Source organism: Topomyia yanbarensis, chromosome 3 (assembly GCF_030247195.1).
Source record: "Topomyia yanbarensis strain Yona2022 chromosome 3, ASM3024719v1, whole genome shotgun sequence".
In the NCBI taxonomy this organism is placed as follows: Eukaryota; Metazoa; Arthropoda; class Insecta; order Diptera; family Culicidae; genus Topomyia; species Topomyia yanbarensis.
The window spans coordinates 12,649,659-12,793,837 of record NC_080672.1 but is presented as its reverse complement, the minus strand read 5'-3'; the positions used below and the strand labels follow the sequence as shown (position 1 = coordinate 12,793,837).

General features: G+C 38.7%; 1 protein-coding gene across 4 annotated transcripts; it reads right to left on the bottom strand.

Annotated features, from left to right (window-relative positions):
• Nucleotides 1-60,784: 60,784 nt before the first annotated feature.
• LOC131688062 (putative inorganic phosphate cotransporter) lies at nucleotides 60,785-132,829 on the bottom strand. Of its 4 annotated transcripts, none has more exons than XM_058972212.1 (6): nucleotides 132,377-132,829; nucleotides 109,514-109,738; nucleotides 62,399-62,917; nucleotides 61,959-62,335; nucleotides 61,415-61,789; nucleotides 60,785-61,336 (listed from the first exon to the last, which is right to left on the bottom strand). In XM_058972212.1, exons 2-6 carry the CDS (start codon nucleotides 109,563-109,565, stop codon nucleotides 61,067-61,069), a joined length of 1,593 nt encoding a protein of 530 aa, XP_058828195.1. In that variant the 5' UTR covers nucleotides 109,566-109,738; nucleotides 132,377-132,829; the 3' UTR covers nucleotides 60,785-61,066. The 4 variants fall into 4 exon arrangements, with proteins under 4 accessions (XP_058828195.1, XP_058828193.1, XP_058828196.1 ...); XM_058972210.1 differs by having other exon boundaries at nucleotides 132,381-132,829; XM_058972213.1 differs by lacking the exon at nucleotides 132,377-132,829 and adding an exon at nucleotides 130,154-130,171.
• Between the last annotated feature and the right edge of the window lie 11,350 nt (nucleotides 132,830-144,179).

Genomic DNA, 144,179 nt, shown 5'->3' with positions numbered 1-144,179 from the left:
AAAAATCGGAAGCGGACACGGGGACGAATAAAATAGGATCTTCACTGTAGTCAGTACTGTGCACCGCTCTGAAAAGAACTGCGCTAATAATTCTTTACGAAGCAGATGCACTGAACAGCCTTTAAGCGACTCAGTAGACTGCCGAACAATGGCCAAATGAAGATCCTGGATGATATTTCCACCAAGCAAACCAGAGAAAAAAGTTAACTATGCGACGATATATAACAAACTGAATCAATGTTTCAAAATTGTCCAATGCCGGCTCTTTGTTGGACCAACGTTGGGCGACGCCCAGCAGATCGTTCAGCAGGCGTCCATTACTGGATTTGTGTTGAATGGTTTTGAAACAAATTCTTGGGCTTCTCAGTGGAATCTAGCATGTTGCTTCTCTTAGAGGATTCCCAAAGTTTTTTTGTTGTATACAAACCAGTGGTGCGTAATTTCAAATTCAGTTATTATTTCTGTCTAAATTTACCGAAACATAAGTATATTAATGCAAATTAATCGAACACAATACTTTAAGGTTGCACAGAGAATGGGCAAAATCGAAATCGAAAAAAGCAGTTTTTTCCACACCGTTTGTTAGATCTTCATAAAAACCAATCAGCTTATGTAGAATGTTGTTACAGTACTGCTGATTAATCTTTATGAAGATCTAACACATGGTGAGGAAAAAAACTGCTTTTTTCTTTTTCGTTTTTTGCCCCTTCTCTGTTCAACCCTTACATAAAATAAGTTGGCTAAATAACTTATTACATGTCTTACTTTGACTTTATAGAATAAAAAGTGATCGATATTCGTCCATAAGTGAAACATTAATGCATGTACCTTAGATATTTTAGATTGGACTAAGTGACAAAATATTAAATTCAAGAAAAACGAGTTTAAAGTTTGAATCGCAGCATCCTTTACATTATAATTGGAGATTAATTTCTGCCATATTTCTTGTTTATTGTTACATATCTCCAATCTGGCAAAAGTCGAATGTAGCTGACGATATTCTTTATCCAGTGCTATCATTTTCTAATTTTTTGATGTTTTGCGACTTAGTCCGGTCTGACTTAACACCGACCAAATGACACTAATGAACTAAACTAAAAAGAAATGACCCAAAGTGGCAACAAACAGTTACGAAACTGTGTACAACTAATCACGAAGTCGAAGATGTCGCTATAATCGTTGAAGCGACGGGTCATTTCTAATGGTCTGTTGGCAGCGTAGTTAGTGTTACGCATTTGATTCTGCAGCAGTGTTTGTGGACGGAGGACACGAGTTGGTGCGTAGTGGGTTATTTGTGATAGGAGATCGTGAATATCATATTCAGCCAGACGAAGCTTAGATACGAAGGTTGCGACGCGTGTCTACGTTCTTCTAAAGAGTAGTCCTAACAACGACAACGACAAGTGCCTAGGTTCCACGGATCATTCCAAGACAATTGACGTAACGCATATCGTATGAATTTCCGTTGGGCAGCTTCAATTCTCCGGCTCCACGTTACATGATAAGGGCACCCACCACAAGCCGTTTGCAAATTCCAACCGTGAAAATTGTAACTTATAAATTTATAATGAAAATCAAATTTCATAGCAATAATTCATCAATGTACCTTAGTTTTGGAACTGTTTTCATTAAGAACTTTTCAAAAGTACATTCCATTTCCTTTGGCTCAAATCACCAGGATTAACATATTTATGCAATAAGTTTTAAGCCCCTCCCGAAACAAAATCCTGGCTACGGGCCTGGCTCTAACCCGGAGGTTTTTACTGGCGAAGGGGAATTGGGGACTTTAAGAGAAACTATTCATAAATTAGAATCTAAGCGATTGCTTGATATTTTACAGAACTTTAATCGCTTTTTATTACTAATGAGTGAAACAGAGACAAGTATGTGCTCTTGCATTCCTCCTGTACGAGTATAGAATTTAGTACTGGTTGATTGGAAAATTACCAAAATTCTCTCACAATCGTCGTAGAGTATTTTCGCAAAACTTATGCAAAAGAACCAGCTACTCTCGATACTTCTAAGAATTGGTTCCAATAGAAAAACCCAAACATTTTTGATACAATGGGATTTAAAATGGGAGTTAAAGTTTAAAGTTCTAAGCTTTAAATAATGTACAACCTAGTCAAAATATCCCACATTTACACACAGAAGACAGCACTTTCCAAGTCCGGCACGACAGATTTGTGTACCTAACGCGCTACGCTTATAATATGACGTCATCATCGACTATTTAAAGAACGGATTTGGTCGGACAAGATCAGTTTCCTGTTGAACGGCAGGCAGAGCAGATCACTGCGCTGTGTGTTTTCATAGCCAGTGTAGCTGAGTTAGAAGTCCGTTAAACTGACTGTGGAGATACGCTACCCAGTGCCGCTCAACACGCGAGTGAGCTTGTTCGTTTAAATACTATGCTTTCTTATGTATTGAGCTCGTTTCCACCACACTTTTATGTACAATCTCGAACACAATTATTCGTACACAAAATTGCTTGTATGTACGAGCTCCGTTTGCAAACACGGTTAAGGTTCAAGTTACCTTTTTTAAGCATGTGTTAGAATTGAACGCTTGGTAGTGTGGGTAGGAAAATTTGTGTTTAGCTTTGCCACCGGATTATCCATTTAAACCTTTTTAAAACTCTAAAAGAAGAATATCAGTCGATTTATTAGATCATCACGATTCAATTCATGCAGAATACCTGCTGGAAAAACCATCGGCTTAGCTAAACGGTGCTTTTGAAAAAGTGGCTGTGGTTTTTTCATTGCGCAGTTGTGGTGCGTACCCCAGCTCGGTGTGGTAGTGTGATAAAAAATCACAGCCACTTTTTCAAAAGCACCATCCAGCTAAGCCGATGGTTTTTCCAGCAGGTATTTTGCATGAATTGAATTGTGATGATCTAATAAATCGACTGATATTCTTCTTTTAGAGTTTTGAAAAGGTTTAAATGGATAATCTGGTGGCAAAGCTGAACACAATTTTTCTTACGCATACTACCAAGCCTTGAGGTAACTTGAGCCTTAACATAGTGTCGTGGTACTAGTTGTCTCTTTCGCTCTACCCATCATCATCAGCAATAACTCATTTTGCTTTGTGCGGTTGAGTTCAACGTTTGAGGCGAATGTGTAGGTAGGTATATCTAATAGAGTGGTTCAATTTTTGACTTTTAGCTTCACCAGGCTCTACTGATTCCTTTTATGGCCCTTAGTAATTGTACAAATTTTGGTACCCTCCCAAAATTTCAAAGTTTATATGGAAATTAGTATGGAAAATCGGTTAAAATTTAAAATAAATTTTTAAAAAATCACTTCATCAATCAATTCATGAGAGCAATATATATTTCTAAAGGTATTCTTCTACTAAACACATTCACTGAACACTGCAAGTTTGTGAAAATTCGCTGAGAAAAACTTTTTAAGTAAAGAATCAGCATGACTTCAAAACAAGTGGATTTTGTTATTAATCATAGCAACCCTAAGAGATCGATTATTATCAATGGCAATTAAGCGACTGAAAATAAAAGTCGTAAGGATAGAACATGATTTGCAAAACCCGTTTCAAACATATTAGTATATAAAAATCGGAAAAAAACCTCAAGCATAAAAATCTTACAGAAATCCGTCAAGATAAGAATTGCTTAAAAAGTTCTCACCTGAACCTCCAGTATAAAAAACGTTTAAAAATAAATAAATCGCTCGTAGGAGCATCCGTATATCTTCATGTTCAAGATTAAAAGTCGGTTAACAAAAACTACTTTGTAAGAATCAGATATATCACTGAAGGTTTTTTTTATCCGACTCTTACAAAGGCATGTCCCAGTCCAATTTTTATGCTTGAAGTTTATATCCAGTTTTTATATTCTAATATATTTGAAACGGGTTTTACGAAGCATGTTCTGTATTTTCGGTCGCTCAATTATGTATTGGTTTCTTTCTACGCGGACGATTGATTCTTATGATATAACTATTCGCGCGCGTTGATATCTATCTAAGGCACTTTTTAAACGGTATAAAATAAACCATACCAAAATACCTGATAGGACTAACTTTGTATGTTGGATATATAACTAATTTGTCACCTTTTGCGGCAATAATCAAACTGCAATATTGTTATACTCTTGAAGGAATATGATTAAAGTGACAGTAATATAGTGCATATACTACTCCAAAGCATATGCAAGTACTCAATACAATAAGAACAATTAATATAATTTATTGATGATTTAATGGACTAAAAGTAAAACAATGAATATGACAATAAAACATTTGTTCTTCATGCTGATATGATAAAGAAAGGCCAGCTCGATTGGCAACAACCGGCAGGTACGTGTTCCCTTACAATACCATCAAACCAATGAACATTTAAAATTACATGCGAAAAATATGTACAATTCAGCATATAATGAAATGAAGATTGCTTGATTATATGCTGAGGTGGTTCATTTTCAACGATAGCACTGCTGATGAATCACTTTATAAAAAAAAGGTGATAAGGGACGCGGACGAAAATAGCTGACCACCGCCTTTCAACCAAAAAACCTATGTTACATACAAAGTAAACATAGTGGTTAAAAGACCTGAATTTCAGATAAATTGTCTGACGATGTAAAATTTGGGAAATCCGTGAAATGTGAAGGACTGAATTTCTTAGGAATTTCCATAAAGCGTGTAAGATTCTTTTGAAACTTGATCGCATTGCAGGATGCATTTTGTTATATTTCTCCCTAAGAAGAAAAGTTTGGGTGAACTGAGGAAAAATAGGGAAAACCACTTTTGCGCGTGAAAGGCATATAAATGTAATTAAATTAGTTATGAAATTTGCGTTACGATTACATCTCGTCGGAATCTGACAATGACTTAGTGCCACAAGTAAGCTAGTGCCGGACTAACGGAGACACAATTTGTGTTCGTGCCGTGAGCAGCGTTTATTGGGGGCTAGCGTCAATCCGGCGCTAGTTTTGTCCTGGCATTAAGTTATTGTCGAGACCGAAACACAAATTGCATAACGAATTTATGATAGACTTATTTCTTACTTAAGTTTCCCGTAGCCTTTCTAAAGTTAGCCATTTTTTTTGAAATCTACAGAACTCTCCTAAAATTCTCGAAAATGACGATAAACAATTTTTCTTAGTAGGTGTACGTGCTATCGACTCAAAATATACGTGCTATCAGTGGTATATATTATCAAGCTATTCTGTGTACTTGTTGTAGTTTTAAAACCCTACGTAATAAAAAATAACAGCAGCTGTCAAGTGTTATTTCTAAATTGGCCGAGTATTCAAACCGAGCTAAGCAGTTTCGACATGCATATGATATGCTTTAAGTACATAATATATCGGTTTGAATTTTCTCCATTGTATTTGCTGCAGTGTCTTTATTCAGAAATAATTAAATAAAACCTATACCCAAGCAGACCATGAGCAATGCCAACCGTTGCAATTCAATCAAAGTTTCTGCGTTATGACAAAAAAGTGCTGTTTCCGTGACTGAAGTATAGAATAAGATACAGCATACGGATAATTCCCCGATGATGACTTCGTGCACTCGAAGAAGGGATGGGAAAAGGAAATAATCGAGCCGGATCCGATAATGCGCTCACAAGCAGCGAGTGAACAAAGTAAACATTACCGGGGAGGATACACCTTTCAGATAACGGATGGGTGGATGAAGCAGGAAAGGCAATGGGGTGGTCGTAGTAGTCGTCGATTCAGCTAAGAAAAGTAAGGGAAGAGCGAATCGATTGATGCATGTGAACAGACACGGGCGGTGGTGATATGCACAACACCGCAGTTGGCGGTGCAGAAACCTTCTCTTTATGGCGTATCGATTTACAGGATTTATCCCTTTGTCTCACCGTGTCACAGCCTTCTTAGGCTCGTCGTTCTCAAGTGGAGAAACACTCGGGGCTGTTTCAAGCTCAGCAGCACTTAGTTGGCCTTGCGTGAAGGCCGATGGAGTCACAAGTTGTTTTCTCCCACCGATGCATTTTGTACTTTATGACGAACATAAAGTTTTACGAAGCGAAACGTGAGATGTGAGTAGCCGGAGATATGCCGAAAGAAGGCGAACGGAGGAATGTTAGGTGAAACTAGAGTTTAGGAATGAGGTCATGCTGGAAAATAAAAACATCGCTTAAAAGTTTCTGGTATGATTCCCACAGACATTCATCAGCAAAAAAAACTCATCAAATATCCATAAAAATGACGAAATGGTTCTGAAAATTTTTATAGAACTTCCACAGCAAAAACAACGTCTTAATTATTAATTGTCTTAAGTGCCTTTGCGGTAGCAATTTTGATTCAAACGCTGTGCTTACAAGCAATAAACTTCGAGAGCACGCAATTACTGTGCATTTTTTCGCTCTGTGATCAGTTTTATAAATATTATCTCGAATTTCTCACCGCTTACTTCCGATACAGAATGTAAAGAATCCGGCACTGGTGGATGCACAATGCATATGCGATGACGCGTGTGGAGCAAAATCGATCGTTGTGTAATCATGCATACCTTGACTTGGAAAATATCTTGCGCCTTTACTTCATCATCATCATCATCATCCTCGTTGTCGTCGTCGCTTGCTACGATTCGGAATAATAATAATGGTTTAGAGTCTCTCCGCTTCACGAGTACAAAGTTAAGATCATACACAAACAGGCGGCTATGTGTTCCCACGATAAACGGTTTTCAATTTCATCCTCCGTTTGGTTTGCAAAAGTAGATTTTTTCAATCGTGAAACTTGAAATCGGGGAATCCACGTTCTTGGAGTGTACAAACAGAATTTGTCGAGTAAACGGGGCAAATATTTGCACAACTGCTGGTGTAGGTTTTTGGAGCTCATTATGCGTCATTTTCAATCTGTTCTTGGGAGATATTCGGTTCAGTGTTTTGGTTGAAAATTAGCAGAAAAGATTTCAAGATTGAAACAAATTAACCAAACTAAGATTCATTCAGCAGTTCCGTGTTTACGTATCGTTCAACCGAATTTATGACCTTTTGCCACCTCCGATGAGCATCTGAACAACAGCAATAAACGTAGGTACATATAGTGAAATTCCCCCCTTCATTATAAACAAAAGATCTCCACCAACCATGACCCTTCCTAAGCCATGTGACCAGACTGGACCGAACTGATGGCGCTGGCGCTGGACACGGTACGGCCAGGAGCGCGAACACAATTTGTCGACGGACACGGTTGCGGATGACCGAAGCTTATAAAATTAGCGTTGCTAATGAGAAAATTCGCGGTCGCGTTCCGTCGATTGGCTCGCGTCAGCTGACACCCGCATCTAAATCGCGTTCGAAACCCGAACGTATATAAACATTCGCATCGCAGGAGCCCGGTTTGATGATGACCAAAAACCAGACGCTGCTGCCAGACTGCCACCCTGAACTGGTTGCTTGATTTTTTTTTTGTTATTGCCACTCTGCCCGTGTTGGCTTAGGTTCCGCCGGCGAAATAATAAACGAACGCAGCAGCCCACTTAGTTTTTTGTTGTTTGACATTCGATGTCAAAACATTGGGCTAACAAATTGAAGATGCTTTATTCATTTGCAATAATAATACCTACTGGGTTGGTGAATGTCAAGTGTTTAGGTATTTTCGTGACCAGAAATTCGTATCACAATTTTATCGAAATGTATCTCAATTTGGTATGACTTAACATATGTATGAGTAGATGTGAAAAAGATTGTATTCTGAACGTGTCCAAGATGTAATTGACTTTTCTTGATTGAATAGTTTCCTTTCCATTCTTTACTAGTCATAATTTCTGAATTAATAATTAAAATATAATCCCGATAGGGCTTTGGCTTGAATAGAAATAACATTTAGCAGACGGGAGCCCCATCGATAGCGATAACCATATTGAAATCATCAAACACCTTTCGTTTTCATGATTGACTCTTACCGAGAACCCATCCTGTTTAACAGGGTCGTCGTCTGCGTCGTTGTCGTCATCGCCACTCGGAACGAGAAAATTGCCTGATTAAATATTCATTTTGATGCCAGGATAAATTGGTGAACCTTTCTTTGTTTTTCCTTTCTTACTTCAAGGTGTAGCTCGTAAATTTTTCACGGAAAGCTCCTCGCTCAGCCTACTGCAACCCCATTGAGTCTGGCTTCGAGATTCGAATCTTATTCAATCGTTTACCTTTCCCGGGGTACATTTTGCTGACAAAGCAGGCGCGGTACTTTTTGTCAAATATTTCGCCGCTCGAAAATGTTTTTTTTTGAGAGCCACGAAAACTTTTTCTATGAAAACACACAATCAATTGTAAAATAAACGGACGTCGTTGGGTCAAAAAAATGTTGCGTCCCAACCGCTTGTTGGATTGGGGTGTTTACCAATTAAATTGTTCTCGACCGGCTGCAAAGTGTTGCGGAACAACGGTTCGTAATTAAATGTGAAAGCCTTCGTTCCAAGAACCATTTCATGGTTAAATTGGTTTTCTGTTGTTGCTGCTGGTAAGAGGCTAGTGTAGTGTTATCGCATATTTCTTCGTTTTCTTACGCTGTCAGGTGTGGTAGGGCTCAGCGGGGCTCTATTGGTAAGCTGCCAACCGCTCTCAGTAGGCGGTGATGTTGATGTTGATGATCGTTATAGTGATTCGATTGGACGGAGAAAATTGCTAATAGAATTGATGTGGGGATGGTAGAATCGAGCTGTGGATTTCAACACTTTCATCTCTTTATCGGATGTATTTGATTGGCAGTATGTTTTCTTCTAATTGATCTGGGAATCGTGCATTATGATTTGGAACAATAGACTTAAACAGAAACGCTGTCAAAAGTGATTTCCAGCTTTCAATGACGAACTTATATGATGAGGCCTCGGTAGACCTCTCCGAAGCCCAAAGGGCCCCTGCGGAAGGTCCGAAATTATCAATTGTTGTATAGTTTTAATCAGGTGCTGAGGGCAAGCACTCAATCCTCTTGTAGACTATGCGAAGGGTCCCCGTAAATTCACCGAATTCATTGTGGCGATTGGTTAATCGAGTGCCCACCTTATTCGAGTTCCGTTACATTAATTAAGATTTCGCGAACTAGCGAGGGTATTTTGGATTTGCAAATCCTCTACCATTGCCCGGTAGGTGTTTTAAAGTCGTTCGGGTCAGGAATCGTATAGACATAAGAAATACTCATGTGACCAACCTTGAATCGGGAAAGTTAGTTTAGTCTATTACTCAATTCGATTTGCTGGCATTGGTAACAATAGACGTGCAATGCGTACAGCGAAAACAGAAAAAAAATACCAGTTATACCACTCGAAGCAAGACAGAACAAAAGGAACCAACAGCAAAAAACCGTTATTCTTATTTCTACGACAAATTGGATCCAGATGTGTGAAACGCTACGCCATCATGTGTGAAGTAACACAACAGCTGATGATTTTCGGTATTGCAAGATTCGTCCCTCTGTTCGTGAAGGGGGTTATTATCAAGTGATTCTTGGGCATTTGCTCGTTATGACAACCGAATCGATCAAATGGAAGTTTTGCTCAGTATAAGTCTCCGGGAAAATATGGAATCATTCCAGTTCTACTACAAATAGGATATGAACACTTCAAGCATATTTTGAAAAAAGTTCTTACTTGCTACAGGATACATTCAATGGGCGTGGCGGAAAATAACTGTAAAATTCATTCCCAAAGGAGGCAAAGAGCTTTAGACCTATCAGTACGACTTCTTAAATCAGTGGAACGTTTAATCGACCACTACATTCGGGATGTTAACTTGGGCGAGCACCCGCTACATGCAATGCAATATGCATATCAGCAAGGGAACTCTACTACCACCCTGGTAAACAATGTTGTCCTAAACATTGAAAAGCTTTTTCACATAAGCAATCAAGTTGAAGAGTTTTTCTCGATATTAAAGGTGCTTTTTGCAACGTGTCTTGTGAAGTCATTTTGGAAGCAGCACGAGGTCATGGAGTACCTTCATATATCACGAACTGGATACACGCAATGCTTAGCAATCGACATCTGTGCTCATCGTTAAAACAAGTATAGATAAGGAAACTGAGTGTCTTCGAATGTCCTCAAGGTGGTGTGCTGTCATCACTTCTATGAAACCTTGTCGCCGATGGCTTGTTGAGGAAACTTAATGAGCTTGGATTAATTGGGCACTCATTCGTTTACGAGAGCTCCATCGAGACGCAAGTGTTTTTTTCCAGTCCGTAAGTGTAAGACAAAGAATAGTTCTAATCCGCGTTCAAGGTTATCTTGCGCATTCTGTGCCTTTCGAGGTTTTGGACTTTTTTCTTTTTTGTGCGTGTGTTAACCGTTAGGCCGCATTGCTCAGCCTTTTGTTCGCATAGTGAGAATTGAACAATAGCCAGCCATATAAGCTGGGCTGGTGCGTCGTGGGAAACAAATTTACAGATAAGTAAAATCTGCGTCTTTTGACACATTTACGGTTTATTCCCGTCTGCGCGGGTGCTAACCCCGTGCGTCGACGGTGTCGATGGCTCCCTCCCCGGACGGCCAAATTGAGGTCGAATCGACTCCCAAGGCTCCCCCCCCCCCCCCGACCTAAACAATTTCCAGAGCTCTCGACCGGTCCATTTTTAATCTTCTTTCGGGCCAAAACAAAATCGCTGAATCTATTACAGATTTCAATAGACCTGATGGAACGGTTCTCGGCTGTGACCGAAATAAGAAAGGTCCACTCAGACAGGGTCAGGGTCGTGTTGGCTAATTCAAAGCAGGCAAACGATATTGCTTGCTGCGAGCACTTTGCGAAGGACTATTATGTGTATATTCCAGCTGTAAAAGTACAGTCTGAAGGCGTTGTCACCGATGAGAGTTTGACATGCGAGGATCTGCTGCAGTACGGGGTAGGCCGTTTTAGAGACCGCTTACTTCAGCCAGTGAAAATACTTGAGTGCAAGCGTTTGCACTCAGTAGTAGTTGTGGGGGATGGTTCAAAAACGTACCCCCAATCAAACTCTTATCGGGTGACCTTCGCTGGTACCACTTTGCCAAATTACGTCCTCTTACACAAGGTTCTTCTGCCTGTGCGTCTGTTTGTGCCGCGGGTCATGAATTGCACAAAGTGTAAACAACTGGGTCACACAGCCACCCATTGTATCAATAAGGCCCGCTGTGAAAAATGCGGTGAGAATCATGTGGATGATTCGTGCAGTAAGAAAGCTGAGAAGTGTCCTTATTGTGCAGAGATTCTGCATGATATCTCGGCATGTCCCGCGTACAAACTACGCGGGGATAAACTAAAAGGTTCCCTTGTGGGGCGATCCGAACGTTCATTCGCAGAAATGCTAAAGAAAGCAACGCCTCCATCCTCAACAAACATCTATGCTCACTTGCCTCCTGACGAGGGCGGAACATCAAAAATCCCAACTGTTCCTCTGTTCCAGTTCGAGAATAATCGCGGCACTGGAATTATCAAACTCTCGGACGTTGTGGACTGGATAATAAAAACTTTCAATATAACTGATCCTATTAAAAGTCTGTTGTTAGCTCTTCTACCTACAGTAGGGTGGGACAAAATGATTTTGATGTTATTTTGGAATGCTATATGAAATATCATTGGTAAACCCGCAGTGTTGGCAAAGAAAATATTTTTTGGCAATTAATTCGAACTATCGAATTTTAAACAACTATAACTTGTTTTAGAGACATTCTACCACCATACATCCCTCAGCAAAGTGGTTCAGTATATCCTGGACTATACTTTTATCTAATTAGTTGCATACTGCAGGAAGAATTGTAGTCTGTAGAATTGAAAATGCAAAAAAGTAGGTTTTCCCATACTAATTTCCATACAAATTTCAAACGCAATGCGCTACACCGGGCCAAAACGACTCCAAATTTTGCACAGTTACTTGGGACCCCAAATGGAACCAAAAAATGCTATGCTCAGTTGATGTGGTTACGATTACGCTTTTCCATATAACAATGCACCAGCCCCACCCTAATCTACAGTAAGAACATTTTTATAGCAGTTGACTGCGAAATGACCCCTCCTTTCAGCGATTGTATCCTTCGATGGCTAACTCATCGAACGAGGGTACTGATTTGATCACTGTTCTACAGTGGAATTGCAGCAGTATCATCCCAAAAAAAGATTCTTTCAATTTTTTAATAAATAGCTTGAGATGCGATGCATTCGCTTTAAGTGAAACTTGGTTAACTTCCGGTATAAACTCAAACTTCCACGATTTTAAAATTATTCGCTTGGATCGAGACACCCCCTATGGAGGAATACTTTTGGGGATCAAAAAGTGCTATTCCTTCTACAGAATTAACCTCCCCCCGATAACAGGTATTGAAGTTGTCGCTTGTCAAGTAACAACCAAAGGCAAAGATCTTTGCATAGCTTCCATATATATTCCCCCCAACACCGCGATTGGGCACCGACGGCTACATGACATCACAGAATCCCTGCCTACATCACGACTTGTTTTAGGAGATTTTAACTCTCACGGCACGGAATGGGATTGCCTTTATGATGATATTTGTTCTTCTTTAATTCACAATATTTGCGACAACTTCAATAAGACAATTCTAAACACCATATTCGGTATCTGAAACAGAAGTGCCAACAAAGGATCAACTTTCACCGTACAATAGCCGGAACATGGTAGGGTACCCACTCAGTAGACCTCATCAGGCTGTACCATACAACGATATTGTCGGTGATGGAGTACGGGAGTTTCTGTTTCCGCTCCGCTGCGAACATACATTTCATCAAACTAGAGCGAATCCAATATTGTTGTTTGCGTATTGCTTTGGGTTGCATGGTACTCGACACATACGACAAGTTCAGAAGTGATGGCGGGCGTTTTTCCGCTGAAAAATCGATTTTGGGACCTCTCATATCGATTGCTCATGCGATGCGATATCTTGAACTCGTTAGTAGTTGCAAATTTCGAGAGGCTTGTCGAGCTTAATTCACGATGTATGTCCTTGTACTTCGATTACATGGCACAAAACATCAATCCTTCTTCATATTATCCCAACCGTGTCAATCTTTCTCAAGCTTCTGATTCAACTGTATTCTTCGACACATCCATGAAGGACGAGCCGTACTACGAAATCGTCTGGAGGAACCCCTGCCGGCTCGAGGAAGACCGCCCGACGTCCCAATACATGATGCATCCGTCCGAATCTGTAATCCTTGTCATTGATTCCCGATGCCGGAAACTAAAAATTTATATCTCACCTCCCTCCCCCCCTGTCAGTCTTGTCCACCCTCTCTCCCATGTCACTGATACATAGATGTAGGACTTCACCCCCTTCTTCCCCTTGAATATTTTCCCTAAACTTATGTGCCCCCCTATGTTGATCAACATTTAATCTCATTAAAAAATGCCCAACAGTACAACTACTTTAAAATAGCCTCAATTAATTCCCCCTAATCTTAATAAAATTGAACCACTCCCTCTAGTTATTTATAGTTTTAATATGTAAAATGTTAATAATTAATTGCTCCAATAATCCTAAAGTGTGTTACTATACAAAAAACACAAAAATGACTCCCTAATCTTACGAATATTATATTATCCCCTCTGGTATACGTATAAGTTAGCTGTAAAATTTCTTTAGTTTCATTATATAAAAACAAAATAGTTTTTAAATGTGTAACTGTGTGTAAACTCGCAAGTGCGGTACCTCAGTATACACAAACATAAAATCAGTGTTTGAAGGCGACGAGCGGAGCATTTATTCAGGAGACTAGAACAAAACTGGTATACTGAAAAGACAATTATTTTGAGCTACAACCTGGCTGGTGGAATTTTCCGAGAAGGTCCTGCCGGTCAGGGCTGGCGAAACACTTTTTTCCCGAGTGGGTAATAAGATTCGGAGTGATTTCTACTCGTAGTGACGAAAGTTCAGACATGGTGTATGTTAGTAAAAGTGAAAATTACTGGATAATGCCTGGTGGCTATTTGGAAATACCCTTTGTTAACGGGCTGTGTAACCAACACTGAGCGAAAATGTGTTTGTTGATTACTGATACTACAAATGTTTCACAGCTAAGTACCAATTACTCTATTCTTTTAAATTTCATTGCATTAATTTTCTGTTTTCGTTTTGAATATTGATCCGATGGCAAAATAATGCGAATAAATCTCCTTTTCGATATAAATTATATTCATCTAATACAACAGGCCCCTGGAAGGTCTACTTCCGGACCGAATATAACCCATTTAAAATCATCGTTATATCGCGAAAACTAGCTAAGCAACACTCGGCCGTTTACTAAGAATTATATTGTCTACGTACCCGCCTGGGAAGTAGAGAATGATGGTTTGTCTCCAACAGGGGTCTTAATTGGGAAATATGGCGTTGGTACTTTCCAGAACCCTTTGCTTCAGTCAGTAAAAATGCTGGTTTGCAAGTAAATGCGTTCAGCATAAATCGAGGAGTATAAGAACTTATTTTCAATCAGTCTCATGTTAAGACTTTTGCCGGATCTACTCTTTTATACTTTGTTCTTTTGACCGGGGCTCGTCTACCTGTTCGCCTTTTTGTGCGTTAGGGTATGCCGTCATTACGAACAATCGGTCCGTACAGATACCCAATGTAGAAACATAAAAACCACAACTAATTTCTACGCTCCCTTCTCCACTAAAGAGCGAGAGTCTGACAATCCCATTGAGGGAACATGTTCTAATGTGCCTATAAATTTTCAAAAAAAAATCATTTGCTCGCCCAAGCTGTTTCGTACATGTCTGAGAGCGTTCTTTGATGAGTGCTAGTACCGAAGTAAGTGGCTCCTCGTCTTGGAAATCTTAGAAACTAACAGGAATTTCTTCATGGGACATCAAAAACCCCAATTGTCCCTATATTTCATTCCCATTGTTTTCCTAGGTTTAACACGAAACTTTTGGTTAACTTCCGTCTTCCGACGTAGATCTTCCACAATTATACCATTATTCGCCAGGGCCGAGTTAATCCTCGGTACCAGATATTGAAGTTTTCAGTTGTCAAGTCCGAATCAAAGGCAGACATTGTTCTCCTATACATAGCACGTCATTTGGTTCAAGACGACTTCAACTCCCACGGTATGCCATAGGGTTGTCTTCACGTTGATGATCTATCTTACTGCATGATATTCGCAACAATTTCAAAATGATCATGACTACTTGAATTTATCATTGTATTCGACCTCAATTAGTGATTGGAACAGGTACGCGTCCACTATATCCGAAACAAACAAATTAAAATAAGAAACTCCTCCGGTGGAAGAATACAAGGTTTTAACTGGCTTGATTATCGACACTGCGATTAAAGGTCAGACGAAACGAGATTCGGCGCAAACAGCAGTGGACGGTCTCTCTTCGCGCTCAGAATTGTGCGTGAAAAGGTCCTATAAGAACTTTTTGAATGTCGGATCGCCCGATTTTTTTTTCCGAATATTTATTTATTTATTTATTTAATATAATTATATCCATCGGACTTTGGAGTCTAAATGGACAGATAGGGTTATAAATAGTTATAAATAACAATACATCTGATAAACTAAAGTAAAACAATATCACATCAAATAAAAACATCAAAGCACAGTAGAGCGGCTAATATTATTGACGAAGCGACTGGAAACTCAAAAAACACTTCTACTGCGGTGAATGTCCGAATGCATGCTGTAATCGGTTCGTTGGATCCAAACAAGGCACGATGAAATCTTTGCTGAAGCAGTGTTGTATTACTTAATGTTCTATTTGGAATCCGAAAGTTTACTTCCGAACGAAGCTCTGGAGCATCCATCTCACCGTTAACCAGTTTTGCGATTACCAGCGCTTTCTTTATTTTTCGCCGGCGTTGCAACGTATCGATTCCCAGAAGTTGACACCTATCCGGATATGCTGGCAAATTAACTGGATCATTCCACGGTAGATTTCTTAATGTCATGCGCACAAAACGATTCTGCAAACGTTCGATTCAAATGCACCACGTTACTTGATACGGACACCAGATCACTGATGCGTTCTCGAGAATAGGGCGGACGAGTGAACAGTACAGTGCCTTCAGACAATGCGGGTCGCTGAAGTCCTTAGCAATCTTGGAAATAAATCCCAACTGACGTGTTGCTTTTGAAATAATCAGCTCCTAAATCACACACCTGCTCAACTCTTGTCAGAATTGTACCGTTAATCCTATAATCGAACTGCACCGGGCATAAAATACGATGGAATGTATTCACTGGACATTTAGCCACGTTAATGACAAGCTTATTTCTGCCACACCAATCTACGAGAAGTTGTAGTAAACCTTGTAGGCGCCAACAGTCTTCTACAGAACGAACAACAAGGTACAACTTCAAGTCGTCAGCATAAACTAGTTTGCAGCCGGCTCCCAGCAGCAATGCGATGTCGTTGCAATATAGTACGAACAGCAGAGGTCCCAAGTTATTCCCTTGTCTGGTGTTCCTCTTTTTGGAAAATTGTGACGATGTACAGTTATCTAATTTTGCTCGAAGAATTCTTCCGGAAAGATATGAATCTAACCAAGATACCAATTGTGAAGAAATGCCGAGACGAGACAGCTTGTACAAAAGCATTCTGTGATAAATTTTGTCGAATGTTGCTTTCAGATCAGTGTAGATGACGTCCATCCCACAAATCTGATGGTTTTATATCGGGTCATGTCCACTCATTATGCGTTAGATGAGCATCTTCGGTGTAGTGGAGTCGTGGAGAGCGGTCTCAGCGCTTATGATGACAATTATCGCAACATTAAACATGTTGTCTGGTCGTGCGCCTAGTGCCCTAACGCCAGATCTTCGTTAAACGAATTCCTTTGGCTTCGTTTACCAGTCCGAGATGTGCTAGCTATCCTCGTTCTCCCTATATGTCTCTAATATACAGATTTTTTAACGCGATAGATAGCCAAATTTAGTTATCTCTTCTCATTTAATTGATATGCTGTCTGCTACAGAGTTCCCAGCGGATCCAAGGAGGGCAGTCGGCGATCCGGTTCATGATGCCCTGTAGTATTCTTCCGTATGCCAAAAATCTGCAAGTTTAATTTCTTCTTTTCCCTAACATTGATGTCCGGCCTCTCTTCACTTTCCCTGATACGGTCTCTTCTACTCTTATGTTGAATTCAATTCCCCTTGTGTATATCCTTTGTCTTTCTTATAATAAGCCTAATAGAGTTTCTCCTTGTTTCAATTGTTAATCAAATAATAGTTTGTGTTAAAAAATAACAAATTGTGTGGTAAAATATATTCCCCCTAGTATTACTAAAAAGTTTAAATTTTAAACAAATCCTAAATATAATACCGTATTTTCAAGAAATTTAAATTGTGAGCCAAAAGACATTTGTATCTCAATAAAAAAAATGAAATTGTTGTGTATCGAGAATTTCAGACGCATGCATTTTATGCGCAAGACAAATATGCGGTTAATTTCAGGTTTTAGTTTGTTCCAAACTTTCGAGTGGCTATTTCCCGTCTCGGTTATTTTCGAGTGGGTAGTACTCCCCATACTACCCACTCTATCCGCCGGCCCTGCTGCCGGTTCGTCATTTACAAGAAACACACGTTCAACCAAAAAAATTCTATGCAGACTTTCATTGTGTCGAACGTAGCAGTATCGTCGCAATTCAAACAACTTTATGTAAATAAAGTCATGGGTGCGTTTCGACTTCGTCTCATCAGAAACCAACACCAACTTACTGTCGGAATATATAGGCGCCGGCTTGACGCTAAATCCCAAAACGGAAACACTACTTATGTTTCCAATCAAACGACTGGTCAACCTGCCCAACACGTACAAAGAGTGGTTTCACTTCCCTAGATATTCCAGCTCATTTTGTACACTGGAAGTTGTTGTTTGGAGAAATGCATCAGTTTCCCATGTTCAGCTCTTGGTGCCGTTGTAATCGATGATTGTCTTCTCTTGCGGACGTTCAAAAATCTTCTTGTAATAACAAATCAAATTGTAAAGCCCGAAAGTCAGTCATGAAACAACAGACAAAGCTATAAACGAGGCGACTCTTTCGAATTTCCTTGCTGGGGGGCTTTTACCAAGCTGCCTCGTAAGCCATTTTTCTATTATTTGTGACCTGATTATGAAGAATTCTCGGCATCAGTAGGATCATTCCACACTCCAACTTTTGTCCTATACAAAACGAAGTCCATCGAAATGCTTTGTTTGTTGCTTGCATAAATTTTCTGTTTCCAAATTTGGTTTACTTATAGTAAAGTCGTTGACCAAGTTTATTCAAGTTTTGTAGATAGAAGCAAATAAACCCTTCGACTTGTTTGAACAAAATATACCATTAGAGTAAGCTAGAATTTTATTCACAGTCCGTCTCAAAAAAAAATGAAATGTCTCGATAGCATAAATTGAAAAATATATTGAATCAACCAGCACCCAATTCGGCTATATCATTCTCTCTAAATATATTATCATGAGTATCTCTTTTTCTAAATTATGGGTTCCAATTTAGCGAACGCACGACCAACTGAGCCTTTTATCAATCCCCACCGAAACGTTATTGATGTAGCGGATTTCCATGCCTTTGACAGTCACACAGCGAGGGCTCCAATAAATAGGTACGAAAGGTTGACACTGATCCGATCTCAACCCGCCTCTGAGATAATGTGCATTCGGGTGCGGCATAAAAATCTCCTGTTATAAGTGAACACATTCAAACATACATACAGAGGACACAAGTGCTCTTCGAAGATAGGCAATAAATTTCCCCCGCACGATAGATCGCAGTAGCCGGGCCGTACGAGAAAATGTAAATCCTTGTCGTAAATCTCTGTCATCGATCATTTCACTGCCTACTCGGTGGGCGGGTGTAGCCCCGTCCGTGATACCTACACTCCTTTATGCTATTCTAGTCAGCAGCCTGCTGAGATTGGAACCATCGACAACGGTAAGCGTTAGATCTTGTATTTTTAAAGGTTTTTTTTTCTCTCGTGCGACGAACCGCATCGAAACAGACGTAAACGGAATTGAATGGTGGGTGGAATTTTCCTCGCCCACAGCGGAACGCTGTTTTTATTCAGACAGGTACAGAAACGGGCACAAAGACTACTTTCTTAGTATCGGTTTGGAGGATTTCGGTTTATTTTACTTACCAGATAAAATCCTTGCAGTGCGAGCAGAACGTTGGTTGCTTGAAGAAGCGCGGGATGAAACGATGATCTTTAATATTGTAGACGTTCTTCTTCTTGAGCGCACCCTTTCGGCCACGGTTACGCATGGCGAATTTGTTCTCACCCTCTGGAATCTCTTCCAGGGTATTATCGTCGTCCGCCATGATGAGATGGAGATGGGGTAACGAACTGGTCACCTCTCTAGTTACTCCCAAAAACACTATTCACGAACCGATTCGTATACACTGTTTACCCGTGTTGCACTTTTCTAGACTTTTTTTTTCTTCTCGCGAATCCAAAGTAATCAGAACAACCTGCTGTTGCTTCAGTTTCTTGCTCGAATCAGCTCTAAAATGTTATACATAGATATGCAAGAGTATACTGAAAATGCTACTTGTTTCTGCTCAGTAGGCGCTGGTTTCCCAGGTCCTAGTTCTAGCAGGTGGATGGCTAGCTCCAACACGTGCTGCTCACGAGAACATGTGTCACTCACTCACACAATAGAAGGCACGCACTTTCACCGAGAAGTCAAGCTTTTCTCGCTCTCATTTGGAAACAGTTTTCCCTCAAAACATTCAAACACATAGAAACAATTCGAGCGAGAGCGATGTTCTCAGCTTCTTCACGATTCTATGTGTTGGTAGAAAAGTGCGAGTTGTGGTTGATGGAAAATTCACCGTGAAAAATGCTAATTGGAAAAGAATAGATTTCGGAAAAGATGCCATTCCATCGTTTGGCTGCGTAAATCGGCCTGATACTTCGACTTTAAGTCAGGACATGAATTCTAAAAATAGGTGAAGCCTTTCAAGCGAATTGATGAGGTTGGGGGCAATTTTTCGCAACCAAAAAATTACGGGAACTAATCGATGATCGTCAAGCTGTCAATATTTAAAGCAATCATGGAAATCAGCGAACATTTTGAAAGGAACTAATTTTTTTTACTAGCTATGATGACTTATTGGGCGCCAATTGTAACAGCGGGGAAGACTAAAAAAAGAACCACAAAACGGGACCAACAAAAGAAAACTGAAAAGAGCACTCACGGCTAAACTATTTATCGACCACAACAGACACACATTATTATTAATTCAATTATGGTGTTATCATATATTTGCACAGTACAATTGCTTGCGGGGAAGCGACGCAAATCGGACTGGACGGAAATAAATAGAAACTATTGTGTGCCCGCTTTGTATGTGTTTCACAGAAATGTACAAAGCAACCAATAATCGCACAAAGAAAACCACACCGATGCCGTCTGTTGCATTTCACAGTCTGTTCGCCTTCATTTCGCTGAATCCAGAATCCAATATATTTTATTGCCTTTTTTCAACACTCGCAAGAATTTATTAAACGCTCTACCCCGCTTTTATTCTCGCCAAATAACAAACACGAAACTTCTCTTCCCGCACAGCTTCTCGAGTGTCAGAGCAGCAGGCTTCGGAATCTTCTTCGCATTCACGGCATTCACTCACTGCGCCCCACACTCCCCTTTCCGTAAGGTAACAAACCAAACCACCTTGAGAAACCTTTTTCTTCTTGTATTCACCACTTTGCCAACTTGGATCGAGATGATTCAAACAACATGGATCCCCCCAGACACTAAATCAGCTGGTTTTTTCTGTACGGGGGAATCTCAACAACACCGACAAACCATTGCCCCGCGCACGAAAATTATCACAACCGATTTTGTTATGGGCTCACTCGCAGCCTACCTTGAGTCGTTGATGGCAGACCAAACGATGGCTACTACGACGACGACGATGATGATGATGATGGTGGTGATAATGTAGCTCAGCAGGAAGCAGCCAAGCAGAAGCGATATCTACTATTTCAGCTTTTCTTTCCTGAGCCTACTACTGGCAGCAGCGGAACGCGGACACGTTCGACCCAATCGACATTACAAATCAGAGTGACGACGACGGCGATTGTCTCGTGGACGGAGTGTGACCCGATCCAGCTCCACCGAAAGAAGAAGAAAAAAATCGTCGAAAGAGCGAAAACTGGCCGCGGCGAGCAATATTGCTTTGACCCCACAACACACAAACCGAGAGTCGGACCAAACTGAGAAAGAGTGTCTATCGTATACGGATGGGGAGCAGCACTGATTGGAAACAACCGGCTAGTCCCCCACTTCCCCAACGTAACTCTGCATACGCGAATCGATTGGAGTTGGGTGATTTGAGTGCCGCCGTTTCAGTGAGTGGCTTCGATTGGATTACTGCGCCTGCTAGCGAAGGTGGCAGCTAGCGTTGCTGGCCATTTGACATATGTAAAACGTCGTGCTGATAGGCGACAAGGAGATAATTACCGATGATTAAACGGCACTGGTACAATCGTTTACGTAACGATCGAATCCAGTCGACGTCATTAATTTGCTGTAATTATCTAACCTGTTATGAATACAGTTGATTTGTTGTAAATTAAGCAGCGATTAATGTTGCACTGCTAAAGTGATCTTGCAATCGTTTCTTAAACAGAATCCGTTGCTGTGAAGATTTTAATTGGAAAGAATCTAATCAAATAGGTAAACATAAACAAACAGCTATAGTTCGTTTGCTCGAATTTGCTTTGGCTACTACGATCTGAAACGGGTGTTTTGATACAAGGAAGTTTTAGTTGTACTGCCGACGAAATTTAATTGCATTTTCGTTTTTGACAGTGTACTACACGGATGTAGTCGGTGTTACACTCATTCAAACTTGGGTGTAATCAAGTCTATCTCTTTTTTCACTACACCGGTGTAGCACCAGGTAAGGGTCAATCGCCCATTTATCGGATTAGAAAAATCTTTAACCCTATGTGCGGAGTTGGGAATCGAACCAATGTGTTCTGCGTACAAGGTAATCGATTTACCAACTACGCTATGCCAGCCGAGTGATACGGCATCAAAGTGCTTGCCCTTCATCCCTTGCTGCCTGTCCTCGAGTGTTTCCTTAAGATTGCTGCATGGCATGGCAAAGCATGGCTCAGGACCTATGAAATGAGAAGCATTTGCTATTAGTCATCTCGTCAGCCAATTCTTGTTCTCATGTGCCTGGCACTCACGACAAAATGAGTTTGCCTTTCATTGGTAGACCCATCGAAATTGGCCAACAGTCATAGACGAGTTTGGACTCTAAGTTACATGAACCAAGATCTCTTAACCCAGCCTGGCTATCTGACGTAATGACCAACTCGTTGTCCTTTAGCTCGCTTCTAAGCAGACTTTTTCTGGCACAGGCCTGAACTGCGTATACCTCCGCTTGACAGATTGACAATGTTGAACTAGAGTCTTGTAGAACCTAGAGTAAGAAGCCCTCTACTCCCATACCACAGGTTCTTTTTGATACACGAGTTCAATAGTCTAGGGCACCTTCTGGATCGGATGAACGGATCCATTCGGTTCGGTCAGGTGAACCTAGAACAGAAGTTCAAAGGCTTGTCTAATAAGCATGCTATCAGTGTATGTATTTACTTGCAACAGCTCCGAGACGAGGTTTAAGATTTTTAAGTACCCCCTAAAATTGTCTGGTAATTACCGATCGAGATAATGTATCTGTGAGGCACCACGTGCTGGTATGAAGCAAGTGCGTCATTTTTTATTTCAAGTCCCATTTTTCTCAAAGAGACTTTAGCAAACCATCATCCATGTTAAGCTTTTGGTATGCAGATCCCATGGAAATTTGCTATACACTGTTACTTTTTTACGGACTAACACTTTTACTACATCTCACGATACACTTCAACACTAGAGCACGTGGGTCGTTTACTGAGGTCGCCAGGAGAATGTCACTTACGGGCGGACTATCAACGCTGAATACGGTGTTCTCTGGGCAGTAAATTTATCAAAATAAACAGACCGAACATTTATTCGGAATTTAAATACTAGCACAAAGATACTTGCGCAATTTACACTTTTATTTCCACTTTTGCTGTGTATAAAATCTTTGCTTCTGGGACGAACGTTGGTCGACATACAGCTTCAGGTGGGTTCCCGGGACGGCGATGGTGAACAGAGACAGGAGCACCTGGTGATGTTTTCAGACCGGGTACTTTCGTCGATCGATATTCAGTTGCGGCAGCAACTCGGCCGGGTAACGGATAGTCTGCGTTTCTGAAGATGGTCCGAGAGCGCACATGCACCGGTACTCAAAATCTCAGCACGTGTAAACGAAAGGTGCACACCGTGTGTGGTTCTGATTTCGTTCACACGATAAACGAAACAAGAACCTCAACCGAGTCTCAGTTTCGAAAACAGAACCGAGTCACTCAGCACCGTTTACATGTGTGCACGAGTTTCAACCCGTGTTGATGTATTATCAACATCGGTTTCCGTTCGGCTTTAGAAAACCGAACCTGTTTCATTTCTGTACACGGTGCTTCGGTTGAAAGAAAAAGCAGTAAAATGATGTGCAGTGCTACCGAACAGACAAACGAAATGAACGAAATGAGTTCTTCAGAGTCGATGGGGCAGTATCGAAATGTTTGGTTCTGGGAAGTTATTTACATTTCACCAATTGATGTTTACCATCATACTAACAGACTTTTATGACTACTTATTATCTGAAACAATGAAATATGAACAGTTTATATGGCGAGTTACCATTTTTAAATCCAAGGCGATGAATTTAAAATGATAAACTTTCATGGCGAAATATAGTAAAACCATGCAAGATGTGTATTCTTAACGAAAAAAGTTTCTAGATGCCGAAATTGTATGTTCGGCACAATGTTTAAATCCGGCATGACGGACCTATAAAACGGTCTAACCAAAGCGATGTATTTTAAGAAATCAAGCCATATATTGTTTTAGGACGGATAATATCTCTAGAGCTCAACAACAGTTGCTTTCTGCTATTTCACAATTCGATATGACGAATTTGGTTTTAACAAAGGTCATTGCCATCTGAAATCCGTGTTAGTAAACCTTATTCGCTGAAAGTTCTTTCCACTGCTTTGAAGGTATTTCTATCATACGTATAACTTTAAGTGGTAACGAATATTGGATGTAGATTAGGGGAGCCCGGGGCTAGTTGGCGGTTTGGGTAAGTTGGCGGAATCCCTTATTCTCAGTTTCTGTGAAACATATAGCGCTAACTCTTCTTGTGTACCTCAAGTTATGTGAAACCCGTTATCCAATATGGTATTGTTGCAAAACGATTTGTTTGGTAAAAGTTGTGGGTGATATTGTGTTTTTGAGCATACCAAGTAAATTTTCTAAATTTTAAATACTTTGCGTTATTCAGGGTGATTTTCAATCTATTTTCCGAACGATTTTATTTTTCGATAGCGCGTGAAAAGAGCTTTCAGTATCCGTATAGATATTACATCTATCCACAAACAAAAGTTATTTTTTAAATAGTTATTTATAAAATATGCAGTTGGGGTAAGTTGGCGGTGCTACACACGGGACATGTTGGCGGTACTATTTGCAGTACAAAAAAGTCATCAAAAAAATTTATTTCTGGAATTCACTCCAAGGTAAGAAAATCTTTTTCTTGTGTATCTCGCCAATGTAGGAGACATTTATTCCGGCCAATTGCATGACGAATTTCGAAAATTTGGTTTTGAATAGGGAGTACGCGTTAAAGTCAAAATGCCGGGGTATTGAAACTGAAATATAATAGCAAATATCGGTTAATATACAGTTTTCTCGAAAAGACATACAGCACGTTCAAAAAGTACCCTTGAAGTAATTGCATCTCCAATTGATTGCTTAGTTTTTGGCGTATTCTCACATACCGCCGGTAAGTTGGTGGGTTTTCCGCGTCACATATTTTGTCTTTAAAATGGAGACAATGCATCAAACACTTTAAAAAAATCAGAGATATTGTCAACAGTTTGCTCTTTCATGCCGATCTTGCAAGATCTATCTACATCAAAGCGGGAAAAAATGAAAACTGAAAACACCGCCAACTAGCCCCGGTCTCCCCTAAGCTCCTGATATCAGATATTCATCCCATCGAAACTTACTGTTCCCCGTATATCCAAAGTTTTGTGACTTTCTCGAACCCTGAAGAAGGCCCAAACCACGGGTCGAAACGCTGGCTAAGATAGTAATATAACCGACGCAATTTGTAGCTTTGACTGCACTGCCTAAACTCACCCTAGATTACATTATCCCTCACGGAAGATCAAAATTGTAAGCAAGAAACCTTCAGGGAAGTTTTGAGACATTCAAGGAAATTGCCCAATATTTTGGTGAATACTGTGAATTGAGGAAAGTTCTGCTTATTACAACAAAGATCTGCAAACTTAGACGTATTACAAAGAAAATATGCGATCTCCAAAAACATTCTGTAAACTTAACTAAGGTGTGTGAAAGTATTTCAGAGTGTTCTGCTAACTATAAGAAAGTTGGGTGAACTTCTCAAAAGTTTTACCAACTACATGAAAGTTGGACAAATTTCAGGACGTTTGGGATGTGTTGCAAGCTTCAGTAAAGTTCGGCTGTTTTAGAAAATTTCTGCGAGCTGAAGTCCATACAAGTATACAGTTTACATAATTTCACAGAAGTTCTCATTAGTTTCCTGAAGTTTATAGTTTTTTTCTGAATCTCGCAAAACTTCCCAGAACCTCTATCCCTTATATTGAACTTTAGTAATGTTTGAATAACTTCGATGAAGTTTGTTGAGCTTTCTCCCTGGAGCATCCTAAAGCTTTTAAAACTTTTAGAAATTTCATAAAGCTTTTCTTCGGCTTATACAACTTTCCTGGATTTTAAATAAATAGCTTTGATTGATGGAGTTTAAAATATAAGGGAGAATGGAACACAAAAAAGGGATAAAAGAAGAGCTGCTGGGTCTGAGCGATGGGTAAGATCTATTTCAGTTTAAGCATTTAACAAACAAACATCGCAGTTGTATTTTACGAAGTTTATTAATGCTCACATTGAAACTACAGTTCAAAAATTTCATTGATTTCATAAAAGGTGTGACGGATCAGGACCCGAAATTCTGACCAGAAAACCATTATTATTAGGCACCAATTTGCCCGCAAAGAAAGCCGCTAAAATTGATCGATTCGGAGACGGGATTCACGAACAAATGGCAAGAAAACACTCCCGAACACGCGACGATGACCACCCAACGGGCGATCACTGGGTATTTCGAGTCGCTTTCCTCGCCCAGCAAACTTCACAGCTACCACGTGATACAATAGAGCGCTTCCTACCAGGGCCGTCTTAAGACTACACGGGGCCCCTGGGCACTCTTGAGCTAGGGGGCCCCTACAATTGAAAATCTATAAGCAGCTGTAGTAGTACGATGATTAAAAAAAAAATCCCAGCTTTTCGGTACAGTTTCCACTCCATAGCACCCCGAGGCTCTTTTCCAAATTTAAACCAAATCTGTGAACCGTGTTGACATTACTTTAAAAATAAAGTGGGATTTAAATTATACCGAGAACAAAGACGAATTTAGATTTCCACAACCTGGTGTCGTTGCCGATGTCCAAATATCGTCATGGACTTATTAACTACGCTATAGTATTCCCAGTTATCTGACCTTCATAGTTGGTAGACGTTGTTTGAGGAATAAGAGTGCATCCATCAAGAAGAAGAAATGTCGGGGTTGGGTTACGCTACCAAATGTCCGATGTTCTTCAAATACCCTCAAACACATGCACATTGCCGTGACTCATTTATTCAAATCTAGGGGAAAGTCAGGGTGTATGTATGTAAATACTTTAAAAATGCCATTTTCAACTTTTTTATTGGGATTTCATGACATTTGTCTACAAGATGGTTTATTTATTCTAGATAAGGCGGATGCATTACAGAGCAACATTATTGGTATTGTGTCAGTCTAAGACTGACCATGCAAAATGAAACTTGCCAAATCCGACCGATTAGTGTCGAGTCTTCGTAAGACCTCAAGAAGTTACTTTTGGGCATTTCCATGTGAATTTGTTCATTTACAGACTCAAATATGACATAGAAATAAATATGTTTCCACATTCGCACATCGCTTGCCAATCAAAGTTTTCTAGTTGGTTGACTAAGGTTGGGTACCTTCCAAATTTTGTATACGTAGTGTGCCGAATTTTTGTTTGCTGTAGTTAAAAATAAATTGAAACTTGAATCGAAATGTGGAATTGACGTTTTAACTGATTTAATAGTCATGCAGTGCCTCGTTTTCTACCGCTCTGATGCCCTTTAAACAACTTGATCACATGGGATACGGTGCAATGTGGGATTCCAAGCTGCTACAGATCTATACTGCCGCTTTACGCATACCAATCAAATCGGACGGTTCGTTGACCTAGTTTTCTGCTCGAAGGAATATTTTGTATTTCGGTCGAGAAGTCAGTATCCCCCTTCTGCACGTCGACACGCACCACCCACCGCTAGTTATCATGATGCAATCGCCCGGTTGCCCGGTTATGTCGGTAGTTGTTCCAGCTAGCCAACTGCTGAATTATCGTAAGATTGAATTTTCCGAGCTGTGGGACTATTTGCTCCATCTGGACTGGTCAACGCATCTAGGTAACAGCGATGCAGATGCAATGACCATAAACTTCTGCCGAGTAATTCAGGACTGGTTACAGAATAATCTCCCAGTAAACGGGAGTGTTTCCTCGGCATGGAGTACATCGGCGCTGCGAGTCCGTCGCAGAAAACGAAATGCATGCCAAAGCAAACTTCGTTGCAAACTTCTGGAATCACAACTGCAAGCCAATACGGAAGTAATGCACCGGCTCGCGTTTCAACTGGAGAAGCCTAACATAGTTCACGAAGCGATCGATGGCCTAGAAATTTTGCTTACAACAATAAAACAGGAATTGATAGCAATAAACAAAAACAGCAGTTTGACTGGAAGTGTTGTTGCCATTAAAAATCACATTACCTCGCTATTCGATACAGCAATGACGACAACGAAAAATAATGTCTATAGCACGCTGAAAACAGTGACGTCAGAGCTATCAGCTGAACTGCGCACCATGAATGATGAAATAAACCAGCTTAATCAACTGTCTCTGGACACAGCGGCTAGTGTTACTATGACGTCAAACCCGACGCTGGGGATTGATATTCTTGACGAGCTTAAGTCTCTGTCAGCGAACATATCCACCAGTCAAAACTTCACAAATTCTGCGCTAACTATTGATATCCTCGACGAACTTAAGGCGCTTTCATCAAACATAACGGCAAGTCAAAACGCTACATCATCGCTTGATTCATGCCCCAGTTTGGAAGCCGAATTAAATAACGACAAAAATATCGATAACTCAGGTTGGCGCTTTTTGGGTACAAGGAAAGTATGGAAAGCAGACTGGAGCGATTACGATACACGCAAATTAAGAAACCTGAACCAGCAAAAACAGGCCGAAAAGGCTAGAAGACGTAAAAAAAGATCGAGGCGAAATAATAATAATAACGTTAATGAAAAAAACAAAAGCACCACAAATTTTCCTCGACCTGATCAAGAGCAAGCAGCGCGCCACTCACGACAGCCAGTTAATAGTAACCATACGAGTAATACCAATCGCAGAATCACATTTAGGGCCGGCAACACCCACTATAACAAAAACCATACGAGTAGTCACTACAACAATAGTTTCCTGCCACCGGATAGAGTGCTTCTTGCGGCTGCAAAAGATCATTTCTCAGGACCCCCCACGAACTATAGGCCAACAATTCAGTTTCAAAGAGGACCGACATTGAATCCCTATCCAGTGGATGATTTACCACGGTCGACGATGCAAATGCACCCAACATCGGAGCGCTTGTCAACAGTTTTGTGTAAGGCGTGCCATTCTCAACATTCGTGTTTTCGACGACATTGACGCATTCCCTAGAAGAAGGAAATGACGAGGACACCGCAGTTTGCCAAGATTCGACGCCATTTGAACGACAACAAAAAGAGGTAATCTCGATTCCTCAAGTTGAGTCGTCAGTAGAAATTTTAATTTATTGTCAAAATTTTAATAGAATGAAAAGTGCATCGAAAATGAATGAAATTCACAAGAATATTTTAAGTAGCTCCTATACAATTATTTTGGCTACAGAAACTAGTTGGGACGAAAGTGTTAGAAGTGAAGTTTTCGGGAACAGCTACAATGTGTTTAGAGCTGACCGAGACATTCATATGTCTGAAAAGAAGTCAGGAGGGGGAGTTTTAATAGCAATTACATCAAAATTTTATGCAGAAATCATTACTACAAGGAAATTTAAAGAATTTGAGCATGTGTGGGTTAAAACCCATCTGGCAGGTGAAACACATATATTTGCCTGTGTGTACTTCCCCCCAAATAATGCCCGCAAAGATACATTTGAAAAGTTTTTTCTTATTGCCGAAGACATTATAACCAAGCTCCCCCCAGAGGTAAAAGTTCATATTTATGGTGACTTCAATCAACGAAGCATTGACTTCTTTCCAGACACTGAAAATGAAAGCATTCTACTTCCAGTCGTTGGGGATAACGAAACTCTGCAGGCCATATTTGACAAAACTGCAAGTTTAGGACTTAACCAAATTAATCATGTTAGAAATCAGCAAAACTGTTATTTAGATTTATTATTCACAAACATTCTTGAAGACTTCTGCGTCACCGAATCATTAACTCCACTATGGAAAAATGAAGCGTTTCATACAGCAATAGAGTTTTCTGTATTTGTACATGATAACAAAAGACCCGATGACTGCGAGTACGAAGAGGCCTTTCAATTTCAATTGGCAAATTTTGACAACATAAAACAAAGACTAAGCAGTATAGATTGGCAAACTTTGTTTAGAAATGAAACAAGTATCGAAAATTCAGTAGACGTCTTTTACACAAAATTGTTTGATATAATAGTTGAACAAGTACCACTGAAAAAAATTAGGCGACAAGGCAACACAAAATATCCAGTTTGGTATAACGAGCAAATTAAAAATTTAAAAAATCGTAAACAAAAGGCCCACAAAAAGTATAAAAAAATCAGAAATGAAAGGAACTTATTTAACTATTTGGACATTTGCGATCAACTAAACCTATCCATTAAAATAGCATTTGAAGAGTATAACTCAAAAACCGAACTTCAAATAAAATCTTGCCCAAAAAATTTCTTTAATCATGTTAAAAATAATTTAAAATCGGAAAACTTCCCTTCAAAAATGAAACTTAAAGAAAATGTCGGTGTCAACGCGGAACAAATCTGCAATCTTTTCGCAACCTTCTTTCAAGACATCTATACCACATTTTCTGAAGAAGATCGTGATCGCGAATATTTCGGTTTCTTCCCAGAATTCACCACAGACATTGGCGTCAATCATGTCAGTGTGCAAGATATTATGGAGGCTCTAAACAAACTAGATGCCTCCAAAGGTTCTGGACCTGACGGGATCCCACCCGTATTTATGAAGAACTTAGCGTTGGAACTCACAGCTCCTCTGTTTTGGCTTTTTAACATGTCGCTTGAATCTGGCATTTTCCCCAATTTATGGAAAAGCTCGTACCTGGTACCCATTTTTAAAAGTGGCAAAAAATCTGACATATGTAACTACCGTGGAATTGCCATTATGTCATGTATGCCTAAACTCTTTGAAGCAATCGTTAACGAAAAACTATTCAATCAAATCAAAAACAGAATTACTAACATGCAGCATGGGTTCTTCAAAGGACGTTCAACTAATACAAATTTACTAGAATTCGTTAACTACTCATTGATTGCAATGGAGAATGGAAACTACATTGAAGCTCTTTACACAGACTTTAGCAAGGCATTTGATCGTATCGACATACCCTTGCTATTATTCAAACTGAAAAAATTAGGAATTGAATCAGGTCTTCTCAAATGGCTCGAATCATATTTAACTAACCGTCAACAAATAGTTAGATTTAAAGGGAAGAAATCGAATCCCATTCAAGTCACATCAGGAGTTCCTCAAGGCTCCCATCTAGGCTCTCTTTTGTTCATTTTATTCGTAAACGACATATCATACATTCTCAAAAACATAAAAGTTCTTATCTATGCCGACGACATGAAGCTCTTTTTAGAAATTAGGAACGAACAAGACATAAAGATATTACAGGAAGAAATACATATGTTTTACCTCTGGTATAACAAAAGCATTCTGCAACTAAACGTAAAAAAATGTAATGCAATAACTTTTAGTAGGAAACGAAATATACCTGACATTTCAATCACTCTAGGAAATCAAGTGGTACAAAACTGCGAAAGAGTTAAAGATTTGGGAGTCATTCTAGATTCAAAATTAACATTCATTGACCATTACAACACAATCATCAATAGAGCAAATAACATGCTTGGATTTATAAAGCGTTTTAGTTACAATTTTAATGATCCATATACAATTAAAACATTATACATCTCGTATGTAAGGTCAATACTGGAATATTGTAGCATAGTTTGGTCACCTTTCTCAATCACACATGAAGAAAGAATAGAATCAGTACAAAGGCAATTTTTATTGTTTGCACTTCGCAAAATAGGTTGGACACGATTTCCTCTCCCATCTTATAAAGCTCGCTGTATGCTCATTAACATCCAAACACTAAAAGAGCGCCGAGAATATGCAATGGTTTCATTTCTAAACGATATAATTTCGTGTCGTATTGATTCAGTCGAACTTCTATCTAAACTTAATTTTTATATACCTTCCCGGCAGTTACGAATCCGAAATACATTTATAACAAACAATTATCGTACAAATTATGCCAAGTTTGGACCATTAAATCAGATGATGGCAACTTACAACAAGCACTGCGAAGCTATTGACTTAACAATGACAAAAAGCAAATTAAAAAAATATTTCGATTCTATTCGCTTATAAAGAGCATCCTAAAGTAGTGCTATGTAAACCAGATAGTGTTTAGTTTAGTTATTAGTATTTTATGTTTTAAGTGTATACTATATTTTATCGTTGTAACAAAACGGTCTACTCTTGTTTGACGACAATAAATAAATAAACAATCGCCTGCCACGAACAACGACATCCACGTTGCCAGTGAAGCATACCGGAATCTCAACGCTGTTCTGTATAGATCGTAAGTATAACGAGTTCAAGTAGGCTTACGAAGTAATCCTAAAAGATTTTGGAACTTTGTAAATTCCAAACGGAAAAATTCTACTAGTAACTGTTCCGAAAGATATCGCTGTCTTAAGCACCTTTTCGATTTCACCCGACATGTTAATAGCAGCTGCAAGAAAGCTAAAAAGCTCTTTCTCCCCTGGACCGGATGGGATTCCAGCTGCTGTCTACTGTCGCTGTGCCGTCGCTTTGGCTGAACCTTTGTCTCGCATTTTGAACCAATCATTTGACCAGGCTAAGTTCCCCGACGTTTAGAAACAACCCTACATGTTCCTGGTGTTCATAGAGGAGAAAACACACGTGGACACTATATACACAGATTTGAAATCTACTTTTGGCCGAATTGCCCATGAAATTTTTCTCAAGAAGTTGTACAATTTAGGAGCGCCCGACAAGCTTACGTTGCGGCTACGCTCCTACCTACCTACGCACAGAACGCCTTTACCGTTTACCAATAGATCAGGTGTACCGCAGGGCAGCAATCTGGGCCCACTGCTTTTTTCACTGTTTTTTAATGATATAACAGTAGTGTTAGATTCCGGGTACAAGCTCATATTTGCCGACGACCTTAAGCTGTACTTAGTCATCCAGTCAGCCGAGGACTGCCACCAACTGCAAGCAATATTTGATCGATTTGTGAAGTGGTGTGGAATGAATTAGCTTACTGTAAATATTGCCAAATGCTTCGTGATAACGTTCCACAGGAAGAACGATCTGTTAATCTTCGATTACAGTATCGATGGGGTTGCGCTACAGAGAGTCAATGCAGACTATGATTTGGGTGTAATTCTTGACCACAAGCTGTCCTTCAACTCTCATATGACCAACATAATTGTGAAAACTAATCGCCAGTTAGGACTCATTTCGAAGATTTCACGGGATTTTACGCATCCGTACTGTCTAAATTCCCAATACTGCGCATTGGTCAGACCAATCCTCCAGTTCGTCTCGCCGGTTTGGAATCCGCATCACCTAACTTGGTGTTTAAAATTGGAGAGAGTACTAAAAATGTTCGTACGCTTAGCTCTTAGGAACTTGTCTTGGCGTGACCCGCAAAATTTACCACCGAATCGTGACCGTTGCCAGTTGCTCAATTTTGAGACATTAGAATGTCGTCGTAGTATCCAGCAAGCTACTACCTTGGTGAAAATTTTAAACGGAGAATGTGATGCGCCTGAATTGCTGCCCGGCTTAGATTTCCGCGTAGCGAGGAGAACACGAGATACATCATTATTATTGTCGGACATCTTTTGGATTCCATGAACCAAACCTCCAAACCTCGAACTTTTTCTCGTGCTAATTGTGCCTTTCAATTTGGTGACTCCTCGAAAATATTTGCAAACGATATAAGAAGATTGTGTTTACTGCGATTATTATGTGTATTAGTAATAAGAATCAGGCCAGGTACTTGTAATTTTACTTAATTTTGTCCATTTAACCTTGCGACAAGATAGTGGTTTTTACGCCCATTTGAAGGTGGTGCCTGGTAGGAGGAGGCCAACTCGAACGGACCTTTTTCCACCCAAATCATTTGAACTATTATGTCCGATGATAAATAAATAACTGTCCCATGTGCTATGGGATTCCCAATACACGCGATACAATTATGCGTAGAGTGACAATATACTTGCCCCTATGCTAAAAAGTTACAAACATTTTTTTGAAAATTAGTCTATTGAATGGTTTTATATTCATTCTACGTGCGGGGCCCCCAAAATCGCGGGGCCCCTGACCCTGGCCCAGTGTGCCCATGCGTAAAGACGGTACTGCTTCCTACGATCAACCTCACCATCACCAGCAGCAGCCGGTAGCAGTACGCAGGGAACAAAATTGTAAAGTTCCATTTATTCTCACTGCCTTAAACAGTAGCCTCCTTGAAAAGTTGACTCTGAGGACAACAGTGCGTCTCAAGATCGAGCTAATGGCCCGAAAAAGAGGGCTGTTGTAAAGTCCAACCTTGCTACATCCCCGTGGTGCATGCACAGTTTACTCTTCTTGTTGCGAGAGTAGCACTGTGTATTCCCCCAGCTTTCTTCAACCAAATCCGCCGAAGGACTCAACATGAACTTCACACTCGAGGTCTCCAGTCTGGTAGCTCTAATAGAGTTATGGCATAGCTTTGCCCTTCCCATAACAGACCTCGTCCGCTCATTTGCAAGAACACCAGCAAGCTATCAAAATATGCCAGATTTTAACTTTTTGTGAGTCAATGTGAGCAACGAGCTATCGCCATACTTTAAATAGTAGAACTGGATAAGTAGATATTGCTTTAAAAGAAACAGTTTTAAAATTCGTTTACGAAATGCTTATTGAAATTACCTTCACTTTCCCGCACCACATTTGAGAGTCTTATCCACCACCGAAGCTTTTACAGGCAATTATTTTCTTGTTGATCTCACAATTCCCGAACGATGTAGATTAACAATATTACCAATAGCGTTTAGAATTAGAAACGCGAAGGAAAAATTTAATGAAAACCAAAAAAACGGAGTCACTGACGCCGGTTTGTCGACGGATTAACAAGAGAAACAGCGATGAGCACTCTCTGGGGCCTCTGGCCCGACGTATGCGAAACCGAAACAGTACGAGATCGGGGAATATTCAAACCGTTGGATATTCGATTCCCCCAAGAAGATTTGTCCGGATTCCGTCACGGCCTCAGAAGATCCACCGCACCGCGTCCCCTCACGATAACGCGAACGAAACACCTTTTTCGATTCTCACTTGCTCTCTTATCATGTAACAATAAAGATCCAGGGCCAGAGAGAATCAAATTTAACTTGTTGAAGTATCTACCAACAAACGCTTGTTGAATTTATTTAAAAGGATTGTCCCACATGACTGGAGACAAGTGACTGTCATCGCCATCCAAAAACCAGCCTCCGATCACAATTCATATCGACCGATTGCAATGCTGTCCTCGACAATTGGGTGGAAGCAATAGCCTTACTGTCAGATACAAAATTTAGCTTCCGCAAAGGCAAAGGGACGAATGATTGTCTTGCGATGCTCTCAACAGAAATTCAAATGGACTATGCCAACAAAGAGCAGATGGCATCAGTATTCTTGGATATTAAGGGGGCTTTCGATTCAGATTCTATCCACATTCTATTTATGAGAAGTTGCACCAGCATGGTTTTTCACCAACTTTAAATAACTTTTTGCTAAACCTGTTATCTGAAAAGCACATGCACTTTTCGCAAGGTGATTTAACAACATCGCGATTTAGCTACATGGGTCTTCCCCAGGACTCATGTCTAAGTCCCCTACTCTACAATTTTTACGTAAATGACATTGACCAATGTCTTGTCAATTTCTGCACGCTAACGCAGCTTGCAGATGACGGTGTGGTCTCTATTACAGGTCCCAAGGCCGTCGACTTGCAAGGACCATTGCAAAATACCTTGGACAATTTGTCTGCTTGGGCTCTCCAACTGGTTATCGAGTTCTCTACGGAGAAAACTGAGCAAGTCGTTTTTGCAAGGAAGCGTTAACCAGCGAAACTACAGCTTCAGTTAATGGATAAAACTATGGCTTAGGTTTCAACATTCAAATATCTCGGGGTCTGGTTCGACTCTAAAGGAACCTGGGGATGTCACATTAGGTATCTGAAACAGAAGTGCCAACAAAGGATCAACTTTCTCCGTACAACAATCGGAACATGGTGGGGTGCCCACCCAGGAGACCTAATCAGGCTGTACCAAACAACGATATTATCAATGATGGAGTACGGATGTTTCTGCTTTCGCTCCGTTGCGAGCATACATTTCAACAAACTAGAAAGAATCCAGTATCGCTTTGTGCGTATTGCCTTGGGTTGCATGCACTCGACCCATACGTTTAGAAGTGCTTGCAGGCGTCCTTCCACTAAAAATCGATTTTGGGACCTCTCGTATCGATTGCTCATTCGATGCGATATTTTGAACCCATTGGCGATTGCAAATTGCGAAAAGCTTGTCGAGCTTAATTCTCAGGCCAATAAAAATTTTGTCATGCCAATTTTATCGCCGTCTCAGATTTCAAATACTAAAGTTTATATCAATATTTCCTATACTTCATTCGTTTTCGAGTGCTCGGTCGAGACACAAGTGCTTTGTTTCCAGTCCGTGCAGCGTATAGCGACAAAGAATAGTACTCATTCGCGTTCAAGGTTATCTTCAGTCTTTTGTTCGAGTATGAGGATTAAACAATAGCCAGCTATATAAGCTGGATCGGTTCGTCGATGGACACCAGTTTGAAGCTAAGTGGTTTTTATCTTTCGTAACACATTTATTACTTTCTTCCGTCTGCGTGGGCGTTGACCCCGTGCGTTGACGTTTTCGATGGTTCCCTCTCCGGATGGTCGAATAGAGGTTGAATCGGGTTCAACTCCTAAGGCTCCCCTCGGCCCAAATGTTACCCAGAACTCGCAACTGGTCCATTTGTGGTCTTCTTTCGGCCCAAGACTAAATCGCCGAATCTTCTTCAGATTTCTAAAGACCTGACAGAACGGTTCTCGACTGTGACCGAAATTTCGAAGGTCCGCTCGGACAAGATAAGGGTGTTGCTAGTCAACTCAAAGCACGCGAACGATTTTGCTTGCTGTGAGCACTTTACGCGGGATTATAACGTGTATATTCCAGCTGTAAAGGTACAGTCTGAAGGCGTCGTCACCGATGAAAGTTTAACGTGCGAAGATCTGCTGTAGTACGAGGTTGGCCGTTTTAGAGACCGCTTACTTCAGCCGGTGAAAATACTTGAGTGCAAGTGTTTGCATTCAGCATTAGTCGCGGAGGATGGTAAGAAAACATACCGCCAATCAAACTCCTATCGGGTGACCTTTCGCTGGAACTGCCCTACCGAACTACATCCCCTTGCACAAGGTCCGTTTATCTGTCCGTTTCCATATTTCGGCATGTCCCGCGTACAAACTACGCGGGGATAAACTGAAACTCCGAAAGTGACATCTATTGGAAGCTTTGCAACCAAACCAAAGCAAGTAGCTCCTGGTGTCGGAAGACTAAGCTCAGAGAAGGAGTTCCCAGCACTTCCAGGCACATCAAAAATCCCAAGTGTTCCGTTGTTTCAGTTCGAAAATAATCACAGCACTGGAATTATCAAACTCACGGATATAGTGGACTTTCAATATTCCTGATCCTATTAAGAGTCATATGTTGGCTTTTATCTTTCTTTTTTTCCTACAGTAAGAAGATTTTGAGGCAGATGACTGCTAAATGGCCCTTCTTTCAGCGATTGTATCCTTCGATGGGTAACTCATCGAACGAGCTCACGTATTTGATCACTGTTCTACACTGTGAACTGTTTGGAATTAATTTCTAACTGACGCCAATTTGGTGTCAGTTTGGATAGATCGTCTAAATGACAGCAAGTTGGTGTCAGTTACTGAAGAGTGGAACACGAAACGTTCAAATCCAATTATCATAAGTTGTTGTATTTTTAAAGATACTTATCCTGAATTTAATAGCAGAACCAACCTAATTGCTATGCTCAATAATGTTATAATAGAATTATTCGGGACAGCCGCTCTCCAGATGCCGGTCACCCTAAGGTTGATAAGGAGATAAGAAACTCACACATATAAACCGTTGCAATAGTCCCTACCTAGGTGATATAGACGATCACTCACGATCTAGTGAAATGATCAGATATAAAACGACAGTTGTCAACGCTACAATATTTTTTCTGACGAGCTAAAATTAGTACGGTTTTCGGTAAAATTGTTGGACAGAGGACAGACAGATTTAAATTAAGGACTAGAAATGTAAGTCATTCTAAAATAAAATGTATTAAATTTAAATTGTAATCATAATCAAAATTTATAAAATTACAGCTAAAAGCAAACTCTAACCTAACACCTGAGTTTCGCTATACGGATCCGAAAGAATTCTCTCGCCTCTACCAACAAGAATACTAAGTCGCTTTGTTAAAACAAATATTCCTATAACATCGCTCTAGACCACTGTGCAACGCCAAATGGGAATTTCAAAATTCTTGCTAATAGCATCACATCTCCCACTAATCAATCAGACTGTTTTAACCGCACACAAAACGAAAAAAAACACGAAACCAAACACCACTTGTTTCTTGCCAAATCATGCTGCCGGCCGCGAAACCTCGCCGGCTCTCTCGAAAAACAAACCGGTCACCACACACTTCAAGTACTAATTCACCGCAAGAGGGCACTTCGCATCGGTAGATCACTGCTGATTCACCAACCGGCAAACAATCGGCAGAACCTCTCCGAATCAAATCTCCCGCTGCTGGGGTCTCCGTTGTTCATGGGGATCGTAGCAACCGCATGTCGCCGTTACCACCGCCGGCTCCCCGTTGTTAAGCAATCGCGCCCGCTGATGGGCTGTCAAGTGTGTACTTTACTGACACGAACTGTCAGTTTAGATTGTACGTGATTAGGGGGAACAATATGCGCTAATTTGATTTCACGTTTTGCGTGCACATCAGATTAAATTTGCCTGATGATTACCTGTATACTTGTACCTATTTTTGAAGGGGTTTTAGAATCGACAAAATGCAGTGAAAAGATTTTTTTTTTGTTAGCATCCTGAACACGTATTTCGCTCACTTAACAGTGCAACGCCAATCATGCACCGAAGAATGTCACTCGATGGCGTTTGCATCACATTTGCGCATACGCGCAACCGCAACCGTTCGGCTGTCATCGATCGGGTTGAAAACTCATTTGTGATACTTCCTAATTAATTGTGTAATTGCATGCTGAAAACCTGCCGCATAACTTGCCATTTTTAGGGTTCATTCGGTGCGCGACTAATGTGCGCGGTGTAAGCGCCGTACATTTACTCACGGTCAACGAGCCGCCTGCTGCGATGATGGTGGCGCTTTTGACTGTGATCTCAGGCTGACCATCGCCGGCTGTGTCCATTTTAGTGCGCGAATGCGCAAAGGTACGCACAACTCTTCGAATTAACAGATCCATAAATTTTATACGCTCGTCATAAAATGTAACAAACGACAGCAAAACAAGTTTCGATTCCGCAATTCTTCTCGCGGACCCAAATGAAGTTATTCGCGCCTTAAGTGACGAGCTGAAAAAAATAAACTAAAAGAACGAGGCAGAAAAGAAAGACAAACTTTCGATTGCATAAACTGCACAGCGAATGAGCAATAATTCAATTTGCATCCATTTCGTTGCTGTTATCACCTGATGTATGTACATAAGTATCTACTTGGGACAATGCCACAGGTACTCGGACAATCTATTAGTGATCCATCAAAGCAAGCCTATACCGCAAAGAGCCAAAAATCCTGCCAGGTTGACGGTACATTGACGGTGTGAGTGAGGTGAAAACACACACACCGACGCAGCCCTTAACTCGTCCGAAAGACAAGGCTAACTTGTTGCGATGAATGCGGATCCGAATTTTTATTGGACTTGTTTTTATTGTCTCTCGACAAACAGAATCACTCAAGCATTTGTATGATGGTGTAAATGGGGAAAAACCTGGAATTTTCTCACCTCTCCTCTCGCAACGGGCATGGATTACCGCGATGGCAGTGATGCTGTGTGTAAATACATGCTCGCAACTGGATCAAATACTGAGGTACTGAGGAGATCGACGGAAAGCGAAAGAAGCTGCTACCAGCTCGATTTATCGATTCTTTTCGCGAGAGCGGAGCATATGCTGGAGCACGAGAGAGAAAGAGAATCAAAGCAACCAGAGCATTCGCAACACAACAACAGTAGTGTGCTGCTGTCAGAATGGAGAACTGGTACTCATTAGCGCAGAATCTGTCTAGTGAGGGGAAAATGAGTGTCTTAGAATAGTATTGCTAGAACGAAAAATTCAAGAACGTCATTTTCGAGTTATTTCATGTCATTGTTTTTTCAGTGTGCTGGAAAACTAAAGTATTTTAGTAAGAATCAGCCCACCTAAAATACATCCCTTTACCATATTTAAATCAACCGCGCGCTCAAAGCAAGCTGTGCCAATGCAAATTAGCAAATATACAATAATGAGGTGCTTACAAACCTCTCATCGAACGACAATACGTCATTTCGAATAGAAAAACATATTTCACACATTTCAGCCGTCTATCAAACCGACACGAAAAGTAATTTCCCAACCGCTCTGCTGTGCGCCATCAACATTTATTATTCAATCCATATTCAACAAGTTATCGCGTGACGCGCCCTCGCATTCGCAAGCAATAAACGAAAGCTTAGTTCAACAACTGTCAGCCCATTTGGTCCGATCCCAACCACAATTTTTGCATAACAAAACAACACAAAAAAAAATCTGCCACACTAAATCATATCCTCGAACGGCTGGGCTGCAATCCTTTTCGCGTATTCCTGGCATTATAAGTACCAACCCACTGCAGTCAAAGCTCCGAAATGATTCAGTGAGTAATAAAGCAAAAAGCAACAAAAAAGTCCTATCGGTAACAATGGTGAAGCACATGCCACGCTACGCGAGCACGAACAAACGGCCGAACGCCCGGTTGGCTTCAATCACATCGGCGAGCGGTCGGTCGAGCGGGCCTACTTCGATTGTTGGCTCTGCCGTAGCCTACATTCGGGCACATTCCATGCAGTGCAGTGAGAGTGCGGTGGCCGGGTGTGAAACAAAGCTATTATGGGATGCAAATAAATGCGCACGACGACGGTACCCAATCGCACCGAAACGCGGGTGGAACCGGAGAAAAAATGACGAGTGATAAACTAAAGCGAAATAACGGAGAGACGGTGAACTTCGTCATTTTTTTTTGAGTTGAAGAGTTATGAATTATTGCCTCGAGTACTTCCGCCTCCATCAAATGAAATGGTACGATGGAGGCGGCAGTAGTTCGTTGTTGTTTGATGGAGTGGCAACTTTTGTACTGATATCAAGGTTTAACATTGTGGGGTAGAGTGCCTATTTTTAGCATATTAAGGATGGTGTCTCACTAATTTAATTAATCAATTACCTACAATTTGGCATCAGCAGCTTTGCTTCGTTGTTAAGAACCAAGATAATAACAAATACCCTGATAACGATGAAATGTTCATGTTTAAGCGCAACGAAAACTCGAATCGAGAGCCCCTATTGTTGCGTTACCATTTGACTCAATCCTCTAACCAACGGCTTCAAATGGGTAGGGTGATAGTGAAAACATGGCGAAAATAGGTTTATTACCCTATGTAGAATGCGGTTCAATTCGGTGTTAAGGTATTAAGTTACTACGATTAAAAAAAACAATTATAGCAGGTATCGTCCTTGGGGATCACTTCACGCCAAAAATAGTACAGGAATAACTGTGCTATGTTTAGCGTAAGTGTTGAATAACAAACACTCACTGTTAAAATTATAGTATGCTATGCTTTTTCTCTGCTCACAATAATACTCGTACTGTGCCGTCTACTTTATCAACAAACCATTTCAACGCCAACACCTATTAGCGCTGGTTTCCATAGTAACGAATGTTTGTATGAAATCCACGTGTTTGGTGAAGTTTCGTTTATTTCTTCATTCGATTTTTTTTTCGACGCGATCACAATAAGCGGCCGAGTTCAACGCTGAGATGAACTATAGCAGAAAGACGCAAAATGTAAATAAATTTTGATAAACTGGAATATGTTTGTGAGTGGTACCCGCGGGATATTTGGTTTGTGATACAAAACACATTTGAGAGAAAGGGCGTTTCGGGAATTTTATTTCTCCTTTAGCAGATGGCCAAGGCAAAATACGACATCCTTCGGTTAATGGAAGAGCACTGTCTGAAATTCTAAGGAAATGTTCGAGTATAAGAGTCAGTGAATAGCAAACTGATCGGTGGTGGGCTTATTTTCTGTGTTCGTTAGAATTTCTGTAGGCAAAGTGAAGATGTAGTTTTTAACGAGAAACAAGAAAAAGGCTCTGCGATTTCATGGTAACGGGTGTTAAAAAATGAGAATGATTTCAATACCTTTCTGTAATTAAAGTAAACATAATTTTGTTTCTCTCCAAGAGAATTGCTCTATGGACTCCCTAGAAATGAGTGGCATGTTTCTTTTCGCTCGGATACACTCAGTTCAATCGAAGATGGCGTCGAAAAGCCCGCATTCCGCGAGCGTGTTGTACGGTTTTACGAAATGCATGGTCATCGTGGAAAAAATGTTTATGGTAGACCACTCGCGAGGCGAAAACGTGCCCGTCAGTACAATTTACAGGATCCTGGCATCCCTGAGCGTGGAGCGGAAGGACGGTAGCGGCCGTCCGGCGAAGATAATGACGAAGAAGAAGAAGAAGGAAGCGTTGAAAAAGCTGTTCGACAACAAGAATGGAACGAGTTTCCGTGACGCCGACCGAAAATGTCACTGCCCCCTTACCTTGATTCACCGAACCCTCAAGATGGAGGACATCATCTATAGGAAGAAGACTAGGTCCCCCGTGTACACGGACGAGCAGATTGCGATCGTTAAATCGCAGTCCCGGTGGATGACGAAGAACTACCGCGTGACGTCGAGACTTAGTGCTCCTCCCCTACGAAAACAATCTGGGCGGCAAACTTCAGATTGTCTAGTTCACCGAGCCCTTGAACTCCCTTATACAATTCTGCACCACGACTCGGCTCCCCTGTGCCAGTTAGCACCGCAACTCCCTTCTCGTACAATTCAGCGCCATTCACTCGTTGAGCTTCCGACTTGTTCGCGAACTACTCGGTATAGTACCCGACGGTGGACTTAGCCTACACCGACGGATAGTTCCCCGGCGAGAGAAGTTCTCCCGAAGCCGAGCCAGCCAGCCAGGTGTCGAGGTCAGTTCGGCGATTCCGGTGGAGCAGGGCGTCCGGTTCGCTGGTGCCCCGACGACCCGCGACTGGTGGTGTCTCTTCGCGGGCTACTCAGTGGTGAATCTAGCTTTGGAAGTTCTCCCGATACCGTTTCTTCTTTGGTTTTAGCACCACAATTTCTTGAGCCCTTTGGCTCCCTCTTGTTCCATTTCGCTCTACTTTCCCGATGAGCCATTCAGATTCCGCCCTCACTTGTTCGCGAACTACTCAGTCTAGTCCCCAACAATGGATCTAGCCTGTTCTCCTGCAACCGAGCGGTAGATTTCTCCTGATACCGATGTTCGTTTTTGTGAGCCATTTAGCTCTCCGCGTCGTCCCGATCTACTCGATCTAGTCCCCGGCGGTGGATCTAGCCTACTCAACGGGCCATCCAGTAGGTGCTGAGGTCTATCCGGCGATTCCGGGTGAAGCGTAACTTCCGGTTCACCAGCGCCCCAACGCACAGTGATGCCACGATGGCAAAAACCCCAAAAACTTTTGATTTAATCCATGTTCCATATTATTTTTCCCCAATTCAATTATACACCAGGTATCATAATTCCAATTTTCTGGAATATCGCATGAAAATTAAGTTCTCCAGTATATTTTGAGCTAAGGGTGTTCGATGATGTTTTTTATTCATTCAATAGAAAACATATGGCACATAAATGCAATATTACAACTATGTTTTTAAATAGGAAGGAAAGGGCAGAAACGAACCACTCTAACCTTGTTTTGTAGCAATTTTTAGCTACTTTAAGGAAATCTTAGTGCAATCTTACGCAAACTTGCGCCAAATGAGTTATTGTTAGTTTTGTTTCCATGGTTGACGATAAAAATTACTCAAGGGATAAGGATCAAGTAATATCAATTATCGTAGCAGTTTTTTTTTATCGATTTTTAATGCATAATCCAATCCGGCCTGAAAACATTGGTTACTCAGAACTTTTTCGAACTATATAATCAAAAGTTAAAAGTGCTATTTTCGATTATTTCGCACCTGGCCCATAATTATTCTTATTTCACACATTAACCGGGGCAAAAGCGAATAAAATTGATTTGAATTAAACTTAATTAATATATTCCTATAATACTTTTTTGTCCATGTATTGTTTTTTTTCAAGACTGAGATTTTAAAAGGATGTATCAAAACCATTTGAAAATATCAAAATTTGATAAACTGAATAAATCAACAGCAAATGTCATTTATCACTACGGAAGCTTCTACGACTTTTTTTCAATTTTGGCCAATGTAAGCAGACATTGTTTTCTAAAACATGGCAAAGAGTGCCAGTCAAATACACCATATTAAAAATGTATTTCTTACAGATTTTCCTATAAATTCAACAAATTGTGATTCTCTTGAGGAAATCCACGAAGATCCGTCCGAAAATCTTTAAAACCGTACCGACCATCTTAGATTCCGATGAAACTTTACACATTTCACCGGCGTGGATGTCTAAACATTTTCCACAATCAGTAAGATTATTTTGGCCTAAAAGCAATTTTTTAAAGGGCGTAGACATTTCTAAGTGCATTTATTTCAAATTTTTATTGCTCGATTACTGTATTTTATACATCAAAACTTTCTGAGAACGAGTTACAGGGAATGAATGTATTGGTACGAAAAAAATATACACTGAAAAAAATGTTGTGTTATTTTTCATAAAAATTAAAATTTGTGTTAATAATTTAAATTGCAAAAAAACATTTTTTTTATATTTTGTCAGCCAAATCCTTAAGAGAAAAGAAACATTTTGAATATAATTGCATGATGGAGAACTTATCGGTAAATTTTTTTTTCTAACAATAAATTTATACATGTTTTTCAATTCCATACTGATTGACATACAAACTGTAACTCTATTATTATTATTATTAAGTATCGTTTTAAATCAAAATGAATTTGACAAAAATCCTCCAAAATGCGATAGTTTTCAAGATATTTGGAATTTTGTTCCAACATGAACAGTTAATTCGTGTGATTATGCCCTTTTTAAAAGTTATTCGTGTTATTCCATCATAAAATGTCAAAAATCTAATATATATCATTTCAAAGATGTAAAAGAAACTTTTTCAGTGTATTCGGATCATAGAGAAGTTTTCAATAAAAAAGTTTTCCTGACAACAACTTTTGACATAGTTTTATAATTCGTACTATTTGCAGTCAAAAATATAATTTTATTTTTGAATATGATTTTAAACGCCATTTAAAATCAAAATGCCAAAAATAAAAAAAATTGGTGAAATGTAGTAGTTCTCGAGATATTTTAAATTTTATTTTGACAACACAATTATTTTGTTTTATTATGACATTTTCATAAATTATTCGCGATTAGGGTTGTGGTACCGGTAATACCGGTACAGAAAATCCCGGGTATACCGCCCCATTTTTGGTACCGTAATACCGGTGCTGAACAAAAGCCAGTACTGGTATTTTCGGTACCATACAATTTTTTATGAAAAATATGTGGACTCTCTAGGGGGACCTGTTTCAAAATATCGGTCTGCAAGATGACTTTCAATTATATTAATTACCTTCTATAAGTTAAACATTACTAGCTCCCGTTGTACTGAACAGTATGTTCAAATTCCTGCTTTATTTTGTCGAAATTAAATTTTAACGATCTTGCACTAAATTTCAAAATATTCACATCTAGCGTAAGATACGTAAAAATTTGCTATGATATTTTTATTAGCAACATTCTGATTGGTTTCCATTATTCACTGGGTGGCGCGTAATAAGACTATGGTCTAAGTCATGTCTTTGGTTTGCTCTTTAACCTTTATTTATAAAAGAACGAACAGCGATTCAGTAGTTAACAATTTTAGACTTGGTGAACTACTCCAAATGGAGCGATTTGTAACTATTGGAGATCGGAAAATTCAGCAAAACTCCAAAGTTTACAGGAAAGCAAGGAGGAAATGCGAATAACCTGCTCGGATTTACTGCCATTCTCGCTTTGATTTACTGTTGTTAATAGTGTTTCTTACATTTACCATCTGTTGAAGTCGACAAAAGTTGCCTAGCTTAGCAGTTATTGATTTCAAAGTGGCCTAGATTTCAAAATAAAAGAAAAAGTGCCGCATGCGAAAAATATTTTCTGTTGAAATGAGTCATGCCATTCCGAATCAATTGAAAACAATAAACATACTTTTTTGATCAGCACAAATCAATCATGTGAGAATAAGGTCATCAATTTGAGCATTATTTCGAATTTTTAAAAAGAATATTCGAGTACCGGTACTTTACCGGTACTATCGGTACTGAGGGCTTCAGTACCGTAGTACAGGTATACCTCGATTTAACATACATTTTCCGTTCAAAACATGTAGGTAAAATCGAATTTTATGTTAAATCGAAACATAAAAGAAATTTATGTTTTCGAACAGAATTATTATTTTATTCATCTCTAAAAATATTTGCGAGGATGAATCCACCTAACAGTGACATAGAACCCATATATTCAAAACTAAACAAATAAATTTCTCTTCCAAACAAAAAAAAATATTTATCTTAACCCTCACAAACATAGCCAATTCTAACAAATATTCGTTTCCAAAAGTTTGTCGTTTTTATTTAAAATTTTCTTAGAATTCAGGATAATTTATAGAAATTAATAGTGTTAATAGCAGTACAGTATTTGTTGAAAAATATTTTCATAAGTTCCTTTCTAACATCAACAAACCATTTTGTGCGTGAAGAATGCCTAGTTTTAGTAAGTTAAGGAATTTGTATTTTGATTTCGTCTCACCTGTATCATGACAGACAAACTTGATTCAAAAGGAAAAACTATTTGAGTTCACGAACAAACGACTAGTCACGAATGCAATCTCGCACTTCTGAAAAACAACGATATCGAACAATGGCAGCGCTATATTTCACCTTAAGCAAAAGTATGATTAAAACATTTTGTGCACAAAGAACACAATACCTCAGTTTAGAAGTTGAATTCAATAGAATGTTGATATAATTGTTAGATACTTAATTTTGTGTCCAGAATCTCACCTTTTGTGCACTTTCGCCGAAATCTCAACAGCTGATATCTCAGCCAACATTTTTTTTTGCTGAAATCTTAGTGAAAGAGACATTTGATAGCTGAGACTCGGAAAATATTTCGCTGCAAATCTGTAAACAGATGTTATTTTTCTGAAATATTAGTTTGAAGCTAAAAATTGATCCACTACCCTCTGGTGGCCAAAGCGGTAGTCTTCTTTACATTTTTTGGATGAATCATCTGGAATTCTATTCAAATATAAAGATTAATTATGGTGAATATTATAACTCCTAGGGCCTAAGACCCAGAGTCTTTAAACATCTTGAAACGTACGCAAATGCCAGTACAATTTGTTTGAACCGCTATATCTTCTCCATTTGTTGAGTACGCAGTAATATATACAGAAGCAAATCACAACTTGTGTCGGACTAATATCGCTTCTATGTCCTTCCTCTATCTACATTAAGTCATGACCGGCTCCTGGTAAGCTCGCAATGTTTGTTTAACAATACTGATAAATAAACACCGTGAACTTACCAGGAGTCGTACATTGAAGGATGAATTGTGTCTTTCATCGTTATCGTCTATTGATTTTCTATGCAATTGCAGGAAGTGTCGATCTACAACGAAGTTACTTTTCTTCAAAGCTCGAGTTGATTGCATTCACCACTCCACCATCGAGAAACTATCATGATCTTATTACAAATTCGCAATAGTTTCGTAATCACCGCTATGGTCTCAATCAGAGCCTAAAATTCTCATACCTATTCAATGAACGACGAAATTCAGAGAATTCATCGTCGTCCTTTTTCTGCTCCTTTCGTCGCTAAATGCATGAAAAAATAAAACAATAAAGGCGATGTCCCCTCTTCTCTCGATTCTACGAAAACGAGTAGCAGCAGCAGCAACTTTCGTTTTCCTATGACAATCCGAAGTTGCAATTTCGTTTTGATGCATGCTCAGTAATTTGCGATTCTCATTCATTAAATGAAATTAATGCAATGTGCATCTAATAATGCAACTAGAACATAGTTAAAATGAGAAATATGCACACCGATCAGTCTTCCGTCTTAAAATACCATCATTAGCTCACAAATCTACAGAATCGAGCATCGACAAATAAATATCATTGCTAGTGTATTTTCGTTTCCCCAGCAGCAAGTTCAATATCGAAGTCACCAATATCATTCTGAATCTCAAAGCGAAAACGAGCGTGCGGAGAGAGTAATGAAAACGCTCTGCTACATGCTTGCTTTGTCCTAGCCCGTTGTCTCATTTTCGAATTCGCAAAGTGCTAGTGGTATGGAAAGAAACTTCGTTCTTTCGTCAGTTTCGCCTGATTTTGGCAAATGAAAAAAATGAAAAAAAAATTTCTTCGATTAGTCATATCTAGAGGTGTGCGCCGATGCATTTTTAATCGGCGGCGGCGTAAGCGACATTTTTGGCCGGCGGCGGCGGCGTTGGCGGCGTCACGCCGTTGGACCCTACCGGCGGCGGCGCGCCGGCGTGTGTCGGCGTGACGAATATTAACGCCTATGTAACTAAAAAAAATCTTGACTGTACAATTTCTTTCCCAAATTTTCGGTTTCTATTGTAACAGACTTCATTCCTCAAATACAAACAAACGTTACAGCTTATAGAAAATCTAAAAAAATCATCGCCCACGATGTACTAGCGACATCTGTTGAACACATTGCACAAAATGTAATTCTCGCAACCATATCGAATTTTTTTTCAACTGAAGCTCCAATAGTGCCCACCCTGCTTGCCAAATGCAAGATAATAAATGAAAGGTGGAACTATTTTTACAGTTGTAAAATTTGAAGAACGAAATAGAAAAATTGTCGATGTCGCATACTACGACTTCGCATGAAATAATGATTGCAATGGACAAATTCGAAGAGTACAGAGTAACGACTGTATTTCAATGACCCATAATAATTATTTATTGTTCTATATTTGGGAAATTAAGCAACGGTAAAAAAGAATTTGTTTTGTTTGAGGAAATTAATTGTTGTTGTCGTTTCATTGTTTTTTGTTTCTATTTAGTCATCTTTACCGTAAGCCCGGGGACAATTGACAGCTCCAATATATTGAATTCATAAGCAAATTTTGGGGGTGATATGGTGATTTTTTTGCTGCTAGAATTCTGATAAAAACACAAATTTATTCAAAACGAATTGTTAAGCTTGGTGGTGATGTACTTTTATTGGCCAAAATGTTTTTTATTCACGATTCTCGAGATAAAAAGCACCAATGATTTAACGATTTCAAACTTCACACAACAAGAAATCCAAAACATGTTTAGGAAGGAAGAGAGCCGATTGTTAAAAACAGACTTCCAGCTAAATATTAATAAGATTTATGTAACTTTGCTGATGGTTTTCAGTTAGGGATAAATTTATTCTCTAATAATAGTTTTCTTTATTCACATTTTGGAATAAGCTTTTTCTAAATGTTGTTCTAGCCGCATTGACGGCGTTCATAACACACGTAACGAAACACGCTTTTCTCTTGAAACTTTTTCGTTTCGGCATACTAGCACCACCATCAAATCGGTGGTGCATATATGAAACAAGCACTATCTGTCAAGTTGTCCCTGGGTTGTTTACCATCGCTCTTTTAGAATCCCGCAGATATCAGGTACCCTAACACGAGGCGTTATTATTGGTATTACTGCGCAGAAATGTCACTTTTAATGATCGTGTAAGGACACCTTTCAAGGTAGACACATTACTTCATTTTCCAGGCTAGTGTTTACTTTTACTTCTTGTAAGTACAAAATCGCCACAATGATAAGGAATACGATTCCCTGGTACTACATTTTCTTACAACGTACGACCTGCTTCTATCTTGAGTGCAAAGTATGCTCGATGTGCTGCAATCATACAGTTCTACACCCTGACGAAACCTAAATATACAGTTACTATCAATCACAATCATTCCACGACTTAACGTGTTAGCTCCTGTTAGGTTGAAACTGATCACTAAACAAGTCTGATTGAAAATGGCCTGAGCGTATCTCAAGTTTTCGTAGCACCTGCACGCCGCCAATTTCTCCAGCAGTTCCGGGGACCAACAAATTCTAATCCATTGCATACATTCGATACACCGAATCAATTAAATTACTAACATACTGTTATGTGCTTAGTCATCGATTGGCATCGTGTTGTAACCAGAGTTAAAAATAATCGAATCTGTTTTTTGACGACTGAAAATGAACCTGATGCGACTCGCGGTGAATAGAAAAAATATTCAGTCAAATATCCATGTTAATCATTCAGTTGAATATCGTACAATATATTCATTCACTAATTAACTAGGAAAATGTTTTCAAATGCCGGTAAAGCAACTGAAACAACAATCATCATCGCTTACATTGTGCCAGGGCCTACTTTGATGCGTTTGATTCGTTACTGCACGGTCGCTTCGTGTAATAATCGGAAACGAATGAAAATCTGCATGGATGAATGGGCGGTTTGTTCGTTTGACGTTTTCAGCTGCGTCGCTGAATATTGAAAATGAATGCGGCTGAATATGATCAATTTTCATTCAATGAATTTGAATATTTTTAACTCTGGTTGTAACTTAAGAAATGGTTGTGAACAACTCCCACCTTGGGCACTTCGACAAAAATGAATTTCACATTTCCGGCCCATATTGTTTGTTTTGGTTTGCATTAGATTAAAAAGACCGTAACGTTTTCGGGTGGGTGCGGAAATTAAGTAACGCATTTAGCTCTGTGTCAAAATCTCTTCACTAACGCCACTGATTTGTAATTGAAATCGACCTTTTTTCTACGAGTGATGAAAATTCATCTCGTGTTACATCTTATTTGTCTGTGATACCGGGCTGGTGGAAATCACTGAAAATCTTTCTTGAGTGGGGCTAGATCATACGATGCATAATTTATGAGACTAGAAATCTCTGCATCACCACATCTGTGCACCAGCGTCGCGAAAAGTCAAGATCACTTTGCTCAACTATTCTTCGAGAATTTTTTTTTAAAATAGGTAACGATTCAATCAATTATAAATAAACCACGTATTGAAAATAATTTTTATGTTTTCACAAAACTAGTTCACGCAAAAAAAAGATGACATTATACTCAAATGTTTAGTAGGTGGTTGTGTCTGAATATGTTTAATATATTTTATGATTCTAATTCATAACTCGATGAAACATTGATTTGTATTAACTTTATTGACTAAAACAGTCAAGAATTGAACGACGTGCAAGGATTTTCGTAAATTCTCGTTGTGTTGTCGTGATATTTTAGTCTTGAGCCTACCGTTGGATTTTTTGCACAGAGTCACATGTCTTATAGTTTTCTAAATTATTTCACGGACATGAATTGTGGTTAGGTAATGTATTTTGCTTAGCGCAGTTTCATTTAATTCCATTTCTCTGAATTTTAACAAAGGAATAACAGGGTTACAGGTCTTAGTAATGTCTTTGTATCTAATGCTCGTGCCTATAAGACTGGTTGCTAGCAGTTGTACACAATAGCTCACATAGAAATTTCAAAACCAAAAAGCAGAGCGAATAATCCATGAATAATAGTCTGAGTTCCTTGTATTTTTTTACGTAAGTATAATAAAATTATGTGAAAAATTAATTACTTCATGAATTACATCATGAACAGTTTCACGAACTCGACTGGTGAATCGTGTGTAGCATATTAGGAATTAAGAATCGGTTAAAAAATCAATGAATAATACACTGCGTTCCAGTGAAATTGGTTAGGTGCAAAGATTAGGATCAGGCACATAATCGTAAATTTCACTCACATATATCTTGAAAGTGGAAGTTTTTATTTTAATTTGTGGACCATTTCACGCACACGAATTGTGAATTGATACTTATGTGCTCACAATCATAACCAGTTGACGAAGCAAGAATGGATCTTTGAATTATATAGCGAGTGTCGTGTAATGGTTTTCGAGAAAATATCAAGAATATTTTAATTTTGTAATCCAATTGACGACCACTAATACCAAATAATGATCGAGACGTGATAAATCATGAATCAGTTAACGTCGTATATTCGGTTCATAGACAATGTTCCTAGATTTGTGGATAAAGTTATGAACCAATAATTTTAGAGCTCGCGAATTGTCGGCGCGGGGCAAAATGCATCGGCGGCGCGCCGCCGATCTACCGTTCGGCGTCGGCGTACGTTAAAAATTACCGGCGGCGGCGGCGTGGCGCGGCGGCGCACAGGTCTAGTCATATCTTTCCAGTTATCTATTTTTAGCTTATACGTAAAAACTTATACATTTTTTATCAGAAATAACCTTGCACCACGAAACATTTTCGTTTATTCACCTTGTTATGCGTACCAAAATAAACATAAGAAAGTTTTTGGGTCTTGAACATAATCTAGCTTAAAAACGAAGATAAATTATGTTGCTATAAGCATTAGAAACGATGTACATATTCCCTCACTGAAGCGAATCATACAATAAAGTTAGTATTGTTTCTTACCATTTCACTATAGTAACAAGGATAATGAAAAAAAAAATTGATAAAATTTAACTTGTATGTTAAATCGAGGTAAAAATTATGTTAAATCGAAGTACGTTATATCGAGGGTATGTTAAATCGTGAGTATGTTAAATCGAGGTATACCTGTACCGGTTCTCGCTAAAAAGGTCGGTGCTGCAAACCCTATTCGCGATTCCCCATCAAGAACAATAAGTTTTTCAAAAGGCCCATAGAATTTCCTATAACTTTCTCTTTGACATCAAGGTGATATGCTATGATAGTATTCTGAAAAGTTGTGTGATTTTAAATGGTCAGGGATTTCCAAGATATAATTAGTCAGAACATCATATAAGCCTTGGAGCAGGCAATATAATCTTAAGGGTTATATCCTACATGGAGAACGAAAAATAGTTGCTCATTATTAAGAAGATCCTCTTATATAATGGTGGCAAAAAGTACCTAATGTTTAATTTTTTTTTTTTTTTGAAGCAATAAAATGACTTAGACATATGGGCTATTCTACAAAATGTTTATTAAGGTTTCATCAAAAAAATAAAAATTCATCTATAAAGTAAAAATTCGAGTGTAGAGGTCAAAAATAGCGTCAAAAATGGCGGCTTTCTCGGAACAAGATTTTTCGAATCTGCGGGCATTCTCGTTTTTGAACCATTCAACCAATCAACTTCGGCTTTTGCTCGCCTAAAAGAAGACAACTTTCTCGGACGCTGTAATCTACAAAATCGCAATATTTTGATCAGTAACGATTTTTTACAGTCGGCCAAAGTGGACAAATTATGCAAAAACTATTTTAATCCACCTAGCGGTGCAATTGTGCCTTTCTCAATTATGAATCACGAGAATGTGTGCGTTGTTTATATTCATTAAAAACTTTTAAATGCATATATTACATTTTGTTATTATACATCACATGACAACTATATACAGGAAAATAAATCATTATTCGAGTTCCAAAATTTTGAAAAAGAAAAAACAGCCACGGTAATATTGAACTGAAAAAAGGTGCGAAATCGGCAAAGTCCCAAAAAGTCGATTTTTACAAAAAAAGTTTTTCGAGATAACATAAAATCTCGACGTTTCATGCATTTTAAAGATGTTTGGCATCAAAAATACGAATTCGATTTCTGAAATTTCATGGGGTCCCCCCTTTGAAAAAAAAAAATTGAGTTCTAGCTTATATGGGAATTTCATATGTGACCGGACGATTTAGTCTATATTTCCGGCCCCATATAAGCGATCCGTACGAAATTTTATAGACATCTTTGGGGATGTTATAGCTATCATTTGGGACTATGTTTGTGAAAATCGGCCCAACCATTTCCGGGAAACTGATGTGAGTTCGTAAATTTTGAAATATGGCCGCTTTTCCCGGGCACTTCCGGAACCGTCTATGGTGGCCAATGTGGCCAAATAGACTTTGAATGGATGTTAGTGACCTAATACTACAAATCGAAGCAGTTGTGGTCATATTTTCGAAAAAATTTCACCTTTATGCATTCATTGCAGAATTTATTAAAATCGACATTTTCTGCGTGATCGTACTCATCACCCTGTAATTCCGGAACCGGAAGTCGGATCCATTAGAAATTCAATAGCAGCCTATGGGAACGTTGCACCTTTCATTTGAGACTAAGTTTGTCAAAATCGGTTTAGCCATCTCTGAGAAAAATGAGTGACATTTTTGGTAACATACACACACACACATACGCACATACACACACATACATACACACACAGACATTTGCCGAACTCGACGAACTGAATCGAATGGTATATGTCACTCGGCCCTCCGGACCCCTGTTAAAAAGTCGGTTTTCAGAACAATTTCAATACCTTTCTATTGAGAAAGGCAAAAATTTCACCTTTTTACATTCATCGCAGAATTCGTTAGAATCGAGATTTGCTGCGTGATCCTACGTATCCCTCTGTAATTCAGGAACCAGAACTCGGATCCACACAAAATTCAACAGCAGCTGATGGACCTTTCATTTAAAATCAAGTTTGTCAAAATCGGTTCAGAAAATTCCGAGAAACCGATGTGGACAAATCAACAAATTTTGTTTTGTAACCATACTCTTCAACTTGTAATCCGGAACAAGATGTCGGTTGAAAATGAAATTCAATAGCAACCTATGGGAATATTATACCTTTCATTTGAATTTTAGTTTGTAAAAATCGGTTCAGCCATCTCCGAGAAACCGATGTGTGCATTTTGTTAACAAATCCGCACATACACACACATACATACACACATACACATACACACATACATACATACACACAGATATTTTGCGATCTCGGCGAACTGAGTCGAATGTTATATGAGACTCGGCCCTCCGGGCCTCGATTAGAAAGTCGGTTTTTGGAGCAATTGCATAACCTTTCTATATAAGAAAGGCAAAAGAATAATATTTAATTAGCTTAATAAGCATGAGTTCAATGTTATCTTCATGTGATTATAATTTGGAAAGGTTGGTGGAATGGGTTTGAACGTGTAGGGAATGGGGGGTTAGTAGAGTGGGAGTGGAGGATGCGTCAGAAATCCATCATCTTATTTCGGTATACGGGGTGGATGAAGGAAATGCGGGCATGAGGGTGGTCCAAGAGGAGGGGAGTGATGAAGGAGGAAGGTGTAAGGACAAGGCGGGGGGGGGAGGTGCGGCGACGCAATACTCAACTGCATATTTTACCTTCCATTTGAGACTTGGTTTGAGAAAATCGGTTCAGTCTTCACCGATGTACCGATGTGACTTTAATTGTGGAATATGCCCGGAATTCCGGACTTCCGGAATCGTCGATAGTGGACAATATATTCAAAGAATGTTTGATTGGCAATCAGTGATCTAGATCTGCGATTAGAAGTAATGGTGGTGACTGCGATTAGAAGTAATTCGGTTCAGCCATCTCTGAGAAAATTGTGTGAGTTTAAATGACACACACACATACACACACACATACATACACACACAGACATTTGCCGATCTCGACGAACTGAATCGAATGGTGTATGACACTCGGCCCTCCGGGCCTCGGTTAAAAAGTCGATTTTTACAGTGATTGCATAGCCTTTCTTTATATAAGAAAGGCAAAAACGATACTTTGTTTTAAAGTGCCCGCCATTTTATTTCTATATCGAGTGTCTTCATGTTTTTTAGGTTGGAGCGCCTCTACTGAATGTAATCTTCAAGATCGTTTTGGTTTGCTGCTTGTAGACGACGAATTGCGACCTGTATCGTGCCCGCAGATAGGGTCGGTTTTCAAAACACCTTTTGCTGGAGCCGCCATTTTGGACGCCATTTTTAACACCATATACTCGAAAATTTTTATTTTATAGATGAAGCTTTAATAAACATTTTGCAGAATAGCGCACATCGTCGCTGTTGTGCTATCTTATGACAAGCGCCATTTCGCACATTTCGAGAAAAACGATTTTTAAAGTTTGAGATTGAATATCTTGAAACTTATAAATGGTATAAACAATTCAAAGAAGACAATCGATGCTTCTATCTATTCTGTATTAATCTCTCAAATATAACGAAGATCCGTTGACTATGTTGCGAGTTTTTACTATAAATGTAAACAAAAGTCGCACTCACACGTGTCATAGGTGTGTATTGATGACAAAATTTGTATGGCATATCATAATCGTGCATGGAAAATTTTCCATAGAAAAAAACATCAATTATTAACTTTTATTCATATTTTTGGTTTCATTTGGTCTTTAGACAATCGGTGACATGAATTTTGAAGGAAATGAGTCAGGGAATTTATAAAAAATAGTTATTTTTGGTTACAGTGTTGCCAAATATGCTATATTTCCAGTTTAAAACTTAAATTGCATTTTTCTCACAATTAGTGTATTTTTGTTTTAAAAATGATTATGCCATTGTGTTCCTCAGATAGTTTTACACATAAAAACATCTTATACATCAAGATAACTAGAGCCAATACCCAGACACGGTCATTCGAAGCAAAAATTATAAAATTTCGCAGCACGTTTTTCGCTATAGCTCAGTAATCAAGCAGAATGTCAAAATTCTGAAAACGCCACTTTGTAGAGATTTTTTAGACAAGTGATGTGGCATATCTAACTCAGTTTACCCCAAAATGGCGTTTGTCATAAGACAGCACAATAGCGACGACATGTCTAAGTCATTTTACTAGTTCAAAAAGAATTATCAAACATTAAGTACTTTTTGCACAGGACCCCTTTAATATATGAAATAATTCGGTAAGATGAAGTTCCATGATGGATAAGTAAAGTAAATCGGTACATTATAGATGTTGTACGTACTGTATCATTTTAAGATTCTAACTTAAAGTCGCAAAATAAATTATTTGTACGACAACGTGCAATGCAATATTGGACTGAAGTAAGTGAGGATAAAGCGCTAAATGTTGATGTCAACGGTACTTTCGTTATTGCCGTTTTAATGGGATTTTGATATATTTAGTTCACGTGTGGCAATTGGTGCACACTAACAAAATCTATAATTATATGTAAGGGACCATTCATAAATCGCGTAACGCTTTTATAGGGGGGATCAGACAAGTGGTGACATATTGTGACATAGGGGAGGGGATGAGTATGCTAGATCGTTACGTAACATGCTCTCGCCGAAAAAAACATTTTTCAAGAAATTTGTTACGTAATAGAGGAGAGGGGAAAGGAGCAATATGTGACAGTTTACTACATGGGGGGATGAGGGAGTCCATTTTGGGCAATTTTTGCGTTACAGAATTTATGAATGGTCGCTAACATACACAACATGGTATCCCATTGTCTCATGATAGGGTTTTAAGAGACAAAATTGGTGTAACCTGCAAAAAAAGTGTACATCTTTGAATGTAGAGCTCTGCCGAATAAATAAAAGTAAAAAAAAATTTCTCATGTTATTAAATGTAAATTGAGCGACCGAAAATATAAGTCGAATGCATAGAATATGCTTCGTAAAACCCGCTTGAAATATATTAGAATATAAAAATCGAATGTAATATTCAAGCATAATAAGAGGACTGGGGCTCTACTCTGTAAAAGTCGGAAAAACCTTCAGTATAAATACCGCAAAAATATAACCGATTCTTACAAAATAGTTTTGTTTAGTCGACTTTTAATCTTAAACGTCACGATATATGGAGCTCCTGCATGCGAATTATTTATATTTTTCTTTTTCGATACTGAGAAACAGGTGATTGTATGAGCCGCTCATTTTTTTCTATTATGAAGACTCTCGGATAACACTTCAAAATGTTCAAAAATGCTGGTTGATGTGCTGGCTGACTGTTATGTAGCAGTCTTATTACAGAGCATTCATAAAATAGGAATCAAGTTAAATATTTTATTTCTCGATCAGAATCATGACGGAGATGAATTCAGAGACCCTGCATCAAAATTCTTATATCTTTTCCCTCCACTTCTTTGATACACATTTCCAAAATATTTTGAAATTGAGATGTTGTGCACTTTTTCTTATTCGTTCAATGGAAATCATATGGCGCGTAAATCCAATATTTCAACAAAGTTCTTAAATGGGACAAAAAGGCAGAAACGGAAGTCGCTGTTATCATTTTTGGTATGCGTTTCTATGTACTTTAACGAATTTTTCCCATGGGTATCAAGATTAGCACACTAATACTTTTATACTATTTTTAAATCTTAATCCAACCAGATCTCAATTTTTGATACCTTTTTTGCCATTCTCATATAAAGAAAGGCTATGCAATCACTGTAAAAATCGACTTTTTAATCGAGGCCCGGAGGGCCGAGTGTCATACACCATTCGATTCAGTTCGTCGAGATCGGCAAATGTCTGTGTGTGTATGTGTGTGTCATTTAAACTCACACAATTTTCTCAGAGATGGCTGAACCGATTTTCGCAAACTTAGTTTCATCTGAAAGGTATAACGCTCCCATAAGCTGCTATTGAATTTTTAGTTGATCCGACTACCGGTTCCGGAGTTAGGGGTTGAAGAGTACGGTCACACAGCAAATTCCCATATAAACTGGTACCACCATGATGTTCAAATGATGTAAAACATATTAAAATAGATGTAACATTACTCTAGTTTGCGGGTCTGGATCACTAATGATCAATCAAAGCAGCTTTGACCACATTGGCCACCTATGACGGTTCATGACGCCCCCGGGGAACCCGCCAAGTTCCTAAGCTAATATCACACCCATTCCCCAACGAATTCTCTACCGATTTTTACAAACTTGATTTCAAATGAAAGATACAGTAATACCATTGACTGCTGCTGAATTTCATTCGGTTCTGACTCTTGCTTCCGGAGTTACAGGGGTGTTAGTAAGGATACACTGGAATTTCCTGGTACAACCGTAATACCTTAGAGGCTAAAAACTATTGAAATGGTCACCAAATTACTTCTAATCGCAGATCTAGATCACTGGTTGCCAATAAAACATTCTTTGAATGTATTGTCCACTATCGACGATTCCGGAAGTCCGGAATTCCGGGCATATTCCACAATTAAAGTCACATCGGTTCTTCGCTGATGACTGAACCGATTTTCTCAAACCAAGTCTCAAATGGAAGGCAAAATATGCAGCTGAGTATTGCATCAGAGCTGATTAAGCTAATTAAATACTATTCTTTTGCCTTTCTCATATAGAAAGGTTATGCAATTGCTCCAAAAACCGACTTTCTAACCGAGGACCGGAGGGTGTGTATGTTTGTATGTATGTATGTATATATGTATGTGCGGATTTGTTAAAAAAATGTCCACATCGGTTTTTTGGAGATGGCTGAACCGATTTTTACAAACTAAGATTAAAATGAAAGGTATACTATTCCCAAAAAATATGCTTGAAGTGTTCATATCCTCTTTGTAATAGAACTGAGACGATTCCATCTTTCCCTAAAGACTTATACAGAGAAAAACTTTCAATCGCCCATTTGATCGATACGGTTGTCACAATTCTACAATCAAATGCCTAAGAATCAGAATCTTAATAGAATTCAGTCCTCACTGATGACTCCGTACAGCCTGGAAAGAGCGTGTCTAAAAGACAGTTAAGTACTACATCTTCGTCAGACGAGTATTCACCTTGAAACATTTGTGCAGTTCTTTCCAACCATGCATTACGAGCCAACTTAAATGCCTCCGACCCGACCCTGCGTCTGCGATTCCAAGCTCTTCTACATAACTTTTTGAATCGAACAAGTTCGGTATTCCACCAAGGTGTTCCTCTAGAAGCACGCATAACTCACAAGCCTCTTAGTATGCTGCTTTATCTACGACCTCATCCAAGTCACTTGGACATTCAATCGTCGGAAGATACCTATGAAACCTAGTCGCCAAGCCCTTCTCGCAGAGATAACAGTTAGTAGATTTGGGATTACTATATGTAACGATATCTTGTGAGACGTTTAAATGATCAAAGACGATGTACTTATGATCAGATAACGACGGTTCGAGCTCGTAGTACTGTCAGAGCAGAGAGTTACATCTAGCACATCTTCTCTGCCAGCTCGTGCAAATGTTGGGCTTCTTGCATTGAGAATGTGCAGATTTGTACTACTTAAGTATTCCATTAATTCGGTACCTCTTAATTTGATATTTAGACGTTGAAGTTAATCTTGATGTTTCAGAAATGTATGCAAATCTTGCCACCTCTATGCGATTGATTATCCCTTGAGTCTTATATATAATCTAAGCGGCGAACTAAATTTACTGCAATATTCCATTTTCAAAAAAAATCTTCGCAAAGGGAACACCTTACGCACGATAAAAACGACCACGCACTGCATATTTTTCTTCACTTGATCATGTAAACGAAGAAAAGAGCTTCATCCGATAAGAATAGCTGAACGGTGTTGCACTGGAATGTGTGACATATTTACTACAGATCGCTGCAAATTAAAATATTTTTTTTGTTTACAATGCCAGCTACTGGAGCATGCATGCATTGTTTGATTATTTTCATTTTTTTATTATCATCATCATCTCGGAAAGAGCATCGAAAAGGTGTCGTCTCTAATCTTTCTCTGCACTCTTGTGCACGTTTTGTGTTCCGACTTATCTCCCTCCGTATAAATAGGTACAATATAAAATTGCATGATTTGTTTGTATTTAGGTATACAATAAACTGAATAACCTACTAGTTTGTTAGTTTGTTACAACCGAATGGTGTTCCTTTTCATTTTGTATGCAAATCAATTGTACAAATTTTACGACTTTGTATGTTCTTCATTACGGCACTGTGGAATTGACGGTCTGCGATATGTCTAACGATATTCTTGCCCTACTGCTACGAAAAAAAAAACTACAACCTTTGGATGATTTGTATCGAACTCCTTTCGACAGAGGTGCCTGGCTAATGTTTGGGCAGTTTGGTTATTTTTTGAATAAACTCTTTTGTTTTCTGTAAATGTCCTATCACAAGTCTTCCGTGTATTCCCCCCGGGGAACGGGGCACGTTTCATTCTCAACGAACTAACAGATTTGTAGTGCTTAAACTTAACTAGAAAGTCACTCACTGATATTCTCACCGACATTCAACTATAGAATATCAAAAAACAATAATGTTTAACTTAAAACAAATAAGTTAGGCGTGGGGTCGTGGAAATTATTGAAGCGTGGAATAGAGGGGGATATGTAGGGAGGTAAGGGTAAATCCTAACTATTAGCCTAGTGTCTTTGCTTAAATCGAAGAAAAAAAAACCTACCCTACACAGCCTACTATTGCCTCTGCTCGCTGGCACTTGGTCGATACGTCGCCGTTGTTGTCGTTCCGTTGCCACTGGCAACGACCGTCGCATTGTTATGGGTGTGACCATTCTCCTGCGTCGTGTGGCCTGCTTCGATCGAAGCAGGCTTCTGAGGTTCATCGTTGTCCGGGTTGTCCCACGGTTGCCGCGTACCGGACGCGAAAATATTGTAGAAGGTTGCGGTGAAGAGGTATACACCCGCCGCTATCACAAACACGATCCTCCACTGGGCGATCGTTGGCTGTGGGGAGAGAGAGAGGATAGGAATTATGAGACTATTAATTAACACCTAAGACAACGACGGAACATGAACACCTACCTTTCCTTCGATGATGTTACCAGCTGCAATGGGTGCTAATAGACCAGCTAGATTAGCGGAACAGTTGGTAAATGCCATCAGAATGCCGGCATAGCGCGGAGTAATGTCGAGGTGATTGATCTTAAAACCGGCATAGATACCTCCGTTCAGGCCAATACCGATCGTAAGAATCGCTACCGTCAGTGCCCGATTGCAGCCGGTGTAGGATGCGATGATGAGCGCAATCGCTGGTCCGTACTGACCGATACTGTTCGAAATCTTACGTGTAACGGTGTGAGTAAAGCGGCCCGATGTCAGCATCCAGTCGGCAACCCAGCCTACTACGATCGAAAACATCCACATCGCCAAGTAAGGTAGCGCCGAGAGTGTTCCGTTCTGAAAGTATGTAGGAAAAAAAACAAAGCGATTATTAACAAAAGACATCAACAAATTTTATCATCAGTGACAATCACCGCAATGAATGGCCTACTGGGCGCGGTGCGGCATTGTTAACAATGTCAGGCAGATTCCACCGGATGTCTATTCAGTTTAATAATGAACTTACCGCTTTAATAGAGAATCGCAGCACCTGCTTCATGTATGTGGGCAGCTCAGTCATCAGCGTTTCATAGCCATAATTCTGACCTAAATGCGCCAGCAGAATTGCGTAGAACGGCATCGAGCGGACAATGGATTTCCAAGGAATTGGAGGAATGTGTACGCCAGCTTTGCCCCATACCGACTGTTGGATGTACTTGCGTTCATCTTCGCGTATCGTTGGATGCGTGATGGGATCCTCGTGGCAGGTCAGCAGGAAAGCAATTGACCACAGTGTTCCGATGATACCGAACACGTAAAAGATCGACGGCCAACCACCGGCGAAGCCATGATCTGCCAACAGCCCAGACAGCGGCATCGAGATGACCGTTCCAAATTGGGCACCTGAACGAGAAACATTGTCTTAAAACTTAAAACTCACGTTATATAGGCATAATCAATTCTTACCCGAGTACACGATCGACCCAACTCGTGATCGTTCGTTCGGTGGAATCCACTTAGCCAACATCGCATGCGTACAAGGCACAATCGGTCCCTCGCCCAAACCTTGGATAAACCGTACAACGATCAACCAAATTGGTCCTCCTTGATGAGCTGCTACCGGAACCAGGAAGGCGAACACCGAGTTGATCAACATGCCCCATCCGAGGAACCTCATCGATCCGTACTTCTTGGCGAGCAATCCGAAAGGAATCTGTGTCACCACGTATCCGTAGAAGAACGACGACAGTATATAACCTTGAAGGCTCGTGCTCCACACAAACTCCCCATCCTGGTGGGTTTCCGAGCCTTCCTCGCCGTAGTCGGTTTCAGGACACTCATCGTCAAACACCTCGGACTCGTGCGTAATCGCCGTCTGGTTCACCATGGCAACGATCGCCACCGACATGTTTGTTCGCATCACGTAGGCGTTGGCCATCCCCAGGAACAGCATGAACACGACATAGTGCCGCGTACCGAAGCGACCTGTGGTTTGAAAAAAAAAGATATGAAATTAGATTCAATTGCGACTGCGATAGAGGATAAATCATGGGAAGTATACAGAAGAAAAATACGCTCAGAGACGACCCGTTCGTTTGCTGTTTATTATTTGCAATGAAAAACACAATAAGGTGGCGGTAATAAATGTAAACATCAGTCTGCAAATTCCTTCGCGCTGGCCTACTTAATTAACGAGTGAGAAAAATATTAGATCAGTTTCAATTGATTTAAAAAAAGTTGCACTCGAGACACACCGGCCGTACTTTTATTTGGCTAACAAACAAACAGTGCTGTCACTGCGCTATCATCACAGCAAGTCATGGTGGAATAGTTCCGAGCGGAGCAAAGTCAACGTTCGAAATGATTTGACGTAGTAGGTAGGTACCTAAGAAAAACAACAAATCATTCCAATTGTGGTGGTTATTTTTAGTCCGAAAACCGTAATTACTGGCATGTGGGATAGACAATTCATATTCTCGATTATGTAAACAAACACGTAGTTATTTCGGATTTATGGGAATCGGTTGCAGTGGTCGGCTGAGGAAATGACGTCATATGATTTACTGTAATCTGCGACAGCTGCGCTAGTGCCGACAGATGATAACAGCGAAGATTACGATGCTACGGATGCAAATAGTTAACAAGTTTAGGCAACATCTACGGTGGGAAGCGGAAAGTTTCTTTGAATGACTCTTCGTTCTAATCTTGTTTAATCTCTTATCATTTGTCGCATTGTTCCATTTGTTTGGGCCTAGTGATTCATAGGAAAGCAAATAACTACGATCACAAATTTCAACAATTGGCAAGCGAATGGCTTTTGCACAAGGCAAACATCACTACCGGCATGTGGCAGAACACGAGCGGCTGCCTTGCAGTGATGCCACATTGAAACCAGTCCAAAACTTTAATTCCTTAAAATATAATCCGTGACATTACAGAAAATCTGTGAATGTGGCAACCCTGGACACGAAGCAGTTCATTACTGTCTCACACAAGTTCGTTACCGGGGTTACCGGAAACACGCCACTCTACGACTGTCATCAATGCTCACAGCATGCCATGCTAGAGAAGAAAAAAAATATCTAAAAATTGACAGAAATCGACCATACCATTTGGTTGCGCTTTTTTTGTCACTTGGTCAGAGATAACAAGGACGGTGGCAGATAAATGAAGCAAATTTTCGAGGAGCAACAGCCGTAAATAAATAAATCACCTGACCGGCGCTGCGTCTGCATTCTTCCGCTGACGATGGCAAGTAGACAAACTAAGAGAAATTCAGCGGCGGGCGAAGGTCAGTGAAAGATATTTTTAGTAGTTTTAGGGGTTTGGCTGTTCCGCACGCACTTTTATTTTTACCGTCCGCCGAGACAAATGGCAAAAACAGCCGACGGTGGGTTACGTGACTTGGTCAAATTTAGTTAAATTTTCACTCGCTGGCTCTTTTTCAGATTGATTCGAATGTTTAGATGCTCCATTATCCTATTAGTGGACTTTATCATCGATTGTTAATTTCGACGAGTAGCTCTTGAAAATGGATCAGTTGCAGAACACGTGTACTATTGCTTAATCGTATGGGGATACGAACAACAGAAGTGGAAATAATCTAACAAACTTCAACTCCGAAAGGAAAACTGTTATAGGTATCCTGCTAGGAGAATAAAGTAGTAAAATTCTGAAAGAACTAGAAACTATTTCAACAAAGCAACTTGTGTGGAGGAGAACTACTTGAAGTTTAGAAACAACTTCTATAAACAAACAAAAGGAGCACCGATGGGAAGACCTCACTCTATCGAATAATTAAACTAATCAGGGATCCATAATATAGCTTGCCCTCGGACGAACAAAAAGAGATTTAGAAATTAGAATCAAAGAAAACATCGCAAAAATACCAAAGGGCGAAAAAACTACGTTAAATGAAACACCACATTACTTCAAGTAAAAGTAGCAGCACGTTTGCAACGAGAATCATTAACTTACCACCGAAAATGTCCACATTTCACGACACCTCTCCAATCCCTGTGAACTGGATGTAGTTGAAGGTATAGAAGTACATAAACAATACCCTGCTCAATAGGGACCATGACAATAGATTTTTGTGGTTTTTCAACAGAAACAGACATGTACTAGCAAAAGACATTATCACTACTAGAGATCGCAGTAGCGCTTTGCTCCCTCTAGTAGTTATAATCTCTTTTGTACTAGCGCAAAATATTTGCATCATCGCAGTGGATCATCAAATTCTGAATCTTCTATCAACTCACTTTACAGTATTCAGCATCAACCTCAATTTTATCATTGAGGGTATATTCGAGAGAAGAGAATTTAAAACTTCCGACAAGGCAGACGATATGTGAACGTGGTGAAATTTGTGCACCTTAAGGTGAAGATATATGGAAGCCACGTTGCTAGGCACCGACTCGCTTGTTTACATTGAGAAAAACTGAAATCTGAAGTGTAAATTCAAACGCACAAATGAGAGTTTCCGAACATTTTCCTTTGGTCATCTGCACATTGGCAGAAAATTTGAAGTTTTGTTAGTAAACGATTAAAGTTTCGCGAGTGTTTTTGCAGTGGTGTGTGAATAAAGTGCATTTGAAAAAGTGCAATGAAAACGAGAAGAAAAATAAGAGTGTTTCGAAAAAAAACCCCAAGTGAAGAGGAGTGATATTTTCGCACAAAAAGAAACCGCATTTTTATATTTGCTCATGTCAGATACATGGTTAGGCAGGGGAGAGGGGTGTGTGCGGCGTCGCAGCTATGTTGTGGCTCGCATGTATAATGTCCTTAACTCGCTACTGAAACTATAAACAGTTGGATAGGTACACAAAAAATAATGTCTTTGGAAGCGACTTTCGTCATTTATAAAATGATTCAACTCCGTTTTAATCTGATCTGGTGTCCTGTCAGTACTCTCGAAACTCGTGTAGAAATTGTCGCATAGTTTGATCACTTTGTTAACATCGCTAAATGACTGAATGAGAGCTGAAGTGAAGAATACGATGCAAAAATTAAAATAAGTAACACAAATTTTAATGGAAGCAGTAAACATGAGTTATTACTAGTAACTCTTCAATTCTTAAGCTTCTGCTATGTTCACGAAGATACACGTTGCAATTATAAAATTATATAACTAATATATCGTACACTCACATGAAAAATTACTTTGAGTTGTTAAAAAACTGCAAATCCCGTATTCAACCTATTAAGATTACTGAAAAGAGATTCAAGGACTGATTGGCTTTGGATCGCAATGTAGGAATTCGCACCTCGTTTGGCAGGCAATGTGTACCTATGGAAAGCGTTGTGAAATTTTAGAATGTATCCAAAAAGTATTTAATCATTTTCAGAACAGTACAATGAAAAATGGGTCGGATTTAGCTTGAGGCCATTATTCCGAGAGCGTCCTAGATTGGTACTTAGTTAATTCTATGCATTTTTCCCCAAGTTCATGAATCCAGACAGAAAAAAGTGCCTTACAATTGATTCGATCTACAAAGATTGTATGACAGGACATTTAATGATCCTCAAAAAATTCAATATAAATCCTATCTCACATTCAATAGTAGACTGGATGCAGACGAAGGTAAACCATGATATTCCTTATAATGTGACTGTAACAACAGACATGTGTGGGAAACAGGTGGGCCAAATCTATGTTCAGGCCAGTGCTTCGAAATTTCAAAATCTGCTACCTATTTCTGCTTGCATTTACCGAAACCAACGTTCAGATTCACCGCCTCTCTCATTCATTAACTTTCCGACTGACTGAAATTTCATGCAGAATCGAATGCCTGAATGCAGAGGAAATATAAATTCCTTCACCAACCAAAACATTTATTTATTATTATGTGGACAGATTGAAGGCAGAAGTTGGCATCTTCTACATTTTCGAGCATAAGTGAACTACGTAGTCTATATCTGGTGCACTTTTACTCAAAAATCCCTCTCAGAGCTGGTATAGAAACAAAATTCAGTTTTCTTTTGAAACCGAACGTATTCGAACTTGAATGCGCTGTGTCGGGAGAACGAATGGCGAGAGAAACGAACCAAACATTTCATTCATCGCGGCGGACATGAATTGAATTTCCTTTCTCTTTCAAGTTCATACAAGAATGTAATTTTTTTTTAAACTCTTGTTCAGGCTCTATTGTTTTCTTTACGGATGCTTCAATAATGAATAGCAGTGCAGGAGCCGGAATGTTTGGATCCGGGATAAGAACAACTATCCCAATGGGACACTACACCCAGCTGTGTTTCAGGCGGAGATTCAAGCAATTCTTGAGTGTGTGCATATCTGTCTCAAGCGGAAATATAGATTTGCAACGATCTGTATCTTTTCAGATAGCTTAATGCTTTGAAACCCCAACTTATCAGTCGAAGTTATGATGGGAACGCATTATCCTGGAATTCAAAGAAATGAATCAGCTGATAGTTTGGCAAGACAAGGTTCCAAGGACGAGTTTATAGGCCCGCCCTAGTAACAATTGAGGTTTTATGCTAGTTTTATAGCCAATCATAAATCTTAGATTGCACTTGTAGCGTGCTATAAAACTTCAATTGTTACTTGGGCGGAAAATAAATATGGATCTTGGGAAATGGGAAATGTATATGGTAGAATCGAACCAGAATGCCAAAGATACTGCAAAATATGCAAGAAAAATTATAAAGCCGAGTGCCAAGCCTTTACTTAATCTAAATAAGAAGAACCTTAGAATTATAACAGATTTGTTTGCCGGTCACTGCCCTAGTAGATATCATTTACATAAAATGGAAAAAAAATCAAAGTCCGACTTGTCGTTTCTGTCAATTTAAGAATGAAACAGCGAAGCATCTACTTTGTGATTGTAGCGCTCTTGTTAGTTACAAATAAACGGATCCGGTGGTTGAGTTGTAAGCGTGACCGCCATTCATTCCAATTGGCCTGGGTTCAATTCCAGCCGAGGTTGTTGAGATTTTTCTGAAGAGAAAACATCTGTGGTCACGTCTTCCTTCGGAAGGGAAGTAAAGATGATGGAACAATATCTAGTCCAGATAGTGGAGTCACCTCTCTTGCATCGGTAAAGAAAAAGTAGAATCCAACTTCTATACTTACTAACAAATATCCTCCTCCCGTGATACTTGTGGATTGGGCAGTAGTGTATACGGCCTCTAGCAGAAGCAAGTGTCCTTCCATTTCCTTCCGCGATCTACGGTCGGGCCTTGCCGACGCCGGTATTGATCAATAAACACTTTAGGATTACCAGGAGTTGCACATTGAAAGATGTTTCGCTACTCCCAAGCATAATTATCTACTTATTCCCTGTGCAACTTCAGCTAGTCCAGATCGATAATGGATTAGCAGCCAGGGGTGGTCGCACAAGCTCAAGCTCAAGCAGCGCGCTTGTTAGTTACAGATATTCAATTCTTGGAAAAGAGTTCCTACAGCCCTCTGAAATTTGACACCCAAATCTTAGTACACTAATCAGATTCATGAAACGAGTTGATTCTAACTGGGATAATATGCAAAATCAGACAAGACCCTTTGTATCTTAGGAACTTTGGATAAATCGAACAGTTTCTTGTATATCCGATGAAGTAGAGCAATGACCAGTTGAGGAATCATGTTATTCTAGAGGTGCAAAATGTCTCACAAAGATCCCGTTTTACGGAAGCGATTGTTACAAAACGGTGAGTACTCAGCCTCGATCCTCACTAGGAATGTTAATGAATATAAAGCTTTTTCAGAATATCAGATATGAATATTTCGGCAAGTGGAGTTACCACAACAATTGGATATTTCGTTCAAAGAAGATGTCTATGCAAAAACAGAATATATGTGAATCGAGTGAGCAAAAAAGGACGAAAAAGATCGCGAGAAACTGCAACAAGAAAACTTGAATCTAGATAACACGAATGAACGGCCACTTCTCAAATCAATAGTCGCTTAGCTGGGTACCAAATTTAGCCCTCAAGAAGCATATGACGATTTCATTTTAATGCAACTATAAAAACAGAGTGACAATTATTTTAGAGTATTTTGAAGTGCCAATAGAATCTCCACAGCCAGTAGCAATGACCGCTAATACAAGTTACTACAGCTTTTATGAACACCACAAAACGATTAAAGTTCTAGTATAACTTTCAATAGGTGCTAGGAGTGATGTACCAATATAGTCGTATACTTAAGGAAAACTTTTGTTAAAACATCTATGAATAGATCTATGGGCGATGTTAATACTATAAACGAAAGCTTTCAATCCCTATTTCATAGAAACAATATAAAGATTGTTCATTAACCAATTTATGTTTTCAAAACCGCTTGTACCACTATAGGAACACATGTACCAATAGTGGTGCAATCGCTAATTTCAGTTCCAATTGTTGCAAATCCCATTGATTTATTATGATACTTGCACCTATAGGTAGGGGAATGTGTTCGGTTGTCGGCACATTTATTTTTGGCTCACAACATCGCTCCAATTGCACAATATATGGGAATAAGCATATCAATGGAAAGCTAGAGGCCTTAGCTAATAACCAGAGGTTAAAATATTCGATCATTCTTACGACAAGCAGTTTATCTCACAGCTTTTTCATCCTTAATAGGCACGGACTCAACTTTTCATCTTTCAAGAAATTGCGAAAATTTGCTGACAATGCAGTATGGAAGCGTGATAATTTCGCAGCTTCGAACCTCGTTATAAATTAATTTCAAGAAAAACCAATAATATATTACATTATAGAATTTATTTCGCCACATTATTGCAGTAATTTCATTTTAAGGATCTTTATCTACTCATATTTGTAAATTTTTGCGAAACCATTAGTTATTCGGCAGTTTTTCATTAGGCGCGAAAATATCATCTCATATTATACCGCGAAAAGATGAGATCCAATGCTGTCTTGTCTAGAAAAGTTGGAGAGCAAACAATGTTACATCGTATGTTTGCTTTTTTATTGCTGGTCGAAGTAGGTGAAATATCGCCTTATTCTGCTCACGAATGCGAAAATTGTAAACTCTGCTAATAACTGATTTTTTTTTTTTCAATTTGTTTATTTGATAAGGCACGTATGCGTTAGCTTAAAGGTGCCATTTTTTCATTGTTTTACATTTTGAATTTCTTAAAACTAGGGGGTTACACATTTCAATATTATTTTGTTTTATATAATGAAACTAAAAAAAACTTTACAGCTAACTTATACATATAAAAGAGGGTATAATATAATATTCGTAAGATTTGGGGGACGGGTCATTTTATGTGTTCTTTGTATTGTAATTCACTTTATGATTTTTAGAAGGGAGTTTGTAGGAGAAATTAATTATTAACTAAGCGGAACATTTTACAAGCTTATTAACTAGAAATAACTAGAGAGAGTGGTTCAAGATTAAGGGGAATTAATTAGGGCCATTTTAAAGTAGTGGTACTGTTGTGCATTTCTTAACGAGATTAAATATTGATCAACTAAAACTAGAAGATAGCGGGCACATAAGTTTTGGGAAGATATTCAAGGGGAGAAGGGGGTGAAGTCATACATCTGTGTATCAGAGACATGGGAGGGAGGGTGGACAAGGCTGAAGGGGGGGGGGGGGGGTGAGATATAAACTTTCAGTTTCCGGCATCAGGAATTAACGGCCAGGATTACAGATTCGAACGGATTGATCAACTAAAACTAGAAGATGGGGGGGGGGGCACATAAGTTTTGGGAAGATATTCAAGGGGAGAAGGGGTGAAGTCATACATCTGTGTATCAGAGACATGGGAGAGAGGGTGGACAAGGCAGAACGGGGGGGGGGGGGATATAAACTTTCAGTTTCCGGCATCAGGAATCAACGGCCAGGATTACAGATTCGAACGGATGAATCAAGTATTGGGACGCCGGGCGGTTTTCCTCGAGCCGGCAGGGGTTCCTCCAGACGATTTGCTAATAACTGATGAAAGAATTTAATTTATTCTGTCAACATGAAAAAAGATATTAACAATTTAGTAAAATGATAATTTTTTACTATTTTGAAAAATGTGGTCGGTTGTCGGCACCCTCAGAAAATTTAGTAAAAATGGAAAAATATGAATGAAAATCATCAAGATTCATAGGAAAAAGGAAGTTTGTTCATTTCAACAAGCATCAAGGTCATTTTGAACATGATTCTTGATCAGAACCACAATATGTGTATGTGAAAAACTGGTGCGGATATTACGCACTGCTAATGCACTGACGGATCGCATTCACTGCAATTGAGTGATTTATAGGCAGTACATTTTTTTACCAAAGCAAATCAAAAAACGACCAGATTGGCTAAAACGCTAAACCGGAAGTCGCCTTCCTGGTTTTCAGAATGGTGACAAAGGTCGATCTCTGGTATCTATTCGTAAAGCCCGTTCCAGAAATACTTATATTTATTAGGTTATTGAGAACTCATCATTTGCGATAAAAAATGGGATGCCGACAACTGACCGTGTTTGTTGAATCACAAAATAGAATAAATTCACATCGTAAATATTCAATGCGCATACTTTTTCGATCGATTTACTTCTTTCTATAATACTAAGAAAATCATCAAAAAAAAACTTTTAAGTATCATTCGAGTCTGTTTGCTTCGGCAATCGGCACAAAAAGATCGTGCACACAAATAATATTTATCAAAATATCCATGTCTGGTTTCTATCAAAAGCTACATAGGGGTGCCGGCAACCCGACCAGGAGAAAATAACTGGGAAATAAACCGAGCATACTATTTTTTGGTATTCATACCAAAACTTGGTATTAATTGATTATTATACTTCATTGAGTTATTAAGCAGGTATTGAAGAAACATTTTTCAATACCTGCCTAATGCCTCAATGAGGTATTATACTTTATTTTAGTATTATTTATGTATTCCAGTTATTTTTACAAATACCAAACCAATACCTTATTGAATACCTCCATTGAGTGAATTTTATTATTGGAAGGTTAAAAAATGTTTTACTATTATTCAGGTATTATAATAACTCGTTTCATTATCAAATAGTTATTTGTAGAACATGTCTGTGTTATTTTTTTTTGTATTTTACCTCTTATGTAGAGCTTATTAATACCATATTGTGGTAAACATTCGTTGGTATTGATACGCGAATGGCTCCCAAAATGAGCAGCCGCTGGTACTGGAAGAAGATTTCGCTAGAGTTTCGGATGGTGTTGCACAAAATACAACGGCGCGAGTGCCGAAGGGTTAAATGTAGAGACATACTACTGTAACAACAAGACACGGTACGGTAAGTGCGGGGAGCATCACGAAGAAGATGGTTGCACAAGACATGCTGAAAAGTGTTTCTATTGTGGCCAGGATCCACATGATCTCCCGGCATGGCGCTTTTATGCAGATAGGCTAGAAAAAGGTACGTTGTCCAGAAGATAATTTTTCCTTTTCCTAAATTACCTAGTATAGGACCTAAGATGCTTCCGGTACTGACGTGGATTTGGAAATTTGAAATCTATACAGGAGTTCCTAGCACAATCGAAGAAAGTGACACCCCAAACAAACCCCAATTTAGATCTAAAGACTCATGGCATTTTCGTTTTTGACAGTGCACTACAGTCTATCTCTTTCTTTGCACTACACCGATGTAGCACCAACAAAAAACGAAAACGCTATCAGAGAAAACGTAGTCTCCTGAAGTGTTCTAACATTGCGCACTGGATTTTCACAGCCTTCGATATTTCTGATCCTAAATAATCACTTCTAACAGCAATTCTCCCAACAGTAAGAACAGTTTCGAAACAGTTAACTGCCCAATGGCCCTACCTTGCAGCGATCGTATTCATCTAGAGTTACTGTCCAAGACATTAACATCATTCGCCTTGACCGTAATACCACCTACGTAGGAGTATTTTTAGGGATTAAAAAGTGCTATACCTGTAATAGAAATTACCTCCTCTCGGCTCCAGGTAATGAAGATAATTATCATAATTATTGTAAAAGATCATATCACATCATATCTTTAGGATTGCTTCAAAATGACAAATATTAAACAAGGCTGATATGACGCGAAAATTGAAAAACAGCAAGTATTGGCGCCGGTTTGTCGACGGTTTATCAATACCCCGATGATCTCTCAATAAAACTCTGCTAAAAGAATGCGTTATCGAAGCATAACGAAGGAAGGCGAGGAATATTCGACGCGATGGGCTGCGCAAAGGCAGGGGGACGAACGATTGTCTTGCGCTGATTTCATTAGAAATTCTACTGGAAGACGCTCGTATTCATAGACATTAAGGGAGCTTTCGATTATGTATCAATTGAAGTTCTCTCGGATAAACGTGATAAACACAATTTTTCACCAACTCCTAATATCTGGTTGTAGAATTCGTTGTCAGAAAGACACATAAACATGATAACGTTGTTTCTGTCGTAGAATCATTAGCAAATGATTAGCAATGATCTATGCAAGCTACCTTGGACAATTTGTCCATTTAGGCTGTATAGCTGAATATCGAGTTCTCTACTGAGAAAACCGACCTGATTGTTTCTTTTTTTAGGAAGCGCGATCTAGCTCAACTTCAGCTTCTGCCAACGAATGGAGTGATTTCCCAAGTTTAGACATTCAAGTACATCTGGGTCTGGTTCGACTCTAAACGCGGACATGGGGAAGACACATTAGGTATCTGCTAACTAAATGCCAAGAAAAGATTAATTTCCTTCGCACAATAACTGGAAATACATTCGACTCTCAGCTCTTTTGTAATTCACGTTTGTGGCCATACACATCGAGCACGTTGTTTGGTCGTGTACGTTGTGCTGGGTTCCTTTAGTAGATTCTCTACGGGCCCGAGGAAGACCACCTAAAGTTCCCGTTTGAGACATCTTGGCAAGCAGAGACCTCTCTTACGTATTGTCGAAATATAATTTTTTGAAACCCATAAATGATCAAAGTGTCGATTCTTTTTTGGGAGTGCATCGGACACGATTCCCTCTCGAAACTGATTCAGTTTGCCAATCTCTGTTTACAATGCTGAAATATTCTTTTAAATATTGATGACTATTTCATAAGTTTATTGAAAAATAAATGATCTCCCTAGTTTAATGATAAATGAATTAAAATTAACAAATTGTAACTAAAAAAAATTTACGCTGAAGGTATCAACCTAACGCACGTGCCGTGCCAAATAAACAGTCCGAATAAAAAAAAACTAATAACTGATTCAATTAGATTCTTTGTTAAGGTCAATTCTGATTGAAAGTTCGTGTGATTCTAGAAAGAACGAGTATCAAAGGAAACCATTCTAGATACAGAAAAGAATCACAAAGCGCATGAATAGACATAAATGTAGGCAGATTTGTGAAAAGGGTCTAAGCGCAAATGAGAGCCTCTCTGTGTTTACTTCCTCTTTCGATTATTATGGCGTCATCATAAAACTTTTCAACCGAAAGACTCTGATTTCATTTGTCCTTAGGCCATTTTCACATTTTTGTCTAGAAACCTTCAATATATAAAATGAATGCGCTAATCTGTCTGAATTTAATGATCAAATTAGTGTACACTTAATTAACCAAGCAACTCAAATGCACGCGACTTGTTCGTGATGAATGTGAATCAAACATCCACGTCTCAGAAACGAAAAAAGTGCGATTCGTAACTATGGAACAGTGCTGCCTTCTGTAACCTTCAATATTGTGCAAGTTGGACAAGATAACAGCCCGCCATCTAAACGTTGTAAATTAATAGCAATCCATTGATAGGACTATAAATCCGCCGGTCAAATCTTCATGGGGGGCGGGGGCTTCGCGAAAAAGATTTTGAATGTGACGATTAGCTCTAATTGGACTCCTATATTTATACACAGGTTATAAAATGTTCATCAATGTGTGTTCGCGACACACTACCACCATTTGTCAAGTTCCCACATAATGACTCAATTGCAAACTAAGCCAAAATTGAACCAATAGGGCCCTTAATCTAATCGCACGAGACCCCCGAAATGCACTTCAGTTCGTTGCCAATAACGCATCCATCGGTTATACTCGTATAGAAAAAATAAACTGACAGTTTCATTTCCTCGATATTGACTAACGAATTGCGATAACGATGTTCACTACCCTCCGATTGGATGGAAAACGATTAAGCTGACGTCAGATTGACGAACATTTTTGCACAGAATCAACCAGTTTGAAGCAGAAATAAAAGTCCATACAGCAAGCAGGCGGAATCGTCATAGCGACGCTATAAACACGTGAAGGATGACAATCTCGTGTGCCCATTACCGGTGTTCGCTCTGCTGTAGAGCTTTAAGGCCGAAACAGAACGATTCGATCTCGATCTCGATTCTTAATTCCGGCCTATTAATAGACTATGACTAAAACTGACCTAAATCTCACTTGTTACGGTTGCGAACGTGAAATATATTCGCGTGCTGTTTGGTGTTTAAATTTTCCCATTTTTTTTCCTTTACATTGCTGGTTTATTTTACAGGGTCATCTCAATGTCAAACTTTCGTACTATCTCTCTTTCTCGTTAGGCCGGCCGCTTTCGTGACGCAATAATCATGGGACTTTTCTTAACCACAGTTTACGCACGAATTGTAAGTTTACGCCGTAAAGAAAATCGATCAATATACTAACGGCTGTTTGTAGCTTCTCCATCGGTGATACCGGCTTGCTCCCACACTAGAACATGGCCATCGCGAGTTCGATTCTCAGTCCTTGCTATTGGCGGCATTTTTGTTGCTCCTTAACTACAGACACACACGCGCGCACGCAGCCACAAAATCACTCCAGTGATTGCACTTTGCTCCCGAGTATCTTTTTTTCAATCGCGTGCTGAGATATTTTCACTCCTCACGGGATTCCTGGCTCGATTCGATTTCGAACGATGCTAGCGATAGTGTTGCGATACGTCGTTCCTTCTGAGAATTTCGTTCGACTGAACGATCGTGTTCATTATTGTTGTAGTCTTATCGCAAAGTGAAACAAGCACGTTTCATTCACAGCTGAGCGATGAAAATGTATATTTTATTCATCCGACTAAAACAAATAGGAAAGCTCAGTCGGGTACCAGGGTTGGGTAACGACTACCGACTTCGTAGCAACACCGGTTGAACTTGAACCATTATGGAGTGTAGTAGCAACGTTGATTAATAGTGGGACAATTCCGGTTTCTATCCCGCTGTGCACGCGTACGCCACGATGGCCCAATCCACACCTTCCAGGACACTTCAAAACTTTGGCTAGTTCGGTTATCTACTGCTAGACAACTATAATCTTTATCAACTGAGACCGGAAAACACTACACACTATCACTATGCCAAGTATCACAGAAGATTTCCGAGAGATACCACCCTCCGAGCTGACTGGTGAAGGTCCGACTAACTAGTAGAGCACATTTTCCTTTTTTTCAGCTGATAACGAAACGTGCGCGTGAATCCGCACCTCAGGTCCCGTTTTCACGTACACTTCTATTTTTTTTTTCGTTCCGTGGAAGCGCGCGCGATTGATTAATCGAAACTGGTTGCTGCGACTGAACGAATTTCATTCTGTGCACACCAGTAGACAGTTGTAGGCTACCGGCGCCGCATGCTCGTCAGTGAAACACACAGCCACAGTGTGCAGTGTTCGGCGCTTTCGCACGCAGACACTTGCCGCCTGGTGTAGATAGATACATGTGTGTTTAGAGCACCCGCGGTCGCGTCGCGGCTGTCATTGCCGGCAACTTAACTCAGTAGCAGGCGTTTTTGTGAATGCTTTCGTTTCGTTGTCTAAGTAACGCGGCTGCGGCTTTGTTCACTTTTCCTTTATGGTTGTGGGAAAGGGCGTGCATTCGGGTTATTCGATAATTAAAAAATGAAAGTTGCAGTGCAAGTTTTCATGGTTAGAATTTCTAATTTTCGAGCGTGAACAACAAAATGGCTTGGGTTGAGGTCAATATCGTGACATGTTTGAAATTACAATGTAAGGCAAATTTCTTGGTTTTTAATTGTTAGAAATCATGGCGCAGTATTAATTAATTTATTAGTAATCACGAATAAAAATTTTAATTGAAATAACACGAAGGTTTCAAATCTACCTTTCACAACTGTTTTTGCCTTTCTCATATAAAGAAAGGCAATGCAATCACTTCAAAAATCGATTTTCTAACCGAGGCCCGGAGGGCCGAGTGTCATATCCCATTCGATTCAGTTCGTCGAGATCGCAAAATGTCTGTGTGTATGTATGTGTGTATGTATGTGTGTGTCAAATAATGTCACTCAATATTCTCAGAGATGGCTGAACCGATTTGCACAAACTCAGTTTGAAATGAATGGTATAACGCTCTAATAAATTGAATTTTTAGTTGATCAGACTTCCGGTTCCGGAGTTACGGATTGAAGAGTGTGGTCAGCAAATTCCCATTTAAACTGGTAACCCTATGATGTCCGCATAATGTAATACACATACAAATGCGTTCAACATTACTTGGATTTGCGGGTCTAGATCACTAATGACCAATTGAAGTAGTTTTGACCACATTGGTCACCTATGACGGATCTTGATGCCCCCTGGAAACTCGCCAAGTTCTCGAGCTAATGTCACACCTATTTCCCAGCAAACTCTTAACCGATGTTTACAAATTTAATTTCACATGTAAAATATATTACTCCCATTAACTGCTATTGAATTTCATTCAGTTCTGACTTTTGGTAACCCCGGGTTACAAGTTGGTAATAGCAGTCACATAAGAATTTCTCATATAAACCGGTACAATTGTAGCACCTCATAGGTTTAAAATCTATTGAAATAAAAATCAAGTTACTTCGATTCGCAGGCCTAGGTCACTGATGGCGAATCAAAAATTATAGGAATGTATTGTCCACTATCGAAAATTCCGGAGGTTCCGGGGTTCCTGGCAAATTCCAGATGTTAAGCCACTTCGGTGATGACAACCAAATTTCACTAACCTAGTCTCAAATGGAAGGTATAATATGAAGTTCGGTTTTGAACCATCCATCTACCCCTCCACTTCCTACCTCTCAACCCCCAGCCCACCCTCACCCACAACCCTCTCAGAGCAACCTCCCACATGCATTCCCTTCATCCACCCCGTATACTACAATAAGTTAGATGATTCCCGATGCATCCTTCTCCACCATTAAGTTAACATTAAGACAACATTGAACACTGATTAAGCTATATAAATTTTACATTTTTGTTTGTTTCAAGTGTGTCAGTATCGACATGTTGCTTATCAGGTTCATGACAGTCGTGCTATTAAATAATAGTTTTGATAAATGAGAAAGGCACAATTGCACCACTAGGTGGATTAAAACAGGTTTTTTCTTGTTAAAGTACGTATCAAATCTTACTGAAATAGAAAAGCAAGAATATTCTTAGTCCACATGTTTGGAGATAAAAATATAAATAAATAAAAGACAATGGTAGAAATATAGTCAGTTTAAGAACAAAAAGTAACCGCAATCATCTATAAGAATGGTTGTTGCGGCTGGGCTGACTTAGTCTATTCAATCAATTTCCATTTAATAATGCCACAATTGTGTAACTCCAGAAGTTTTTGTGTTACACTTTGAATTTCATAGCGCTTTGAAGTCAAAAGACCGATTTTTAAAAAAAATCTCGGTTAAAATGTAATTGTAGAAATAATAATAATGAAAAATTTGTAAGAAATTCTACTGTAGCTATCTGGACATTGGGCAATGATGTGGAGAAGAATTGTGCAAAATTTCAAAACGACTGGTCCAGGAGATTTTGATTTATGGCTATGTTTCGAAACAATAGCATTTTAAAGAGGGCGTCTGATGTAAAGTGCTCAAACCGAAAGTAATTTTGTTTTACTATTTTGAAGGCAATGCAACAATGGATCTTTTGTGTGATGTTAAAATGTATTTATACATTCATTGTGTGCGCACAAAAATATTTTCATTTATGCAGAGCCACACATACGAGCGTTCCAAAGGTAGACGTCCAACCATTTCCACGTCGAGGAGCGCCGCGACGAACTCCAAATAAAATTGTCTGGCACAGGAAATTCAATAAGATTTAGAAACCTTTGATTTGTATTAACTCGATAAACCAAATAATAGAGAAAAACCGATTTAATCCACCTAGCAGTGAGATGAGACATTTCTTACACATTTCACTGTTGGATTAGTTTGCAGAACTCACGAGAAGTAGGCACCCAATTAGAGGTGGGATGAAAACAGTTTCTAGTATTGCACAAATAAAATCTCGAATAAACTGAATAAATTATAGAAATCAATAAAACGACCGAAATAAAAAAGTAAAGCAAAAAATGAAACAATAGGTTTTTAAATTCATAAAATGAGTAGAAAAATTAATGGAAATCATTATAATTTTGATCCAAATACACGAATCAAATTAGATTAGGTTATTACATAAAAATTAAGATTATATTTAGAAATAGTTATAAGATTAATAGAATAAATTGACTCATACTAACAAATTGAATGAAATAAAACGAATGACTGAACATGAAATGCATAAAATTAAAGATACGAATAAAATGAATCAGATAAATCAAATGAATCAAATGAATCAAATGAATCAAATGAATTAAATCAATCAAATAAATCAAATAAATCAAATGAATCAAATGATTCAAATGATTCAAATTAATCAAATGAATTAAATCAATCAAATAAATCAAATAAATCAAGTGAATCAAATGAATCAAATGAATCAAATGAATCAAATGAATCAAATGAATCAAATGAATCAAATGAATCAAATGAATCAAATGAATCAAATGAATCAAATGAATCAAATGAATCAAATGAATCAAATGAATCAAATGAATCAAATGAATCAAATGAATCAAATGAATCAAATGAATCAAATGAATCAAATGAATCAAATGAATCAAATGATTCAAATGAATCAAATGAATCAAATGAATCAAATGAATCAAATGAATCAAATGAATCAAATGAATCAAAATCAAATGAATCAAATGAATCAAATGCATCAAATAAATCAAATGAATCATATGAATAAAATGAATCACATGAATCACACAAATCACATGAATCAAATGAATTAAATGAATCAAATTGATTTAATTCATCCAGTGAATACAATGAATCAAATTAATGAAATGGATCAAATGAATGAAAAGAATGGATGAACAAAATGAATAAAGTAAAAAATAAATGAAATGTATAAATAAAACAAACGAATCAAATAAATAAAATGAGCTGGAGTGATAAAATGAATAAAAAGAAGAAAATGAGAAGAATTGAATGCATTGATTAAAATGAAAAATTGAACTACAGTAAAAGGTTATAAATTAATATAAAGAAATAAATTGAATCAAATAAATTATTTGGATGAAATGATTAAAACTGAAAAAGTAGTCAGATTATTAAAATGAAGAAACTGAACAAAATGAATAAACTGGAAAAAATTAATAAAATGCATACAATGAAAACAATGAATGATATGAGTAAAATGCACAAAAAGAATGAACTGATCAGAGTGAATCCAAAGAATGAAACGAATAAAATAAGTAAAATGAACGCAGATGAACAAAACGAATCAAAAGATGCGGAATGAAATTATTAATTAAAATGAAATGGTCATATATTTGAAGCCAAACACATTTTTGAATAAAGATAATGAATAAACCGGATTGTACGAATTAGAAAACCAGAAATTTGCATCAGAAAGTTTTGAAATGTTTTTGAAAATCCCAAAGGCTAATAAATATGCAATGGACTTTCTAGGGCTTCCATCTTTTTTTGGTTTTATTCTTTTTGTTTTTATGCTTCTTTACTTGACGAATTCAAAGTTTTTGGTCACATATTCCCGAAAAAAGATTTATGTGCAGAACAGAATTTACTGGTCCAGTATTTTAACGCGCAATTGAATATAGTAAAGTGAGACAAGGTCACATGTGCTTTCAAGCCCCTTGAACAGAGAACGACAGAGGGAGAATGCGATTCGTGAATGAGACAAGTAGATATTTCAAAGTTTTTATTTGCATTGAAGTAAATAGTGTGAAATGTCTAGGCTATGTCGATTGCATAAAAGCCGTGTTTGTATTGTTTCGTTCGGAATTCTCGTGCAGGAAATATGGATAAATAAGTCCTATACAAACGAATATTGTGAAAAAGAAATGGTTCAAACTACTCAGTATATTCAAATATGGACGACGATAAGTTAGAAGACACATTGTAGTTGCATTCCCCATCGAGAGTGGGTACTTTGGGAGACTTCTTTTCCTGGATCTAATTTGTGGATATTTTTGGTCTTTGATCCGTTATTTTTCATGAAAGTTCGTACCAATACAACGAATGCGCAACGTTCCGTCTTCCATCTGCACGCCACCATAGATGGTACGCAACACTTTTCGTTCGAAAACTCCAAGGGTGCGTTGGTCCTCCACGAGCATAGTCCAGGTCTCGTGGCCGTAGAGGACCACCGATCTAATCAGCGTCTTGAAGATAATCAACTTCGTGCGGCGGCGAATTTTGTTCGACCGGAGCGTCCTCTGGAGTCCAAAGTAGGCACGATTTCCCGCTATGATCCGTCTCTGAATTTCATTGTCGTCGGTTACCAGTGAGCCCAAATACATGAATTCGTCGACCATCTCGATTTCGTCACCGTCAATCCGAACTCGGGTGGGAGGTTCACATTGTCGTCTCTAGAACCTCTTCTTCTCATGTATTTTGTCTTCGAAATCGAAAGACAAAAATAGTTTTGTTTTCTCAAACCTTCGCAATTACAATTAATAAATATTTCAGTTTGGCAGAAGATCTTATCACACAACTTAGAAATGCATACAGAAATAGCTAGATAGATGCGATAGAAGAGAGACAGAGAGAGAAAGAGAGAGAGAGAGAAAGAGAGAGAGAGAGAGAGAGAGAGAGAGAGAGAGAGTGAGAGAGAGATGGGGGGGCGTGTGAGGAATGGCAAATGATGGTTAATGCAGTGACATTATTTTTATAGGTATATTATTATGATATATTGATTCTTACATTCTTATCATAAATAATGTAGTAATTTTTGCTCCATAACCAGTATAACCTAAATCTTGCAAAAGAGCTAAATTTTCGCTAGATTTTTGGGTTTCAAACATACAGTTGCTTTCGGTGACGCCACAAGTATAATTATATTAGAAATCTTTTATCTCACTACTAGGTGAATTACTTGTTGATCTGTGTATTGATATACCATTCAACATTTACCTCATGATTGAACGCAATGCCTAATCCAAGGAATAAATACATAGAACTCACTGTTTCTTTATCAACGCATTATTTTGTCTTTGAAGTGAACTTATATATTGATTTTTGAGAAATAGTTCATTTATTATAAAGGTAATTCACAAAATGTTCTCAACATCGAATTCCTTGAATCACGTAGATGTGTTTTCATACCCCGATATTCAAAATCGGTTTAGTTTTGCCCCTAAAACACCAGTAAAGCAATACTCTGTATGAAACAATCTCATTTTTAATTGGTGTAAATTGGTAAGCGAGAACTAAAAATACAAAATGTCTAATATCTCCGCCGCTCGTGCACGGATTTAGACAATCTATAGCTTGTTAGAAAGGTATTTTTACAAGCTTTCTATTTATGTGCAGTTTGCAATATTATATTGTTCGAAAGTTATTAGCAAAAAACCTGCTGTATTTTGACAAAATCGCCCATATCTCAGAAAGTAAACAACATATCGAAAATCAAAAATAATAGTGTCAAATGGCAACGTTAGGCCTTTCATTTGAAACTAATTTCATTAAGATCGGTTCAGCCATTGCTGAGATAATTACATGACATTTTGTACATACATACATACACACATACACACACACACACACACACACACACATACAGACATTGTCTCAATTTGTCGAGCTGAGTCGATTGGTATATGAGACTCGGCCCTCCGGGCCTCGGAAAAAGTTGTCAAAATTTGAGCGAATCCTATACATTTCTTTTGTAAGAAATGTAAAAAGTTCGATTTCTGGAAAAATTTATATTTTACTATGAAATTCGCCCACTTTTCTACTGCATAATAGGGAAATTCTTCAGTTTTCTGTGGTTCATCGACAGGCTATACTTTGCATTCTTAGAAAAAATCAAGTCAATTTGTTGATTAGTTTTTGAGTTATCGATTTCGCCAATTTTAAAAACGCGGTTTCGAGAAAAACACTAATAAAGTTGCCGAGAGATTGAAATCTGCGTGTGTTACAGCAAGTACGCGCGAGGAATGCATGGCTATTTAAAATAAAAGAAATTCAACGTAGCCGCCAAGATTGCGGGACAAAGAATTAAGCGATTAAAAAAGAAGCCATTTTTTGCCTTAAACCAGACGCCCCCCTTAAGAATACAATAAAGACCCGATTTTATAAGCTACCGATTTGGTGTACCGCCCATTTTATCAGCTTTTTGACCTGATTTTGTTAGCCTCATATAAGAAAATATTTTATAAGCTCTAGCAGATGAACTAAGTTAAATTCAAGTAAACTTATTCTTGTCTTAAAGATGCAAAATATATAAAAATACAAATTTTTTTTTTTAATTTTGCGCTGGATACCCCCTTAAACGGGAATAATGTTACCAAACTCGCGAATAAAGTGCCATGAATTCGGGAACCATCACGCTTTTACGTTACGAAATGAACCCGTTATAAAAAATCACGTTTTTGCAATAATGTTCAATGTTTCTTCCGCAACGCCTATATTTCTGAAAATTGTTTTTCCGTCGTGAATATCAATAATGTTTCTTGCTATTTTATTACCAAAAAGGTGATCTCTACCTCGTGAACTAGTTCCCAGTTCATTGTATATTGGTCATGATTTACCTTTTCTGTTCGTGAAATAATCGCAAAATCGTATGATATTATTCATAGATTCATGCACTAGTTCTCATATTGAGCAATTTAGGATATGGTAGCAGGTGAACTCTTTCATGAATTCCGTGAACGATTTCACGAAACTCGAAGTTCCTTAAATCGTGACTATAAGTTTCGTTAATTCCTTGTGAAAATCCGATGGCCAGTAAAAGAACACAATGTATCTATAACGCGAAGAGAAATTACTGAAATCATGATCATGAAAATCTGATCGTAAATTCATGAACACAATATCACGATAACGCACAGAAAAATTACGAAAATCGTGATTAAGCTCCCGAAATCATGAATTTGAGCCACGTAACTCCTTGTGGAAATCCGATAATTATCTCAGGATTCATTCAGGATTCAAACCAAAGATTTGAGGGTAAAGCCATGTATTTTTGGTGTAAGCTAGTTTTATGAAAACAAAAATGATTTCACAAATTCGAAGTTTCAGAGTCATGATTTCAGGAACTTGGTCACGATTTTCGTGAATCGTTTAGTTCATGAAATCGTGAATTTTTGTTATTGAAGTTATGAACAGATTTTTTCCGTGTAAGGTAAATTTATACCAAATAATCAGAAAGGTATATGGGGCTACATGTAAGGACTATAAATAAAATATTTTAACAGCTTCGGATAATTAAAAAGAAAAAAAAAATGTATCCCGATTTTGTCAACATGCCCTTTTTGTCAGCCTAAAATAAACAAAAAGGCAGACAAATACGGATCTTCTTTGTATATTCAAACCCGTTCGAAAACGAAATTGAAAAAATTGATAAAGTAAAACTGTTTGTAAAACATAAAGACATTTAAATTGCAAATCAGAATCACAAATAGAGCTATATGTGGTCAAATCAAAATCAAAAGGCATCAGACAACTAAGAGGAACTATGGTAGCGACAGCAAACACGGCACAGTAAAACCAGCATTCACGCGTCGATTCTGCACTTCAATTCCATTTATTTTGAGCCAAAACAATGAATATTTTAGGCTACACGTATATAAAATTTGAAAGGCTCTGAACCTTACGGACGAACAAAATACGATGGTCAAAGTTTTTAAGATTGTCTGGCAAGCGATCTGCGGATGTGGCAAAACGATTCAGCGTATCTCAACTTACACATCTCACACGCTTCACGATTTTCTCGTAGCGTTAGATTCTAATGAAATTCAAATTCAAATAGTGACACGTTTGCAAACGCAATTTATTGCAAATTTGAAAGGCTAGCGTCCAAAAGAGTCCAACCCACATTTTGCATTTTTTGCAGGAAATGGAAAAAACTCCGCATTTCCAAATTAACATTGTTTTTATTGCTAAAATACACGATTTTGTTGACCCATGTTGTCTAGAAAATATGTGATCATTACATGAACTACATTTCAATTCACGAGCATTTTCGTAGTTCCAGGGGGTAAACCCAAGGGTATCTAGCATCCAAAAGGGGGTAACCCGCAATTCACTCGTCCTCTCCTTATCTTGCGTTTTAGAGTTTTGGTGTCTTTGGCAAAGTTGTTGCATTGCATCTAGCGCTTTATTTGATAATTTCATATTAGTTCGGAATTCAGTCGCTAGGTTGCCACTGTTATCAACTTTTAATGGAACTAGATAGAAAGATGGTTTCTAAAACAAAGTTGTATGTCAAGTAATTATAAATATATCTTCTGAAGATACTAACTTCATGGGTCCTACAAGTTTTAAAATATGGCGCATTAAACAGACATAAAACAGAGAAGGATATACATTCTCAAAACTATTGGATCAGAATCCGGAGAAGGAATTGAATTGTAAAACGTCGAAATACTGAGAAGGATTTCATTAGAATTTTTCAAAAGATTCCACCGCAATCTTGTGAAGCAAGACATCAGAAACCTAACAGAGTAGACCGAAAATATCGATCAAGACGGATTTACAACAGCGACCCGTAAGAACAAGAAACAAATAAGAACCTCTGATCTTGAACAGCAAGAAAGCAGTACCGATGATGACATGTACGAGAACGACAACGCGAGAGAAGGCAGCCTGAATGACCACCAAGCGGCTTCACCGCCAAGGAAATGAATCTCAACACGAAGCAGCAAACTGCGTCATCAAGATCTGGCAGACCGACATTCTTATATTTTTTTTATTTTTACTTATTGTAAAAAAATTAAAAGACTCACGGCTCAGTTGTGCTAACGCATTGAGCCGTTTCAAATAAAACTTTCGATTAAAAAAAATAGAAATAATAATAACTATTACTGACCAAAAAATCACCAAAAAATATAGAAGAGGAATGTAAATATCTTTCTTCTAAACCACTTTCTGGCTGAATAGGAAAGCAGGACCCTCGTGCCCCGCCTGGACCTGCCAGTGATTCTGATAGAATTCTCGTTAGCAGTTGACGTTATCTTACTTAAGATTCCGACAAACTACTAATCAGGACTCAGGTGTTATACTACTCAGGATTCTTACGAAGTCCTGCGCAGCTGTCTGATGGAATCCTGTTCAGAAAGTTTGCTGTAAGCTCTGCCGGAATCCTACTCATGTTTCCAATGGAATCCAAGAATTCAGATAAAAACTCCATTCAGAACCTCGAAGAAAGTATTTTGACACAATCAAGTATAGCGATTTTCTGGAGAATAATTCCAACAGAGCTCTGAAAAGCTGTCTTCCAACAATCCCAGCAAAATTTTGAGAAGGACAACAAGATCCTGAGTGGGATTCCACAAAATCCTTGACAACAATTTCACCAGAATCTTGAGAAGGATCCATCAGAATGTACAAGTTTCCTTCACAACTCTGAATAAGAAAAAGAGAGAATTAAAGGACTTTGCACTAGCATTGCACTCAAAGCGTCTACTTAACCAACTGGAGTACTGGGTCGCGACTTTGATTTCGATCAGCAAAGACAGGATAGATTGCGTCAATAGGATACATCGATTATCGGGATGCATCGCCGCTTGTATTATGGAAGTCTTCCTTCATGCCAGCGTTCACCAGTCGTCCCGGTACTATGTGCGAGCGTAGAGAATGGGTCTTAAAAACTTCCTACTGGGGAAAGTATCTATCTATTTCGAAACATTTCAGTGCTGAAATGCTCCCCGATTCCAGTTTACCGTCAACTGCTTGGATTTTGTATCAGTACCCGATACCGCTATTCCTGCCAGCTCCCGGAAGGCACTTAGCCCAGCTGTATTGAGTAGATCCCTCGCAATTTCACTCTTAGTTTCCCCATCACAGTGAAGCCTCTCCAACCAGCGACCAGTAGCCACCACGGTCCTGTGGTGGAGTTGCTACAAGGTGACCTTCGGAAACCTACAGTAGACAAGTACAACGCATCTGAAGCAGGGAAGATATCTTCTTCAAAGCTCATTGATTTTCTGCCTTGGTCAACGACCGGACAAACCGCTACTGTACTAACAAACAGTTTTGAACCGGTTAGGGCTATCGCCTTACAGTCTCGGATAAGTATATCTTTTTGATCGACTGAGGGTGTTTTATATTTGGATATTGGCTTTTGCAGTCTTGTACGTTTCGGCCGTTTTTGGCAGATAATTTTTCTTGAAAAAGGCCATCAAAATGATCGAAACGTCGGACAAACAAAAAATAAGTCGTTTAATATTTATACAAGACTGTGAAAGTCTCCGCTAATAGTTATCATTGTGTTCGTCTAAACGTAGTTGAACGTAGATGACACGCTTTGCAATCAGGTGTTAGGTACTGGATTTCATTGTGATTGGAGCCATAGTAATAGCCGAAAATCAACTGGAGGCGGCGTATTATTAGCAGTTAGTCGGAGCTTGAAAACAAGAATTGTCGAGATTATTTCCTGAGATTGCCTTGAGCAGGTTTGGATGATTATCGAGCTTGGTGATGGATAGTCAAAAGTTTTACAGAACTTTATTGTCTCGAAACGCTGTACTGTTTTTAGTCGCGATCAATTCTGGAATACTCTTGTGAAGTGGTGCCCAAACTATACTAATAGCGTTGACAGAATTGAGCCCGAACAACGTCACTTTTTACGTTTTACGCTCCGTGGAGAGATCCTGTCCAGTCACGAAAGCCAGTGTTATTTGATCCATTTGGAACCCCTGTTTGTTCGAAAGTATACAGCTAGGGCATTTTTCGTTGTTGATACTTTGCTAGGACACCTAGAAGGACCAGCTATTTTGAAATTACCATTTCGACGCACTAATTATAGTTCGCATAGAGCCATTACTGGCCCATAAAGGATCATCATTTAAGAAACACATTGTGCTTGAATATCGGTGACGCCTCTTCCTCCTTAAATTGTATTCGCTCTAACGCTTCCAAGTAGGTTTAGACCCACTTCACCACCCCGAAGCTGTATATCAACAAAGGTACGGCAAACGTGTTTATCGCCTCAACTTTATTGCTGTGAAACAAGTCTTCAAAACACAGTTGACTCGATACAAGAACTTATTCTGCATTTCTTTCTTGACCGTCGTGTGGCGAATCCCTTTCAATTGTGAAATTCCAAGATATTTCTACAATTCGTCTTCACCTATACTTTGAATCTCTTATCGCTTCTTGATGCGAAAACTGGCGGCATCCACAACTTGCCCTCGAAGAAGATGTACTCACTGTTATCCGTCATCCGTCCAAACTCCATCCGGGTGTCGTTGCTGAACACAGATACTAGCTGCAATAGCTGATACAGCTTCTTCATGGACGATAAGTAAACAGCTTCATAGCGTCCATGCAGTAGGCGTGGTAAACTTTCGTGCTTCTTCCTTCACCCTTCAGTTGGTTGCCATAGTTGCATTGGTTGAGTGTTCTGCTAAGAGGGTTCAACGCAAGGCCAAAGCGGACAAAAAGTATCACCTTGAAAGTTCTCCTTGTGCCCCATCAGCCTGATGATGTTAAAGGGCGAACACGAAATTATTGCGACACATTCAACAGGGCATAACTGTTTCGCCATTGGGTAAAAATCAACCAAATTTTGCACACTTTCTCATTGTTGTGTATTGTTTACATGCTGTCAAACTCGAAGTCGTGTTTTTCGATTCAACGAAAATGGAGGTGAACCAACGTGAGTCGAGAGAACAAATTCTTTCCAAACACCTGGAATTTCCTGACCTGTCGCACCGGCAGTTGGGAAAAATATTGAACATTCACCATTGGAGACGCAGAGTTATGAAGCGGTTCCAGGAGCGGTTGACGTTGGACCCCGGCAAAGGAGCTGGAAGAAAACCGGGACCGAAGAACAAAAAGACGGAGGGAAAGGCGAAGCGGATATATGTGGACGACAAATTTAAGAAGAAGAAAATGACGAAGTTCGCCTCCAAATATCTCATTTGGCAGGCCATCTGCTCTTGCGGACTGAGGAGTGAGCCTTTCGTGACAAAGGGCACAGTAAATGGCGAGATCTACAAATCTGAGTGCCTCGAGAAGTGCCTTTTGCCGTTCTTGCAGTAGTATGACGAAGCTCCGCTATTTTGGCCAGATTTGGCATCATGCCACTTTTCTAAAAGTGTCCTGGAGTGGTATGAGGCCAATTCTGTCTATTTTGTTCCAAAGGACATGAATCCGCCAAACTGTCCGGAGCTGCGCCCGGTGGAGCAGTACTGGGCAATGATGAAGCGGGAACTTCGGAAGAGCAAGAAGACAGCCAAAGATGAGAAGGACATGTTAAGAAAATGGAAAAAAAAACTGAGAAACTGGTATCGGATGACACTATAAAGACTTTGATGGAGGGCATCAAGCGAAAATGCGTTCAATTTTACACTCAAGGCTCCATCGATTAACTTTTCTTTTGATTTTTGAAGTAAATATATGTATAAAACTACCCTAAAATTCTGGTTTGATTTAAAACATTATAATAAAAATGGCATGAAATTTTCGGTGTCGAAATAATTTCGTGTTCGCCCTTTACCGTCTACCTTGTACAACTCCAGAAATGTCAGAAGGTACGAATCTGGTACTGAGTCTTAAGTCTTTTTTAAGTCGATATATGCCACGCTCAGGTTTTCAATCTATCTATGATGACCTGGTCCTTGCAACCTCGTCTGTTCTTTCAGCAGTCTTTGTGTTCTTCGGTCATCATGCTGTTGGTATCGCGAAGGATCTGCACCTTTCGTATTATTACCGAGGTTACACTCCTTGTACAGACTCAAAAGACCCTTAACTGGTCTATACTTGGATAGGTTAGTGATGTTACCCTTCGCGTAATGAACTCTGCTAGCTTCTGAGTGTCTTGAAACATCGTAGAGTGAACAAATAAAACAAAGAACGATCCAAAATTGTATGACCCTACGATAAAATCACATCAATCTCAGAGATACTTCAATTCTCCGCGCTGCAAAATTCACCCATTATCTAACCCATTCTGTTTCGGATGACAAAAGAAAGCCACCCGCACACTGCTAGGTGCATTGATGCGCAAGATTTTCATCGATCAACAAATCTTTATAAATAAACCTCATCCCTCCTCGTTGCTGGTGTGAGCCGTAAGACACTGTCCGTTCGGCAACTTTGTTAGTTGCTTACTTACTTCCAAGAAGCAGGAGTAAGCGAGAAAGCACATTGACCCGATCGTCAGAACAGTGTCGCGTGATTCCGAGGGAATTAGGTATAAACAGTGCACCCCGCAACAACAACAAAAAAATCCCAAAGTTGCACTGTCACGCTTCCATCATCCGTTGAAACAAAACTTTCAGTCGGCACAATTCAGCACATTCGATCCGATCGCAGTAGTCGAGTATCCGGTGTGCACGGGCATTGTTTGTTGTTTATATCACACTTCAAAACGGGACAATACGCGTGGGAGACCTTGTACTGACTGTGCAAAACTACAAATCATCGGAGACCGATGCTATTGATAGCATCAAATAAATTTCTGAGACAAATTAAAAAGCCATAATGCTGAATCATCATGAAGTGAGGTTCTATAGTGACTCCAACGAGCACGATTTTCGGGCTGGTGTGACTTAACAAACAAACACGTTCAGATTTGATTTGTAACCGTGCTGACAATGTGCTTATGAAATATTAGGCTGATAAAAATTTCAAGGAACCCATCTAGATATTTGAAAAAATGCGACATATTTTATGAGTGTGTTTTGATTCATCAAGATACAAACCCGTGGTATGTACCGCCTACTATGATGACACATTCCAGACCTATGTATCTACGCTTATCTCTAGTTTGTCACACCCAACAACTCCTCTATGGAACTTATTGTATGTATTACAATCCCAGGTTTCAAGACATAAGCACTTATTTTAAAACAATTTTATTCCATAATCCAAAACAAGTGCAATCGGTCTCGGACAAGATTAATGGCTCTTTGCAGATCCGTTTTGTTATCACATCTGATCAGTCGCTGTTGCGAACTCAACGCTAATAATTCCGTCAAACAAATATGTCATATTCCCGTGACTTTGACTGTCATTCTATACCAACAGCAGCAACAGCAGCTGCTATAAAAAACGCATGGCAATTCTGATAAATCCTATCTTTACGACAGTTCTACTAACTCATGGAACCTATTATCACCTTCCAGGCCGATGAGGATTGATGATTACGAGTTTCGAATACTACTCGAATCAAACTTTGGCCCAATATCTGTTAAAATCATGGGCCTCTGTGAAAAATATTTATCTATAGGTCCAAAATCGCGACATTACCAACAAAAAAGCTGCCCACGTTAAACAAACAATGCAACGCAACCAAATCACGCGACAGTTCTGTGACTTAAATCTCTCCGTCGGCGGAAAGATTAGCTCACACCCCTAATGAGAATTAGTAAAAAAATACTTCATATGTATTCAGCGTGCTCCTCAAACACAACGCAAAGCAATCGTAGTAAGCCAAGATTGTGTTGACACGTCTGCCGAAAGAAAATAAAACCATGCGGTCAGCCATTTCTACAGACGGCCGTCCTGCTCCGAACACGTGCGTATTAATGTATACTCATCAGCGGCTGCCTACTAGATCACTGCCAAGCAGCCAGTGTCGACCGTTCAATAAAAGAGCCACACTTGAAAATGTTGGACCAAAAAAAAAATCAGAAACGTGTTCCACAACTTCATTCAAGTTTTCCACGTCTATACGTATCAAAGAGTAGCGGCGGCACCCGTGTAGTAGTTTCACTTTGTCTGCACACACTGGTAACGCTATACTATTCCGTTCCGCGCGAATTGTTCAACGAACAGAGCCCGACGCCAATGTCGGTTGATTGTAGAAACCAATTTTTGCGTTCACTTTCTTTACTTTAGAAATATTATCTAAGACTTTTGATATTTTTTGCACGAAGTTTGAATTAAGGGTTTATTTTAACTAACATAAAAAAAAATTGGGCTAAGATGCACAAATTGTGCATGCGAAATGCATCCCCATATCGAGAACAAAAACGTAGTCCTACGTCAAACAATCAAGCAAAATGTCGCTCATTTTTTCATTATTTTGTTATCCATAGTATAATAGTGAATGGAAGTAGAGGAAGTAAAGTGTAAACACTGGGGTGAGAGCATTCATAGGCCTTAGCGTGATCGAAAGTACATATAAAATAATCGAGAAGATTCACTTCATAGTATATAGGAAATTAAGAAGCTTTGGAATGTATATGAGAAGTGCAGACAAACCGCATTAATTGCGTAAACAATTTAGAGTAAAGCGAGAATGCCGAGAGGGAATGCAAACAATCCGTTCGGTTTGACTGCCATTCTCGCTTTTATTTACTGTTAATAATAGGGCTTATCGCATCTACCAGTTGTCGAAGCCGATAAAAGTCGCGCCACTTAGCAGTAATTGATTTCCAAAGTGCTCCAGATCTCGAAATGAAGTCTTGACGCAATTAACAAGAATAAACATTTTGGTGAGAATAAATCAATAAATTGACAATAACATTATCAATTTGCGCATTCAAATTAACTTTGATGCGATTCTCAAGTACCACGGTACAAAGGTTCAAAGGCCGAAAAGGTTCGGTACTAGGAACCCTAGTCGGAGGACGAATATTTATTTATTGTTAGAACCTTTCGCAAAACTACAAAAATAATGGTCCCCAACGTAATCATATACGCATAAATACGCCAACGATCTCACAATCCTGAAAAAAGCCGCAGCAATTAAGTTGACTTGTAAACACTTACGAATTTACAAACACGGTCTCCGCAAAAACATACAAACGCTCGGTCTTGTACGTTCATGAATTGTACTCGCCCGAGAGCCTCTACTCCACTCTAAAACAAAGAAACTTTTCTACACTAGACAACAAGTTTCAAAGCGCCCTAGTAGACGACTCTAGTGAGTTGGGGGAACTCACATTCTTTCTTTATCTGAACGGTACACAAACAACTTAGAAACCTAGGTTCATGACCTATCAAAAAATTTAGACAAGACAAGTTACAGGGCGCCGTAGCTGGAGCCGAGTATGGAAGAACTGATACAAACGAACATGCAGCGCTACAAATGCACATACGACGCTACAAACACGACATACAAACGCTCACACGATCAAACACGTTAGCATACAAACGCTCAAGCTCTTCACGAGCGTACAAAGATGATCACAAACGCGAACATGCAACATGAGCGGTCATCCAGGCTCACTACCGCATGCGATTTCGTAATCGTAAAAACGCCCCAATGGTTAGCTCAATACGTTAGCACTAAACGACTTTATAATCGCGGTACCAAACGCATTCCCACGGGATCATAAAGCGTTCACGCCCCCACATCGTAACTCAAAATTAAACGTCAGAATCAAGCTCCGCTGCTCCTCTTGGGGTCGCAAAGACAGAACATGCTTTTTAAGACAGGCTTTACCTATTGCTAAATTTAAAAATCATATATAAATTTCAAGAATAAAAATTGGACTGATATCCTTCAACATAGGAATCGCTTAAAAAGTACTCCTCCAGAAAATTCGACAAGGACCGATATAAAATGTTAAAAATAAATAAATCGTTCCAAGGAAATTCGTCTATCGCTACATTTAGGAATAAAAGGCGGTTAAAGAAAGCTACTTGGGAAGAACCGGATATTTATCCCGGTTTTTATACTGAAAGTTAAACGACTTAAAAGATATATCAAAATATATGAAGTGGGTTTTACGAAGCATGCTCTGTTCTTGCTACTTTTATTTTCTGTCGCACATTTTTAATCCTCTTTTTGTACAGTAAGATAAATGTTTTAATAAATTGTAAGCAGTGAGAAATCGTGCAGTTTTACCTCGATTGAGTTATGGTCTAAACAAAAGAGAATTTTGGTTTAAACAGCATCGGCTTTAATGTAGATTTTTGACTATTTCATTAAATAAGGACCGAAACTGCTTAGTTCTGGATCCATAAATATTACGAACATATCATTTGTTATGATTTCTATTATTTATAAAACCAGTGGCGCAGTATCGGGGGGAGTTTTGGGGACGCTGAAGAACTCCCAGTCGCTGTATGGTAGACTCACTACACCGGGTACTATTTGAGTATATTCGTTACAAAACTGGGAGCTATTGGCTCACTAAATGGACGTTGGTGCCGAGAGAAATCCTGCCACTTCTCAAAGAAACGGAGTTATCGGTAGAAATTCTACCGCCAGTGAACTCTCAGTCGAAGTAAGGTACTTTCTCCGCCGGGGACTATCCGAGTAGATTGCCACGAAGCTGGGAGCTATGGAGGCAGCAGCTACAGGAATTAAGGGGCCTAACGACCCCACCCCTTCCACCGACCCTGTACCAGTTGGGGAGCACATACCGATATCAAATATTACCCAAGAAGTTCAGCAGTCTGGGTTGCCTAAAGTGATGCAGCTGAGGCAAAAAAAAACGAAGAGCTCTACGAATTCGTGAAAAGCAAGCGCAACATGTACGGACAGATCAGGGATCTGGTCATTAGCATCGAATCCGCCGTAGCAACCGCCGAATGTGAAGGCATAACTAGAGAGAGCCTGAAAACGCAGAAAAAACATTGCTACCACGGAGGTAGCGAGAGGTGAGCGCTATGAGACGCCGAAGGATGACCGGTATTCCCGTTCCGTGAACAGAGGACCAGGAGAGGAGGAGGAACCGAAGAAGCCCAAGAAGGTCGGTGAATAATAACAAAAAAAACGACAAATCTCGAGTACTTTTTCAAATGGACGCAAGTAACATTGAGAGCCTCTCTTTGTTTACTTTCTCTTTCGTTTATTACGACGTCATTACAACACTTTGTACTAATTTTCCAGTACATATCGAAAGCCGACGGTTTTTACTACAATATTATGCAAAGAGTAGAGTAGTAAATGTTGAAATGGCCGAGTAATGAACAGAAGAGAAAGACCTCAAAGAGAATCTCTCATTGTTACTTACGTCCATTTGAAAAAGTACTCGAGAAATGAAAAATGCATGGCTTACTGTAGAAACCATAGAAGATACGGGGACGAAACAGAAAGGAAGGATGAAAAGAAGAAAAAGGAAATGAAGATCTTCGACTGCGTCAAGAGAGGTATAAGCGAGACGCTCTAGTCGTCACGACAGCGTGACGCATGCTGCGATCCTCAAAAGGGTGAGAGAGGCTCCCAAGTTGAAGCAGGTAGGGGAGAAAGTGTCCGTGCTTCTCCCGATGACGGTAACTGGGCGGTGGATAATGCAGGGATAAAGGCAATTTAAGTGATGGACAGTTTCCTTGTCCAAGAGGTGATGAATAGCACACACGAAGACATCGTGATCGCCAGGATCAACTATATATTCGTATGTAGCTGTTATGGACACCAGAGCACTACAATCGGATGCTGGCCTCGTTGGTCGGACGAAGACCGGTTGTTATAGGAGGAGGCTTTAACGCTTGGGCTGTGAAGTGAGGTAGCAGGCTGACCAACGCAAGGGGACAGCTTGTTGGAAACCCTAGTGAAGCTGGATGTAAGGCTGTATAAAGAAGGTTTCGCTAGCATATTTCGTAAAGACGCTCGGTGATATATCATTGACGAAACATTCCCCAGTTTGTCGCTGATAGTTAACATGGGTTGTACACTAGTACACACATAACGATCACCAGGCGATCCACTACACCATTGGTCGGTGGAACTGTACTGTAATGCGGAGGACTTCGACAAGTGCTGAAGCACTTCGAGCAGACAGTACCGCTCCACCTCCGAACGCCGATGAAACACTAGCGAGCGATTGGAACTGAGGAACTGCCTGTCTAAAAGACAGAAAATGCATTCAGAGAGCAAAATAAGGTGTAGTTATAGAAGAGCGTAAGGTCAAGGCTGCTTTTAAACGAGAGATAGTGCTGAGCATGTCCATCGGCTATAGGGAGCAGCGCAGAGAAGTAGACGCTAACTCCTGGGGCAACGTTGACCGTGTCATGGTGGCCAAGATCAAGTCTACTGCTTCGCGATTTGGATGTTCGTCATAATACAGTAATCGGTCACCTTACATTCGGTCGTGAGGTTGCATGTCGGTTGCTCCAGCCATTCTCAAGAGTAACAGCGCCTAGCTACTGTTCTGTTCATAGCGCTGTCTCTAGCTGCTTCGCGTATTCCTCGGCATCATGATCGTCTCATAATTGCTCGATGATCACCCTCGACGTCCGTGCTCGACGAGTGTTGTACACCGTCGACAGTTAGGTCCCCCCTTTTCCGCCCCTCTCTGCACGTCGCTTCGAATCTCGGACATTTGAATACCACATGCTCCGGTGTCTCCTAGACGTCTGCTACCACGACGTCATTGAATCGATTCTCACCATCTTCCTTACGTTTCTGGTGTTCCTTCGATTGTAGCACTCGATATCATCCACCGGGTGATGATCATCCAGGCGATAACATATACTGCCTACGACGATATTGTTCTCTACGCGCTCGCGACTCGTGCGGCCGTTCAGCGTTTCACAGTTCCTCTTGGTTTTCAGCACTGCACTCCCGGCAGGAACCCCATATCGTGGTATTGATGACGAAACACTAGATAACAGACGTCTAATGCTGCTTCTCGGGGCGCTGACGTCTGGTACGATCCTCGCTATTGCGTTCGTTGCCGTTGACTTTTTGCAGACGTTGTCGTCGTCATTGGTGAAGCTCAACCGGTCGTCGCTTATCACTCTCATTTACTTCATTGCACATTCATTCACGTGCCCTCCGACGTCGATCTGCGTTCTCTGAACTGCTGTGCAGTTGCTGCCCAACAACACCTCTGTTTTGTGGTGAACTATCTACAGTTTGACCCCGTTCATCCAGTTCTCGATCACGTCTATTGTATCCGTCACCGACACCTTCACTCCATCTAGTGTCTCACCCGTCACCGTTAGTGACATGTCGTCCACGAAACCAACGATTTCCTGCAGTGTCAAGAGCCAACATCGTACATCCCGATTCAAAAAATTGGACCAAGAATTGAAGCCTGAGCACCCTACTCTGAAAGTGGCTCTTCAGGATCTGGCATGGTTATTCTGTTCAGCGCTGTGGCGATGGCTTTTCAGCTGGCACTGTGGAACTGATTCTTCACATCTATCGTAACTACAGCGCAGTATCGATCTCCTCTTAGCTTCTGTTTAGATACCTTTTCAGTACTCACGACCATTGTCCTAATTACCTCCAATGTCGATATTTCTTTGTGGAATCCTAACTGCATCTTGGACAGTCCGCGCTCACCCTCCTTGCATTTCGTCAGCCTGTTAAGGATAATTGCTTCTAGAAGTTTTCCAAGTGTGTCGCTGGCTTTGGCAGCAACACCAGCTTCTGTACCTTCTACATTTCGGGGAAACTGCCTTCAGCTTGACACCTCTGCAGCATCACCCTGAACATGTCCGAATATGCCACGAGCGCAGCTTTCAGCATCACGTTTGGTATTCCATACGGATCTTTGATTTTAGTCGCATCGACGTTTCTTTGAGCTCGTCTTTAATCACTTCTTCTTAACCGTACGGTGTCGGTGACCGGGTAGTTGAATCGTGTTTCGAGAAGAGACCCTCAACGATTATCTTTACTTTCCAGGGCACATTTCAGCTGGCATCGACGAGCCCTCACCTTCGCCTTCACGACTCGGTACGCGTCCCCTACTTCTCAGCACAGCTCCTTATGCCAAACTGGCAAGCTATGCTTAGTCTCCCATTTTAAAGCGGCCCTGGCTGAAACGTCGCCTTGCGCTCCCCTCTCACTCTCCGATCTTGCTCTCTGAGCCCGCCTTCTGGCTCTGAGACATGTAGCGTGTAGCTTACCGAGCGACTCATTTAAGCGCGACTCAGACGATACATCAGCTTCCGTTAACGTCAACGGAACGTCACCGTTCCGTCAGGATAAGTTAAATACTTTTCTCTTGCGCCCATTCACACGTGCCGTACTTCAAAACTTTCCGTGCCGTTGATGTTGACGGAAGCTGACGTTCCGTTGATGTTGACGGAAGCTGATGTATCGTCTGAATCGTCCTTTACCCAGTAAGCTGAACGCCGTCTACTACGTGACTACAGTTTTCACGGCAATTTAACACCACAAGCCGTCACAGTCCTTCTTGTAAGATCAGCCGCTTCTTCGTTCTTGATCCCACTGTCCGGCCGAAACGCCTGCTTTCGTCTTCCACTTTAGCTTGCCGGTAGAGGTGTGCGCCGATGCATTTTTAATCGGCGGCGGCGTAAGCGACATTTTTGGCCGGCGGCGGCGGCGTTGGCGGCGTCACGCCGTTGGACTCTACCGGCGGCGGCATGCCGGCGTGTGTCGGCGTGACGAATATTGACGCTTATGTAACTAAAAAAAAATCTTGACAGTACAATTCCTTTCCCAAAATTTCGGTTTCTATTATAACAGACTTCACAGCACATACAAACAAACGTTACAGCTTAAAGAAAATCTAAAAAAATCATCGCCCACGATGTACTAGCGACATCTATTGAACACATTGCACAAAATGTAATTCTCGCAACCATATCATTTTTTTTTTCAACTGAAGCTCCAATAGTGCCCACCCTGCTTGCCAAATGCAAGATAATAAATGAAAGGTGGAACTATTTTTACAGTTGTAAAATTTGAAGAACGAAATAGAAAAATTGTCGATGTCGCATACTACGACTTCGCATGAAATAATGATTGCAATGGACAAATTTGAAGAATGTAGAGTAACGACTGTATTTCAATGACCAATAATAATTATTTATTGTTCTATATCTGGGAAATTAAGCAACGGTAAAACAGTTTTTGTTTTGTTTGAGGAAATTAATTGTTGTTGTCGTTTCATTGTTTTTGTTTCTATTTAGTCATCTTTACTGTAAGCCCGGGGACAATTGACAGCTCCCAAATATTGAATTCATAAGCAAATTTTGGGGTGATTTGGTGATGTCATGGCGGCTCGAATGGAGAAAAAATTTAAAAAAGGCGCATCCCATTTATTATTTTCCATATCTGTGGAAAATAATCAATTTAAGCATTTCTACCATTTCTTTTTGCTGCTAGAATTCTGATAAAAATACAAATTCTATTCAAAACGAATTGTTAAGCTTGGTGGTGATGTACTTTCATTGGCCAAAATGTTTTTCATTTACATTTCTCGAGATAAAAAGCACCAATGATTTAACGATTTCAAACTTCACACAACAAGAAAACCAACACATGTTTAGGAAGGAAGAGAGCCGGTTGTTAAAAACAACGACTTCCAGCTAAATATATAATAAGATTTATGCAACTTTGCTGACGGTTTTCTTTATTCAAATTTGGGAATAATTTTTTTCTAAATGTTGTTCTAGCCGTATTGACGGCGTTCATAACACACGTAACGAAACACGCTTTTCTCTTGAAACTTTTTCGTTTCGTTGTTCGTGGTACTCATCTGTCAAGTTGTCCCTGGGTTGTTTACCGTCGCTCTTTTAGAATCCCGCAGATATCAGGTACCCTAACACGAGGCGTTATTGTTGGCATTACTGTGCAGAAATGTCACTTTTAATGATCGTGTAAGGACACCTTTCAAGGTAGACACATTACTTCATTTTCCAGGCTGGTGTTTATTTTTACTTCTTGTAAGTACAACATCGCCACGATGATAAGGAATACGATTCCCTGGCACTACATTTTCTTACAACGTGCGATCTGCTTCTATCTTGAGTGCAAAGTATGCTCGATGTGCTGGAATCATACAGATCTACACCCTGACGAAACCTAAATATACAGTTACTATCAATCATAATCATTCCACGACTTGTGTTAGCTCCTGTTAGGTTGAAACTGATCACTAAACAAGTCTGATTGAAAATGGTCTGGGCGTATCTCTAGTTTTCGTAGCACCTGCACCCCGCTGATTTCTCCAGCACTTCCGGAGACCAACAAATTCTAATCCATTGCATACATTCGATACACCGAATCAATTAAATTACTAACATCCTGTTATGTGCTTACTCACCGATCGGCATCGTGTTGTAACTTAAAAAATGGTTGTGAACAACTCCCACCTTGGGCACTTCGACAAGAATGAATTTCACATTTCCGGCCCATATTGTTTGTTTTCGTTTGCATGAGATTAAAAAGACCGTAACGTTTTCGGGTGGGTGCGTAAATTAAGTAACGCATTTAGCTCTGTGTCAAAATCTCTTCACTAACGCCACCGATTTGTAATTGAAATCGACCGTTTTTTTCTACGAGTGATGAAAATTCATCTCGTGTTTCGTCTTATTTGTCTGTGATACCAGGCTGGTGCAACTGACACTGAAAATCTTTCTTGAGTGGGGCTAGATCACACGATGAATAATTTATGAGACTAGAAATCTTACCCTCTGCATCGCCACATCTGTGCACCAGCGTCGCGAAAAGTCAAGATCACTTTTCTCAACTATTCTTCGAGAAAAAAAATTTAAAATAGGTCACGATTCAATCAATTATAAATAAACCTCGCATTGAAAATAATTTTTGTGTTTTCATGAAACTAGTTCACACGAAAAAAAGATGACATTATACTCAAATGTTTGGTAGGTGGTTGTGTCTGAATATGTTTAATATTTTTATGATTCTAATTCATAACTCGATGACACATTGATTTGTATTAACTTTATTGACTAAAACAGTCAAGAATTTAACGACGTGCAACGATTTTCGTAAATTATCGTCGTGTTATCGTGATATTTTAGTCTTGAGCTTACCGTTGGATTTTTTACACAGAGTCATGCGTCTTATAGTTTTCAAAATTATTTCACGGGCATGAATTGTGGATAGGTAATGTATTTTGCTCAGCGCAGTTTCATTTAATTCCGAACATTTCTCTGAATTTTAACAAAGGAATAACAGGGTTACAGGTCCTAGTAATGTCTTTGTATCTAATGCTCGTGCCTATGAGACTGATTGCTAGCAATTGTACACAATAGCTCACATAGAAATTTCAAAACCAGAAAGCAGAGCGAATAATCCATGAATAAAAGTCTGAGTTCCTTGTAATTGTTTACGTAAGTATAATAAGATTATGTGGAAAATTAATTACTTCATGAATTACATCATGAACAGTTTCACGAGCTCGACTGGTGAATCGTGTGTAGCATATTAGGAATTAAGAATCGGTTAAAAAATCAATGAATAATACACTGCGTTCCAGTGAAATTAATTACGTGCAAAGATTAGGATCAGGCACATAATCGTAAATTTCAGGCACATATATCTTGAAAGTGGAAAGTTTTTTTAATTTGTGGACCATTTCACGCACACGAATGGTTAATTGAAACTTATATGCTCACAATCATAACTAGTTGACGAAGCAAGAATGGATCTTTGAATTATATAACGAGTGTCGTGTAATGGTTTTCGAGAAAATATCAAGATTATTTTAATTTTGTAATCCAGTTGACGACCACTAATACCAAATAATGATCAAGAAGTGATAAATCATGAATCAGTTAACGTCGTATATTCGGTCCATAGACTATGTTCCTAGATTTGTGGATAAAATTATGAGTCCACAATTTTAGAGTTCGCGAATTTTCGGCGCGGGAAAAATGCATCGGCGGCGCGCCGCCGGTCTACCGTTCGGCGTCGGCGTACGTTAAAAATTACCGGCGGCGGCGGCGTGGCGCGGCGGCGCACAGGTCTACTTGCCGGTCATCGTTCTCCGTGCAGTAGTAGGGTTGACCAATGCGGAATCGCCTGAGAATGGTCGCTATGGGGATGCTTCTCGCACGCTCTCCAGTCCATGTTCGCCGTCAGTGAAGAACTACAGAATGTGGCGGAATTTCTCTCGATACCGATGTCGGTTTCGAGAACCAATTAGCTCCCAGTTTTGTTACGATACTAGGAACCATTTAGCTCCCCGCTTCGCAAAGATCTACTCGTTATAGTTCTCAGCAGCAGACCTAGCCTCCACAACGAGCCGACCGGTAGGTGCCGAGACCTGTCGCCAATTTTCCCTGTATATAAATATTTTCAGAAGATATCTTTTGCAAAAGTAACATAGAGAAGTATTTAGTATTTAAAGTATTAGGCACATTTTTGTTGAACATATTCATATGGTAGGGTCGCAGAAAGGAAGCGGACCAAATGACCCTCGGACATGTTCAGAAAACACTGAGAAGACTCCAACGCCGCAGAAAAGTGTCTCCATACGTATTGGTGAATTGCGTCCGCGGAATTCGATGGAAACACATAATTTTTTTTTAATATTTATTTAAAAGACACGTAATCCATGAAGATTACGCTTCGAGCCGTTTCAAATAATCGAATTAAAAAAAAACTATTAGTATCCATCCAGCAGACCATTCGAATTCTGTGTAGGATTCTGAAAAAATCTTGAGATAAATGTCACCAGAATCCTGACAAAAATTCCATCGGAATTCTGAGCAGAAAAAGGGAGAAAGATTCCATCGGAACGTTGAAATTGTTTTCATCCGAGTGCCAAGATTTTATCAGAATCCCAATAAAAATCTTGAAAAATATTTGAACAGAATGATGGGAAGAATTATATCAGAATCCCAAACAAAATTCCGTCAGAATCCTAAGTCAGAATTCAGCTCCTGAATACAACTCAGTCAAATGATATTTTATGTATCAAAATGACTCGCAGTATTCAATTTTCTATCATTTTTAACGAGCTCCAGCGCGGCTTTATTTTCCATGAAACATACCCGTTGTTTACTTTCTTTTTTTTTACAGCATGGGACACTCTTTCTGGAGATCGATTAATGGAAGTTCTTCCGGCCGAAGTTTCAGTGACGAACGCAAAAACAATAGAAATATATTTTTTTTTGTAAAATTATTGTAATTAATTTGAAAAATTAGGTGAATGACCCTCGGGGTTAAAACCTAACAATAAACAACAACAACAACAATGCATAATTTTTGGTAGATTCATTGCAACATACAATTATTTTTTAATGTTTTATAACCAGTTTTATATACCAATCGACTCAGCTCGACGATTTGAGACAATGTCTGTGTGTGTATGTAACGGACAAACTCGCATCCGTGTTTCTCAGCAATGGCTGAACCGATTTTATCCAAACCAATTTTAAATGAAAGTCCTATCACCCAGACAGAACGCTATTAATTTGTTTTTGATTCTGATGTTTAGTTTCCAAGATATGAATGTTTGAAAGTGTAAAAATGGGGTTTTTGCAGTTTTTTTTAATTATCTGCCGAAATTGACGACATAGATAAACACTTTATATAGACAGCCTATACGAATACCTTTCGAACGAGCTATAGATTGTTGAAATCGGACTATTATCAAAAGAGATATTTATCATTAAATATGGACGAAAGATTTTTATCATTTCCCATAACCACAAATAAAACCAAAAACAGGCAATCTATTTTCAACGCCAAAACGGCCTATTTTAGGTCAAAAGTATCTTCGGAGAATTTGATGGATGTAATATGTCCTTTCTTTTGGTATTATCTTTTTGCTGATTGATTAACTATTGATTAACAATACGAGTGAGATATTTTCATAAATTTTCTTGGAAGTGATTCTATTGAAATGATGTCTTCAGCAAATTTGTAGCTCTTATTTTTGCGAATAACTTTACTGAACACATCAAATATCTATTTTGAATACTTTAAAAGTTATAGCTTATTGTTTGTGGATTACTCTTTGTCGCCTATTTATTGTTCAATATAGTAGCAAAGCATTTAAATTAGCCAAATATTATTTCGATAAAACGAATTTCGTATTTTCTTTTTCTATCTACAATCACCAGAAATAACCGCCGAACAATTCCAAGTTGTCTACATGGAACTTGATCACTTATCGATGCAAAAATTTTCATTTGCGCGAACCTGATGACTGCAAAGTTTCTAAGTCACAAACATCAGATCGATCTGAAACATAGCTATATAAAAAACTCCAAGCAACGGCGTAGCCAAGAGAAGGCTTCAGGATTCAACCTCACCCCTTGTCACCCACCCAAAAAATATTTGGATTGATGGATCTTGACCTGTAACTGATCTATTGGTCTTGATCTAACAGTTGTCTAATAACATCAATATCAAATCCCTGCCTGAAAACATTCCAATAGACACTCATTCCAGAGCTCTGAAATCAATCATAATCCCCAGATTTCCTATCATATTGAGTTCACTTTTGAATGGATGTACTGTAATATGGATTAGGGTCTTTTTAATAAAAAGCGAAATTGGAAACACAGAAACATGAAACATAGAGCTGCTCACCGAAAAATTGCGTAGCATTCAACATTTGCTGAACATGTCTTTATTTTGGGAATGCGTAGAGTTGAGACGAAAACGTAATATGATTAATAACGAGGATAACACTTTCCGAAAGTAGAGTAAAACTTATGAAAAATAGCGTTTTCCGTTCGACTCTAGGCCTAGCAGGTTCTGATCAATTTTGATGAGCTTTTGTTTTTGTTGTGTTACCAATTATATGAATAGGTAAAACAAATGTTCGCAAACAGTAATTTAAGGTCAAGATTACATTACTTTGCGACCGCCAATTCCGGAGGTTTAGTATCTTCTATGAATTTCACAAACGTTAAACAGTACATCATCTGATAAAATAACTTTGGTATTATATCCTCTAAGAAGTATTTATGGAGAATTAACTCTTCAAACAAATTCGAGACTTAATGTCTTCAGCAAAATTTTGGGGAGTGCTATTACAAACCACTTTGTTGAAGACATGAAGGCTCCGTGTGTTCAGGGTATCCACATATTTTAGGCTATTTGTATCTTTAAAATAAATTATTATGATTTTACTGTTTATGATCTTCTATTATTTATAAACAATAAATTTTACATTTTATCCATAGCTTGAGTTTGTGGAGCTCACAATAAAAAGTTGTTTAAGATAAAAAAATAGATTAAGGAACATTTCGTAAATATCATTTTAAAACTCGATATACTCCCTACACGTAGTATTCATTCCTGCAAATAAAGTTGTTTTAAATGACAGTCTCAACAAATTCGCTAATGAAACGAACTCTGTTACTATTTTTTGAAAAATTAATTCTACATAATTTTAAAACTTCATATATGACGGTTTCGGAATTATGTCGTTTGGAGATTAAGTTCGATTTTCACCAAACCCCCACCAAACCGAATTTCTAGCTACGCCGCTAACCCTAAGATATAATCAGAAATAGCTATCAGACTAGATCAAGGGAAGGGAAGAATATTTTAATAGCTTCAGTTTATTATAAAGAAGGAAAAAAATATGTCCCGATTTATTCAATGTCATTTTAAAACACACCATGAGGTTGAAAAAACGGGTCTTTACTGTAATTATTATTCACTGTGTCCCACATTAATAGGTCCATCCCATTTTGTGAGGATATTTTCTTGCAATTGCATCGAACTACACCAATTTTTTGGTAGTTTTCAAGGGGTTATTTTATCGACTTCTTCCAACATTTTGGTGATCCTATTCCTATTCGTGCGATAGTTTATGTTAAAAGAGCTTCCTAAATTAATTGTTATACTTAAGGGCTCATATGTTGCAGATTGAGAAAATACAGAAATTTTTAGCTTTTTTCCTACACAATATTACAAAAGCTTATTAAACAACTTTCCCTAATAAGGTTGCAAAATTAAAAAATATTTGAAAATTATTAATAGCTTTAGTAAACGGGTAGTAACCGTCGCTCCACAACGCAGTTTATTTTTCATGACTTGCGGTTAGCACGATTTCTTGAATTGGTGAACTGAAAATTATGGAATAGAAGCTAGTTTTTAGAATTCTTTACAAATTTAACCCGCCGAAAATCGCGCAAATGGCTCGCACTCAGACCCGCTGGTGCCCTAAGACGATTTCGTTAGATTTTCAGAGCAGCGTGCACCCAGTGCACTAACACAGGTGACGGAAGGTTATCGAAAAGTTTCGTGGAAACGAAAATTCCAGTGATGATGATTTTCTTTAACGGGTTTCGAGTTTTTTATTTGATCTTTGGCATTAGGATGAGCGATAATAATTGAAATCAAAGATACTACTGGGAAGTCACTTTTAGAAAAAGTCGAAATCGAAGTAAAGTTTGAACTGTGCATGCATGCACTTCAGAGGTAGCGTGATATCGAGAGCTACAATTTCAGTTCTTAGTTTTCTGCATGTGTTATCAAAAACATCGCGAAACATAAAGTTCTAAATATTCTCAATCGATATAATATCAGAAGAGAGTGATAAGAGTTATAAGAAATGTCTCATCACACTGTTAGGTGGATTGAAAACGTTTTTTTAGAATCCAAGCTGACGGATTAATTGTATACGTGAATTTCAAACCTTCGATCACTAAAATCAGATGAAGAATGTTGATGTTTAGGTATAATTTAAAATTTTGCAATACTTCAATAAATGCCTACAAATTAAAAGGAAAACTTCTTGTTATTGTCTTCTTAAGATACGCACACAAGCGGCAATAATATTTTCAGCCAACCGGTTTCTGGAACGATTAATAAATTTGTACCCTAATGAATATTTACGCATTTTAAATAGAGCACTTAGTTGTCCCGTGAGCAAAACCGGAACAATATTAATATGCTGCAGTAAACAAAAGACACTGGATGAGGTAGCAATGTGGCACGCACATGAAACACTTATTTGTGAGTCCCTCTTTGTAATTTATGCCACACTTCAAGTTTTTGTTGACATTCGATGAAAAATTTCATCAAGATGAAACAACAATTGAAAAGAAATATCAGGGCTTTTGGGATGAGCACATGATGGGTGAATACTGCTGGATACAAATTCGAAAAGACTTTATCCAACATAAACGGAAACTATCAAAGTATGTCTGCCAAAAGTATGATTCAGTTAAAAAACACAAAGTTCCAATGCTCACTCAATGCTTCATAATATCTATATTTGCATTTGTGCCTATCAAATAAACGAACTGAATAGAAAAAAATATCTACATTTTTCATCCAGTGAGCACATATATTTGATTTACATATTTTATACGCTCTTAAAAAATGCGCTGGATTATTTTCGTGTGTAGCATCGAAAACTGACTTGTCGTACCTTTTTCTCATAAATTAACACAATTACCCCCAAATTTTCCTCAATTTAAACTCTTCATTTTTGTTCCATCCAAAAAATAAGCTATCAATTCCAGCAGACAATGCCCGGCCAGTTAAAATGTAACTAGTAGTGACATCTAGCTCAATGTTTCTCAACTTATTAGTTGAATTATTTTTGCGTCCAGACTATAAAAACTTGCAACGATTTTAAGACACTAAATTGTCATACTTCACTCGAATTTGGCCTAAAACCTCACGATGAAAAGATGAAAGCTTTCCAATTTTGAATATGAGAGTGTTTTCTTTCACGTTCAAATGCATTGCTACCATTGCTACATCCATCTTTTCAGATTTTCTCTAGTTTTGTCATAACTTCCGATTATCTTCGTTGTTTACTGGATCGCCATCGATTTCACGAATTTGTTATTGATATTATTTTATTGGGGCTTTAAGCTAATAGGTCAATCGTCCTTTGCGCATGTAATTTACAACTGCTACGAGTTGTTAAGAGAACAAACTGCTTATAAATATTAATGAAATTTACTTAGTGGAATGCAAGAAAACTCAAGCCATGCGGAGTTAACCAAACAAAACAAAAGTGGGACAAAATCATAGCCTGTCTCGTTAATCTGTACTCAAATAAGCAATTTGATTGATTTGGTCCTTATAGGGAATTTTCAACCACAATTTCACAATATTTGTTTAGTATAGTTGCATTATGCATTACAAAAAATATGCTACCAGAATCCAGAGGATTCTAAATTAATATACCTACTAATATTTAAGAGATCAAGATATTGTAAGGTGCTTTTCGAGGCGTCTAACTCAGCAAACTTTTGAATATAGCGAAAACTCAACCTAACATAATTAAAAAAATATATAAAACGATTTTCAAGAAATCATCACAATGATCTGTACTATGACCATACAAAAAACAGCACGTGTAACTCATGCCATTCGAAAACACGCCCTTTTACTCCATCAGTCACTTGACTGATAAGCACGAGTGTATTTCTACTTGCTAAATGAAAACAGTGTAAACACAAAAAAATGTGCAAATGCAGTCATTCTGCATCGCAAACAACCGTATGTCGTATTTACCACCAAAAGCTGATAAGGTTTGTCAAGAGGAACGGAATTGCTACAAAGTGTCCCGTAAATGAGAAAAAAAAATCGCCTGCTCATGCCGAGCAAAATATACACGAATTACGGCAGAGGGCAGCCGTGTGCGCAAACCTCCGCTAGTTGCCACCAGAATGCACCACCTGTTCGCTCAAGTTTTTTTTTCGCGCGCGAATTGATATCACCATGACGAATTGTTATCAGCAAATCAGCTAAATCCTAAATTGGATAATACAAGTCGACGATAAGTGAACGAGATTATCCGTTACGAGGTCAATCCAATTCAATTACGGGGATTGCTTTATTGTTCGCGACGTTTCTAGATCCAAGGAAGTGTTTGATTGGGACAAATTTGAATCTTCAAGCTTCGTTGCGTTGGAACATATAAAAAACGACAGTAATAGAGGAAGACTGACTGCTTAAGTGCGCTATTCTAGAGCACTTCAATACGATAATGATAAATGGCAACAAAATCCGAACAAAAAAACCCCCGCTCGGGCAGATGTTCCTATACATTTGAATAGCGTGTTTTCTGTCTCGCTAAAACAGCTATTAAAAGTGTTAATTGCTACTTTCAACTCCACGAAAAATACCAGCAATTGTGTAACTCGCCATTAACTCATCGACTCATCAGCCAGTGCAAAAGTTTTCGCTCACGCAGCACGACCCGCAATGGTTCGAAACGTGAATCACAGCAACCCATCACTGCGCACACGTGCTCTCGGGTGTAACATCACAAGCAACTCAACGGGTGCCTTTCCAGTCAAGGCCTACTGCCCAAAATAGCGTGCATTTGCAAACCAGTTTCAGCATAACAGACGCAACAAACTACACCGTGGCATGACGTAGAGGTCTAGTCTGCTGGTACATATACAGGTTAATTAATGCAAAGCATGCTCGCGCAGCATAGCACAACAAACCGGTCCCGATCGGTTTGGTCATAACTGTCAGCGGAGCGGAAACAAGCAGTGGCTCCAAAGCGCCAATGTCAAACGAACGGGGAAAATAAAGTTCCGAATGATTAGTATTCCAAATAGTCTATCGCTTCCAAGCGGGTGATATATGTACCTGCTGTGTACGGAAAGAGCAGCAGTCGTTGGCCGTTTATCCATGCACAGGGGCACGTATCAACTCTGTTGTAGGTACGGTCAACTGGCGACAAAAACCGCATACCTAAAATACCTGTTGAATTTTTCGCACTACGAACACGGTACCTTTGTGTTCTACTCGACGACCACCGGAAGTAGAGGTATATACATTGCATTCCTAATCGTAGCATGCAATGGGTGGGTTTGCAATTTATTACTTACCTTCTGGCTTCTGGGGTTCGTTCTCCGCGAGGAATTCTTTGGAGGATGTCATCTTACAAACTGCTTTGGTTATTGAACTAAAAAGTTTCCGCTTTGGTTTCACTCGGGTCTGGCTAGTTATCAGTAGTCGTGCCGCCGCTAGTCCACGTCTCTTCGGCGACGATAATAATATAACTACAATAATACTGAAGAGTGTTGTTGTGGTAAGCTGATTGCTGTCTTAATCTGTAATGTATAAATCAGAATAAAAAAGGAAACGTGATTAGTAGTCAAATTAACGTCGTCGGGCGACTCGGTTCTAATCGAAATCGGTTTTATTGTAACAACAGTGCGCATCACAAAGCAGGCGCCGACCGATCCCGATCGGTCATCAAAACAACAACTATGTTTGAGAGATGTGTATTGTACATGTATTTCATATAGGCAGTGTGACATCTGGCTGGGTATGATTATTCGCATCAATTCGCGACAAGAAGCGGGGTAACCGGGAATCAGTAGGCCATGTGGCAGGTGCATGTTTAGACAGCTGGAATAATATATGCGATAATTGCGCAATTTTGCCGTGGCTGGTTGGCTCTCTAAATAATTATTAGGTTTGTGGTTGCCAGCTCGGGTCGTAATAGGTGCTAATAATTAAGCAAAACAAAACAGAAGCTGTTATGCAGCACGTGTGAGCAAAGCGATTGCGAGATTTTTTAGACACATTTACCCTTAAGACGCAGAATCAATTGTTTGCATACAAAGAAAAGATTGTCAATTTTTATAGTTTTACGTTCAATAGATAAACTAAGTAGAAAAGTGGCTTACAAGAAATATTTTCTACTCAGGAGCAGAATTTCTGGCATTTTTAGCCGCAAAAACATTCATCATCGATCTATGAAAAATTCGGTTTTATCCAGATAATTCTGGAGTTATTAGGGAACCATAAGCAAGCTGGATGTTGTTTCTATTGAGAACCTGTTTCGTACAGGCTAGATGAGCTTCCCCTAGAAATTGCCATTAATACTGTGTTAAAATATGGAGTTTAATATTATTCCTGGGGGCTTGATAACGATAAATGTAATTAAAATGTTAAGGGCCTAATTTACCATTTTAGCTACTCTTCGCAAACAACAAGACAAACGATCCAACAGGAACGTGTCCGTTATTTTGATATAAAACAAGTGTAATAAATATTAAATTTTTTATATTGTTCCCATGGAACGCCGATTATTACCGGACTAGAGCTGCCATCAATTATCGGGTGAGTACTTTACATTAATCTACATTCCGGAAGAAAAAATCAACAACCTGTCGGTTTTGATGATTTCAAATCTATTTCTTATCGTACGACAATCGCACCGGCACTGGCACGGGATCGTTCATGAGCGGTAAACAAAAACAACTAACCTTGGTGTGTCGTTGAATGACCGACGAGGAATGCGCCGCGATCGTAGCAGGCTCGACCTGCGTCACACCACCACCGACCGCATCGTTGCGTTAGGCAACGGCGTCAGGCGTTGTCGAGAGATACAAATCGCAGAGTGCTATTATCTCACATGTTCAGCAGATTTGCATAATCGACGCTAACGCTAAGGAGATTTTAGAGAACAAAAACCAATCTAACCCACCTTAGAGCGAATATTTTCATATACACGCAGAACAGAGATTTATACGCTGAATAGGGTTATGGATTGGATGCAATAAATAAAATGATTAGTAGGGAAACACTTAATTTTTGATAGAGTCCAATAAAATTTATTTATTGTTTTTGTCCTTTTTCATTACGGCTAATATGTAGTCACTTTTTCTTTTTACATTTCTTACAAAAGAAATGTATAGGATTCGCTCAAACTTTGAAAACTTTTTCCAAGGCCCGGAGGGCCGATTCTCTTGTACCAATCGACTCGGCTTGACAAATTGAGACAATGTCTGTATGTGTGTGTGTGTGGGTATGTATGTATGTGCACTAATGTCATGTAATTATCTCAGCAACCGTTGAACCTATCTTAACGAAATTAGTTTCAAATGAAAGGCCCAAAATAACGAAAGCAAATAACTTTCGAACAAAGCGATGTAAATGTAAACAATATGCATATTATTAGAGAGCTTATAAATATGCCTTTCGAACAAGCTATGGATTGTCAAAATCTGTTCAAGAGCGGCGGAGATATTAAATATTTTGTATTTTCATTCCTCGCTTACCATTGCTGATATTTTAGGAGCAAAACTAAACCGATTTTGAATATCCGTGTATAGAAACACATCCACGTGATTCGAGGAATTCGATTCCGAAAGCATTTTGTAAATTTACTTAATAATTAAATGACAATTTCTCAAAAATTAATACGCAAATTCACTTCAAAGTTAAAACAATGTGTTAATTCACTTCGAAGTGAAAATTTGTCCAGAGTTGATGTACAGGTATACCTCGATTTAACATACATTTTCCGATTCAATCATGTACGTTAAATCGAATTTTATGTAAAATCGAAACACAAAAGAAATATTTGTTTTCGAATAGAATTATTTTTTTTATTCATCACACATAATATTTACGAGGATATTACTGATTATATCCACCTATCAGTGACTTAGAAACCACATATTCACAATTAAACAATTAGATTGCTCTCCTGAACATAAGCAACATATTTATCTTAACCTTTCCAAGTATTCGCCAATTCTAACAGATATTCATTTCATAAAGTTCGTCGCAAAATTTTCTCAGAATTCAGGATAACTTATAAGAATAGTCAACAAAGTTGGATTAACCATTGTGTGCATGAAGAGCACAATGCCTAACTTTAGTAAGTAAGAAAATTTGTGTTTCTATTTTGTCTCATCTTTATCTTGGTAGACCAACCTGTCCGTCAGAATTCAAAAAGAGAACACTACTTGAGTTCACGAGCAAACAACTAGTCACGAAGTTTTGTAAGCACAGGAGTTCTTTTTGCAGAAAAAAAACAACCAAATCGAGTCATTGTAGCGCTATAGTTCTCCTTAAGGAAAAAGTTGGATTAAATCATTTTGTACACGACAGATACAATACCTCAGTTTAAAAGTCGAACTCATCAGAATGAATAAGATATTTTAATTACAATACAAAAATATTTATAAAAAATTGTTTAATCCTTACGTACGACGAGGAGGTGGAATTCACAAGAATGTTGATGTCACTATTATCGATCTCCAAAGTAGCCGCGTAGCCAAGAATTGATCAACTGGTTTCCTGCTCCCACGTTGTAACAGGCGACAAAGACGGAGATCTTCTTTTCATTTTTTTGGATCTATCTCCTAGATTTCTATTTAAACGTGAACATTTATTATGGTACTCCTGGGGGCCAAGTATCCAGAGTCTTCGATCATCTCAAATCGTTCGCAAATGCCAGTACAGTTTATTCGATTCCCAATCTCTGCTAACGACCATTCTCTACCCGTTGCAGTTATTGAGAGTAATATATACAGATATACAGAATACGCAGTAATATATAAAGAATATAATCACAATCAGTGTCGGACTAACATTGCTTTTGTGTGCTTCCTCTGTTTACATAAAGTAATGACCGACACCGGTATTGATAAATAAACACCGTGAGCTTCTCAGGAGTCGTACATTGAAGGAAGACTTGTATCTTCCACATTATCGTCCATTGCATTTTTTTGCAAGAGGAGTCGATCCATAATGAAGTTTTTTTTTGAAAAATGTCCACATGCACTGAGAAATTCACCTGTTCAATACAGCATGAGAAAAGATATTATCTTTAGCAGGAATCGAGCTTACGTTCTTTCAAGCTCTAGGTGGGTGCGTTAACATCGAGGAGCTGTCATGACTTCATTACAAATTTTCGTAATAACCGCTACAGCCCCAATGCCTATTAGTGGGACTCACCGTCCGCCAATATCTCGTCACCGTCCCGATCATAATGAAATAACAAGATTATAACAGAACACAATTTTTGTAACAGATTGTGTTATAAATCAGGTCTCGTTAGTAGTTAAAATAACAGAAATTTATAACAAGTAACAATGCAAAATATAGTTTTGAAATGTTTCTGTTATGTGATTCTGATCGGGGTCCTATACTTTCCATCATTTCCAGTTATCTATTTTTAGCTTACACATAAAAACCCATAAAACTATTATCAGGAAATAACTAGAACCACAAATTCGTGTATTCATTTTGTTGTGCGGTATCAAAATAAGAATGTTTTTGTGTCTCAGAATTTAAAACATAATCTAGCGAAAAAACGAAAATAAGCTAAGTTTCTTTAAGCATTGGAAGTGGATCATAGAATAAAATTGATATTGATTCTTAACATTTCATTTTAGTAACATTGACATTAAAATTTTTTTGCATGTATGTTAAATCGAGGTAAAAATTACGTTAAATCGAGATATGTTAAATCGAGGGTATGTTAAATCGTGAGTATGTTAAATCGAGGTATACCTGTATTTGCACGTTGGATTAAGCATTGCGTTCAGTCGTGAGCTAGACGTTGGATGATATATGACTGCACAGATCACCAAGTTATCCACCTAGTAGTGAGAAAATAGATTTCTAACATAATTCATATTCATATTATAATCGAAGCATCACCGAGAGCAACTGTATTTTTGAATAACAAAATTCTAGTGAAGTTGTATCTTATTTTGCAAGATTTATGTTCTACTAATTATTACGTAAAAATTTCCAGTTTCATTATGTATAATAAAGATGTAAGGAATCAAAATTTCGCCCTATATGCAAAAATAATGTCACAGCACTAATCATCATTTATCATTCCTCACTTGTGTTTAAACCATGCTTTGCTCTGAAGACGAAGGGCCATTTCTTTCGAAACGTTGCTCCAAGGAGAGTCATGTGGCCAAAACCCGAAAACTACATCAACTCCAATTTAATTTAATTCTATACTGAGCATTTGTACATACTATAATTAAGAACATCCTTGGGTATTTGAAACTGGGTACTACGGTTGTGTGAAGACGAAAATTTTGAAAAGAGATATCCCACGTGCATTTTTTTAAACTTATCGTTTCTCTACTGAATTTTAAATGAAACTGATGTTCAAATATGTCATTTTTAAAATAAGAACACCTGTTTTGGGTTAATATTATTAAAACTGCATATTCATTGTATTAGAATGCACTTTTATTAAAAATAACAGATCAAATTCCAAAAATATGCGCAAATTAGATCCGGGAAAAATGGCGTCCATAGACCTCTGAAATATCGATGGGGGATTCAAGTAAAATGTTGCTTTTAACGTATAGCGATGGTTGCAATTTCCCAATTTGCCTTGCTTCAATTGAAGCTTCAATGCCAGAATTAGTAGAGGCATTGGATAATTCAATAAACGTTTCGTTTGAGTGCTCCGTATTCTACTCGTAAATCAGCGAGGATTATAATCAGAGTTTATGCAATGGACAGATAGTTGATCTCACTGAATTTATGTCATACATATTACTGTGTAGCTACAACTGACCCTGAGTTATACTGAAAACCCCAATATACATTTTTCATGATGCATGCAAAAAATACGACTTGTAATTTCAAGAATGTTCAAGAAAGCCACTGGCTTTTCGATAAATTTAAATACTTTTTCTGGTAGCTTGAACCATTTCTTTGTCATGGTATGGTTTTGTATAGGACTCATTATCCCATATCTCCAGAACGAGAATTCCGAACGAAATAATTCGCGAGTGATAAGAATGGGTGGAAAGAGACAGCTTTGTAATGACTGAATGTACGGTTTTAGTGGCATCGACAATAATATAATTGCCAACATAGCCTAGACACTCTTTTCTATGTATTTCAATGTTAATGAATACTATTTACAGGTGGCCTTATCTCAGTTTACTATTTCCAACTACGCGTTAAAATACTGGACCTGAAAATTCTGTTCTGTACAAAAATTATTTTTCATATATCTGTGACCAAAAAGACATCTTATAATTCCAAGACAAATTCCTGATTTCTAGATTTCCTTATAACTAATTGAGGCCCGTCAATAAAGTAGAAACACCAGATATTCTTGAAAACTCCGTCAAGATAAGAAGAACGAAAACGTGCTCTTTGCAATGGGATTTTCAACAACAATTCAGAATATTCTGGAACAATGGCTTTGGCTCATACTTCATTTAAATGAGTTTCTTTAAAATTAATTCTATATACTCATTTTTTCCAGTTCATTCATTTCATGGATTATATTCATTTTGTTTATTTTTTCGTTTTAAATATTTGACTAATTTTAAACATATGATCATTTCATTTTAATGACTTTTCATTTAGCATTCTTTTGATTCATTTTGTTTATTTGACCTCATTTTATCTATTGTATTCATTTCATTCCTTGTATGCAATCCGATCAGTTTATTATCTCATGCATCTTATTCGTATCATTCATTTAACTTATTTTATTCGCTTTTTTCGTGTTATGCATTTTTATATTATTTTGCCGGTTCACAAATTTTATTCATTGTAATAATCTAACTAATTTTGTTCAGTCATTAATTTTATTCATTTCATTTAGAACATTAATTAGACACAATTTAATTTATGCTATTAATTCTATTACTTTTTAATATCGCTGATTTTTTTATTTTAATCATTTTATTGTTTAAAAGTAAACAAAATGAAAAAAGATAAAATGTATAGAAAAAAAAACATTTTTAATCATTTTATCGCTTTCTTCATTTTAATTATTTTATTCATTCTATTCATTTGATTTATTTTATTATACCTCTGCTTACCCTGTTATTTATGAACAAAAACGTTTTCAAACAGCTACAACTTTGGGGTTAGACAAGATGTCCCCACAAAAACGTAAAACTAACAATTGTGACTATCACCGTTTATTTGAGCGCTAATAGTTACAAGAAATACCCGTAGAACTGAAGTTATTGCAATTGTTCTGTTTGGTTTCCACTGGAGTAGCGCTGCCAGAGACATTTTCAGTTATCGGTGAAAAATTATATTTTGACATATCTTCGTTCTCTTCAAATATTTTTGAAAGCTCAAAAAATATTATCAACTATTGGAAACTTTGCAAGAGATGTGTGTTAAGGATTGGTATGTACAATTTAGCAGTTTCTATCACTACTAGAGAAGCATCCATCTTGACCAAAACAAGTTTTTCCTGCGTCTTTACTATAACACTTTTGAGAAAAACGATTTTGGAACCCTAGATGTGCTACAAAATATTAGGTATGAAAGGGTTAATTTTATCCAACTTATTCATATTATTTATCTTATTAGTTCAGTTTTTTTTTTGGTTTAATTCATATTATTTATTTCATTCATTTTATTAATTTTATTAAATTGTTAATTTTCCCCAGTTCGATTTCTTCATTTTATTAATTCGGTTTAACCAGTTTTTTATTATTGGATGACAGTTTGTTAGCTTGAAACAATTTAATATACACTCTTAAATTCATAACTTTTTTAATATTGTCTAATTTTCATTTGAGCCAGTTTGATTTATTTATTTTATTCCATTTTATGAATAACTTTTTTTTAATTTTTTTGATTCACAATTATTTTCAATTTAGTTTTATTATTTTCCTTTATTTTATTCAGTTTATTCGAAGTGTTATTCGAGCAGGACTCGAAACTGTGCTTATCTGTGCTTAACATCTAGTTGCTTGCCAACTTCGCGTGTGTTCGGCAAACTAAAGAATAATACAACTGTGATATGTGTAAGAAATGTCTCATCTCACTGATAGCTGGATTAAATCGGTTTTTACTTTTTAACGACATTCAATCAGCTAGAGATTTCTGTGTAGGGAAAGTTATGAAAATTTAGAGCCATAGTACTCCAGTGAGAGTAGGGATATGAAATTTACAGATCGGAAAACTAGAAGTGGCAGAGTCAATAGAAACAGGCTTAAAAACTTTAGGACTTATATTTCGTGAAAAAACTTGTGAGAGATGCGTAATATGTAGTAACAAAAATAGTAATATGTAATCACAACAATTTAATCAATACCACAATACATTTATAACATTGAATGGGGTTAGGTACCTACTTTTGTCCTATTACCACATTATTTCATTATAAATTTTATTATTTCAGCTTCTTTGCTTTGTTGAAGCCATTTTTTATTTCGATTATAGAGGTTTTAGCCTTAAGGTCATTCGGCTCTTATTAAGAGCCAATATAATAACAAAATTGTCTTGAGAATGGTGAAAATCTTCTGTTTGAACGCAGCAAAAACTCTAATCGAGTACCCCAATTATCGCAACAGCATTTGAGCCAATGCGTTGAGCAAAGATGGCAGACGCTGCTCTAACCAAAGGCTTCAGGATGATAATAGAAAAAGGGTAAAAATAGGCTTATTACCCTACATGCTCTTTTAAACACGTTTTCAAAAAATAATCAAGTGTCCCCAAATTAGGGATCGAGTCTCCACTAATCGAAGAATTTTCCAGTTTTTTGTTGTTTTCCAAAAATGCTCATAGCTCATGTCCAGTATAATATTTCCATGTAATTTTTTTATGATTATCAGTCAGCCCTAGAAACAATATAAAACTACAAAAATACATAGTTTTTTTATCATTCCACGGAGTAGGATTGAAAAATAAAAAAGAGGATCAAGTCTCCTCAGTCTCCCCTAACGATGAATTAACGATGACGAGCAACCTGTGGAGCCGCCTACACTAGATGAGGTTAGAAAAGCTATGAAGGAGCCGAAAAACAACAAATCTGCAAGGAAGGACCAGCTCTCGGCTGAACTTATTAAACACAACAGTGGGCAACTATATGAAGTCCTTCACCATATTACTTCGAAAATATGGGAGAAAGAATAAGTGCCTGCTATCTGGCTAGACGGCCTCATTTGCGCTCTCTTTAAGAAAGGGCACAAACTGGAGTGCGCTAATCACCGAGGAATAACCCTTCTTATTTCGGCGTACAACGATATGTCCCATATTCTGTTCAACAGATTGAGACCGCTTGAGGATTAATCAACGACAGATCAAATGATTACCCTGAGACAAATCCTCCGGGATTCCGGGAGTACAACTTACAAAAACGTCATCTGTTCATAGATTTCGATACGGCGTACGATTCAGTGAAACGAAATGAATTATGGCAAATTAAGCTAGTACATTGTTTTCCGACGAAACAAATACGGCTGATTTGTGTAACGCTGGATAGATCAAAGTCAAGTGTAAGAGTTGCTGTTGAAATTACGACATCCTTCGTAAACTTGGATGGATTGAAGAAGGCTGATACATTGTCGAATCTACTGTTCAACATAGCGCTCGAGGGAGCGCACATGTTCCTGGGCTTTGCGGACTATACCGATATTATCGGGATCGATCCACCTGCCTTGAAGCATGGACGTTAAAGGTAGCCAAGCGTAGAGCGTTCGGAGTATTCGAGCGTGAGGTGCTGTGAACAATACTCGGCGGTAAACAGGAGAATGAAATCTGGCGGCGTTGCATGAACCATGAGTTATACCAAGTATATAAAGTGACAGATACTGTGAAGCTTGCACAAGATGGCAGAATGCGGTGGGCTGGACACGTGGTTCGAATGCCGGATGAGCGTCAAGCGAAGTCAATTTTCAATAGGGAACCCGGAAGAGACTGGCAGATTAGTGGCAGACCGTGTATACGATGGCTTTGTGCGGTTGAGAAGGACCTGAGGGCGCTCAACGTTCAGGGCGACTGGAAGCGATTGGCCCAGGATCGAGCCCAGTGGAGAAGGATACTCCACTCGGCGTAGGCTCATCGAGTAGCAGCTGCTGCCCATTAAGTATCAAGTAAGTAAAATGCAGATAACCTCAATATGTTTTGCTCTCTCGTTTTCCATATTTTTGTAAAAAACGAGTTAAATAAGGTTTAATATTTTTTATGCCCCAATGATGGCTATAGGGAATTTTACGGTTATGACTAGCGACATTTATATGAAGACTATTCTTGTCTTATTTATAGGTATTCGTGTAATACAGCGAAGACCCGATTTTATCAGCTTTATATGAAAATTGATAGTTGGTAGTTTGATGGGCTCTAGCAGACGAACCAAGTTGAATTCGAGCAAATCCTTTCTTGAGTATATTTTTCTTATCTTAGAGATCCGAAAATTGCCAAAAAAATTTTTTTTTCGATGTTGGGGAATTTCAAGATAAATAATCAGGAAAAGGTATAAGGCTATATCTAGTGAATAAAGAAAAATATTTTAAGATCTTCTTTTTTTGAAAAAGAAAGAAAAATATATGTCCCGATTTTATCAATGTCCCCGTTTTATCAGCCTAAAATTCACCAAGGGGCTCATGAAAACGTGTCTTAACGGTATATGCGTCTAACAATCCGATTTTATAATGCCATACGGTCAGTTTAAATAAATTTGGAAATGAAAAAATAATTTATTTATTTATTTATTTATTTATTTATCGCACGCATCAACAGGCCGCACTCGGCCCCAATGATGGAAACTTAAACTAATTACATTTAAAAAACTGCAGGAATCGCTTTCTTAAAGATATCCGAGACAAATGAAAGTCGAACAGGTGCGACACACGATTGAAGAGTAGTCCCGTGATAGCGGCATTAGCTGTTTGAATAGTTCGTCGAAACGGCACTCTCAGAAGAACGTTTCCGCGTAACGTTCTGGACCTTGCTTGGATGTTAACTCGCTCTAGTAAATCTGGAGAATCGATGCGTCCTAACAGAAGATCAGAGATGAATAAGGCTCTTGCAGTTTCTCTACGGCGCTGAAGGGTATCGAGCTGGATGAGTTGACACCGACTCTCGTAGCTTGGTAGACGAAAAGGATCGCGCCAAGGCAGGCGTCGAAGAGCATACCGTATAAATTTTCGTTGAACGCCTTCAATTCGATCGCTGCTGTTCATGTAATTCGGGTTCCAGACTGCCGAACAATACTCCAGCGTGGAGCGCACTAAAGAGCAGTAGAGGCTTTTGAGACAATAAATGTCTGTGAAGGATTTAGCCGTACGGAAGATGAAGCCCAGGCTTCGCGATGCTTTACCAACAACATACGAAATGTGATTCTTAAATGTAAGTTTCGAATCTAACAGCACTCCAAGATCCTTAACGCAGCTCACCCGGGAAACAAGAGCTCCAGACAAGTTATATTCAAACTCAATGGGATCTTTTTTTCTGGAGAACGATATCACAGAACATTTCGCCGGATTCAGATTCATTCGGTTGTTTTCACACCATCTGCTGAAAGTGTCAAATTGCTGCTGCAAATAAAGTGCGTCCGTTCGGCTCTTAATTCTGTTGAAAATTTTCAGGTCATCTGCATACGACAACCGTGGCCCTTTCAGCTGATAGTTTACATCGTTGAAATAGAGAGTGAATATCAAAGGTCCGAGATGACTTCCTTGCGGAATTCCAGACGTTGCGGAGAATAGTTTGGAGTATGCATCACCTATGTTCACACTGAGTTGACGGCCAACGAGATAGGATTGGAACCATCGCAGGAGTGATCCACTGAAGCCAAGTTTTTCCAATTTAGCGTTTGCGATATCGTGATTGATTTTGTCAAAAGCTGCAGATAAGTCAGTATATATAACATCAGTTTGTTGATTTGCATCGAACCCTTCGGACACAAAAGAGGTTAGAGATAGTAGATTCGTCGACGTCGATCGATTCGGCATGAATCCGTGTTGGTCTTTAGAAATATATTCCTTACAGTGAAAAAACACTGACTCCACCACGACTAACTCAAAGAGCTTGGAAATGGCACAGAGCGCAGAAATTCCTCTATAATTGTCAATGTTCCTCTTATCACCTTTTTTGTGGACAGGAAAGATGAAAGCTGCTTTCCACAATTGAGGAAAAATCGCGGTTGTCAGTGACATTTTGAATAGTTGACAGAGTTGTTCCACCAAACCAGGTATACACTTTTTCAAAAACACAGCAGGGACACCATCTGGCCCGGGAGATGACGATGCTTTAAGCTTGGATGCTGCTGATACAATATCCGAGTGCTCTACACGAATCTCATACACTGACCGTTCGAGTTGGGCCACGCCGCTAGCTGCAACGTCAATCTGCTGCGAGGACAATGTCTCACTGACGAACACACTCGCAAATTTAGAGTGTGGCTTGTGAATCATGACCAGCTTCGCCATTCAGAAACATTGCAGAAGGCAAGCCGGTTTCTTTCCGCTGGTCATTGACGTATCTCCAAAACGATTTAGGATCCGGCTTAAGTTTACGTTGCATTTTTCGTTGATAGTTTGAAAAACAAAAACTGTTCAGTTTTTTAAAATCGTTATTGAGCCTTACATAATAAGCTCCCAGTGATAAGATACGGCGTTTGGTAAACTTTCGTAATGCTGCTCTTTTTGCAGTTTATAGCTGACGTAACTCGGCTGTCTGCCAGGGGAATTGATCACTTCGTTGATTACACTTTGGGACATGACGATCGATAAGGTAGCTCATTATATGGCAGAACGTTTCAGCGGCGGAGTTCACATCATCCTTGCTTAGCACAGAATCCCAGTTAATACTTTGTAAAATATTCAGAATGCTGCTATAGTCGGCTCGCTTATAATTGTAACACATGGTGGGCGCGTGGCTCGAAAACTTCATAGGCGGTACGTCCTGGAGTGTAAGATGTAGAGGCGGATGGTGGCGAACATACTTTACTAGCGGGGCGAGGACGTTGGAAATATGCGGCGATTGATCTCTGGCATTAACGAAGCATAGATCTAAAATCCGGTCGTTCTCGTTCGTTGTGCTGTTAATCTGCAGAAGTGTAGCCGTGCTATAGACATCCAGAAGAGTAATGCTGCCAGGATGAAAAACAGATTCGTCTGGGTCGGGTTGTAGAAAACCGTAATGAATGGAACGCCACTTTATTGTAGAAAGGTTGAAATCGCCGAGGATCATGATTTCGTCAGCGGGTTGCGCCATCGCAGCAACAGAAATCAATGATTCAGAATGAGAATCAACTAGTGCAGAGTCGCGAATTTTATCGGGAGGGAAATAAACCACACATATATATAATGTTCGATTTCCCAATTTTATCGCTGCCCATACTTGTTCGATGCTGCTCCAAGCATCATTTGTTATATGTTGAACTTTTAATCCACGACGCACAGCGAGCAAAACACCGCCTCCGGAGGATTTGTGGCTGTTGAGAGGACTCCGATCACATCTGAGAACCTCGTAGTCAGAGCAAATCACCTGGCTGGAAAGGGTCTGCTCATTTAGCCATGTTTCTGTCAATGCGATAATGTCGTAACAGCAGTCCGAGGTAGCTAGGCGATAGGTATTTGCACAGGAATTCATGCCACCCATATTTTGATAGTATAAATGGATGGGCGACGGTATTAGGCACGGAAGGCTGACCGGCACTCCTTGATTCCGTCGTCTGGAATGCACACCGGGGCGACTGGAATGACTGCTAACAGCAGAAGGCGCGAGTGAACTGCATGAATTGGTAGCACCCGTGATGGAAGTTGGAGTGCTCCTCAGGAGGTTTCCAGCTGACGGCTGACATCGTTGACTTATTAATTGACAGTCGGAAGCATTCGAGCTAGAACAAGCAGTTCCATCAGGAAAAACGGTTGATTCATCAAAATTATTTTTAAAATACTTGCCAAAGAGGGCAATTTGGAAGTCCCCCTCTCCATTCCCAGACACAGGGCCGGGACGACTGAAGATACTGCTGACTGCGAGAGGCACGACTGTGCTGGGAGGATTGGGGGATTCCATATTGCTTTCTACGGTGCGTCCCGGTTGCCGTTGATCAACAGGCGAATTATCGGTGCGTAGTCTAAAATAACTGCTTTTTGCGATGGATTTATCCCAGTCGAGGTGTTTTCCGAAACCCCTGCTTCCCGTCATTAGTACGTTCTTGCCGAAAGTCCATGAACTCGCGGAAATACATCCCATCCGGCCAAGTTTCGGCATTGAGGGCCATTTCACGAAGTTTAGGGCCAACACCAATTTTGAAAGAAAAGAAATTAAGCCCGCTCAAATTTGCCTCTTTTTTCACTAACTTTTTCACTTCGACCTAATGAGGACAATTCGCGCTTATTAGAAAAAAAAATACAATTATGATGTTTTCAGTTATAGATCTTGACTCCAACAGTATGTAGATCACAAGTTTACAAGGAAATACTGAATATCTAAAACCTATCCTGATCAGCAAGGAATAACACAATTGTAACTCATGCTGATATTTTGTTACGAAAAATTTCCTATCAAATATTGTTATAAAGTAGAAACCAATTGTTGAAATAACAAAAATTCTAAGAAAAAAAATTCTATGAATATCAAACTTATAACAAACGTTGATAGCAATATATCACGATCATAACAACTTTTTTAGACACCAGCGAAACGTCAAGCGTCACCTGAAATCCAAGCCCAAGTCGTTCTGGAAGTATGTTAACGAGCAGCGAAAAGAATCCGGTTTACCATCTTGTATGTCGTTTAATGGAGTGACACTAAAAAAAATTGCCAACTGTTCTCCAACAAATTTTCAAGCGTTTTTTCCAACGAGCGCCTGTCACCACAACAAGTCGCTGGCGGCGCCAATTTAACTCCTTCTCTAGAGCGAACCATCAACCGAATTTGTGTCAATAATGCTGCCATTCTTGCTGCAAATGCCAAACTGAAAGCATCTTGTTCCCCGGGTCCAGATGGTGTTCCCTCGATTTTTGTCAAAAAGTGCATCAGCGGGCTTCTTGAACCACTTCGGCGAGTCTCTCACTACTGATACATTCCCTTCCTGCTGGAAAGCAGCGCACATGTTTCCAGTTCAGAAAAAAGGAAACAAATCGAACATCGACAATTATCGGGGAATCTCGTGTTTAAGTGCCGTATCAAAACTGTTCGAGCTGGTTGTGTTAGATCCTATTTTCTTTCACTGCAAACACTACATTGCACATGACCAACACGGTTTCATACCTAAACGATCGACAACGACTAACCTGCTCTCGTTCACAACATATGTATATGTAATGGATGGATTCGCTGACGGATTGCAAACCGATGCTATTTACATGGATTTATCTGCGGCCTTCGACAAAATCAATCATGATATCGCAATAGCGAAGGTGGACAAACTCGGTATTCATGGACAACGTCTGCGCTGGTTTTGTTCCTACCTCGATGGAAGGCACCTCCAAATCAGCATTAAGGACTGTCTATTTGCACCATTCTTCGCTACATCCGGCATACCACAAGGAAGCCATCTCGGTCCAGTAATATTCCTCCTCTACTTTAATGATGTCAATTTCATATTACAAAGACCCCGCCTTTCTTTCGCCGACGACATGAAAATTTTTCAACAAATACGGCATAAAACCGATGCCGAGCTTCTTCAGAGCGAACTGGACAGCTTTAGTACGTGGTGTGATCTAAATATAATGTTTTTAAACCCGAGCAAATGCTCAATCGTTACGTTCACGCGGAAACGCCATCCGACTCAGTTTAACTACCATTTCTTCGGCTCGAGTATTCCAAGACGCTCCCACATCAAAGATCTCGGAGTCATCATGGATTCGGCACTAACATTCAAACCACATACGTCATACATGTGGATGAGGCATCACTACAGCTTGGGTTCATCGTCCGAATAGCGAAAAACTTCAGGGACCTATATTGTCTTAAATCGCTTTACTGCGCGTTGATCCGCTCAACGTTAGAATATTGTTCGGCTGTTTGGAATCCGTACTACCAGAACGGGATTGACAGAATCGAGGCTGTTCAACGCAGGTTCATACGCTTCGCCCTTCGGCATCTCCCATGGGAAACAGATTTCAGCAACCGAGCTACGAAAACCGTTACCAGCTAATACACCTCGATACACTCAGCATTCGGAGGGACTGCTCTCGAGCCATGTTCGTCTCGGACTTACTCTCTGCCAGAGTGGATTGCCCTACAATTCTGGGACGTCTGGATCTTCAAGCCCGCGTTCGAGCTCTACGTAATAACTCTCTTCTGCGTGTTCCGTTCAGGAGAACCAACTATGGTTGCCAGAGCGCTGTTACTGGACTCCAGCGAATTTTTAACAGTATGGCGACGGCCTTTGACTTCAACTGGACGCGGAATGCGATAAAAGCGAAAATGTTGGCAATTTTAAAATGTAATTAGCTTAAGAAACCACCATTGGGGCCAAGGAACCTGTTGGTGAAGGTAATGAACATAAACATAAACATAGACCTGAGATAGGATAGGATAGGATAATAATATTATTGACCACAACATAGCTTTTATTACTTTTTGTATAATATCAACGATTTTAGTGTGCACGTCTAAAAATAAAATACGAGAAAAATAAAGCATACATTAAGGCGCTTTTTGCTTGGGAGCAAAAAGCTTCATGCAGCAAAAGCTCTTATAGCATTGTCAAATGATTGAATACATGCTGGCTGATTATTATTGTGGATATAGGATGCTGATTGTTATTGTGATAGTGTTTATTACGATTTCAACCTTGGTGTTTTGAGTTTCATGGGGATGATTTCTGCATGAACCAGCGACGCTTTCCTTCAATGACAAAACGATACAGATGCAGAGGACGTTTCCAGAATGCACACATTGAACTTTGCCTAAGCCCAAGCGCTGTTTGTTTTCCTGGTGTTATACGCTTTGTTTTCATACAGTTTTGCTCGCTAATAAGCTACCTATATGACGATAGACTGAATAGCTTAATAATATCTTTTCAGATCAAGGAAACTCAAAAAATTCCATTAACATATGAGTATTCCGCGTACCTTAACGATTAGTTGAATAAATATTATTTCTTTTCTGCATTCGGGAACGCTTTTCCTTAAAAATCGCTGTTTTAAGCTCTAAAAATTGTATTAAAAAATTCTTATCTACAAAACAAAAATTTATGCATGAAAAAGGAATCGTTAGGGTACGAGAAAAATTAATTATGATCAATTAAAAAGAAAGGAAGCAAATCGGTTAAGTGATTTTTCGGCAATCGTGATCACGGAAAACCAATCTCTGGAAAAACGACATTTCGAGATAATCTAGTTTAAAATTTCAAGTTACCACTGCTCTTGGTAGAAGAAGCGCGCTTGGAAGCGCTGTAACTTTCGATCTATTTCTCGGATCTCTATAAAAATTTGGGAAAATATTCTCAAGGAGATGTCAGACCCCTTAAGCTCGAGCTGAACTATTTGATCCCTTGCTCATTTGCTTTCATCGCTAAAATAATTAACCAGTGCTGGGAGCTTAGCTACTTCCCTGCAGTGTGGATTTAGCAAAAGAAATCCCAGTGCTGATACCGGAGAAAGATCCTACTGCTTCCCAAAGTTATCGGCTCATCAGCTCACTCTCTGCCCTCTCCAAATTATTTGAGAAATCAATTCAAATCCGAATACTTTCTTTCGCTAATGAGCATGATGTTTTTCTTGAGGAACAGTTGGGATTCCGCTAGGAAAGATCAACCATCCATACACTTACTAGAGCTACAAACATCATTCAGTGATACAGGTCGGCGTTCCAGACGACAGCAATGGAGATCTGGACATCGAAGAAGCGTTTGACAAAGGGTGGCATGATGGCCTGTTGTTTAAGCTGCGTAGATACAATTTCCCGATGTGTCTGATCCAGTGTTTTTACCAGGAAAAAAATGTTCACCCCCGCAAGTGTGCCCCAAGGAAATGTCCTTGGGCCCATTCTGTACAGTATCTTCACTTCCGCCATCCCACATCTTCCAGGAGATCGAGTTCTGCCACGGTTCGCTGATAAAACAGCAATTGTGTACAGGGGTCGTATCATCAATGGTCTGAAGAACGAATTGCAGCGCAACCTGGATGCCCTTACTGATTTTTTTACGAATTGGAAAATAGTAATGAATGATGGAAAGCAAATCACAACATAAAATAAACAAAAATTTATGTAAAAAATGCATGAAAAAATCATCCTTTTGCGTTTTGACGCTGTAGCAGCTGAAGCAGAATGTGAAATATAAGGATCAGAAAACTAGAAGTTGCAGGGTCACTAGAACCAGGCTTAAAATTTTACTGACTAATCTTTTGTCTTCTGCTGGAAGTTGTCGAGCTTAGGCAGAGTTACTAGAATTTTAGAATCAGACATTTTTTAATTCAAGGCTTATTCAGGATTCTAAGGGAATCCTGTTCATGTTTCTGGTAGAATCCTAGTCAGGATTTTAATACAGCTCTCCTCAGAATTCTGATACGAAATCCATTTGGGGCTCTAACCGAATTCTGCTTAGAATTTTGATATAATCCTTCTTAGGATTTTAATGGAATTATGCTATTTTGACGTTATCCTACTTCATCAGAATCATGATAAAGATAGCATCTGAATTCTGAGCAGGATTCATTGGAATCATGAACTGGACAACGCTAACATTCTGAGAAAGGTTCCATTACCATATTCAGAGGGACAGTGTCAGAATCACGGGAAGTAGATTATGTTCAAATACTGAAAACAATTCCGTCAAAAGTCTGAGCGGGAATTCATCAGAAACACAAGCATGATCCTATCAGAGTCCTGCACAAATAATTTTCATCAGCTTTTTGAGAAGAATCCCAACAGAATTCTGAGACTCTTTCCTTCAGAATCCTGTTAAGTATACCACCAAAATCCCAAGGATTACATCGGAAGCCTTAGCAGCATGCAATCTGAATCCTAAAAAGGATACCATCATAATTATAAGAAACATTGATTCAAAAGTCTACTCTGACTGCACAGAATAGGATTCCATAAGAATTTGTTTTGTGAATTACAATAAAATCCTGAGAAGCATATCCTTAGAAGACTTTTCCAGCAGAATCCCTAAAAGGATTTAATCAGAATTCGGGAAAAAATTTATGCAGACTCAGGAAAAGAATCACAACAGAATTCTAAAATAGATTCCATCAGAATTTCGAGAAGAAAAACAATCCCGAAGAGCATTAGAATTTCAAAAACCGACTTTAGCATAACCGAAACGAGCAAAAGTGGCCTTTTGCATTCCGATTTTCTTTGAACAGGAATTTAAGAAATTTAAAAAAAAAAAAAAACTGCGCAAAATCCTACCCTACAAACACTCAAAAAAGCCTATTCACCATGCGCACGAGTCTGGTGACAGCAAATTATGAATCCCCATAATGCAAAGTTTAGGAGTTTCAATGTTAAGTGTCAGAATCGAATGCATCAAAATCGTCAAAATACATAACAGAATTCAGAGCAGGATATTCATCGGAATATTTAGCAGGGAATTATTCAGAGTCTTCATCTTAATCCATCTTAAGAAGGATTCCACCAAAACCCTGAGAAACTTTTCTTCAAATTCCTCCAAAGAATATCCTCAAAATCTCGATTTCATCGGATTCCTGAGTAAAAAAAATACACCAACGATCTTGAATCTAAAAGAGCCTTTAAACGGATCCTAAGAATACTGAACAGGATAATGTAGATATATAGAAGAGAATTCCATCTGAATGCTGAGATAGATCCCATTGGAAAGCCACGACAGATTGCCGTCAGAATCCTGAAAGATATTCCAGCAGAATCCTGAAAATTTTTTAAACGGAATCCTGTGAATGATTAGAATTCTACGCAGCGTCCAAATTTCTTTGATCAAGGAGTTGAAACTTTTTCGAAAGTAGGTTAAAATCCCCCGGAGGGAGGATAGAAAAACACAGAACTTTATTAGTCCCTAAAGGTTTCAGCGATCCAGCGGGCTACTATTGCGAAGTTATGAGAAACTTGTGCGATGTAGAAATAATATTTTTGGTTTTTCAATTCTCTCACTTGTACAAGTGGCGAAAAAGAAGTTTAAATTTCACCGTACCTTTTCAGCGTTATGACTGACAGATTAATTGGATATTTGCGTACCTCGCAATGTGCTCTGCATCGGTGAGAGTCGGAAATGCATTCTAAGATTATTTCAACGTCACACATAGTATATCCCATGGGATTCACTGCGGGCCCTTTATTTTCGTGTTCTTTGTAAATGAACTTTGTAGGTGAAATCATGTGATTTAAAGTAATGTACGCCTATGCTCTGGAAACGCTGGTGTCCTTTGGAAGTGGGCGACAACGAAAAGGATTTTAAATGATCATTAACAACTACATACTACATTTCACAAGAGTTATTCGCCGATTGTGTTTGAATATAGAATGAGGATAGCTTCTGTAGAACAAATTCCATCTATTATGGACCATACACTGCAGTAACAAACTGAAATAATTTTCCTCATTAAAATGTGCAAAACCAAAATAATTTGCCTCTGTTCCCTGAAGAAGATCCACACCTCGGATAGAAACGTTAACGTAGATACCTATAATATGTAGTGAAACTACATGAACACTTTTAGACTTGAAAATCGCATGGTTTATGTGGCAAGGTTAACTGTTTTTAAAAATGCAAGGTTCCCGAGCATTATTCTGAATTGGCCCCGAAATTGAATATGTGAACATGCTCAAATTGAAGAAGAATTTTCTGCCATTAGATGTATTCCCTTTTTTCTCGAAAACAACGAATGAGCCGTGTCTCGGTTTCAAAAAAAAAAAGTTTTGCTAACACTGGTTTTCAATATCCTGTTGCGGAAAGATCCTCCAAGTTCGATCGATTATACCGATACTCTTTTGTCCAGGTTCTTAGAATTGACCATTTGACGAATTTGGCACCCATCGAAAAGTGACGATAGTTCCGACATCCTTGCAGATAAGTTGCAACTTAATACTATGGTTTCTAAGCTTACCTTTATCTTATGAACTTTTATCTGTAAGAAAACCAAAACTGTCTCTAGATAAAAACACGCATCTTTAGTCCAACAAACAGCGAGATGTAAACAAATTTTTCTTCTCAAAATATTTCCTGCGATAAAATTTTATTCAAACCGAACAATCCATTCGATTGATAATAATTTACAACGGGCTTTTCCGTGTTTGCGATCACCACTCACTGTAAACAAGTCCTTCTCCGAACTGTACCTCACACGCAGCCTACTCATTCATCCCACCAACCCGCACGGTACCTTTCCGTCCTTTCCTAAGGGTTCAAATTCTTTTCCGCATACCCACAACAATTCCAGTAGGCCTTGAGTACGAATAGCACTTTCGTTTTTGTATTTTTGTTCCTTCTTCACATTCACTTGCGCAGAGTCACGTTGCTACGAAAAGACACAGTTGCGACTGACTGGTTGGGACGGTCTCGGCGCCAACTAGGTCCCTTTCGAATTTTAGCGCAAATTATGCACATTCGGTTAAGTAACACACACACGCGGTGCTGTAACAACCCCGAGTGATCTTAGGCTACAAACTGACTGGGGTTGAAAAACTGACTGACTGACTTGGGCTTCGTCGGAGGAAGAGTCTACGCAACGAACGTGATGAAAGCTGTAATCAAGCCCCGGATTGTTCCAGCACGTTCAAGCGAACGGTCACGTTCATAGGGGACCTATGCAAGTCAAACGGACAACAAGTTGAAAAATTTACCCGCATCTGCAGGCTGCCCTCTGGCTCAGCTACTATCTTGCGTGATACCTGATGCGGATGAGTTCAAAGTCATTGCCACGTTGCGAAGTAACATTGCACTGGACCGGTTGAGTGCTGACCTTGGTTTGTCACCGGTAATACACCGTAGGTACAGACAAGAAACAAATTCCGTTTGTGTTTTGCGTTGCGATGATACCGCTCACAGTAGGCTGGCGGTGCTGCGATTATCGCGATGCTTTTAGAGGTGAACGATTTGCAACTACTTTCACACTAACATCAGCGAGTTAGTCCAACTGAACTTCGGGGTGATAATGATGATGATGATGATGACGCACATAACTGCCTGCTATTACAGTTTCAGGCATGCTTTGATTGTAGAATTCTACACTGAACAGTAACTACACGGCGGCGATAGTGGCCACTGTATCAATTACTATCGCTAAATTACCCTCTGCGAATACACCAGCCTCCTAATTGCACTTACTGTGGCTGTCTGTCTGTTCGATGTACAAGCACTTGACTGGACGAGGTTTGATTTACGGGCAAAATAATTAGCACACAATAGCAAAGGGAAAGATTGATCTGATCCGGGGGTGTGGGTTACACAACGTTTGCATCGATGGAGACACAATCCGATGCACGTCTCACCTGCAGTGCAGTTAGTGAAGTTTCGCAAGTAAAAAGTCGAACCTTGAGACTGGCCTAGCTGATGGTGTGGATGAGTTAGTTGCAAGGGCAATAATAAAGCGGCTTCTGCTTCACATTACACATAGTCCATGCAGTGAAAGGTGTAGTTCTATTGAAAGTGAAAGTATTCTAGCGGATTCATTTAATTTAGTTGAAGCAACAGTTATTAAAATTGTTTCAGTGGCGATTTTCTTATTAAAAACTGAAACGGTTAATCTAGACAAATTAGCAAAATCAGTCAACCGAATGATTTCAAACTGAATCGCCGACAATGAATGGCTAGTACATTATATGAAATAATCAATTAATAAGCAATCCATCAGTTTTCAACCAGAAACTGATTTTTTTATGTACACATTGTGTAACATTTTGGAGCACCGATAGAAGATACACGAGTCGCGACGATCGAGATTAAAATACTCAATACTGCTCAAGCAAAGTAACACACAATGAATCTCAATCGTTGACAATTTTAAATTAAAAATAGCCCGAATGGCCATCCATATACCGAACACTATTCTGTTTTGATTCATTTCCTCTCAAAACGGTGTTGCTATGACTATCCGAAAAAAAAAAATTACGACCGTACAATTGACGTTGCAATTGAGTAAAATTGGAAGGTTTTCTAGGTTTTCGCTTTAACGTGAACTTAATTATTTGGAAACTGTTCACGGTGTCTAGGTCACAATTTTAGAAAGCGCCGAAAAAAAAAATTCATTCACATTTGCCAAACTGTTGTACAACACACCGATCGAACCGAGATTGTAAGCACTATTTTTTTTTTCTTCTTCAAAACTTACTTACGTTTTGGCTCGGCAAAACACACCGTCTCTTTTGGTCAACCTTGACTGCGGCTGGTCTTTTTCTCGATCATGGTGAAAATACTCATTTTTATTTGTTGGATGGAAAACAAAAATATCACCGCACCGCTCGATACCGTTCCCAACACTGACGGATGAGCACAATAGCACTACAAGTCGATGCTACTTAGCACCGCACACCGGGAGCGACTGATGAAAGATTAATACTCATCACTACAGGCTGACAGGTAAATGATATTTATAATAAATTTTGCCTCTCTCCAATACAACCGCACACACTATCTGGACAGGTGACACAATCGTAGCAACCCGACGACGCAAACACCAGCATGGATGATGGTTTACTATTGCGCTGTGTAAACAACAGTCCTAACGACCGGTCAGCTATAGGCGAATCTTGAACCACACACAGCACTCAGCTCACTGCCGGCAAACGTTCGCAAAACTTTTATCAGCACACAACGCTCTCCGATTCTCCCGTTTCAAAGTGTAGTACCCACATTATTGAGCAGCGCGGTTTCTGCTTCAACCGAAAACGAATGATCGAACGCTCCCTTCCACGGGTAACCGGCGCGCCGTGCCGTGAGCGGTGAGGATCACCAACCAACGATCACTCGCTCACTCGCCAATTCCGGCACATCCTTCTAGGAAGTATGAAAGGTAGAGAGAACGAGAGAAGGAAAACAAAACAGCAAGAACTGGTGAACCGATGATAAGAATTTCTTCTTTCTTTTTATGCGTAAAAATGATCGTTCGATATGTGCATCACGGGAAGTATTGGCATCTTTGGCTCAAATAAAAAAATAACTTTCTGAATAATATACGTAACTTTGTCAGTTATTTGTAATAGCTCTGGCTGCTGTTCAAGATATCTGATAAAACTTTTAAAATTTATTAGTGAATGTGATTGAAGTCTTAAGCCAACAAACAAAATGATAGAGGATACAGTCATATCACTTAAATTTTTACAGGCGCCATATCTTTATTTATTTTCACTTCTTTCGAACCAACAAGAAGCCATCAAATTCTTCGATCTAATTGGGACTAGATGCGTTTGAAATTTACTCACATTCGAACAACAGCACCCCAGTCGAAATGGATCGTGCCCGATGAGATATTTGGGAGGTTCGCGTACATTCTGGAACATCTGAGAGCCGTCTCGCAGCTGCACATAATTCAACAGTCACTCGTTTCGTTCGTTGAGTTGTCAGATCATTAATGCAAGCCAGTATGCAAGTATGTAATCAACTTCCAAATAAACATTCACCCTTTGCTTTCAGACGTAGTAGGCTGATTACAGATTTTTTTTGCTGTTCCATCGAAAAATACAAAGTACCGTCAAGCGGAGCAACGTTGATAACTATTTGAAAAGTGTTTCGAGCAACTATCTTTGCATTTATTTTTACGGGAACCAAGTTAATCTATATTTTTTTTCTATACAGACACTAGCAACAAATAATTAAAAACGCTCAAATTAATAACTAATTTAGTTAAGTTTTTTATTGAAATAAAATTCTGTATACTTTTTTTTCTCCGTTTTGGAAAAAACTTTTATCAGCAAATCTTTACATCGAAAAGAGAAATATCGTTTAACTCGGCTTTGTGACGTCCGAAATAATTAAAGTAAATTATGCAACAACAAAAATCCTTCAAAATTACTATTTTTAAGCAAAGCAAAATATGACCTTCTCTTGTTCGTTTGATCATTCCTGACTGGGGCTCAAACATACGACAGTGCCCTACCCACTGAACCGCCAGACAAGGACATGAATAAAAATCAATACTGTTACTAAAAACAGAACAGTGTAGCTATACTGGATTGCTCACTGAATATTCAAGGAATTTTTCTACATCAGTGGCGGATCCAGGGGGAGGTTCTTGGGGGTCCTGAACCCCCCCCCCCCTCCGAAATTTTTTAACTTGTTGAGAAAATTTAAAAATAGTTTCTATTTTAAATTCGTTCTAAACTCAACATCATTCCAAACCAGATTCGACTACCAAAACTGATTTTAAATTAATGAGGTTATTATATATTACGTAGTGTATTATGAACATTTTAAAATCTAAATTTTGGGCCCCCTCCGAAATTTTTTTCTGGATCCGCTCCTGTTCTACATTCATATATTTGACAAAACTCAGTGGGATTGCTTGACCGGGCAGTGGATTTTTTCTGTATTTACAATACATGAAAAAAGGGGATGCTCCTTGAACTTTATGCAAGCGATTTGTTATATCTTATGGAGATCTTAATTCTGAACCATTTGCAATGCGGGTGCTTTTGAGTCAATCAGTAAAAATTCTTTGCCATTATCGCTGCTCAAGTTAAATGATCTTGCTTATCTATTGACTTTACGGGGTACGACCGTTATTGGCATGTGGTTTAGAGATGGGAATACCGATTCAGTTTAGTGAGGGAATCGAATCCGATTCACTCGAAAAAAAATCGACTTTTGATCGATTCAGAGATTCGTTTGAGAATATTAAAGAAATATCTGTTTGATTTTAATCTGAAGTAGTTATTTTGATTCCATGTATACAAATAAGTGTGCGTGTGTTCATTACCCCTATTTATTTTTATTATTTTTATGTAATTCATGTCCACAGCTAACTCACTCCATTTGCTAGCATCTTCTTAGGATCATCGTGCTTCATTAATTCGGTGCAGCGCATTCATTCAGTTATTTTCGGTTCAAATTCAATTTCAGTTTCAATTTGAATTTTGTTTCTGTGCTGGCTCTGAGTGAGATTATCTAGCAAAAATGCATCAGTCAATATTATGCACTTCACTTATGCTCTAAAATTTAAAAGATGTCATATTCTGCTCATATAATAAATAAATGGTTTTGCTACTAAATTATTTGATATTTCTTCTGAACTGAGGGCCGTTGTAAATATTGTAATTATACATTCCCCTAAGTTGCCCAACTTTAAAAAAAAAGAATCGTAGCTCACGCACTCTTTTCCAAAGTCGATTCCTTTGAGCGATTCGCAATTCACTCGCCCATCCTGGTTGCTGGTTTGGGGAAACTAGGCACAGACTTTGATTAGTGAGTATAAAACCGGTTGGATTTTTTCGGAATACCGTTCGATCGAATAATAATTGGCTCCACAAATTGTATGCCAATTATTAAATCGTTCGGTTGCTTCTGATTTATTAACAAGAATCTTTAATTTTCTATGTGGAAATAGAGGGTTTTGTTCATCCTTAATAATATCTTGTAGCAGCGAATATGTTAATGAAGAAAAAAATCTTCTGCACATAAAGGGTCAAACAAGAATGTGTGTAAATAGGCAAACCCTTGTATGTATTAAAAATCAAATCATGTTTCTTTTGCAAGTTTAGTTCACATAGGGACGGGTATAGCGTAGTTGGTAAATCGATTGCCTTGTATGCAGCTCACCTGGGTTCGATTCTTACCTTCAATTGTGCACAGCCTCCTTGGTCGCTTTTCTTCTCTCTGAACGCCATTTTGTCATGAACTGTATCTCTCTGACAACTGTCTTTTGCGTCTTCCTGAGGTTTTGCGCAAACATTGCTCAATCTTTTTGTATTGGGCGGAGCTCTGGCGTATTGGTATGGTACTAGTCCTTGGGCACCATCTGGATGTTGTTCACGGCGTATAACTTCATGGGCTTTCTTCCGTAATGGCAAGATGCTAAATCCAGCCACAAAAGAAATGAACAATTGTGTTCCTTAAGAAAAGGCAACAGACGCTTTACCAAACTCTTCTGCACACAACAATTTCCTGGTTGGTGGCACCGATTGCGATGCAAAGCCACAGAAACAGACGGCCTACCGCACGAGATATTTCTTTGCGAGCACTTAATGTGTTTAACCCTCAAAAAGGCAACCGGGTCTCAGAGGCCCGGCACGTTACAATTTTTTAGTTACAAAAAAATGTGTATGCAGTATAAGCTTGGGCATGAAAATTTTGATAAGTAGCTTTGAAATCTATAACAAAAATAAAGAATTGTGAAATTTTCATCTATGGAGTGATGCGCAGCTATGTTTGAATTTTTTACATGCACAAAAAGGCAAGCCGGGCCTGGCAGGCCCGGTGTGCATGCAATATTTACTAGAAATACCACGGGTTTTATACATTAATATTTATCTGAAAAAAACATTTTGATGAGTTCTTCTTCATATTAGCAGGAATTTTTTTTCATGTTTTGATTGATTTTATCTTTTTACCTTTTCTTATAAGAAAAAAATCTTGAAAGTTTGAGCGAATTCTATACATTTCTTTTTTAAGAAATGTAAAAATAGCATACGATAATGACGTGTGTCATATTTTTTGGGGTAAATACTTTTATTTCACCCACTGTGGTCTACTACACAATTATTTGGATACAACATAACCAAACTCTGTCGTCGTTGTCTATTTTTGTTGTCTATTCTTTGTGTTATAGTTGTCGTAATTATTCAAATTGTAGGATCTAAAAGCAACAAAAAATTGAAATGGCTATAAGACGATATGCCCATGTTTTCAATCGTCTCAAAGAATCTGAAATAATGGAAGAAATTCGAGCAAATTCAACAGCAAACGATTCCGAAACTGATTTGCAAAGCCATCTGTTAATGTTATGTTGTAGCTCACATATCGTTGAACTCGACATAACACAATTTTCAGTGGGATTGCGTTGTACGTTGACGTTTCGGCCCAAACAATCGCTCCGGAAGGTGAGTGGCGCTCACATACTTCCTATGTATGGCTAATTTCTATCTAATATATATTTCTTGCATGAATGTAAATTGTTGAGCATATTTTTTCGAAAATTTCAGTAAAGGGTAATATTTCTACATCGAAATTTGACAGAAAATTGTGTTCGAAAAATGAGAAGATAAACTCTCTTTCGTTATAGAGTTATGATGTCTTCGAAAAAGTGACTGTATGGCATCTAACACTTTATTTGGTTGCATCATACTAGTTCAGATTTCAGTCGCTAGGGCGGCGCTGTTATCAACTTTTTTTTTAATAAAACTTGTATAAAACTTGCAGGAACCACAAAGTTAGTATCTTTTGAAGATATACTTATAATTACCTGACATGCAGCTTGTCACGACCTCTCGGTCGGCACAACTCATCAAGACGAGCTTCGACGATCACCCTATAGTTAACGACCGCGGCCGTTAGAGATGTCTGACAGATCATGATGGGAGAAAGAAGAATGATAATCTGAGGAACGTGTTACGAGCCTTTTTTTTATTTTTTATTTCGATTATAAAGGTTTTAACCTTAAGGTCATTCGCCTCTTCGGGTTAGAAAAATCTCTTATGAAAAAATTCCAACTTCATGTGCGGTGTCGGGATTCAAACCCAGGTGCGCTGCGTACAAGGCAATCGATTTACCAACTACGCTATGCCCAACCCCGTGTTACGAGGCTATCAGGTTTTGCAGTTTGAGTGTAAATTTATTAATTAAAAATCTATACTAAATTGAATTGAAATTTATGCTAAGTAAGTTAGTTTGAAGTGTCCTATTGAATTTAATAACCTACATATATTGATTGCCCTACTTGAATTTGATAACCTACGTGCAAACAATATAATTTGTTAACCTATATACTTTTCTTAACCTATAATTTGATAACCTAAAGAATTGGATTATGATTCCGTGAAAATCACTACCGGACCCATTATATGTACTATATTATCGAAAACGTGCGTAAGATAATTTAACATCATCGAAATTTATTGTAACTATCTATCAATTGTATTAGCAGGATTACAATTGGATTTCATACACTAAACAATTACGAAAACAAGAGGAAACAAGAACTAAACGTACGTGAGAACTACGAATGTATCAAACATTATATATAATGATAATTTTGCAGGTATTTTTTAACTGTTTGTCTTGTTTCTTGTTAGTCGTCACACAGCTCTTTCGTAGACACAATTTTTCTACCTCGTTCCATTAAAAAGTTGATAGCGTTTCGTCGTTTTGGCAGCCTCCGGCTTTCGATTTCCCCCAGATTGAGTTTTCCTTATGTAGTTTACAAACATTCTCCGAACACTTTTATTACGTCGGTGATAGATGATTTGGCCACATTCAACAATTTCTCCAATGTAGCGTACGAATAGCTCGAATTTTCGCAAAGCTATTTTGCTCTTCTTGCTGTCACTTTCTTCAATTCCATTTTCAACTTTGAATTCAAAGTGATAACATATTCCTAAGGAATTTAGAAAATAGCTTTCTACCATAAACTGTAGCCTGCATTCATGCAAACAATAGATGTAGATTATCGTTTGGTAACGCGGCAAATGCTGCAACAGCCTCGTTGGTTAATGCGGGTTCGCGGCACGCCTAAAGGCGAATTAAAATTGTGCAGTGAGAGGAGAAGTCTACAATTGATTTCCAGTTTATATTTGGTCGAATATCCAGCTTACGCGATCTTAAGGTCTTTCAAAATACTACACCCTCGAAAACGATAGCGACAGAGTTTGAAAGTGCAGGATATTAGATAAATTCAGCTGTCTGTACATCTCTTAGATCGTTTCATAATGCATAACATAAATTGATTTTACATTACCGTTCTTCTTGGTTTTGGTCGAAATATTCATTCGATAAACCCACCAAATATTTCTACACACGTTCTAGCTAAAGTCGCTGTATGTGACGAATTCACGCAAACGTCCTCAGATGTTTGTAGTATTCATATATTGGATCGTTGGTCATTTGTTAGAACTATCATCTTCCGTCTCCAGAACGAATAATGTATACATGAATGGATGTAATAAATAGACGCATACACATTCCTTCCATTAAAATACTTCAGGTGGATCAGAGATGGGTTGTATACACCAAAACTATTGACATCAAATTTTCTTGTTAAACTTTTAACACAAACATCTTAACTGTATCGCTCACGGAAAAAAATTGTTCCCAAAATAGTGAATGTCATGAATTCTGGAACCATCACATTTTACGTTACGAAAACAGGACTATGAACAAAATTTGTACAATTTTCCTTCAGTAACGCCCGCATAACGCTTTCATTAGTGAAAATATTTGTTTTGGTTTTGTGAACTTCTGTCATGGTTTCCGCCAAGTTATTTCTAGTTCGATTCTTAGTAATCGAACTAGTTCCCATTTTTATGAACATTACTCATAAAACCAAAGGTTAGCTCATGATTTTTTCATAGATATAGGAACATTAGTTCACAAAATCAAAATATTCTGGCTATTTTTCGTGCTCTATTTCACGAAATTCATGAATCCATTCAATCCTCGTGAACTAATTCATGATCTCTAATATATTAGACACGATTCAATATCCGTGCTCATGAAATAGTTCACGAAATCATGAAATATTATTCATGTATTCGTGAACTGGTTCATGATAACTAGTATAAAGTCACAACTTATCATTCGTTTTCGTGAAAAAAGTTCACGAAATCAAAAAATATTCATGTTTTCGTGAATTGGTTAATGATTCCTAGTACATGATTTACGATCAATCTAGTATCTATTTGCGTGCTTGTGATATTTAGAAGATATCATCATTTACATCATTTACAATTTCATGCAACATGCTAACGAAATTTTTACGTGAACTCTTTCACAAAATTTGGAGTATTATTCGTGGAATCACTTTTGATCAATGCACTTTTTCATGAAATACCCAGCTGCTAGCGACCAGTAATAGGTACGAGCAGTAGATATAAAAAAAACTAATAGGACCTCGAACATCGTTATTCTTGTGATAAGATTCATTGTGATGTCCGGACAGAAAACGAAAACTGAGAACCCCAAATAGTGTGCAGAACAAGATATCACGAATGAGTCTTATTTTATTGATCCAGTTCATATTGTTACGTTATTTCGAGTAAAAAAACCGTTAGTAACCAAAAAAATAGATCACGATAATGCGAAGAGAATTTACGAATACCATGATACAACTGCTGATATCATGAACATTACTCTTTGAATATAAGATCTAAAATAAAATATCATGATACCAAGAACAGAAATTACGAAAATCGTGACTAAGATCCTGAAATCATGAACATGAATTGCTCTACTCATGACTAAAATATCGCGATAACGTTAATAGAAATTTCAAGCATCGCGACTAAGATCATGAAATCATGAACTTTAATCCCGCTAACATTATGAGAATTCACAAGAATCGCGAATAAGCTCTTGAAATCATGAACAACGTTTGAACATGAATCACAACAAAAACTAAACATGTCCAGGGTACAACAACAGTAACCCAACCAAACAAGCTAATGTAAAACCATGTATAATATACATTGTACATATTCGGGGCGAACTGGTTTTTAAAAAACACAGATAGTTTTATGAATACGAGATTTATTATTCATAATTTCAGGAACTTGGTCACGGTTTTCGTAAATCTTTCAGCTCACGAAATCATGACCTTTTGTTCATGAATTTATGGACGGATTTTTTTCCGTGTACAGAAAGCTTGATAATTTGTGCACTAGAAGACGCTTATTGGTAAAGCACATCCATAAGTTTGCTAAAGTCTTCACCGATGATAAAAACGGATCGAGTCACTATCCGTTCCTCAAACGTTTCCCCACGTAATCTTCCCGCAAAATTCGCTTACGGAGTGCCATCGAGCAGCATCGAATCGTCCTCTATTTTCTTTTTTTTCACTATTGGACCCACAAACACTCGCAAGTAATTACACGAGTTGTCTATCCGTCTATAGCTCCTCGATAGTACCCTACAATTTCACTATATATCGGGCCGCGATAACAACGATAACCTGTTCACAGAGTGGCAGCTACGTGGTGGCTTGACTCCCTTCTGAAAACAGCTTCAAAACCCGTTCAGTAATTTTCCGTGCCACAATTTTACCGATCTTCACAACTCAACTCTATCTAAGTACATCTTAGTGCATTTTAATTTCGAAAAAAGTCTGAAGGGCGAGAAAAGTTCACCTCCATCGTCTAAGGTTGCGGCAATTGCTCCTTTACAAAAGGATTGCAAAACTAGATACAAAGTCGCTAAAAACAGTATTCTGAGTTCTATTGCACACATAGTTTTCAAACCACTTATGAGCGAGTAAAAGCTTATTAGCCAGGGCAAGCTGTAAATAGCTCTGTCCCATCCCAAAGGATCAAAGGTGTAACATTAACTCTCTTAGCCAAGTCATTCCCAACGTTTTATTATTTCCCCTTTAAACTAAAACGGTCGGTACGGTTGTCCTCGTTTCTTCCTCCTTTAAGATTCCAAACAATTCGTTAATTAATTTATCCATTAAATTAATAATTTAATTGCCATCTAATTTTGAAGGATCTTCAAACCCAATTCGATGCGTAACTGCGTTAGTTATGTGTACTTGCCTCGAAGTATGGAAAGGAAAGAAACAACTGATCCTATTGATTGAGGACAATTTATGTTTCAGAGAATAAAGTCTAATTTTGTATGATATAGATTCAAATTCTATCTAAGCAATTCGATTTTCTGGCGATTCAATTCATAACATATAATTTGGTAAAAACTATTTTTTTCTCTATGGAGGAAAAAATTGTCTTGAACCACCTTTGCGTATGAAGAACACAAAACCTATAACTAAATTAGAATTTGCATTTCGACTTCGTCTCGTCAACTTTGTTTTTGTCAAATTTTGTTTTACGAAATTGTTCTCCACTTAGGAGAAATATAGCATAGTGTATCTTGCATTGACTTGCTAAGCCAAACCAACTGTTTCGATTTCATTAGATTTTTTCAGCTTAAAATGAGCTCCTTTTCTTGCGGAACGTCACGCTTGACTAGAGGATGGTCAAGAACACAAATTGTATCTCAGTTTTTTGGAGTTAGCGTCAATCCGACGCTAGCTTAGTCCTGTCACTAAGGGCGGATTTCTTCACCCTCGCTTAACTTTTAAACCTGGTTCACCAGTACCGTTCAAACCTGGCTTAAGCGAGGGTGAAGAAATCGGCCCTAAGTTAGTATCGGATCCTGATGACACGAAGTCGAAACGCAAATTCTATAACAAATTTACCTAAAATTTACCCAGTAGGTGGTACATTATTGGTCTACTTTCAATCGAAATAATCAATAAAGGAATGATACCTGCCAACATAATGATGACTAATCGTGGCTTGACCGGAACTTGGATTACCATCTCCAAGAGCAAATTTACTTTAAAAAGAAGATATAGCAGATCACTCCTCTCAATATTCCAGAATAATGATTTGACGTGACCAGTGATGCTAAAATCATTCTGCTGCACATTATTTAATGAAATTGCCACCTTACGAAACCGATTTAATTTTTCATTAAGTTTTAATTGCCGTAAATTTCTTCATTTTCGCTTTTGTTAGTTGTTTCCGGCCAATTTACGACTTCGAGAATCGAAAAAAATGAAACTGAAACTAAGGCGTTCCAAGCAAGCCGAGGCCAAAGGACTCTTCCTATTCAGATTTATTACTGGATCGATCTAATTTTTTAAATTTGCAAGTATTATTCGAATATTTAAATTATTTGAAAAGTGTTTCCAAGCATTAAAACGGCACTGGAATAAGTTACTTATTTTAAACTTCTCATCCTATATTATACCATCAGTCAAATAAATTGCTAGTATAACTACTGTTGTGTCAAGTATCCAAAATGAGATACAGAATTGTCTATTGTATAAGTTATACTGTACGTACTTGTAAAGAATCAGCCATGCACTCGTCACTTGCACGCTAAATTCAAAAGGGGCTGACGAATATCCTCTCGTGATGATGGTCCAATGGAAACTTAATTTGTACCAACAAACACTAACAGTTAACTCATCGATAATTACGATTAATAACACACGCTTTGTTGAATTGAGATGCCTACATTTTACGGTTGAAATTTAAAAATAAGACACTCTTCTCTTGTTTCACAGTTACCTCTACGCGATCGAAATATAGTCTAACTTAACGCAAATCTTTTGAACCTAGTATTTATACTTGTTATGAATGTTCGAGATTGTTCCAGATGCAGCGGTACCTACGGTTCCAGAAAGATTTCTAAATTCAACGAATGTTCTCGAACAGTCTGCTACAGTGCACTGACCTATTGGCATCTTCAGATGAGCTGGAAAGAGGATCGAATTTCAATTCATGGCTTACTGCGTTCAAGGTTATGTTTCTGTTATTTGCCTCATAACTCATTTGTATGACAGAGAGCACAGTCATTTAATTTCTGTCGGTCCGAAGTCAACTTCGTTTGCTAAATGAATTCTCTTTTTTCATTGGCTCTGATTTCTGAGTTGTATTTTAAAGCAAATATGTACTTACCATATATTAAACAGATCACTTAAGCTCGAAAATGTAAAAGATGGCCGTTCCTGCCTTTAATCTGTCAGCATGAATCAAATAAATGAATGAATGAATTTTTATTTCCAATGAGCTGAAGACATTCGATTCTGTACGAAACTTCAGTCAACTTGGAAGTGAATTAATGAGAAATGCTTTGAAATTGAATACTGGTTGGTCCACCGGAGATAGGAGAATTTGAGATTTTTCATCTCTGTACTATTATTCAATATAACCAAGATTGCATGTACCTAAAACATTTAAAGAATAAGGAAATTCTTGAATGCATTGGTTCTGTACTGTTCTCTGCATTGGATCTGTACTTAACTACATAAAGAGAACAATATTGTGGCAAATGAACCGGTTTTAATGGGTTTAAGTTGCTTCCCTGCGGGGCGCATAATATGTTAACTAAAAGGGGGATGTATCAACCTTAACACGTAGCATCCTTTTACTTCGGGATGATGATAACCCCGATACCAGTCTATTGGAGGAAAAAATGAACTATTT

Bases quoted from the DNA above. Each gene is read 5' to 3' on its own strand.
- LOC131688062 (XM_058972209.1), bottom strand. From the start codon at position 75,606: ATGCCGCCAATAGCAAGGACTGAGAATCGAACTCGCGATGGCCATGTT. The intron at 62,918-75,509 runs GTTAGTATATTG...TTCAAACCACAG, and splicing joins TGGAGAAGCTACAAACAGCC to GTCGCTTCGGTACGCGGCAC. The intron at 61,337-61,414 runs GTAGGTGTTCAT...CTCTCCCCACAG, and splicing joins GTAACATCATCGAAGGAAAG to CCAACGATCGCCCAGTGGAG.